General features: G+C 37.3%; 7 protein-coding genes and 2 long non-coding RNA genes across 13 annotated transcripts in view; 4 read left to right on the top strand and 5 right to left on the bottom strand.

Annotated features, from left to right (window-relative positions):
- Nucleotides 1–5993: 5993 nt before the first annotated feature.
- LOC126611172 (callose synthase 7) lies at nt 5994–22803 on the bottom strand. Its single transcript, XM_050279362.1, has 42 exons — nt 22203–22803; nt 21220–21320; nt 20717–20829; nt 20536–20623; nt 20340–20450; nt 20063–20224; nt 19159–19248; nt 18941–19032; nt 18679–18802; nt 17568–17702; nt 17398–17474; nt 17252–17318; nt 16807–16929; nt 15741–15858; nt 15288–15619; nt 15108–15160; nt 14865–14925; nt 13692–13773; nt 13549–13598; nt 13349–13435; nt 13119–13229; nt 12805–12899; nt 12642–12723; nt 12395–12558; nt 12169–12292; nt 11951–12054; nt 11720–11840; nt 11483–11634; nt 11177–11286; nt 10968–11087; nt 10814–10882; nt 10510–10708; nt 10305–10416; nt 9383–9505; nt 9160–9278; nt 8972–9055; nt 8665–8777; nt 8363–8592; nt 7136–7933; nt 6983–7033; nt 6642–6827; nt 5994–6494 (listed from the first exon to the last, which is right to left on the bottom strand). Exons 1-42 carry the CDS (start codon nt 22414–22416, stop codon nt 6204–6206), a joined length of 5838 nt encoding a protein of 1945 aa, XP_050135319.1. The 5' UTR covers nt 22417–22803; the 3' UTR covers nt 5994–6203.
- A 1653-nt stretch (nt 22804–24456) lies between these two features.
- On the bottom strand, nt 24457–32045 carry LOC126611177 (tobamovirus multiplication protein 1). Of its 2 annotated transcripts, XM_050279368.1 has the most exons (13): nt 31673–32044; nt 29200–29250; nt 28752–28785; nt 27978–28064; nt 27815–27866; nt 27082–27256; nt 26832–26927; nt 26213–26273; nt 25991–26055; nt 25716–25790; nt 25537–25612; nt 25242–25408; nt 24457–25069 (listed from the first exon to the last, which is right to left on the bottom strand). In XM_050279368.1, exons 1-13 carry the CDS (start codon nt 31790–31792, stop codon nt 25046–25048), a joined length of 1083 nt encoding a protein of 360 aa, XP_050135325.1. In that variant the 5' UTR covers nt 31793–32044; the 3' UTR covers nt 24457–25045. The 2 variants fall into 2 exon arrangements, with proteins under 2 accessions (XP_050135325.1, XP_050135326.1); XM_050279369.1 differs by lacking the exon at nt 29200–29250 and having other exon boundaries at nt 31673–32045.
- Nucleotides 32046–64733: 32688 nt separating this feature from the next.
- LOC126611173 (conserved oligomeric Golgi complex subunit 5-like) lies at nt 64734–68828 on the top strand. The gene is made up of 4 exons (XM_050279363.1): nt 64734–65891; nt 66585–67058; nt 67530–68487; nt 68584–68828. Exons 1-3 carry the CDS (start codon nt 64812–64814, stop codon nt 68463–68465), a joined length of 2490 nt encoding a protein of 829 aa, XP_050135320.1. The 5' UTR covers nt 64734–64811; the 3' UTR covers nt 68466–68487; nt 68584–68828.
- A 17219-nt stretch (nt 68829–86047) lies between these two features.
- LOC126611171 (uncharacterized) lies at nt 86048–86919 on the top strand. Its single transcript, XR_007618731.1, has 2 exons — nt 86048–86436; nt 86565–86919. It is a non-coding gene; the product is annotated as an uncharacterized LOC126611171 (long non-coding RNA).
- A 551-nt stretch (nt 86920–87470) lies between these two features.
- LOC126611170 (uncharacterized) lies at nt 87471–92109 on the bottom strand. Of its 3 annotated transcripts, XM_050279360.1 has the most exons (3): nt 91738–92109; nt 90606–90712; nt 87471–89852 (listed from the first exon to the last, which is right to left on the bottom strand). In XM_050279360.1, exon 3 carries the CDS (start codon nt 89809–89811, stop codon nt 87592–87594), a length of 2220 nt encoding a protein of 739 aa, XP_050135317.1. In that variant the 5' UTR covers nt 89812–89852; nt 90606–90712; nt 91738–92109; the 3' UTR covers nt 87471–87591. The 3 variants fall into 3 exon arrangements, with proteins under 3 accessions (XP_050135317.1, XP_050135316.1, XP_050135318.1); XM_050279359.1 differs by having other exon boundaries at nt 90606–92109; XM_050279361.1 differs by lacking the exons at nt 90606–90712; nt 91738–92109 and adding an exon at nt 90013–90593.
- Nucleotides 92110–96710: 4601 nt separating this feature from the next.
- LOC126611169 (uncharacterized) lies at nt 96711–98780 on the top strand. The gene is made up of 2 exons (XR_007618729.1): nt 96711–97020; nt 97805–98780. It is a non-coding gene; the product is annotated as an uncharacterized LOC126611169 (long non-coding RNA).
- Nucleotides 98781–99222: 442 nt separating this feature from the next.
- LOC126611161 (GDSL esterase/lipase At4g10955-like) lies at nt 99223–101241 on the bottom strand. The gene is made up of 2 exons (XM_050279348.1): nt 100950–101241; nt 99223–100433 (listed from the first exon to the last, which is right to left on the bottom strand). The coding sequence occupies exons 1-2, from the start codon at nt 101159–101161 to the stop codon at nt 99413–99415; spliced, it is 1233 nt and encodes a 410-aa protein (XP_050135305.1). The 5' UTR covers nt 101162–101241; the 3' UTR covers nt 99223–99412.
- Nucleotides 101242–103806: 2565 nt separating this feature from the next.
- Nucleotides 103807–105623, top strand: LOC126611163 (uncharacterized). Its single transcript, XM_050279351.1, has 3 exons — nt 103807–104082; nt 105103–105177; nt 105284–105623. Exons 1-3 carry the CDS (start codon nt 103896–103898, stop codon nt 105577–105579), a joined length of 558 nt encoding a protein of 185 aa, XP_050135308.1. The 5' UTR covers nt 103807–103895; the 3' UTR covers nt 105580–105623.
- A 6218-nt stretch (nt 105624–111841) lies between these two features.
- The window catches only part of LOC126611162 (cytochrome b561 domain-containing protein At2g30890-like), a 3913-nt gene continuing 2254 nt past the window's right edge, over nt 111842–113500 (bottom strand). For both annotated transcript variants that reach the window (XM_050279350.1, XM_050279349.1), the window contains exons 4-5: nt 113234–113500; nt 111842–111953 (exon numbers count right to left, since the gene is read on the bottom strand). The exon at nt 113234–113500 is cut by the window's right edge and continues 266 nt beyond it. In XM_050279350.1, the coding sequence (XP_050135307.1) occupies nt 113454–113500 (47 nt within the window). In that variant the 3' untranslated portion in view covers nt 111842–111953; nt 113234–113453. The remainder of the gene's footprint in view (nt 111954–113233) is intronic.

Raw genomic sequence — 113500 nt, 5'->3', positions numbered from 1 at the left:
AATAAATACATGACTTAGTCAAGTTGGCTAGAGCAATGTATACTTGATTGTGAATCTTTTTTAGTAGTTTAGATGAACTTAATGTTCCTTGTATAAAAAATCTGTGGCTATCCAAATGATTGGACTTTGGACAATTTCCCTTCATCATTTCTTGATAATTTGTACTGAAAAAAAAGATAAAAGAAAAAAAAACATAAAACTAACCCCTCCAAACAAGCTACAAAAACAAATTTATTAAAGAACAATCCTTAGAATAAGTTGTAGAAGTAAAAGATGGGACACGATCCCACTAATGAAAGCCAACATAATCAACTCCATAATTAGTGAAATGATTGCCCTCTCAAAATTTTGAGAAAAAAAATTTAGCTAAAAGAGCCAAACAATTTGACGAACAAATCCAAAGACGTCATTTCACTAAAGAACTTGAAGAAGAAAGAAAACGACAACCAAGGTCGAGCCACACTCAATTCATAGAAAAAGCAAACCTTAAGATCAAGCATGAGATACTGTTCAGCTCGTAATCAGATATTGTATGACTTAAATAAAAGGAAACATATATACGCAAGGACCACACTATAACTATTAAGTGGATTCAAATGATTTTTGTTTGTTTGTTTTGGAATTACTCAAGACACCAAAACAATAAACCAATTATATACAAGCATATACATTCATAATTTCTTCCTTTATTGCGAGCATGCACTAGCTTGCTTTCCACTTGTTTCCCATTAAAAAAGCATGCATATCAACTTTCGACCTTAATCTTAGTGTGTAGTCACTATGATCTATTTTATGTTTTCGTTTTCTGGTGGAATTAATTATATTTAAATCATCTCTCTATTATTGATTATATATAATACATAAAAATTTCAAGAAAAATAGGATTATTTCTATTCGGTGACAATATTAAGTGACAAAGATAATATGGTTAAGTTATAAAAACTTCATTAATCTTGAACACATGTCATTTTTAACTAAATTGTTACGTCATTTTGGTAAGATCAGAAGGGGGTGTGCTATCCACACATCCCTCATTAATTTCTGTCATTTGATATTCTTTAATTCAGTCAATCTATAGCCGCAAATTAAGAGGGTGTGTATGAAGTAAAAAAAGGTGTGTGGATAACAAACTCCTCTGAAGTACAACAAAGATGTGCTAGAAAAGCATGAAGCCACTAGTTTGGCCTTGCCTGATTTTGTGCTATACAGCTCGAGCCTAGAAGAGTAGAAGGAACAAATTTTGAGTGCGCATATGTTTTTATTGGTTCGAATTGAGTTAGTTACTTGTAGGAGATGAAGTTCGATGGGATTGTATAATGCATCATCCATACATACACCAATGATATAAGTTTGATGGATAGCATAAGAATATGAAAAGGAAATATATCTTGGAGACGATGATAACTTTGAATGATTGAGGAGAGAATTTAGTACAAAGTCCAATGATATAACGACGAGTAGTTTGACGTGCAACATTCTTAAGAATGTCTTTTGGATCAAACAAAAAAAATAATCAGGAATACACAGACAAGAATGCAACTTTAACAGGAAACATAGATTTGCTAACGGAGTACACCACAGAGGGTTAAAATCCGAGTTTTTTTAGCAAAGGGTGACACATCCCGACCTAAAATCAAGGCGTGCTGGTCGTCACATGAGGGTGACATAGCCATGTGTACAGTGCAGAAGCAATAAGGATATGAAATATACGAATAAATAAGAACCGAAAGCTAATTAATGTGCACTAATAAGCAGAAAGTGCTAGGAATGAGATACAAGTGTGAATACACCTAATTAGAGCATAGAAGTCTAGGTGCAGTCCAGTAGGACAAGTACTAGTTATACAGTACCAGAAGAAGTCCTACGAATATTATACTTTGTCAGAACCGTCAAGATCCACAAATGCCACCAACAACAAGTCTACCTAAAACATGGAGGGGTGCAAAAAAGAAAGTGTGAGTGGGCAAAAACAAAGCTTTTCAAAATCATTTCATTTACCAAATGCTCTAACCCCTCGCCGTAAAACATATATAATTTTTCCAGAAATGGAATATAAATATATATAGATATATATATCAAATCATGCTTCATATATTCATAATCATAAGTATGCCATGCCAAAAATATAAAACAGAATAAGTAACTCAGGTGAAAATAAATTCATGGAAAATAACATATTAGCCGGAACCCCTGCAGAAGTCTGTACAGTTGAATTCATAGCTCATTAATCAATCTAGCCGGAGTCACTACAAATGACCTATATGGCACTACACTGTACATGAGTTGGAACCACTGTAAGGGTCTGTACGACAAGTCTGGGTGTAATATAGTTATGCTCAATGCTACGCACTCATGATAGCTATTCAATAAATCGCTAGTCACCTACGAGTCAGAACCACCTATGATGGTCTGTACGACAAGACTGTGCACCTAAATTGGATCCAATGTGAGCATAGGGTGCGGGAGGTGACATTATAAACAGGCATGTACCATATCTCTGGCTAAATCACAATCACCCGAGGTGCAGGTTTATGAGCTTTCAATCACATCTCATATTATAAATATCTCATATAATAAAACATAACTCACCTGGTACTTACTTGAGCGTCCCCAGCACCAATTCATATTATACATCATATACTAATTCATATGCTGAATATAAATTTATATGCATGGCATCAAAGCATACTTTTGTTTAAACACATTTTCTGGGAAATATCAAGTATATAAATATATACTGAAAATCAAAAGCCCACTCACTGGTATGTCGAAGGGTCGTAGCCCCCGAGTCGCCCGTGACTGCGCTCGTCCTCGAGATAAGTCTCCCCTATATGCGAAACAACAATAAAAACGTTAATTTAAAGCACATAACCAATACTAGCTAATAACTTCTCATACATTGCTCAAATGGGGTGTTTAAATATACCAACGTGATCTACACAACCTCACGAACATCCCCATATTTTTAGAAAAAATTTTCGACCACCGACGCGCCAGCCAAGGCACGGCCGGACGCACCACCCACGCGCGGGCACGTGCCAGGCACACTGACAGTAACCCTAATGGCGTTAAGGAATATTCCGTTAAATAATAGCATCTACCGTTAAAACTAACCGACGCCGTTAGAATATTCCGTCAAAGTTGACAAAATATTCGCTCGTCTTCTTCCTTCGACTCCAGTGACCGTCTCCATTACTGGAAAATTGAGAATTTGAAAAACCTTGATATCTCAGTCATTACTCGACCAAATTACCTCAAATTTGTCCTAAAATGAAGCTTGTAACTAGATGAACAAAGTCTTACCAATTTCAGGGCTTGAAATCCACAGAATCTTGATGGAGAAGACTCGATAATCCGGCCAAAACTTACAACTCGTCAAACTCGACTTTCCGACGTCCAAATTACTTGGTTTTTCTTCTCCGAGCTTCGTGAAGACATTCTAAAGCTTCCTACAAGCTTGAAATCCTTTAAAAATCATGCATTTACGACTGCATGAACAATGCTCAAATCGGAGGGTAATGGTTTCTTGGGTTTTACAAGCTTTCAAATCCTAAAAATGGTACGAATGGACTCAGGAGCTTGTAAGGAACAAGAACATTACCTTTTTAACATCGATCCGCGACTGGTTGAAGGGTTTTAAGGTTGACCGTACGGTTTGTACGGAAATGGAAGGAAATTCGAGAGGGAAGAGAGAGAGAGAGAGTCAACGGGGAGAGAGAGAAAAAGTATGGGTGTTGTTGTGTGTGGTCCTAGTTGGTCACAACCAACAAAACTAAGTCCTAAGTATTCAAAAACTTAGGAAAATTTTAGAATAAACCTCAATCAACATATCACACACCATAGGTTCAAGGATAAAACCATCATTTCACACCGTCGAAACTAAATATTTTGGGATGGGTTGTGACACAGGGACTATCTTCCGAATATCTTATAACCACATGGATCATTTATCCGATTTGGCCTAATAATAAAATGATTGTATTTAATTTTATGAGTTATTGTATTAATATATTAATAAACTAGTGAGTTAACACGATTATATGAAAATAAATAGGTAAACTTGAACACGCACAATTTCGACCCAGGGAACAGCCAACACATCTAGTTTGTCTTAATACAATTTGTAGAAGAGTTTTTTTTAGTACATCGATATTTTTGCATTAATGGGAGGGGAAATTCGGCTAAGCCACATAATGAGCAGTCTAATTTGATATCGAATTCGTTATTCACGATATTCGAACTTAAGACCTTTCACTTTCAAGTGAAGAGGAATACCACCAGGCCGTAGTACTGAGTAGCAAAAGAATATTAAGTTCCATTACCCATCTGCGGGTAAATGATTACGAGCTATTGATGTACGCAAAGTTCACGATGCATGTAAATTGGACTTTCCATGCATCACCAGCTCATACGACTGGGTTTACCAATTCACATTTGTGGAATTATTGTTCACGTTATGGAACAAATTCAGAACACTAGCATCTAATTTAAAGTATTTCATTCGTTTTTGTATATAAGTTCAAATTGAATGAGAAATTTGGAGAGAAAAAATGTGGTTAAAAAAGGTGGGTGCTTTATAAATTACTAGGGTTTTTTTATCATAAATAGTTTTTGAAATTGACTCTCACATCAAGATAATCTCTGAAATTGAAAATCGATCAATGTAGTCTCTGAAAATAAGTGTCGCAAATCAATATGGTCATTCCATCACTGTTTTGTTAAGTGTTGATGTGGCATATAAATGGGCCTCATAAGTCCATTTTTTAATCACAAATGGTCATTGAAATTGACCCGCGACATCAAAAATAGTCCCTAAAATTGAAAATCAACCAGTGTAATCCCCAAGTAAGTTTCTCAAATCAATGTAATCATTCCGTCACAATTCTGTCAAAAATTATGTTGTGTGCAGATGACACATAAATATGTCACACAAGTCTAATTAAATTTTAAAAAAAATTACAAATAGGTTTAATAATTTAATAATTAATAAAAGGTTGTCAACTCAAAAACATAGTCTCGCAATCACCTTCGATCCCAATCCACATTCCTCTACCTCCATCTATGGTAGCCTTCGTTGTCTATTCTCTAGAAAACAAATTCTCAATACACCCATTTTTACACACTTTAACACCTTTCACCGAATTGGACTTGGATCGAGATCACCTTTTGTGATGGCTTGGATTAGCGATGACTTCTGTGACATCATTATTAACATTTAGGCGATCAACATTCCCACAACTTTAATCTAAGAGAGCTTGTTGGGCGCTTCCCTGGTGGTCTAGTGACACGGAGAACAACAAGGTTTGCCTTGAGATAATAAGATTCTAATTGAGGCGCGTCTATTGTTTGTTGAAAATTATTTCCAAACCCCCTCTTAGGCCTTTGTTAAGCCTTGTGCCTTTGAGAATTTATGGAAGAGATCTCTTCGGAGTAGGCCCTACTACAAGAAAAAAAAATGGGAATTTTAACGAAACACTCCAAGTACTGTTCACTTTTAACGAAAATGACATTTTTACTCTAAAAAATCACTTATGGTACTATTCACTCAACACCATTTTATCCTTTTGAATAAAACTCAAAGTTTTCAAGTCATTTTCATTAGTTTTCCTAAAAAAAAAAATCATTTTGTAAAAAAATATTTAGACAAATTTTTTAATTAATTATTAAGTTATTAAACCCACATCAACACATAATAATTTTTTTATAGAATTGGGGCGGAAGGCAACACCTATTTACAAGAACTAAATTGATCAATTTTCAATTTCAAGGACCATCTTGATGGTGTAGATCAATTTTAAGGATCATTTGTGATAAAAACCCGTAAATCTTGTGGAGCCTATTTATGTGTCACATCAGTACTTAACAGAATTGTGACGGAAAGACCATATTGATTAATTTTCAATTTCAAGAGCCATCTTGATGGTGAGGGTCAATTTCAAAAATCATTTGTGATAAAAACCCTAAATTATAATCAGACTGGTAGGAGATCTAAGTTATAGGCAAAGGAATTCAAATTCAAGAACTTAAAACTTCGTTTGGCATACACGATTGAATTTGAATGAATAAGGCAGCACTATTTAGAAAGTTTACAATCCAATCCTAGACACAAAACAAGGCCGTATATCCTCCTCAGAAGCATCTACCAATTCCAGTGAACATTCAAAATTTTCAATTAACATCATAAGGTAGCAGCTAATGATATTCTAATTGCGGGTATGAACTTGAGATGCTGAAGGCTTGTCTGGTCTCTCTTTCCGAGACTCCTCCGTGTTGTCTTTCCTCCCTGCAAGAATCATGGAAATCTGCAGGCCTCTGCTGAATGCTTGGTTGAAGAGCAAACGTGTTTGGAACTCTGATACAAACGGGAACCATGACAAAATCGCTATCGGCATGAAGATTACTAGCCCCATTATGTAATCGTATGCTCTTCCAAGCTCCATGATTGATTCCCAGAATCCTAGCCCTTTGAACATTGGCCTGCATGCTTGCCCGATCTTGAAGCAACGAAACAAACCATTGGTTTAGTGGATACAATCAATTACGAAAAGTTTAGGACATTTTTTCTAAGCATAATTTTGAGACGGGTATGTCGAAAAAAACAAACTTTCGGACGCTTAAACTACAGAGAACATTTCACATACCACAAGAAGGGCCCAGCCTGTGGGTAGGAAGGCAAGGATAGCAGCAAACAGATCTGAAATAGTAAGGCCACAAACAACAAATAGGACAGTCATGACTGACATGAAACCAAGAAACAAAAGCGCTTTCAGAATCCTGAACATGAGCTGAAAGTCGGTGCCAAATCTTCGTCTACCCATGGAAACCATCTGATGGAAACACGCAAAATAAGCAACATCAGATCAGATTAAGAGATATCTACATATTATCCTCCGAGAATAAAATAGCATGTTCATGACAAAACCAAGTCAAAACATTTAGCGCAAACATGCTTATTAGTTATTCGTGATTTATATTTGCATACCTTTAAAACGAGAAGAACAGTTACCATAACTATCCAAGAAAGTCCATAAACCTGCAAAGAAATTGAAAAAGTTGTCAAAAATAGGACTTAAGCCTAAACAACTATTTATAGGCCAAACTGGAGAACAACTAGGCAAATATAACGGAACATTACCAGTAAACTCTTGCTGTGATGGGCTATATCAAGGTGGTAAACAACTCCATATTGGTAAATAAGGAACCGCAACGCAAGTATTATCTCAATAATTCTTCCCCGGATAACTGTGTGTTTGAGGTGTTCCTGTTCTTCATTCCACCATGATTCCCAACTTTTGTCAGGTGCTATCCCAATACCACCACGATTTCCCATCCACCTCTTCCAATCTGTCCAATCATCTACAGTTTTCTGCCAGTCAAAGCTGGACGGATTGAATATGAAAGGAGCAAACAACCAGGAAGCAACCAGAAACCACATGGACAAAGTGATGAAAAAATATAGATTTGAACTCCTATACGATTGCCCGTAGACTCCATACACAATCAGCAGAATAAGCAATTCCAACCCCTTCACAAAGTGACTGTGCGAGTAAAGTCTGTAGTTCTCGGAAAACTTTGCATGGAAAACAACAAAACCACGACCAGTTGCTCGGTATTTAGATCCTCCGTGTAAGATTGTCCTTCCATAGTAATGGGCTTTTGTTCCTAGTTGGAATGTGAAGAAAACAGAGGCCAACTGGAGCTGCATGATGATGAGATCACCCAAGGCACTGCGGAACCCTTTCTCTAGGCCAATTTCCATGATCATTGGAAGCACAAGCAACAAGCCCAGTTGAAAGACAGACTGGGTAGCCAAAGCCTCTTCAAAGGCTTTGTTCTCATGTATGGCTGGATTCTCCAGGATCTCATTCTCTAATCCACTCATAACCATGTACATACGTCCATATAAAAACACATATACAGTCAGCACAGTTACCTGAAACAATATAACCTCCGTGTCAAGCTGCAATACATACTTCAATTGTAAAATACTACACCCCTTTACGCACATATACACAAAGCCAAAGACAACCAAAACGCATCCTCATAACTTTAATTATCCCCTTCCTATTGATACAATTCTCAGGTTCAATAAATTTATTGTGAATACGGCTGGCTGCTTTATCATCTGTAACTACTGCACCTGTCAAGGACATTGTATTGGTAGCATCTAATCATCTGGGAAATCTTCTCTTAAAACATGAATCAAACACAGCCAACCTAGTCCTATAGAAAAAGGATGGTTCAGTGAATTGCAAAGACTCCATTGACATCCGACGTGTTGTCTAAGCAATCTACTCAGCATAAAATACTAATGGAACAAAGTAAATCAATAGACAAAGGAGATTAGTTTTCGCTAGCATACCATACTACTAAAATAGAATCCAACTGTTGTGAAGTAAAAGGAAAGCATTCTGTAGAAATCAAACCGACGCCCAAGCCGGTAAACATCACGGCTAAGTGTCTGTTCTCCATTTCCATTTGAAACCTTAGCCTCAAAAAGTGATATTTGGTTCATTCCCACATCACGCCCCTTGCCTACTTGGATATACTCGTGATGCGTTATAAATCCCCCACGCATAGTTGAATTGTACCCTGAAGACATCAAGACAATTAGTCAACAGATACAATACTTAGTGGATGATCTTGTTAAGAATGGAATATTACCTGCAAATATATCCTCACTTAAGTTTATTACTTTTGAAGCTTTGCTTATGCCACCCCTTGTTATGTGGAAGATTCTGTCAAATATATCAGGATGACCATAATGGAACCGTACCCTGTCAAGTTGGAATGACATTAGATAGGTACTGGAATGGTAATAGTATATAAATAACAAACAATTGAGGATTGGATTACAGTTCTGGTGGCTAGAGTTGATAGATATTAATCCTCTCACCACGCCCAAACCCAGGAATAAAGTTCAAGACAAGATTAGAATGCAGCTCAGTCAAATGTAAAATTTACGGCTTACCTCAGTGGATTTGCCAAAATTCTTTGGCCAATTGTTACAAAACTGGTCTCTTGATTCGACATGAACCAAGCAAGTGATGAAACACTGTACATAAAGAAGGAAAATGAAAAATGAGCGCATAACACTACTATTTCAACTAGTCAGCCCATAATGGTCCATAAATCATGAACATATATCAAAAGGCTGACCTTCCAGTGAAAATATGCTCCCTTAGACCCAATATTGTGGGTTTTCGATGCCCACGACGATTCTTTAAGAATTCCTCCAACACATTTCTCATCTTGAAAGCTTCTTCAAAGTAATTATCCTGGAAAAAAGAATGAATAAAGCACAATATAACAACCTTTTTCCTCTTTCAGTAAGTGGCCCACCTTGTAAATAATTTTTACATAAAGACACATGGAGAGCTACCTGATTCATGTCTATTGTCTGCAGGGCTTCCCCGCGAGTAAAGATAATGGCATGATTTTGATTTTCAGGTTTTCCTTCGCCAATATCTGTAGGAGGACCTGGGAGCTTGATGCGGTATATTTCCTGGCAATACAAGCAAAGGAAGTATTAGTTATCAACTGTTGGCTACATTCGATAAGGCTCATATGAGTGCACCAATCTCAATACAGGCAGGAAGGGCCAGCTCCTAATTACTCCATTATATGTGTGGTGGACTCCTCGACACTTTGATTATAGATGAAGCTTCTCTACAACGAAACCGGCATCAATCAAAAGTAATACTGCTTGATGTACATTATACATCTATGTTGTATGAGAGTGAGTTTCTTTCTTTTCCTTTTTAAGTCCTATACTCTTACCTCCATTACATTCTTCTATTTTATTTATTAAGAAAAATCCACAACCTCTCTTACGCTATTATTCTAGGTCTTGTCCTCAACTCCAAAATAAAAACCACAAATTTGAATTAGTAATTATTTGCAGTGCATAATATTAAAAAAAAAAACTAAAGTATTCATGCACATATTCATATATTACAAAAAAGAAGATAATTCAATAAATATTTTCTATTCCAGAAATAATTACTCAACAAAGGCGAACGATTCACTTTGAAATAAAGCTGAAAAGCTAAATTTGAAAAAGTTACTAATTTGCGGTTTATTCCTTCCGGTTTATGCACATAATGTACTTTTTTGATAAAGAGACAATTTTACTAGGAAAAAAGAGGCAAAACAGAGAGGGTGGTCCAGCAGACAAGCCCAAACACCACTACAACAACAAGGACCACAAAACCAAGCAAACAACAGCCTAGTAAGTTTTTTTCTGTTTAAGGCACATGCTATGCATTGTTCAGTGTGTATAGAACTAGCAGTCTTCCCCATACCTCATCCCATTTGTCACCACCCTTGACTAGAACAGAATAGTAAGTTTTTTTGGGTTTTCCTTTCACTTGCTCCTCCGTTGTATCTATGTAAGCAATACGTAGAGATGGATACCTACAAAAACAGTTACAGATTTAACGATGCCATCAACAAATTAAATAGCAAAGTTATCTACACATTGATCATCCTATGGAAATATTGACTCACGTTAGCATCAGCTTCAGGATATTATTGTAACAACTTTTTTCCCGAGATTCATTGGAGATTTTCTGAGCACCATAGACCTGACAAGAAACTACATAAGTAAACTTCAAATCTGCCAGAGCTTGTGCACGATCATCAGAAGCCGGGTGAGCCTGCTCGTCATTTTCACTTAAGGCTGAGGTTTGGTAGTCTTCAAAAACAGCTGCAAAACAACCATCTTCCACTTTACTAGCTTTTACAAAATTTTGGAACCAAAATCAGGTAATGTTGATCTTGAAACACATTATCTGTAACAGAGACCACTAACCACCATCTCCTGCTGTTTCCAGGAAACACTGAAGGTCTAGAGCCTCCCTATAGTACATCATCCCTCTCACTAGCAGAAAAATACAGATAAAATGTATAAGTTCATATATTAAATGATAATTGTACAAGAGACCAATTCACTCATTAATCCAGACCTGTTCTAGAAAGTGTCTGTGCTCTGTAAGATGCCCATTGACGAGTTAACTCTAACTTGTTGTTCTCAGAAAACTTGTTTTTAGGATCATTTATCCGTTCCCCAAAATTTGTCCATTCATCTAGTTGGCAATCATAATTGGTTGGCAAGGGTAAGTTCAAGTCAATTCCAAAAATGAAAAGGTAATGCAGAAATGAGACTGACACGCACCAGGATATATTTTCTTCAGGTAGAACAAAATTGAGATTCCATCCTCATTTTCTTTCGTAAGTTCCTCATCAGAGTAGAGGACATCTTCTTTGTAATAAGGAGTCAGAACACTGAACCATAAATCAGGAAGAAAATTGAACTTATTTTAGCAATTATCAGACAAATGTTGGAAGAAAAATCATATCGATCCTTCAACTTTAACAAAGTATCAGAAACATGTCAATAAGGAGGCTTTTTTGTTATTTCCTTATTCCATTTAGCAGCCTAATTTCACCATTGACAAACTACGTGTTTATAATGACTGACCTAAATGAGAGCATGCTGCGAACTTTGGGAGCACGTGGCATGTTCATGAATAAGGAGTTCGCAAAAAAGGTGATGCGCCTGCGAGCTTCCAAGTTTTGAGGCACATTGATGGCAGACTCTTTGACGGTCAAAAGCAAATGAAGTCTCACTACCTAATTTAATGTAGAAGATGGTGAGACCAAAAGATCTTAGCAATTCAGTTAATGCCAATAACAAAAGAATGTCTCCCAAAGTTACCTTTTCTATCCAAGCCTTCTCCCTCCGAGATGTATTATGTCTAAGGTCAATCTTAAGCTTTTGAAACCTTTGCTCCTTCTTGACGTTTGCACCATCAGTGTAATGTGCTTGCTCCAGTATTCTACAGAGAGAAGAAGAAAACCATTAACGCACAGGAGACGGAAGGGCCCATTTTTTGGTTATGACAGCTTTTGTTCTGCCACCAGTATGCACTTATTTCTTAGTACTCACGCATGGCCGTTGATCATAACATCCTGTGTGATAATCTCCATGATATCTTGAAGAACATTGATTATCTGACGCATGGAATTATCGACATTCTCTCCTTCGGCTTGCTGCCAACAGACCAACTTAAGTAATCAGAAAGGAAAAGTATAATGTTCACATTGTCTAGACTATCAGTTCATTACTAAAAAAAATTTAGGAAGGCATCGAAGGAAGTATGTTACCAAGAGCTTTAGAAATTTCTCCAACCTCTCGCTAAGAAATGGCAGCCCACTCATGCGGAAAGTAGTCAAAAATTTCCGCTGCTGTATACTACTGTCTACTTCCTTGCATATGTGGTTTACAATCCTGTTATATAAGATGAAACATATTTTTATAATACGGAGGATAAAATTGTGCAAGCAGATTCTGGTTATCCATGACATTCAAACTGGTATGCTTCTAACTTACATCTTATCCTCTTCCTCTTCCAGAAGGCCAGTTATAATATCCCTGAGTGTCTCATAGCATTCAATTACTGCTGAGTACATATAATCATCACTCTTGATCTTTCTAAATAAATCATCATCTGCCTTCCCTGTAAAATCTTTTGCCATGTCCAATGCTATCGGAATCTTCACATGTGAAAAAATAATACGAGTTACAGATTGGATTTGTACATAAAATTAACATATGAAGGCATCTAAAATATATATACCTTACTAGCAAGCAAGAAAGGAGGCCACTGGACAACAGTCACATCTTCTGATGAATATGGAACAAACAGCAGATCTTTATCTCTGGTTTATTTTGAACAGATATAATCAGAAACTCGCCAAAACTGTGTTGCAAGGTAAAATAGAGAGCAAGAAGAAGTTAACCTATTGCTGATAAGGTCTTCCAACCGCATTGAATTTATGAACCCATTCCAGACTTGAGAGAAATTAGCAATGTTCTTTCGTTCGAGTGCCTCATCCTGCCACATCAAAGTGTTTACTTTTTAGCCAAAAATCTGAAAGATAAAAGGTTGCATCTCACGTTTGTTTCATTGACAAGAAGTACCAAACAAAGTACCTGCATCAGTGTTTGGTGCGTAAATCATTTGTGTATGGCATGAAATATAATTATGAGGGGAAAAATCAACTTAAATTCCATGTGCTATAGAGCAACATTAAAACAATGATTAATTTAGTACCACCAATTGTCCTTTCTCCTTTGCATCCTCATTGCCTGACGGCATAAGACGATTACTGAAAGCAGAAGGCACAGACTCAAATCTGGACCTCAACATCCCAAGGGTCCGTATCTGAGAGAGAACAAATTGTTATAAATGGATCATTGGGAAGAAAAACAAGAAGACAAGCTGAGAGCCTGAGAGATGTAGAGACGTTAAATGTAAAGAGACAGATTAAATTTGCCACCGACCTCACCCAAATGGCTGAATGCTCCATGAATCCCACCAAAGATAGTAGAAAATATTGCATACCATATTTGTGCATCCATAAAATAAACCTATATACCAATTATTATTCAAAAGTGTTAATTTACATAAGCATGTACAAGAAATACAAACTTTATCATATGACAGTTTTCACTCAATTAGAATTCTTCAGCGGCTCACTTACCAGGACAATTGGAGCCCATATTGCAATGACAACGCCAATATTATGAGTTACTACAGCAGTTCCAAATGCAAATTACTAGTAAGCACGGGCTATAGTTAAAAACGTTTTAAGTAAAAGCAGTATAACAAATTTTGAAATATTACCATGTGGAAAGAACTCATGCCATTGATAATTACTTATAGGCATCTCCATTATTATTTTTGTTGGTGCTACAAGTGGCAGTATCTGTTATCATAATACTCAAATACAAATTAGTAATAAAAAATATGAATTCAATGGATCCTCAAAGGAAAAACGCTCTATAGTAATTGAAACACCTACAATTAAGTGATCACACCCCAAGAAAGTGAGCAGTTGTTCCCTAGTTCTAGGACCAGGTATACATGAATTCAGTATTTGGGCATCAACTTGCAACAGGAAGTTAATGAAGTTTGACATCTATTTACCATGTATACAGTTACAGTTACGATTCATACAAATCAGCACTTAATGTTTCGCAATTTGACAGGGTAAAGTTTCCTGGTTTAAAAAGAAAATTATTGTTGTTCATCTCTAGGTGGAATACATTAGGAGACAAAGGTAGTACAAAAATAACAAGCAACATTAATATAAAACAACCGAGGTCCAAAAGTACAAGATCAGGCTAGTGGAGTTGAGAACTCTTGCTGGCTAAGACTAGAAATGATGTGATGTTCTTTACATATGTTGCTTCTGGTTTTCCAGAATTATCTTTTCTACTGGCCAATGAGAAAGAAGTCAGGTAACTTAACATTTCACCATACCTTTCTCAACGAATCTATTACTTTCTTCTAACTTCTTAGATGGTAGATTATGCGGTAATCTTCAATAATGACTTATAGGCTATAATTGATTTGGGGAAAGATTAATAAAACATGTAATCCTGGCCATAATTCTATACACGGTGTTATAGGATTTGAGATTCCAGGGTTATCAGTCTTAAGTTGAGCCTGTGTGTGGTGTGGTCAAGGAATTCTGTTCCATGTTATTGGAACTTTATAGAATTAGCACAGCGACTTATTTGTGGACTCAGGCTGCTACAACAACAACAACAATCCTACTCAGACTGCTATGCATCTCAAATTTCATAGGTCTTCAGTTTTAATTTCATGAGCTAACTGAGCTTATGCACACACAACACAACAGATTGTACTTATGTGGGTGTGTTTAAATCATTCAAATACCCAAACCCGTCATGCCTATGCCAATGTCTTGCTAGCATGTAAGTGAACTTGAATAAGAAACGGAAAATTAAAAAGGGTGTTAGATCAAGAAGAAGAATATTGAAGAAAAACGACCTCCACAAAATAGCTGAACGATAGCTTGCTGATTAGAAGCATGATCCAAAAAAGCGTATATCTGAATAGAAAGGTAATTCTGTTAAAATCAAAACCAAGGCATCAAATATCCATAGTAATGATTAATGAGTGGAAAGACAAGCAGCAAAATGGCCAACCCCCTCAGAGTTTTATCCAAACACATTCAACCCCAATCTCAAACAGTGAAGAAAAATAATAGAAGTGAAGATACTGATTACTTACTTCAGCAGTGAAAAGATGTCCTCATGAAGCCCTCTTCCGATATACAGTTTTGGCTGTAGTATAGCCAGAAACACATCGAAAAAAATCATTCAAATAGCCATAACTCAAACAAAAAGAACAGAGTGAAAAGAAATATCTACAACCACAAGGCAACAAGAAATTTGTTTAAGGCATGCTTGCCTGAGCCCACCACATAAAAAGAGTGACAATCCTCCAATTTGAGCGCTCTATGTGCCTCCGTAAAGGTGGAAGAAAAAATAGCACGGCGGCCAATATATTAGGAAGCAGATAGAGCGCAACAGCATAATTATAAAATGATTGATTCCGCCAATCCCTAGCCCAACTGCTGAAGAATTTCAAAAGTCCTGTAGGATTCTGCACAGAACTAGAATAACCAATAGGCAGAACCACAGCCCATGCACCAGCTACAGCGAATTTCAAGAGGTATCGTAGTATTTGAGTGAATTTCAAGCTCTTCCAACAATGCCAACTAAGAATTATATCCAGAGTGGCTGAAGAACATAGATACACAAGATAAGGAAGTGTAGCAGAAGAGTCAGTGAATTGATGGCATGCCATTAGAAAAGAATATAATGGTATATATTAAATGGAACAATTGCCAAGAACACCAACCTTGTAATAAGTTGAGGAAAGCATAAGTGATGAAGATGCTTAAAATGCTTCTGAAGACATCCGCATCAAAGAAAGCAGTCAGAGAACCAGAAGGACTCCATGCAACAATAAGCATAGCCTGAAAATCAGAATATAGTGAGGCACATTCCTTTACAAGAATTATATAGAATTAAAGAAAAGAAATTCTCCAACCTCCCTTAACTTTCATCTTAAAAACACATCATTTATTATCTAGGAAACGTATCAACCTCACTTTTGTTCAGGAGCACAACTTTGATTCAAATGGAAAAGCTCCCCCAAAGGTCTAGTCTCATGATAACAAAGAATCCCTCAACACATCCTTATCCAAGCAGGCAGGAATTTGAAAAAGAAAAATGCCACACATGCTCTTAGCAACAAAGATATTTCTGAATCGTGTAACTTCCCCACCATCTACCCAGGCCTCCACAAAATAAAACAGGATACAGAACGAATATGAACTCTTACCTTTTCCATCGCTCTCAAATTCCATCACCACCACTTAAGCTTGCATTGATAGGAAATTTTTAAATTTTTTTCTATTAAGTATAGACTATAGTATTCCTATATTGTTGTTTAAAATAGCTTGACTAAGGGAGGGTTTTGACTTTAGTCCACTTCCTTAGATGACTTCAGATCCAAATTGCTTTGAAAATTAAATATAGCAAACTCTCATCTAACTGACATATTATGTAAGTTAGTTCGTGAATTCACTGGCCTGATTTGAATTGAAGTGGGTATGGAAATGACATCATCATAGTATTATAACAGCATACGCAGCTGATATTAGTTACTGCAGAAGCAAAGGAAGTGTATGCTTGTTTTTCCAATCTTATTGATATGGATTGAAGAGGGCAGAAAAGGAGTACATTATTTGTAAGGTCATACTGAAAATCGAAAAGCAAACCAAAAAGTTGATCCTTACCGATGTAGAAAGACACTTACAACGTGGAGTTTAGTGTAAATTCATGATTGTATATTTGAGAACTCTAAGGGAGGTTGTAATCACTACTCAAACTATAAACATACAATTATAAATCAAGACTACCTGGAAAGCCAATATCAAGAATATCCACATTCGATCAAAACTTCTGTAGAGGTGCCAAAATGTTCGGACTTCTACAAAATTTGTTTTAGGTTTCCTCCTCCCACCAGCAGCTTGATTTGGCCTCTATCAAACATGTACGCAGATGAACACAAATTTATTAAAAAAAGGGGAAAAATCCTATGCATATGCAGACACAAATTATGTTTATGTACGTGAACATTGTGCATTAAGGACATGTTTCCATGCACATGTAGCAAGCAGAAAAGTCCAACTCATAAGAAAAGAGGAATTTTAGTAAACTGTGTGTAGCAATATAAGTAGTGTTTCTTCTGAACAAAACACTGGAATAAGATATTAAATAAAATGTTTCCGAATATGTCTAAGTTGTTAGTTGACCATCCCCCACTCAAAGTTATAAACAGAAAACATCAACAAAGATAAGTACCTCATCTTGCTTAAAAAAATCTGCTTTCGGGTCCATTGGCCACCCTAGCCTAAAACATCTGTCGGACCTAGAAGGAACAAACAGGCCTTTCAGCTATTTTATATCTGAACGGACGGAAAGCAAAATTTACCATCAAAGATGCGGACCAGAAGTATTCATTTAGATCATCATAATTTCTCCATCTTGAATGACTTGCCGTGCCATTTTTGTTTCTCTTTGCTTCCTTTGCAAAAAAAAAAATTCAAGTTTTGAATTACAAAATTGTAATGAAAATGCTTCTTGTGGAGAAATACAGGCAGTAGAATACAATCTTTACCATGTACAAGACTTGGTAGATAGGAGTTACAACATCCCTCAAAAAAGACTCTTCATCCCGTGCTGCTGCTTGGTATGTTTCTCCAGTAGCCGGATGCACATTGCTAAATAAAATTCCATACATCTCATTGGCCATCTTAACAATTAAGGAAGAAAAGTTGTTGTCAGACCTTGTAAGTTTCAGGATATATAAAAGTGCATACTTATGAAAAAGTCGTGTATTAAGAACCAGCATGATTCTCTACAATTTTACAATATGATATTTATGTCGTAGACAAGAAGTCTGTAGAATCAATTACCAAATAACTATTTCTTTCACAACAGAACAAACAGAAAAATAAATAGAGTGAAAAAAATTGAATGAGTAACGTAACTACTTTCATAGATAAGTTATTTTTTGGAGTACTTAAATTCAAAGAATAGTTATTAAATTGACACAAATGAGGAAATGAAATTTCATGCCAAATTAGTAAATTACACAGAATTTTAACGTATAATAATATATTTTATAATATATCTTACACAGTATGAACTTACACATAAATCTATCTTATAATATCTAATAATATATTTGGTTCAGCTATTTACATGTAACTAAAGCTGAACCAAGTTCATTTTACGACTGCTAACACATCCCTCACTATATGAGAATGAGAATAATCTCTGAACTCATTCTCAAAAAAAAAAAAAAAAAAAAAAAAAAAAAAAAAAAAAGAACAAGTTGGATGGAAGAACAAGTTTAAATTAGTGACTACTGTAGCACTCCTAGAAATTTAATGTGCCCGCAATTTAGCTGGAACCACTTACGCTGCTGCTGTGATTTTTATGTTTTACTTTACAACTCACCAGTATGTACTTTTGGACTTTCATTTTGTTTTTCTACTGTTTTAATAAATGGTGAGGAATTGGTTTTAAAATCAAGTTTGCCATCAGGAGGCTAGCTATAATAAGAAACGAAGAAAATGATGGAAACTACTACAAGATTTAGCCGTTCTCAAAATTATTTTCGTAAAAAATGGGACATGGTATAATAAAAAAGAAAAATGTTATGACATGAAACTCTAGACCATTCATCCAGATGAGCTAATAATATGAAAAGAAAGCATACATACCTGGTGGAAAATATAGCATAAGCATTCAGGCATGAATCGAATATTTGAAGCTTCACCCCATATGAGAAGATAGAGCGCAATGTAAATAAGTTCCAATTGTTGTCTGTCAGAACCTCGAGGGAACCTTAAAAGTTGGGGAGAGGAGGAGGGGCAGAGACACCAAATGAAAATTAGTAGTGCTGAAATGGTGACAACTCTATATGAATTCAAAATTTGAATTAAGGCATCAACTTATAACGTGGATGGTATTTAGATTGCTCACCTAAGATTGGATTTACAATGCAAATAGTTAAACCAGGAACGATAATTTTTAAAAACTTTCTCCATCAAACGTTGTACAGTGGAACTATTCAACTGCAATAAGCTTCTGTTAATCTTTAATCATCGCGTAAAAATTAAAATACAGTCAAGAAAAATGGGAGCATGGATAACTCAAAGCAAAGAATAAACACAAAGCATCTCAAAGGAAAAGAGATGTACCTCAGTGTAATTTTCAAGATTTCTATGTCTTACGTCCATGTTGGCAAGTAGCAAGAGTAAGTGTTCCCTCTGATTTGCCACATTTCCTTTCTTCAAACCACCAAAAAGAAATTTCCATTAAGAAACTTAAACATGCCTCAGTGAGTCTATACAATCGGATAGGTTTAGGGTTAGCATCAATGTTTTAAAAGGCGAAGGCGAGGCCAGGGTGTTTCACGGATAGCCTCGACGCGCCAGGCGATAGCCTCATGGTACCTAAGGTTATTATACTACTTAATATACATATAAAGTTTAATACTGTCATGGATAGCCTTGCCTAGGCAATAGCCTCACGGTACCTTAGATTTTTTTTTTTTTTTTTGAGAAGAAACAAACATTTTATTAAAGAACAGAGAAAAACACAGAAGTGGATAAGAAATCCACCAAGAACAAAAACAAGAAAAACTCTCAAGAGGATCTGGCTATATCAACAAAACCTAAACCTAAATCACTTTACTGCTGCTAACATATCCCACAGTAACTGAGAAAGCTTGCCAAGCAATCAAATTTGACTATTTTTATTATTTCTCAAGTTCACATCATAAAGTCATAAAAACCGAATAGAATAAAATTAGCATGAGTTTTATAAAAACCCTGCCCATAATGACGTCGTTTTGGGTTTGGGCTTTTTTTTTTTTTTTAAATAAAAAAGTTCAAACGCCCAGGCAATAGCCTAGGCCTTTAGGCTAGTCTCTAGCCCACCCCCGCTGGGCATAGGCGTTTTCTTCACAGCTCCACCCCAAAAGGCAAGTCTTAAAACTAGTTTTTTAAAACACTGGTTAGCATACACAAATAATTTCGGACCTATGGCACATATAAGAACCAAGATACCATGAAAGAAATGGGTATTTAGGGCAGAAGTTACCTGAAACCCGAAGATAGAGGAAAGCCAATCAAGTATATCATTGACAGGTTTAATCCTCTCTGCTGGCATTGTTGACTTGTCTTCAGGGTTCGTGGGTTGTACATGAAATCTTGGCATTGGAAGACCATTCACATTTTGTACAGCACGAAGCGCTGCTTTGATCTAATATTTTTCAGGTGAAAATAAGACGATAAAGCAGTAAGCAAGAGAGAAAAATAAGATTTCATGAAACTAAATCAGAGAGGAATGGAAATCACATATACTGCGCATGTACAACCTCGGGAAGTTCCATAATTGCTGGTTTAACACCAACAGTATATAACGGAAGAATGTTATAGTTGACATACTGCTCCCTTTTCTTCTTGACATCTTCAGCCATCTTCTTTGTCTGTAACGACAAAATTATTTTCAGTACCTTCTGTGTCAAACTGTCTGTTAAGGACTTGAGCATCCCCCAATCATAAAATTCAAACCTGTTGATCTATTTGGGATTGATGTACCACTGTCTGGAGCACATCATACAGTACTGTTGCAATCTGACAATTCTTAGCCATCTCTTCCCTTCAAGAGTTAGCATCCAAATATATAAGAAACAATGATTAATTCAATTAGCAAAGAAAGCCAGCATATCAAAAATTCAAAGACAAGCCTTACGGTTTCTTTGTGTACTCTCCATCTTTGATATTTTTCTCATAGAATTGGTGGTAATACTTCAGAATTTCTTGTGCATCAGATCTAGCAAGCTGATGTTTTGTCTCTGTTTCTTCCTGCAACGAACAGAAATATAAATATTAGTCATGACATTGAATTAGGATTAGCCTTAAAAGATTATTTTAAAATGGAGCCTGGTATGAATTGTTGTCTTATTTCCTAACAGCCTAAAGTTTTGGGGGTCCAATTGTTGTCTACACTCCACAATGGAATCAGAGCTCTAAGTGCAGTAGGTCTTGAGTTTGAAACTTCTAATCATGGATGACAAAGGATAGAGGAGGAGAAGAAGAAATAAAATAAATATTGCCACATTAACATACAGATGAAATCACAGGTGAACTATACACACACCAACGAGAAATATAAATGAAGTGCTAAGATCAGGCCAATCTTCAGGAAAAAAGAAATAAAAAATACAAGACGCCATTAACAATTTAATGGTCTACCTTTTCAAGTCTGTGCAACAGAAGCGTCTTAAACTGTCGAACACCACGTCCACTTGATGTTGGATCCATCGTATGTGCCTTCTCAAATCCATGGAAGCGGCCTGAAAGCACAAAAAAATATCAACCTAACAGACTAATATATTCCGCCACTATAAACAACAATGAAGCTCACTTACCAAGCTAAGCAGGAACACTTGGCACAAAGAACATTAAGATTCTATCCGCATTGGAAATAGAGATTAAAAAACTTATTAATGGGAAACAAAAGACTTATTAAGATTTTCTGCCATATTTTCTCTCTTGGTTGTTTTCATGTATGCTAATGTACCATAGTCTAGAAACAGTATAACAACACTCCGTTGCAGACAATAAAACTCATCATTAATGCTAATTTGAAACAAAAACAGCACCATGAGTGAGAAAAACATTCATTGAAGGACAAAGAAAGAGTAGAAAAACAGAGAAGTGCCAACAAGAGGCATGTAATATTTCCACGCTAATAAGTTCAAGCTATATGGAATGTAGTTCCACTTTATCACCAGAATATAGCTAGATCCAATTGAAATGCAAGTTTCCTAGTTCGACTAAGTTGTATATACCACCAACCAAGTCACTTCTTCTTTATCCGGGCTTCCGACTGGTGACAGAGGCAAATAATCCTATGCCCCATCAGAAGTATTCGGTGGCTAACATTCTTGATTTTCCTTACAGGGCTTTGATTTCTCTTCCATCTACCAACCACACCTCCCCTTTCATTCTCCCTTAATCAAACTAACCTGGTATTATCGCCATTCTTAAAGACCGATAAGGATAATCGAGGAAATAATGAACACTGAATTTAACAATTTAACATTCTCTTCCAAACCATGCATACAAATGAATTCATGCAAGAAAAAATTCAAACTTTTGTTGTCACTAGGTTCCAAACAGTATGAATTGCAAACTAACATGACAAATTAAAAGTGAGGGCAACAATAACATACAGAGATAAGCAACCCTAGGGTTGTCCTTCTCAATCTCATTGGCGACTCGAAAAATCGGAGCAATTGAGGGAAGTCCCGGGGGCACATTAATGTCCAACGCCTCGTCCTCGATCAGCATGTCCAAAACCTTAGTGGACATTCTCGTCATTCCCCTCGATGACGACCGTTGAAGCCCCCCCGGGTGGTCGGTCTTCGTCCCGCTGGAGCTCGCCATTTCCGAAAAGCACCGCCAATCCTCAGCCTCCTCTCGGTTTCAGCTCTCACTGATTTCAATGTGGGTTGTGAATTAAGGAAAGATGTCATCTTTCTAGGTATTTAGAGAGAGAGATACTTTGGGAGGGGGGAGGGGAAAAGGAAAGCAAAGTGGGGTTTTGCTCTCGAAGCAAGAAAGGAATTGGTGATGGGAGGGTTCGGTTTTGTTTGTTTTCAGAAGCTTTTTGAAGTGCTTTTGCTTTTGGAATTGGAGACTTGTGATAAACAAATCTGTAATCAGCAGCGCGGAAGTGCTTTTCTTTTTTACTGGGTGTTTCTGCTTTTGGGAGAGTCTGCTTTTTTAAAATCAGCGGAGTTTGCTTAGTACTGGAAGCTAACAGGGCGGGAACTGTGAGTGACTCCGTAAAGAAGAAAGAAGGTGGGGACCCCTAAAGCCATGAGGGTAACACGTGGAAAATATGATTCGAACATATTTACTTAGGTTGAAAGTATTAAAAGACGTTAAGCAGCTAGTCGAGCGGCAGATTAGAGCCTAAAACTAAGGCAAATTAGACATAGTTATATTGGGATACATAAATTACAAAATAATATGACATGTAAATTATATGGTATTAAAATATATTGAAAACATGAGGAATAAGCATATGATGACTGTTCATCTAAGTATTTAACAAGTCTCTTACATTTTATTGAAAAATTAAAATACCAAATGAAAGTAATCGATTTTCTATCTAAGTCAGAGTCGCGACCTAGGTGAGTGCCTATGCAAGTTTAGGCGGGTTAGACGGACACCTAAGTGGGTCTAGGCGCACTTTCTTAACTTTCAAACGTCTGGGGACTAACAGGAGGCGGTGGTCAGTTGCCTAACGAGGATTTTTAGAACAGTGGAAATAGGTGAATAATAAATACAAACAATATAAAAATGATAGTTGTTGTTCGTTATTATGTTTGTAGACTTATGATATGTCGAGATTATGATTCATACTTTGCATACTGTTTTTATTAAGTAAATATTTCAACACATTATAGATTGTCAACATCGTTCATTTTATAACATTATTGATACTTTAATTACATAGTATGTTTGTTAATTGAAGTCCATTTGCCAAGCAACTAATTAAGATAAAAAGGTTGTTTTGGTTGATTAAATGTTTGTTAATGCTTCTCCTTCTCTTCTTTTAAGCAAAACTAGGAATATGTCTTGAACTTTGAATGGATACATGGGATTGGATGAGCTTTTACCATTGAAGTGTCCTCTACAAGAATTGAACAAATTCTGGCGTTTTAGTTAGGTGTCCCACCAAAGGGTCATTCAAACTAAAGGAACATTGATTCGTAAAACTCGTTACCTACGTGGCTATAAAAGTAATAAGAGCAAGTTCGCCCGTTTTAGAAGGGTAACGGCAAGGCATTTGAATTGCCCTTATTGTCCATCTTGAGCAATGGTTGTCTCTGTGGAACCCTACTTGTTTGGAAATGGGAAGGGCAAGGGTGAGGACAAGTGCGATTATTATTCACAAAAATATTTATTTATTTATAAATAAATGTGAACTTCGTAAGTATGTTTTTTGAAGTAACAATCACCTAAGCAAAGCAACGTCTTCCCCAAATCTCCCATCTGCCTTCTCACTCACTTTTTGTGGTAACAAAACCATTTAGGAAATAGAAATCGAATAGAGGAGATTGTAGTAAAAATAAATATTCAGTTGTAACGTTGGGAATGAAAGATGGTTGGGTATTGGAATTTTTTACGTTGGATTAATCTTGATCGCTGATTTCCACATCAGATGCATCAGATTGTGTCAAAAGTTTTTCAAATTTTTTTTACCGTTGAAAATCCAGCAGCTATGGCGCACAGAAAATGAAGTCGTTTGGCTCTAGGTTCAGCACGTAGGCGGCCCCACTCTATCGCAAGGCTGATGACGTCGCCACTGCCAGCGGGCTCGAGGTCCGGCAATTCATATCTGGGCAGTCCAACGAGCTTTTGGAGGTCCTGTGGACATGCTCTAAAGGAGATGCTTACAGCTCAAGAAATTACAAATTTAACATGTAAATCGCGGGATTAATTTGTTTTAGAACCAGTTTTAACTAGAGAATTATGCGCTCATCAACGAAAGGAGTTACCTTTTCTCAATACAAACGAAGAATCAAAACGCCGATGCACCTGGGAGAGAACCATTAAAATCCACTGCCACGAACTCTGCAATCTTATGTTTTTTTTTTTTTTTTCTGGTTTCTGTACCAAGTTACTACCAAGAATCCACACTCTTTTCGCTGTAACATCGTCACGAACATCCGGTTGGGAGGCATCTACATCTACACGTGAATGGGGTGTTTACAAAAGGAATCACAGGAGGATTATTTAACATGACGGAAGCATCCCTTGGCAAAAGTGCATCCTCTGGTAGCATTCCTGCAGTTTAACTCTGCATTAACCAAATGCTAAGGAGCGGTGGCAGCAGCCGCAGCCATCCATGATCTGTAGTATAAATGCTTGCACCAGTCATCCTCCTGCTTGTTTGTGTTTCACTGCAATCTGTAGGTCTCGAAACATTTGCATGTGTGCGAGTCTGCATTTCCAGCATGTTGTTGTCAGAGACCAAAGGAAGTTCCGAATCCACAAGTTTTTCTTATATGGGACTTGCTCGTGATGCCTGCAATGCAAACAGGGAGAGCCATTTAACGTCTTCCTCTTTAAACGATATAATTTTACACAAAAGAAAAATATGAACGCAATCACACAGTTTGATGAAACAGAGGTCAAAGTCGGAAAAGAAGACCTATAAATAATAACATTTCAGAAGAATAGCAGAGTAGCAAAAAGACCTGATTATTTGAACTTGTTACTGTAGCCCACTGATGAGGACGCTGTGCCCCCACTGCACCATAGCTGACAAACGTAATTGTTCTTGACTGCTCCCTTTGGCGATTAGTTATCGGGGGTGGCAATTCTCTCACAATCCACAATACAAAAGCCGAGGGCACCAAACATCCTAACAAAAACAAGAAGGGGTGGGAAAAAAACTAATGATAATTATTATCTGATGAACAAAATGCAGTATCTTCCACATTCAAGATGGGTGAATTCGAAAGAAATACTCAGAAGGGAACACAGCATTACCTATGAAGTAGTACAGAATTAGAAAAACAAGTGCTTTTCCGCCATATGTGATTTTCAGACTCCGCTGACAATATAGCTGGAAAAGATCTTAAAGTGAATAACCAAGAAATTATGTACGGTAAACAAATCAAATGAACTGCACAAAGAGTAGTAAGGTCTCTAGCCAATGACCCACTTACAGGAATATGTGTAAGAATAGCAACCAATGCACTTGACGTAAAGCATACAACAGAAGTAACCGCCAAGCTCGCAACCTGTTTACGAAAGTTCAAAACTTACAAAATTAAAAACAGGAATTGTGCCAATTTAGGCAAAAATTATTGCACGACATTTTTAAGCATGCCACACAAAGTATTTAATGTTCAAAGAAAAAAATAGTAAGCGCACTTTGAAGAATATGAATCATTTTCATCAAAGGCAATAGAAGAAAAGGAAGTTTCAATCAGTTTAATACCTTCCACATTTCGGAAGAAGCTTTCTCAGACCGTACTTTCCTTAACTTACGAGATAGCAGAATGCCTGGAAATATAGAAAGAACAGCAAATTAAATTTCAGACAGCACATCAAAGAATTCGGTTATAAAGCCAATATATCACTTTTAACGCTTACAAAATTTAGTGACCTTCCAAACTAAATTGATGTATAAAAAAAAAAAAAAAAAGTTGCATGTGCTCACCATAGAAACCTAATGCTCCCCCTAGTGAAAGAACGGCAAAACCGAGAAAGTCTTCATATACCTGTACAATGGTTGTCGTTATTGGCCAATAATACTTTTCCATATTCAAACGAATAGATACATAACGACACACCATGGTAAGAATATATGGTTCACTCAAAATGTTCCGAAAATTGAAATGAAAAACTACGATCCAAGAAGTATTAACCAATAAGCATACACAAAGTGGTGGTGTCTCACACATATCAGAGATCAAGCAACCATAGATAAGGACTGATCTTCTATACACAAATATGGGGATGCAAAGACACTTATTTCACTTGTACTAAATCAAAAGATCAAGTAGACGAGACTATGCAATTTCCTATAAAAACTGCTATCGACCCAGACCTTAATAAGGAAATACTAATGGCAGCTGCACTTCCAAATTCTCTTTTGTATGAATCAAAATGCCAGATATGACTGAACACTATTTTATTCTAATTTTTTAGAACCTAATTTCCTGATACATGTTATGGCCCAGCATAAGTTATCATGCCATAAAATTTCTGAAAGACCGTTAGGACATGAGCTCATCTGATACTCATAAATATAGAATAGAAATGACTGTGGTCCGTACCTGAGCAACTGCTGAAGAATCAATGGGGTTCTTACCCGCACCAATCCAGATTACCACAGCAAATGACATCATCAGAATAAGGACAAACACAACAACCTAGCGGGAGAAACAGCTGAAATTAGTTGACAAGAAGAACTAGAGAAAAAAATATTCCAGCAGAAGTTTCAAGATAAAAATATTTCAGCAGAAGTTTCATCACTTATGCACGACAAATAAAAAGTAAATAATAAAACAATTATATCCCTCATACCGCAATCACAAACTTTTGGTGACTTCCAACATGAATGCTTTGGAATGAACAACAAACCCGATGACCATCTGTGCTTGATGAATTCTTTGAATTTTCTAACAAGGTCTGCTCCACGCTGTTGTCCTCTTCATCATCTTCATCCTCTTCATCATTTGCCTGATGGCAAAGGTCGAACCTACAAAGTCATTGTCCATAACAGCATTTGTATACCTTATAAATTACACTGTGACTATAGATTTTTATTTTACAAGCTTTAGAGATTGTAATCAAACATATAAAAGATAAACCATGTTGTGACATGCTTCAAAATGAAATCGATATTTGAGTAATTGACACAAAAAGCCATTTTACGTGTGAGGTTAAATACAAAGTATATATGTCAAGGAATTGTCAAGATCCAAAAGTAAAAGTATACAGAACTGACATCGGTTGTAGATGAAATTTGCATTGAAATAGAAAAACTGGATATTTCTTAACGGAAATCTAGTAAGTGCCAAATATCAAATATAGACACAGAGATAAAAAAAATCACAAACATTTGATATAGAAGGAATTGAATCAGCAGAATACGGGAGGGTAAATTTCTATAGATATTCCTACTGGACACAATAAAGATAACCTTAACAAGTTTAACAGATCAAAGGTAAGATAATAGTTGTCATGCTTTTCAATCGACCAGACCATCTCTAAAATTACAACATGAGAACGCTTAATCTAGAATAAGAAAACTTACCAAAAGGATAGGAGTGAAAGAAAGGCTGCGAGAAACAGAACTTTCGGGTAGGCTGTTGCAAAAAAATTTCATCAATAAATCACCAGTGACTAACTGTAAAGAAACTTTAGAAACGAACATATAAAGCTGCTTGTCAATCATTACAACTAAGTTAAAAGTATACCCATCAGAATAAATCCACAGACATTAGACCAGCAACGCCACTGCTTACAAGTTACAACCAGCGTAAATGTAAAGTATATGAAGTAACCTGCCAAAACAAGAAGTGTGAAGATATAACTTGATGGACGTGATGTGGCCATAGAATCTACTTTGGGATTTTATACTATGAAGAGTGTTGTAGAGTTGATAGAGAGGAAAAAGTAAAAGGTTTTGAAATAGAAACTGTTTTGATCAGTTGAAGCGTTTGAACAAAACTGCGGAAAACTTAAACAGAACCAAAGAATCTGATGAGAATAAAAGATATAACTATATGTCTCTAAGTCAATACTCATGTACTATTGTGGTTACACCAATTTATACCATAAAAGACATGTTTCTATTTATCAATGTAAATACACGAGAGAACCAATCTGATACAATGGGAAATCCCTTGTACACCCACTTCATGCTTGATTTGAATGCACATTGTTAGTTCTGCTTAGTACTGTACCCATTCAGTCACATGATTAGTATAAAATCCTCTACTTGAAGACTGAAATTTTACCTAATATGCCCACTGGGCACTGCATCCCTACATTTATTAATTCGAAAATAAAAACTTGATAAAGCTTGGAAGGAAAACTGAAGAGTTGATAGTATGGAAAAAACGAAGGTATTTTAGCCTCTGCAAGACAGACGTATTTTTACAAATCCACGACCCAGTTGAGCTCATCTTTAACAATTGTTCAAATTTAATGGAAGAATGATGCTCTGAACCATAAACCATCAGCCTTACCCAAGTTAGAAGAGCCAATCAAGAGGTGGAGTACCTGCATATTCGTAATCATTTCAGTCAAATGGTCCCTGTAAAGAGTAAAAGTACACAAAACTAAAACATATATATATTATAGAACATTTAAGAATAATAAACCATTTTTCACATTAAATAACATAGAAACAGCCTGAACAGATCATATGCAAATGGTAAAACTGAGGGGAGTGGGAGGGGGATTCCATAGAATTTCCAATTGATATTTGACGTGAAGGTGCAAAACCCAATTTTCAAAACCACATCCTGAACAAAAGTGCTCATAACATTCCTACAATATATGGTAGGATATAAAACATCAGACGACGACACGCTTTTTATGCCTTCAATTGCTCATAGAACAACTCATCACATTAATTTTTTCTTAAATTCAATTAAAAAGGTAAACATTAGGAGTAAGAGATGAAGCCCTTACTTTTTGGCGTGTCCATCCACTTTGTTGATTGCGCATATGAATTCTGATCAGCTGGAGAAACAAAATGCTAAGGTGATTCCCAACTTACGGAAAAAAAAAAAAGTAATCAAACAAGAGTGGTGATAGGAGCATATTTATGCGACGTAGTTAACTTGTTTTCTTGCATTTTCATAGTTAATTTCTGTTTATTATAGTGATTTAAGCTATTTTCGTGTGTTTGCAGGTCCAAATGACAATGTTGGCAAGAAAGTACATTTTGGAGCAGTTTTGGGCCAAGAATGTATAGCACATGAATGGAGCAAGGTGGATGGACGTTTTTGAAGTTCAAGAGGCTAGGAATATGCTAAAGAGTTGCATAAATTAATTCAAGACATTGAAGATAAGGAATCAGCTCAAAAGAAGGAGACATTATCCAAACTACCTTATCTTATCCAAAACCTTATCCAACCTTATCTTATCCAAACTAACCTTATATTATCTTATCATATCCTAATCTTATCATACCTTAATTCCAGCTGTAAGGGGGGATTATTTTCAGACTTGGACACATAAAAATATGATCCTAGAAGCCTTATCTCCTCTCCTAAAAATCTAGAGCCTGGACCTTTTCTAGAATGTCTAGAATCTGCCGCAAGTTCTGAGTCCCTTTCCTCCTTGGTTTCTGCCAAACCCTAGTCCTTTTCCTTCAAGAATTGTGTCAAAATTTATCCTTCTCATCTCAAGATTTGTGCCGAGTTCCCTAGGTCTATATATACATATTTTCTGTGGCACAATTCACACACCACCCCCATATATTTCTACACCACCATACACCACATACAAGAGAGCAATTGAGAGATTTTCAGAGAGTTTCAAAGGTGTGCCGCAGCAAGGGGAAGGAAGGAAGGGAGAAGCCTTTGTGCCGTGCCTGTGCCCAAGCTTTTGGGAGTGCTAGAGCGTCTCTGGGCTGTCTTCTATCCTTGTTTTAGTTTTACAATTATGTTGATGTCGTTGTTAATTTCTGCAAACATGTGGAACTAATTCCTTTTTAGTTAGAGGTGAATTCGAAGCCATGGACATATGTTTTATATAAATTGATTACCTTCAGTTATTGTTTCGTAAAATATGAATGTGATTTACTTATCGGTTTGATTGATAACTTATTCTTGTGTATTGATTGAGGGTGCACATTTAGTTTGCATGCAGGGATTTGATGCTAGAGTATAAGGAAATTTCACCCAATAGTTATGAACTTATATTCACAAGTAGTGGAGGTTGCTAGTTACGATCGTGTTAAGTGAATTCTTGGCAGGAGTATCATGCAGTTCATAGTTACAAATGTTTTGTCAATGCTTATGATTTTCATAGAACTTAATGATCTTTGATATGTATCTCTATCATGTTGTTCATATAGGGAACTTGAGAAGAATAATTTGGTTGCGATGCGATGTCCATTCAATTCAATGAACTTATGAAAATCTGAAAGTTAATTAGTGCATTCACAATTAATTTGGAGCATTGTCATTCATGGTTTAAAGAAACAACACTGGAAATCAATTTGTTTGCATATGTTTCATGTGTGGAGAATGACCCTCTAGCTAGCCTTTCACCCTTTAATTCACCAATTTCGTTTAAAATTACTTAGAGTCTTAAATCTGCTTAGTTCTAGTCTAAAATTCGTCAAGAAACAAACCCCCCTTTATATTTCATGTCTTTAGGTTAGAAACTGTCCAAATTGGTGTCTTTTCATTGTTTTGAGTCTTGTTAGTTTAGAAATCGTCCAAAGTCATCCTTAGTGTTAGTTTGGAGTCAGTTTGCTTGTTTTGTGCTGTTTTAAGTAGTTTGAGTCAGTTTTGAGTCATAAGAGTCTAGTTTAGTGTTTTCAAGTTAAGTGTTTTTGAGTTAAAATTGAGTAGATTAGCATCCCTCCTAATCCCTGGCCTAGAATGATCTCTACTTTCATATATTACAATCATAGGGTTTTAAATTGAGTGTTATAATATTTCACATCAAGTAGTACTTCTGGAATACTCAATGAACAAACTCGAAATACTAACAAAAGATACCAGTATCTACAGTTAATTGCACTAACAAAAAATAGGTTCTTATACATGTGTAATCAGCTCTTGGCAACTATAACTGGAGATAAAAATGAGGAGACTAAAACTTGTAATTCGGCAAAAGGGCGGCAATGCACATTTATCAAAGGTGCCTAATCCACCATAGAATTTCAAATGGTGAAACTAAAGGTGCGAAATTGGGAAATTTATAACATCAAATCCAATACCAATCGTAACAATTCCAAATTTTCCTCCACTTTCTCCCCAACCAAGCACAACAAAAACACAAATAACTCCTTAATCCAAATCAAGATTCAGCGAACAAACATGCAATATCACTTCTCACGCTTAACATGCATCAAGATTCAGTCAAGGAAGAATCCACAAAATAGACAAAACCCATGTGATGAAATTCTCAAAGGATCGAAACAGACCTGAGAAAACGCAACCGCAGCAAGAACGCCATTGAAGATGGCCAGAGCTATGTTGAAGATAAGCAAGTCCGACGGAAAGCAATCACCTTTTTCCACTGGTAGCTCCAAGAAGAACATCATCTTCTGCTTCTGCTTCTGCTTTTCAAGAAAGCTCTCTCTTTCTCTCTCTCTCTCTCTCTCTCTCTCTCTCTCTCTCTCTCTCAGTTTCTGTGTGTCAATCTAATCTGAGAACCATAGAGGGCTGGGCAAATCAGGTTCTATATAGAGGATCGTCGATTGTACGGGGACCAAGAACGACAAAATAATGAAATTTGGCTTTGCATACCAAACAAAATTCAGCCTTGTGTTTCTCTTGTTTGTTTTTTGTTGTGGGACTCTTTCCACCCAACCTGCCTCAGTCGTTTTGTTTTGTTTTATTTTGTTTTTATTTTTTTTGTTTGTTGTTTTTTTGTTTTTAATAAATATACAATTATAAGAATTTACGGGAGATTTGAGAAGTCTAGGGAATATTCTATCTACAAAGTTTATTTTTGGGAAAGATACTTAATACCATAGGATCAAACTTCGGATACCCAAAAAAATGTATCCACAATTCAAAAGTGAATTATACTACATATAAATGAACACTATTTGTCAACTAAAAGTTCAAAAAAAAAAAAAATTACTATCATACTCTTTCATGCAAGAAAATATTTAAAAAAATATTTATGCGCATTAAGGAAACTTTGAACAAAAATATTTATTTATTTTTTCACTCACATCTCATCAAAGCATGTTTTTAATTTAAAAAAAATAATATAAAAAACATACAATCTCAAATTCTCTTTCTTCTCCACGTGAATATTAAGAATAAAAGTGACAACTTTAAACAAAAGATGCATTAATATATTACAAAGCAAGTGAACGGTAAGGGTAGTTTCGGTTCGGGACCCGAACCGAAAGCCCGATTTCAAAATAATAGGCTATGAAAGTCAATTTTGAATGTGAACTGAAATTTCTAGGATCCAGAAATTTTAAAATACCGAAATGGGTTTCCATTTTGAGTCCAAAGTCAACGTCAATTATGAACAATTGTTAACCATTGAATTGCTTGGATGCAAAGTAATTTGGATGTCAGGGATACTAAATTTTTTGAAAGTATTGAGTATTTGAAAATACGAAAATGTCAACAAAAACTATAGGATCTTAAGGGATACTCAGAATTATATTTAAATCGTTGGTGTTATGATCTAAGATCCCTAAGTCCTAATTAATAATTGGGAGTTATTTATGCTGCCTAAATGGAAAGTTTTAAGTGTTTTCCATCATATTATTAAAGCGACGAGGAGCATTGTGATTAACGATAACTATGTAAAGTCAATGCCTTATACTTCATTTTCAAGCATTATAAAGTGTAGGGAAATTCTATTTGCATCATCTTATTTTCTTGCTTGTCAACCATATTTCATATTTCCAATTTTATTCTTCAAATATTTACATAAACAAAAGATGTCCCTCTACTTTTCCTATCATTTTCTTTTCAAAGTGAATCTACAAGTCATTTGAGGAGCCTCCGGAGTTAATCCAGATGCCCTCCTCGAAGATTGTTTGCTATATTAACGTTTTGAATAAAATCGTTATCGTTTCTTCTAAAAAAAAAAAAGAATCTACAAGTGGGCACCACATGATTGATCTTGTAAGATCGTCCAATAAAAAAGTTATCACATTGTCATGAGCAGGCAAGTAACAAAAAAATTGTGTTTGTGAGAAAGAGGGGGGCCAACAGGAGAGGATCTATGCCCTACTAAAGTTCCCCCTTCAACCGTGGCGTCTTTGAGATGTCCTGATTGAAGGCGTGCTTGGTGTGTTTCAAAAAAAGAGAAGTTTTACAAATTAAAGATCGTGTTATAAATAGGCAAAAGTAGAGAAATAACCTTTGCTAAAAGCGAGAACGAAGTGGTGCAAAATATCACACTGACAAAAGTATTGCAGATATTAGAAAATGAGAGATACTGAGAGTATTATATTTCTTCGTTTTCTCTTCTTGATGTTCTTCCCTCTTTTAACAAATGAAGTGCTCTATTTATAGAGCCACTTCAATGGAAAATTACAAAAGGATTACTATTTAGCTTGTGAGTCTATACTATACACATGTGATACTTTACTATATACATTACTATACACATGTGGGCAAACATACCCATTATTTACAATACTCCCCCTTGGATGCCCACATATCAACATCAGTTGCCTCATTAAAACCTTGCTTGGAAAAACCCAGTGGGAAAAAAAAACATAGCGAAGGAAAAAGAGAAAAACTTTACCCGGATGGTGTTGAGCATGCTTATGTTGCCTTGTTAAAACCTTGATAGGAAAAACCCAGTGGGAAATATCCTAATTGAAGGAAAAAGAGTACAACATGCATGTATCATGGATGCTCCCCCTGAATTGTATCTCCCCCTGATTTCGCATTCTTCAAATTTGTAAGCCGACGTAATTCGATTCCCTGCACTAACTTCTGAAATGTGCACTGAAAAATCTTGGACTTCAATAACTTTACCCTTCAATAACTTTAATAACTTTAATAACTTCAATAACTTCATATTTGTTTGACTTCAATAACTTTACCCTTCTGAAGCTCATATGCACTGAAAAATCTTGGAGAGATGTGTTTAGTCTTATCACCTTTGATGAATCCTTCCTTCATCTGGGCGATACAGGCTGCATTATCTTCATGGATGACAGTTGGAGTGTCTGTCTTTGAAGGTAGACCACATGAATTCCGGATGTGGTGGATCATTGATCTTAACCAAGAACATTCACGACTTGCTTCATGTAAAGCAATTATTTCCGAGTGATTGGAAGATGTAGAAACTAGCGTTTGCTTCGTTAATTGCCATGAAATTGCAGTATCTCCATAAGTGAACACATATCCATTTTGTGAGCGGGCTTTATACGGATCGGAGAGAAAACCAGCATCTGTGGATCCAACAAGGATCTGATCATTTATGGGTTTGTCTGAGTAGAAGAGACCCATATTTGTTGTCCCACGAAGGTATCGTAGAGCATCTTTAACTCCCTTCCAATGACGAATTGTTGGAGCAGAGCTATACCTGGCTAACAAGTTAACTGAAAAAGCTATATCTGGTCTAGTACAATGTGCTAAATATAATAAAGCACCTATTGCGCTCAAATATGGTACTTTTGGACCAAGGACCAGTTCATCATCTTCTTTTGGAAGGAATTGATCTTTCTTAATGTCCAAAGAACGAACGACCATTGGGGCGCTAAGTGGATAAGTCTTGTCCATGCCAAATCGCTTCAATATTTTTTCAATGTAAGCTGATTGATAGATCAAAATTCCATTAGCACAATGCTCGATCTGCAGGCCGAGACAATATTTGGTTTTTCCAGGGTCTTTCATTTCAAATTCGTTTTTCAGATAGTCAGCAGTTTTGTTGAGCTATTCAGGGGTTCCAACTAGGTTCATATCATCGACGTATACTGCCACTATAGCAAATCCAGTATTTGATTTCTTAATGAACACATAAGAGCAGATGACATTGTTGGCATATCCTTCTTTAATCAAATACTCACTGAGACGATTATACCACATTCGCCCAGATTGTTTCAGCCCATACAGTGATCGCCTTAATTTGATTGAGAACATACCTCGTGGTTTATTAGTTACTTCAGGCAACTTAAGTCCTTCTGGGACTTTCATATATATGTCTGTATCTAATTCTCCATATAGATACGCGGTGATGACATCCATAAGTCACATGTCAAGTTTTTCTGAAATCATCAAACTTATTAAGTAACAGAACGTAATTGCATCCATTACAGGAGAGTATGTCTCTTCATAATCAATTCTAGGGCTTTGTGAAAAACTTTGTGCAACGAGTCGTGCTTTATATCTTGCAATTTTGTTTTTCTTGTTGCATTTCCTTGTGAATACCCATTTGTAACCTACGGGGTTCACACCAGGTAGGGTTTGGACTACTGGTCCAAAAACACTTCGTCTTTCCAAGGAATTTAATTCTGCCTGGATTGCATCTTTCCACTCAGGCCAATCTTGTCTCTGTTTGTATTCATCAACAAAACGGGACTTAATATCATCATTTAATATAATTTCAATGGCTATTGCAAATGCAAACATGTCGTCAATGATTATTTCATTTCGATCCTACAATTCATTAGTACATGCATAATTTATGGATATTTCTTTGCTTTCATGTACTTCTGTCTTTTCAGGGATATGTGTCTCATCAAGGACATTTTTTTTTCTGGAAGTACAGAATCATGAATTATGGTTTTATCATTCAATTTCTTTTCTTGAATGATATCATTTGGTTTCAACTGTGCCATCATCTTTCTCTTTCGAGAGACTGAATCTTTTGAACCTGGGGGTCTACCACGCTTCAGGCGTGCATTTGATGAATCATTCGCTGCCACTTTATTTTGTTCAACATGGACATCAATTCTTGCAGGTGCGTTTGCAGCTGGTATATGTGACTTTGTCATTTTCGAAGCATCATTAAATGCATCTGGCATTTGATTAGCAATACATTGAAGATGAATGATCCTTTTCACTTCATTTTCACATTGAGTGCTTCGTGGATCAAAATGAGATAAGATGGGAACAACCCATGTCAATTCTTGTCGTTCTTCTGGAACAGTCTTTTCTCCCCCTAACGATGGGAAAACTGTTTCATCAAAATGACAATCAGTAAAACGAGCTGTAAACATATCACCAGTCAAAGGTTTCAAATATCTAATGATAGATGGTGAATCAAAACCTACATAAATTCCCAGTTTGCGTTGAGGTCCCATTTTAGTTCGTTGTGGCAGTGCAATAGGCACATAAACAGCACAACCAAAAACTCGTAAATGTGAAATATTTGGTTGATGTCTAAACATGAGTTGTATTGATGAGTATTGGTGGTTGGCTATGGGTCTCAGTCGAACCAATGATGCTGCATGTAAGATGGCATGTCCCCATGTAGAGATTGGCAATTTCGTTTTCATGAGCAGATTGTGGGTTATTAATTGAAGCCGCTTGATAAATGCCTCTGCTAAACCATTTTGGGTATGGACACCAGGAACAGGATGTTCAACATCAATGCCCAGTGTCATGCAGTAATCATCAAAAGTTTGAGACGTAAATTCACCAGCATTATCAAGTCGAATAGACTTAATGGGATGATCTGGGAACTGTGCTCGCAACTTAATTATCTGAGCAAGAAGTCTCACAAAAGCTATATTTCGAGTAGACAATAGGCAAACATGTGACCATCGGGTAGATGCATCAACCAAAACCATAAAATATCGAAATGGTCCACAAGGTGGTTGAATAGGTCCACAAATATCCCCTTGAATTCTTTGCAAAAATGATGGGGATTCATCATCAACCTTTAGTTGTGATGGTCTAATTACCAAATTCCCTTGGGAACAAGCCTTGCAAGGGTTATCATTTGAGACATCAATGTGTCTGCTCAATAATGGATATCCATTAGAGTTGGTAATGATTATACGCATCATGGTAGATCCTGGATGACCTAGACGGTTATGCCAAAGCATGTAAACATTTGAATCAATGAACTTCTGGTTCATGACAGTATATGCCTCAACTGTCTTTATGTATGTATAATACAATCCACTCGATAAACCATGCAACTTCTCTAATATATGCTTCTGGGTATCATTGGAAGTAATGTATAAATATTCCACATTTTCTACACTTTTCGTTTCAATGTGGTATCCATTTAGACGTATGTCTTTAAAACTCAACAAATTTCGAATGGATTGACTATCATATAATGCATTCTTTATGGATAATATTGTTCCATTTGGTAACATAATCTGGGCTTTTCCTGAGCCTTCAATTACATCTGATTGCCATGATATTGTTGTTACTTTTACTTTTGCAAGTACCAAATTCGAGAAATACTTTCGATCTCGAAGTATTGAATGCATGGTTGCGCTGTCTGCAAGACAAAAGTCTCCGCCATTGCTCTTGTTTTGAGAATAACCATAATTTTTATCAATGTTCTCTGAGTAAAGAAAAAGCAGTTTATTCAGATTGGAATACTACTTTTATTGAATTGAAAATGCCAGCATTAAACCACAAGTACAAATAACAAGAGTACATTAAACATAAATAATTTAATTGGACCCATAAACTTCATTCCCTCTTTCATTAATAAAGTCTGTAACATCCAGATGGGTTGTGTTTAACTATCCTAATAAATTGGTCATTGGATCAGGGGTTTCCATTGATTGAGCCTGGTCGAAGAAATTGATCTCGACACCCTTCTCCTTGAATGAGGCTTGATACAGCTCCACCAGATGCTTTGGGGTGCGACAAGTACGCGCCCAATGTTCATTGCCACCACACCTATGGCAAACTCCTTCAGGATTTCTAGGAGTGTTCATATGAGCTTTTCCTTTCTAGCAATTTGCATTTTTAAAGCTCGGACCTAGATTATGCCTTGGAACCTGGTTGTGAAACTGGACACCATGGTTCTTGCCTTTCCCTTTCCACCGGCCTTGCTTGTGGTCATGTTATCGTTTGTAATTATTGTCATGGGAGGATATGGTATTCCTTTCAAGGGAAGCATCATTCACTTCTGGGAACGATGTTGATCCAGTAGGTCAGGAATTATGGTTTTTCATCAGGAGTTCATTGTTCTGTTCAGCTACCAGGAGCACATATATCAGCTGGTTGTATTCAATGAAGCCTCGCGCTCTATACTGCTGCTGCAGGAGCATGTTAAAGGCATGGAATGTGCTGAAAGTCTTTTCCAATAACATCTCCTCAGTAATAGTATCCCCACAAAGCTCCATCTGAGAGGTAATTCTGAACAACGCCGAATTGTACTCAGCCACTGACTTGAAATCTTGGATTCTTAGGTGAGTCCAGTCATAGCAAGCTCTTGGAAGAATCACCATTGTCTGGTGATTGTATTTGTTTCTTAAGGCCTTCCAGAGGGCTAACGGATCTTCAACCGTTAAGTACTCGCTCTTTAGTGCCTCATCAATATGGTGACGAATAAAAATCATGGCCTTTGCCCGATCTTGAGAGAATGAGATGCTCTCTTCCCTAATGGTATCTCCAAGATTCGCTGCTTCCAGATGGATCTTGGTATCCAGTACCCAAGTAAGGTAATTATTTCTAGTAATGTTCAGGGCAGCAAAATCAAGTTTTGCCAAGTTTGCCATTTTCTTTTCTGAAAGAAAAATGAGGTGTGTAAGAACTTGCAATAATATGTGTTCTGGAGGAATATAATGTTAGAACTTCTGGTTCTTACAAATTTTTTATCTTCAAGCCAAAATAATAAGTACTCGAAACTTCAGGCTCGAGATTTTCATGATTAATGAGAAGGGCAATTGTACTGCACCATTCTCATTGAAACAAGTATAGGATGGGCGATTAGTCCGCACTACTTTAAACAACAGGAAAATTTAAATATGTAGAGTAAAGTGGACGATTATACCGCACCACCTAAAATTGCGATAAAATTTAAATATGCAAAGCAGGGTGGATGATTATACCACACCAACTAAATTGTGATAAAATTTAAATATGCAAAGCAGGGTGGATGATTATACCACACCACCTAAAATTGCGATAAAATTTAAATATGCAGAGCAGAGTGGGTGATTATTCCACACCACCTAAAATTGCGATAAAATTTAAATAGAAGGTAAATTTAAATATGCAGGATACGGTGGGCGATTATACCGTTCCACTTAAAATTTGCAGTAAAATTAGATCTGCAGTGCAAGATAGGCGATAGTACCGCACCATCTTGGATTGTATAAATAAATAATCAGTGGGTTAGTAGTCAATATCTACACCAAACAAGAAATCAAAGATATAAGTAACTGTTAGTTTGAGAACTAGAAGTAAACATGGTGCAAACAGTTCTTCGCGAGGGTATATCCATCAATTAAGGCAGATGAAGAAGAAGAACAGTAAAAACCTTAGAGGAAACATTTTTCTTTTTTTCTTTCGGTGAAGGGAAATGAGAAATGATTAGAGAGTCGTGCTGATAATGTGTTATAAATAGGCAAAAGTAGAGAAATAACCTTTGCTAAGAGCGAGGACGAAGTGGTGCAAAATATCACACTGACAAAAGTATTGCAGATATTAGAAAATAAGGGATACTGAGAGTATTATATTTCTTTATTTTCTCTTCTTGATGTTCTACCGTCTTTGACAAATGAAGTGCTCTATTTATAGAGCCACTTCAATGAAAAATTACAAAAGGATTACTATTTAGCTTATGAGTTTATATTATATACATGTGATACTTTACTATACACATTACTATACACATGTGGGCAAACATACCCATTATTTACAATAGATGGAAGAAAAAAACATTTTAAAGACACAAAACAGTTCTATTTAGAAACAAAAAGTAGATTGAAACGTAATTTGGGGATTGTTTTTATTATTGATAAAATTTGGGGTCGAAAAACGCCCACCTCTCCCCTTCCTCAATTTGCCACGACACATTTCAGGTGTATCTTTGTAAATATCTTTAGGACATTGACATAATGTGGGTCAACGAACCAGCAGCGGACGCGGCGCCTATGTTCCAAAGAGAGTTAAACTGCCAAAAGGATATTTGTGAGACGTGCAATTTTATTGGGATTTTAAGATTTGATCTTATTGGACCACGTATGTAGTTGTCCTGTGTTGTGTTTGTGACCGCCAATGGCTCTAATTGCCCACCAAAGATTTCCTTATCCTTCTGTGTCTGTGTCCTTCTTCTACTCGCTCCTCTTGTGGTGTGAAGTGAATGAAAGAACATGCTACAAAAACATGTCCACATTAACTACAACAACGATTGATTGTTCGGTTTCAAGGAGAGAAACTTCAGTAGGTCTAACTTATTAGAGCAGTTTTTGTGTTGGGTGAGAACATTGTAAGATCATGTGAGATCAATACACATAATGTGCGTCTTATTCTTTTATGAGAAGTGTCCTATGGATGACATGGTCGTAACACTCATACTTATTTCTTTTTCTCCGCTATTGAGTAGCAACATTTCTATAAATTGTCATGCTTGTCTATAGACGCGTGACACATTATTTTCTTTCAAACTAAACACTTCCATCTACTAAATAAAACTTATTAATCATTGGTAATTCTTTTTTCTGGATAGGGAAGGGTGGAGATTCAAACTTTGTACTTCTTCCAACACTGGGAAGATAATTTTTTGGCGGTTGGATTTCCAAAGTGAACTAGTGTGCACATAATTAATTTGCTTCCTTGTTTGAACAGCAAGCTCTACTCCTTATTTGAAATTTCTTTCTCCTTCATGATCATAGTACAGAAGAAGAAACCAAAGAAAAGAAGCAGACCTCTCCATATAATCCCACTTACCCAATTAATTAAGCTACTCAAGTAGGATTTATTATAAATTAGTTAGATAAGCATTTAATCCCCAATCTTATCCACAAAACTCAAAAGCACTCGTCCAAGATGTTGCCAAGCACTAGAGCTTGTTTCCACATGTATGATCGAAAAAACGAAGAGAAAAGACATTTGATTATTTACCCATAAATGGTCAATCCATGCAATAATCATGATAGGATAAAAGCTATAATTTGCACATGACCTATTTTTCTGCCATGATTGGCATCCTGAATTGATTTGGTTACTTGCCAAACACAGAGAAATTTTTCAGTGTGTCGAGAACACGATCTGGTACATCAAGTGCCATAATATAGTTGATTGGAAATCTTTTTATTAAATTTTCAAACAATTTTATTATTACACTTTGTGTATTAGACCGTATTTTCAATACACTGAAAAAACTTCTCCCAAACTTGGAAGGAACTGCATCAGGTATTCCTTTAATTTGATTTGGTTAATTATCTCTGGTTTTTCAGAGAAAGTTTCTATCAAATAGAGTTACTTTAATTTGACAAACAGATACTCAAGCTTATCTTTTTGCTATTTGTCTACATGACAAGTGAGCTTTTTATTATTATCATTATTATTATTATTATCAACCCAGGACACATGGTCTGAAGGGTCTTGTTATCAATAAGACTATAATGAATAATCTGTTGGTGTTGTTTGGCTCGATGCAAGCCAAGGGAACGATTCGCAACATCACAAATCAAAGGAGTTCAATACAATAATATACACTTTATAGTATGTGAACTACGGAAAATGATCATCTTTGTGGGGATCCAGATGACCGATCAATCACGACCGTTCATCGTACATCGTACGATTAGTTTTCGTTACATACTATTTATATTCAATTTAAAATTTAAAATTTAAAATGATTTCTGACCGCATGATGTACGATGAACAACTGTGATTGATTGATCCCCCAAGTCCCCACAAAGAGGATCCGAAGAGGATTATTTTCCGTGAACTATTGCTAACTGCGTTGAGACATATTGGTAGAAAATCGTTATTTGGAGTCAAAATGAGCCATCACAGAGATATATAGTGTTGAACCTAAGTGGTTTTATTTTTTTTTTTGGTCAAAAAACCTAAGTGGTTAAATTGAAACAACATGATACTAGTGGACACTTGTGGACCTAAGACAAGAATTGCTATCAGAGTTTGGCTCGATAAAGAACACACAAGTTAAATGTGGGTAGTCACACAATGGCACGAAGGCAGCTCAAGCACATTTGCGTACAGGCTAAAACATGGAGCGGGGCAAAGAAATAATCAGAGGAGGTGGAGCTGCAGGGACCATGCAATTCTATATAAGAAGTGCTGATAGTGTTCGTAACAGATGTGCTGCCTTGGTTTGCGTCTGTCTCGCCAAGGTTGAGATCGTTGGTGTACGTAGTTTAAGCTTGATACAATCTAAAGAAATGATGTGCAACATCCTACATCGAATGAGTACACTAATAAATCTACAGTATAAAATAGATAGTCCATAATAATTGCAACCAAACTATTTAAGATAAAACCTCACATTTAGGCTCGATTATCCATGACACACTTGAAGTGTTCGGTACCACCACGCAAACAAGCAAACAAGAATAGAGAGAATTTAGATATAGTCATTTGACCAATCGTGCCTACATCCACTCCGATAATCGTCTAGACAGCTATCAAACTCCAGGTCTTAATCTCCTCGCACAAAAACCGTAAATCTAGGTCTCTTATTCTTGGTATTGTATTCCTTTTTATTCTTTCAATTGTCGTTGATCTTATGCCGTGTACTGTTTCTTAATGTTTCATTCTTTTGTTTTCCCTCAAGTGATCTATAACTATATGCATCATGTCTAAAGTTAGTCATTTACTTCAACTTCGTTTTACTGATCTCATTGTGCATCGCAGTACATACAAGTTTTTTGAATATTTTCGTTGGTGTTTCAAGCTTTCTCTCAATTGCAGTTTCACTTCCCCAAATATAACAAATTACATGTGATTGAGGAGGTTCTCAAATCTGAAACTTGATACGATTTGAGAACAAAGATTAATTTTTAGATGGAAATTATTAGATACTTGTTTTCTCATTCATACCAAGAGATTCTCTCTTGAAATCAATGCATAGTTTTAGTGGTGTTACTAAACTCATTGAATGTGATACATATTGGAAAATTAACATAACTATCCAATTACTATTTTTCATGTAACGTTTAATGTCTCACGTTTAGAAAAGTTGGAGAGAGCTAGCTAGGATTCCTCTGCAGCCTTGAGATCCCTTTAAGAAAAGAAAGGATGAAGTGGCCCACCAAATTATGAGGCTGTCTCCTGCAAGATGCTATTTCTGTAGTCGATCTGGACATTGACGGCCCTCCACACAAAGTACTCATCTCATCATGGACAACCCCGACACTGGAAAAAGAAGGTCTGACGACTATTTGGTACAAGGATACCTAATATCTCGGCGGCAATAAGCTTCGTCAGGGCTCTCTCTCTCTCTCTCTCTCTCTCTCTCTATACAAGCTAGCTATATATATTTATAGTATCTGTAATATCAGATCTTGGGATGCATATCATTATCATGCATGTGTGTCTGTGATTTCATCTTTACGCTAAGAATCTAATAAATCATCAAGTTCCAATTATAAATTATGTGAAGAAGAACAAAAATCTATAAATTAATTAAGTTTTAAAGGAGAACTTGTCAATTATAGTTATTCATAACGCAAGAATTTCGAGTGTAGTGATCTTTGTGCATACACGATACGTCTGCCTCATGTTCTAGTAATTCTTTTTCTTTGTCACGTTTACTTTATGGGGAATAAAACTCTCTTATTTTCCTGTTTGTTACAAGAGTCGTGTCACTGAATGTGTAAGAAAAACACATTATTGTATGAAACCGACATAACTAAGTTTTTCTCTGCTTCTTGAGGTATAAATGTGATAAGTGAAGAAGCTCGTCTAAATATGTGTGTGTTCTAACATTCTAGTGAATTGGGTAGAGTTTCTACCCATGTCTTTTAGGTTCAAAACTCTTTTGCCTCTAAATTATTATAATAGTTTCGAACTCTTCTCTCTCCCTTTAAGAATGGTTTTTTTTTTAATCTCATTTAAATAATGTATTGCTTGCTAAACAGTTTAACGTTATGTCATCGTACTGTTAAGAAAATATTACATGAAAATTAGAAACTTCTCAACTGTATAGCAAAAGCTCCCCAAATAGCGTTGAATTTAGTAAGGAGAAATTTTTATAAGTGTTGAAAACAAAAGTCACGTTATCATGTACTATTTCGCAGTTTGTTCACATTCCTCCGGAATTAAACTAACATGAATAAAAATGAAAAAGTAGACAAATAAACGAACAAATTAAAGCTTTGTTTATGTTGGAAGCCAACAAGCATTGCATGTATAATGAACTGGACCCTGCATTCTAACACTCAATAGGATCCAGATAATGCTCTTTGAACAGTTCTAAATTGTAATAAGAAAGAAAGAAAGAAAGTAGCCGTTGAATAAGCTTGACCAACTGGACACACCACATACCCTACCAAACGGTTGTTAGATGAAATCAACACATATGTCGAATTTGTCCCATTTAAACGTGTTTTTTTTTTATGAGCCGTTGCAGAAAGAAAAGGCATCGAGAATGAGTGGACTTCGTCAAGAAGATGCCAATCATATGCAGTGCAAACCAAGCATAATTTAATCTTTCTTATTTTCTTTAATAAATTGTTGTTTACGAAAACTTTCCAGAGTGTAATATTCATTATCCACACCCTCACTTAATTTTATTAATTAACATATTACAGTATGAGTAAACGATAAGGTATATGTAATATATAGGTGCACGATAGGGGTTGATGCTTAAAATTAAGTAGATACACGTGTTGTAATGATAGTAAAATTGTATAGTATAATGGCTAAATACAAGCAATATAATATGATTATAATAATATCACTTGTCGGTGTGATGTAGTTTACTATAGAAATACTAAAAAAAAGTTGTGATGTATTGTCAAACTCTCTTATACACAACCATTAATTAAATCAACACTATTTATGCTCATGTACAATTAACTGGATCTGTAAGTTTTTATCTTCTTGTTTTTGTTGGGAACTATCCTACTTCTATGTCTACTATAATAATGAGATTATCTTGCTGTAAAACCAAAAAAGCCCTTTTTTAAATAAATATTCGTCCAAAATTCCAGAAATAGCCTCGTCCCAAACCTCAAATCAAATCGGCCAGCAGGCCCAGCACCACCATCTTTTGTTTCTGAAGAAACCAAAGCACTGACGCTTCCCCTCCATTTCTCTATATATACCCACCTCCCACTTCTTCCTCTCAGAATATCAACAACTGCGTATATACATTACGACAACGTTTTAGAGATGGAAAATGATCAAAAGAACTCACCAGCAACAACAAAGAAGGAGAAGGCGGCGTGGTCGTTAAAGAAGGTGATCAGCAAAGAGTTATGGCCAAGGAAATTCTCAGTGTTCAAATGGAAGCGCGTGGACTTTCAAACGACCATACTCGACGGCGTCGTCTTCAAGATACTATCCGTTGTGGAGGCCGTCGTTTTGGTCTCGGCGCTCTGCTTCTTCTACCTTTGCTGTGGTTGCCACATCTGACCTAGCCACCACTTCATGTTCATTTCATAATTCATTATTCTAATTAGTTAATTAATTTCTTAATTCGTATCTCTTTTTTTTTCTTTTCTTAATTCGTATCTCCTTACTCCTTCCTTTTTCGCTCATTTTTTTGCTGCTTTTTTTGCCAAAAGTTGGGCATAGAAGCATGTAACTGGCTGAGGTTTTCTGGGTCCTAGACAATTCATTTGTGTAACAGACATTTTTTTAATTTTGAAAATAAACTCTGTTATGGTTTATTATATATATATTAACCATGATGTGTACGTTTTGTTTTTCCAGTCTTACACTTTATGTTTTTCGTCTAGTAGGTTATCCCATTAATTAAAAGAGGTTTACGTTTAGATTAGGTTAATATTATGATGATCCCAAGGTGGGGGTAAGGACAGTGCTGTTTGTTTCTTGGGTTTACCTACAAGGAGAAAAACATGATGAGCTTTGATGTCGAGAGTTCTGTTTTACTAAAAGATTATCTGTGTGTTCTTCTTCTTCTACATATATATTCTTCATGTGGTGTGAAGTGAATAGAAGAACATGCTAAAGGAAATAAAAAATGTCCACCATTAGCTACAACAATGATTGAATTGTTCGAGGAGAGACACTTCAGTAAGTTTAATTGATTAGATGAGTTCTTGTATTAGGCGAGACCAGCGTGAGATTAAGTGAGATCAAAATACATAAAGTCTCATTCTTTTGTGAGAAGTGTCTTACAGATAACATAGTTGAGGTACTCTTACCTATTTCTTCTTTGTCCACTATTGAGTACCCACATTTCTCTAAAATTGTCAAAACTTATGTCTATAGATGCTTGAGACAAAATTTTCTTCCATATACGAACTACTGATAGGATAGCTTTAAGGAATTTAATACTCGTTACGTATATTTTTCCCTTGATGTGGTGGACTCTAGTTTCCCATAGGACCTGAAGATCAACTTAGGATCCTACATTCAAACAGAAGTTTCCAGTCTTTTGTTTTCTGCTCGGACTCATTGGGTTTAAATGATGTTCCAAAGCATCAGATTTATGAAATGTTTTTATTAAAAGAAACAAAATTCAGGGAAATTAGGGCATGCTCAAGTACTTTTTTACCATGTTACTAAATCATTGTGGGCTGCTTAATGCCTCCCCAGAAAGGGTTCATCTTTTAAGTGAATTACCAGGGTTGTTGTCCCATTAATTAAAAAGGTTTAAGTTTTGATTAGGTTAATATCATGATGGTACCAAGGTGGGGGTAAGGCCAGGCTGTTTGTTTATTGGGTCTACCAGCAAGGAGAAAAACATGATGAACTTTGATGTTGAGAGTTCTGTTTTGCTTTAAAGGATATTTGTGAGACATGCAATTCTATTGGGCCAAAAAGGGATTCCTTATCTGTGTGTTCTCATCTTCTCCTTATACGTATTCAAGCAATTTGATTATAATTCAATTTGTGACGATCATAAGTAGAAAGTTCATATTCTTCAATTATTGATAAATAATTCTTTGGACATTACTCAAATTACCACAAAATATACATACTCCGAAATCAATACTGGAATTAAGTAGCCGTTTCTTGTGAATATCAGTTTCCACTTCATGTGGTGAAGTGAATAAAAGAACATGCTACAAAAAAAAAATGTCCACCATTAGTTCAACAATGATTGATTTGTTCGAGGAGAGAAACTTTAGTAAGTTTAATTTATTAGAGCAGTTCTCGAATTGGGTGAGATCATCGTGAGATCAAGTGAGACCAAAATACATAAAGTCTAATTTTTTTTGTGAGAAATGTTTTACAAATAACATAGTCGAACCACTCCTACCTATTTGTCCACTATTGAGTAGCCACATTTCTCTAAAATTGTCAATACTTATGTCTGTAGATGCTTGAGACAAAATTTTCTTTCTAAATACTCGTTACTTATATTTTTCCCTTGGATGTGGACTCTAGTTTGGCATAGGACCTAAAGATCAACTTAGGATCCTATATTTGAACAGAGGTTTCCGGCCTTTTGTTTTCTGCTCTTCTCGATCAATGGGTTTGAATGATGTTCATCAGATTTATGAAATGTTTTTATTAAAGAAATAAATTCATGGAATGAAGATTGTGGAATTCAAATCACCGAGACATATGACACTGCACCAAATAAGTGGAGAAATTTGAATGAGGTGTTTGCTCAGTGTACTTGATCCCTTAAACTACAATGAAGCTTCCCAAGATCATGCTTGGAAGAAAGCCATGGAGCATAAGATCTCTATGATTGAAAAGAATAGTACCTGAGAATTGGTTAACAGACTAAGTGATATATCCATTGTTGGAGTAAAATGGATTTTCAAGACCAAATTGAATTTGGATGGATCTATACAGAAACACAAGGCAAGATTATTTGCCAAAGGGCACACTCAAAAGCCTAGAGTTTATTTTAATGAGACTTTTGCACATGTGGCTAGATTAGACACTATAAGGACTCTCATTGCATTAATAGCTCATAAGGGATGAAGTCTGTTCCAATTAGATGTTAAGTCTGCTTTTCTAAATGGATTTCTTAAAGAAGAGGTGTACATTGACCAACCTGATAGATTCATTCTTAAGAAAGAGGAACATAAGGTGTACAAACTAAAGAAAGCTAGTAAGGGCTGGAACGAGCTCCCAGAGCTTGGTATGGCAATATTGATACTTATTTGTTGTAGTGTGGTTTTAAGAAGAGCCCTAGTGAAGCTACCCTATATGTGAATCACAAAGAAGGATAATGAACACTCATTGTCTCCACATATATGGATGACAGTGTTTACACAGGGAGTTATGCTAAAATGATTGAAGACTTCAAGTGTGATATGATGAATAAGTATGAGATGAAAAATTTCACTTCCTTGGAATTAGGGTTATTCAACAAGAAGGAAGCATTTTCATTCACCAGAAGAAATATGCATTGAGCTTACTTGACAAGTTTGGATTGAAGAACTGCAAGTCTATGTCAATTCCTTTAACTCCCACTGACAAGCTAAGGAAAAATGATGGCAGTGAGCTTGCATATGAAGAATTATACAAGAAAATTGTTGGTAGTATCTTGTACTTGACCACACCAAGACTTAACATCATATACTCAACATGTGTACTTGCAAGATATATGCATTGTCCTACCACCAAGCATCTTGGCATTTCCAAAAGGATTCTGAGATATGTGCAGGGTACTATAGACTATGGAATCAACTACAAGAAAGGAAATGTAGCTTTGCTCATAAGTTTTTATAACAGTGATTGGAGTGGAGATGAGGATGACATGAAGTCTACATCTAGTTATGCCTTCAGTTTTGGCAGTGGTGCATTCTCTTGGGCCACTGTGAAGCAACAAAGTGTTGCTCTCTCTCTCAACTACAGAAGCAGAATAGATTAGTGCCTCTGAAGCTACAACTTAAGCTATATGACTGAGATTTGTACTGCATAACTTTGGTGAAGAACAAATTTAACCTAATACTTTGATATGTGACAATACTTCTACTATTGCCATGCCAAAGAACTATGTATTCCACCAGAGGTCTAAGCACATTAAAAGGTAGTGTTGGTTGATTAAGGTCTAAACTATCATTTCTTTATTTATGTAAGTTGCTAGTCCATGTGACAATAAGTTGTTAAGAATCAATTGCTGAGATTAGCCCATTATATGTTAGGCTCAGATGTGAGCAAGTGGCAAGATCTTAGAAGATTTTGTAATGAAGGGTGGGATGAGCTCATAGGCTTTCCTAGATTCTCTCATTACCCAACGGCTCTTTTTGTACAGTTTGATGAATGAAAGCATACACATGCAGATGAGCATATTGGTTCTTTGTGAGAATTAATCAAATTCTTTGCATCACCATTTTCCCTTCTCTCTGAGTTCTAGCTTTTCTTCTTCTAGCAATACTATCAAGTTTTTACAGATTCTATCAAACAAATGGTAGCAATAACAAAAATGGGCACCAAGACAGCATGCATGAGACTAGATTCCTAAAAAAGACAAGTGCAAGTTAAGTCATTCTTATAGAAGCTACATTAATTAAATTCTCTTTCAAATGTATGGTTAGGCAGCAAGAGCTGCGTCACTGTTGAAAGAGGCTCAGTGGCCCTGTGGTCGAACCACCATGATTTCTGACACAAAAAATCAAAGATTAGTGCAAAGGATGAGGAAGTAGGCTTCAAATCTGATTCCAATTTATTGTTTTCGAAGAAAAAAACTAGAGATAAGGAATCAGCCTCAGTCCCATGATTCTCACTCAGCACTGGCCAAGAAAGTCCTTTGTGGTAACCAATTTGTATGCATGCTTAAGATTATTTTCAATCAGAGTTCGATATGATCGAGGTCGAAGGTATGGATACTTTAGATTATTTGTTTTAGGATTTGTGGCCGCTGAGGAATATTTTCGGGATGTTTCCACTTGGCTAATTAAGCTCACATCTCCCATATTTTAGGGAATTTACTACTGTGTAAAGAATTTAATTTAATTTACTGTGTCATTTTTACATATGGGTTTTTTGTGGAAAATTATTCATGTAACTGGTAGAGTATATTGAGTGATGAATTAGATTGTGCCACTTGTGATGAGATTAGAAGATTTGTTAGTTAGTTGGTTAGACTAGTTTGATATGAACCAAGTATAAATAGTAGCATTCCTTGTATTACTTCCTCATTAAGAAAGATAATAACAAATACATTTTTCTTCATTTCTCCTTCTCTTTGAGCTCTCGTTCTTTCTTTCATCATTACATATCAAGATCTTCATCATATATAGATTAACATGATATCATAGTATGTTGTTCCACATGTAAAGCCAAACAACCTCACGCGCACCATATCACCCGATTGTGTTGTCCACGTGTTACGCTTTGAAAAGTTTCTTTAATTACTGCATATCAAGATCTTCTTCATATATAGGGTAACAATAGCAACACATTATCATAATTCTGTTCCGTGTGGGATTAAATTTACTCCAAATTTTTATTGAAGGATTAGATGACTAGTTATGTAGAATTGATTACGTTGGACAAAAGAAATGGAGTTTTGCAAATTGTTTCTACTATAATAGCTTCTTGGTGGTAACAGCTAGTGAGAATGACCACCAAGAGGAGAAGCCCCAAAAGCCTTCTACTGAAGAACCCTTTAGTCGCAATCACAGTATGCAAAGGAAGCCTCGCAAGGTGATGTTGACTTAGTAGAGCAAGGGCAATCTGCAATTAACAAGGTTTGTTGGCTATATATATATATATTCATGTTCTGTCATATTGATGGTATACTTTGTGCCCATGCAGCGCAATGTTGTAACTCAAGTAGGTTAAACTTGGGATACATTGATAGTGTTGGCAGGCATTATATGCATTTTTATCTCAATTGTTAGGTATGCTTTGTACAACTTAGTCATGGATTAACCTTGTTCTTTGAGAACACATTCCAATATAACTAGGGAGAGTAAAACTTAGTTGAAATTAAAAAGAGGCCTCTCATGGAAACATTATGTAAATATCTGTGCAGATTGTACAATCATATACTATACTCTAGATAAAGTATGTTCAAAGTTTTGGAGCTCGTCTTGATAAAGTTGTTGTTTTTCGGGTCCGACTGCAGAGCGAGTGTAGAAAGTTTCTTAGGTAAATCTACTTTTTGTGTGTGTGTGTGTGTGTGTTTTTTTGAAGGTTTATTATTTGTTTATCCTTTATTTACTCATTTTATGTTTTATATTTTAGACTCAGACGACTTTAGGAAAACGACAATTCTACAAGACAATATCATTATAGCAACAGTTGGGTCATGATCAACATCAAGCAGAGTATCAAGACATTTAAGCTCCAATCTAATGAAGAATAACAACATATATTTTGAAGAGTTAATAAAAATGGTTTTTTCAAACTTTTTATTAACCAAAAACCATCTAATTACTTTATTTAATGAAAAAAACTTAAATTTAATTAAAAACGACACAAATTTAATATAATAAAAATAAAATAGTAAAAACCTGACATGCGGGACCTGCGCGTCCATCACACACACACACTATCTCTCCTCTCTGACTGTTTCTTAAATTGAACACTAAGTATTCCTGAAATTGAGCATGCGGTTTTAGTTGTTTTTTTTTTCTTTCATTTTCTTTCTTTTGTCATTTTGATTAAATAAAGTTATTAGATGACTTTTTATTAAAATTCAACGTTATGAAGCCATTTTTATTAGTTTTCATATTAAACTTTACTTCCATGTGATGAGCCATTTAGAGCTTGTTTGGGAAGTGCTTTTAAATATTAAAAAGTGCTTTTAGAAAACATATTTTTGAAGTCAATTCTTAGTAAAAATGCAAGTTAATCCTAGAAAAGCACTTTAACTACTTCCTGCAAGAAGCACCAGTTATGTGCTTCTTGAATGAAACACTTTTTTTTAAAATCCAAAAACATTTTCTTTAAAAGCGCTGTTTGTACCATACTTAGGGCCTCCGTATTTAGATCTCGTATAAATACTCGGGGGACTTAAATGTAATTATGTAATAAAGGAAGGGGCAAATATGTAATAAGTGAGGAGCCCTTATTCTATAAAAGGGACTCCTCACCCTCACAATTGGGAAAGGCCAATTCTTAGGCCTTAAGCTCCCTCATCCTCTCAAAGCTCTCACTCTCATATTCAAAGCTATCTCTCCTTCAGAAATACAATATCAGTGTGGACGTAGCCTAAACCTTAGGGTGAACCACGATACATCTTGTGTTATTTACTTTCTTGCAGATTCACGGTCGGATTTATGTTGTTCCAAGACCCCTCCGGTTTTATGCATCAACATTTGGCGCCATCTATGAGAATCGACACGAAAAGCTATGTCGATTTTCTTTCATTTTTTCATCTCACCACTGTGAATCTGCAAAAATCACAAAAACCCAGAAACCCACATTCACAAAAAAAAAAAACCCCCACATTTGCCTCTCTCTACCCTACTCTCTGTAACCCACATTCATAAAAAACCCACATTTGCCTCTCTCTACCCTACTTTCTGTAACTCTGCTTTCTCTCTCTACCACATTCTCTGTAATCAGAGTGTAAGTTCTCTCTCTAAAACCTCACCATAGGAGAAGAAGCTAGACAAGTCGGCTCATCGATAACCAGTCTGAGACCTTCAGTGACGATCGGCTCGTCGCTAATTTCGATGATCAATAAGCTCCAGGATATTCTCGTGCCGGTGGTCAGCGACAAGCCGTAGATTTTGTTGCCTCAAGTGGCAGTCATGGGAAGCCAGAACAGCGGGAAGTCGAGTGTCCTCGACGCCCTCATCGGCAGGGTCTGGTCACTTGGCTCGCCGTCGCTCACAGAGTCATCGAGTTCGAGTTCGTCGTCGTCTTTCTCCTCTCTGTCTAACCCATGGTAAAGGACCTGATCTGTGCCTTTGACGACAAGGAGAAGGGTTGCTGGGCCTTTGTCCACTTGGTTTACCAGCTGGACAACGGGTCGGAGCTCCAGTTCACCCGAGCCATTACTCTTCCTCTTCTCTGTCTAACCCTTGGTGAAGGACAATGTTTCGAAAATGGAGGCTCAGTTGGCTAAGGGAGTTGTGCCATTTAATTTCTTGACGCCAATGAAGATTATTAGAGATGCAATTGTAGGGTTGGGGAACCCTGCTCCTATATTGGTTTCCGATGGGGCTAACACTATGGATGTGGGTCGGTCTGTGTTGGTTCAGACCGAACCGAAGACCAGGTTGGATGTAGGGACTTAGGGAACAATGGGGGTTGGATTGGGTTACTGCATTGCGGGTGCGGTAGCTTCTCCTGACCGGCTTGTTGTTGCAGTGGAAGGGGATTCAAGATTTGGGTTCAGTGCAATAGAAGTTGAGGATCGCGGGAGCTCAGGACGTCATAAAGGGCGAGCACCATTCTAAAAATTGCTGAACTCAGTGTCTTCCAAAGCTTCTAGAGAGTTAGCCAGTTCTTACCTAGGCCTTTGTGGCGGCTTTAGAGCAAAAAAATAGTGAGAGAAAGAAAGTAGCTGTGGCTTTCTTGGCCATCGGAGTGATATTCTCCCCGGAGACCTTTGGGTCGAAATCAGACGGTTTGAAATCGCCCACCCTCTCCACCTACCTAAAGTTGGCACATCTGCTCTGTTTCTCCACCACATTCGGCGCCGCTCTCTGGGTCACCTTCATAGGCGGCATCATCATGTTCAATAATCTTCTGCGACATCAGTTCGGGAATCTTCGGAGCAAGATGTTTTTGGCATACTTCACGATAGTGGGGATATGCCTTGTAGTATCAGCTGGGTCGTTTGGGTATTTGCATCCGTGGAGCTCTTCCTCTGTTGCCAATAAGTACCAGCTCGACTTTTTGCTATCTGCCTCTGCTTTCAATCTCACCAATCTCTTCGTCTTCACTCCCATGACCATCGAGACTCGCCCCACCGAGGACCAGGTGTGGGTCGCGTCGGATGCCCTGCGGAATGCCCATCCTCTTCACCGACAGACAAAAAGGTTTATACTTTGGCTGAGGTGACTGCTCATAGTTCCACTGCTAGGGCAATGATGAACAAACAGGAAGAAGATAAGATTCTTTTCTTATTATTAACTCTATTATCAATCCTTGTCTGCCATATGCAAAAGGGAAAAGAGAAAAGGAATACAGAAAGCAAAAGTAAGGAGCGGGGAGGTCAAGAAACAGAAACAAAAGCATAAAAGAAAAGAGAAAACGAAAGAAAAAGCAAAAGCAAAAAAAGGAAATGACATTATTCCCTTGTCTGTCATCTGCTAAAAGAAAGGAAAATAAAAAGAAAGCAAAATGGAGGCACATAGGGACACTGCAAAAGCAAGGAATAAACACCCCACCAAAAAACATGTAATTTATTTTTCTTATCTTTCGGAGACATCTGTACAACCCCATCATAGGGTAATAATAATAATAATAATAATAATAATAAACGGCAAAGCCCAAAATAAATGGGCTGGCATGTTGTGGAGGGCGAAGGCCCATAAGCCCAAAATAGCACCAACCAGGTGATCAAAAGTATGCCCAGTACTCCAAAATTATTCGACAACGTACCGCTATTACCATCAACCAGGTGATCAAAAGTACGCCCAGTACTCCAAAGTTATTCGGCAACCTGCTGCTATTACCACCAATTAGGTGATCAAAAGTACGCCCAGTACTTCAAATTATACATGAGCATTACTCATGTCAATCATACATAAACATTCATGAGCATCACTCATGTCAACATCTATGAGCATCACTCATGTCAATCAACATAAACATTCATGAGCATCACTCATGTCAATTAGCTTCAAAAGCTTCATTTACAAAAGCTCTAGCTTCAAAAGCTTCATTTACAGAGCTCCAGCTTCAAAAGCTTCATTTACAAAAACTCTAGCTTTAAAATCTTCATTTACAGAGCTCTAGCTTCAAAAAAGCTTCATTTACAAAAGCTCTAGCTTGAAAAGCTTCATTTACAGAGCTCCAGCTTCAAAGCTTCACTTGGAAAGCTTCACCTATAAAGCTTCAGTGCAGGGTATACAAATACTGCATTCGAACAACCGCCACTTTGGCCCATACACGGATTCAATTTGAAGTCTCCAGCCAACAGACTTTATTGACTGAAGACTTGGGGATTACATTATGTACCATATATTGGGCCTCAACTGGGCTCATAAAAAATACTTGGGAGACTTAGCCCATCATTTTTGTATTGAGGACTGAGCCCTTATTCTATAAAAGGGACTTCCTCACTTTCATTAGAGAGCACCTATTATTCATGTACTGAGGAGCGAACCCTTATCTTATAAAAATGACTCATTCCTCTTCATTAGAGAGCATCGTCACGAGCACCACTCCTAACCCATCACTTATGTATTGAGGAGCGAGCCCTCATTCTATAAAAGGGACTCCCTCACCTTCGACGCCGCAAGCCGAGCCAACCAAGGCAATATAAGCCACAAGCCGAGCAGCCTTACAACATGTGCTACTTCTAGTTGAGCATCATTTCAGATTGAGCACCGTCTCATATCAAGTAACAGTCTTAGACGACATCTAGTTACTTCGGCCCACACATGGACTGAATTTCAAGTCTCCAGCCAAAAGACTCTATTGACTGAAGACTTGGGGGACTACTGTTTGTACCATACTTAAGGCCTCCGTATTTATATCTCGTATAAATACTCGGAGGACTTAAATGTAATTATGTAATAAATGAAGGGGCAAATATGTAATAAGTGAGGAGCTCTTATTCTATAAAAGGGACTCCTCACCCTCACAATTGGGAGAGGCCAATTCTTAGGCCTTAAGCTCCCTCATCCTTTTAAAGCTCTCACTTTCATATGTAATACATGATCAATGCCAACACTTGGAAGGCTTACTCTGAGGTGATGGCACAGGCTTACAACCACGCCTCTACCGAAGCAAGGACATACTAAGGGAACCCCTATATGGTTAACCCCAATCGACAAGTGGGAAGTTGAAGTCAATTTCTACCAAGTGAGGACATATTGGCCATTCAGACAACCATTGCATCATCTTCTGCCTCATTTAGCTACTCGCTAAGTCACCAAATGTATCTGTCTCTTGGTAAGATGAATGATTTTTACTTTCAGTAAGCCCATTACAACAAGAGGGATAAAAGTTCGTATCAAGACAACCAGGGGTGAATGTACTGTCGACTATTATGACTATGGGGCCAAACCTCACTCTTTCAAAGTGAAGGACTAGGTACTGAAGGAAATGCTATTATAAGAAGGGATACACATTACAAATGTTTTGACTATCAACTGCTTAAGATCTTTTGTCACACAAGCCATTCAGCAAATATTTAAAGAAGAAGGAATTCAGACAACTTCTTCTGAGTCTTTTGCGTTCCTAGCACTTGAACACTTGGTCTACGCTACCTACCCTTATACTCAAACTCAGAGCTTCAACATGCGTACTTTGACACAAAGTATGTGATACTAAGTGTTACAACCAACATGGTTCACATATAAAAAGCATGGATCCCTTCATGCATAGCAAAACATTCATAAGCATTACTCATATCAATCAACATAAACATCATACATTCCAATACATTCCAACACATTCATACATAAACATCATACATTCCAACACATCCATACATAAGCCAACTTTACTTCGAAAGGGTTCAACATACTTTGTGTCTTCAACACTTACTACAATGTGCCTCGACACCTTGCCCTTATTCTCACCAACCATGTGATGAAATGTGAAGAAGGAACTCATCTTTATGCCACCAACTAGGTGATGAAATGTACAACCCATACTTTTCTTCATGCCACTAACCAGGTGATGAAATGTACAACCTGTACTCTAATATCATTTGGCAACTTGCCACTCATGCCATCAACCAGGTGGAAAAGTAACTCATCTTCATACCACCAACCAGGTGATGAAATGTACAACCCGTACTCTCCTTCATGCCACCAACCAAGTGATGAAATGTATAACCCGTATTCTAATATTATTTGGCAACTTGCCACTCATGCCACCAACCAGTTGAAGAAGGAACTCATTTTCATACCACCAACTAAGTGATGAAATGTACAACCCATACTCTCTTTCATGCCACCAACCAGGTGATAAAATGTACAACCCGTACTCTAATATCATTTGGCAACGTGCCACTCATGCCACCAACCAGGTGAAGAAGGAACTCATCTTCGTGCCACCAACCAGGTGATGAAATGTGATGAAAGAACTCATCTTCGTACCACCAAACAAGTGATGAAAGCAACTTACCATTCATTCCACCAACCAGAAAACCAGTGGTACAACTTGTACATGTGAACTCGTAACATTGACAAATAATAAAAAACCCTCAAGTTTTACAACTCAACTAAGGGAGCACTTATGCCCAACAAGAGTTATAGTCACCAACAAAGTCTTATTGCAAGCCAACAACAACTTCAGTGCATGGCATATGAAGATCAAGCTATTCAACTCTTTTGCATTTGCTTTAGACATTTCTCCTTTGTAATAATGCAAACACTACAAATCGTAGAAAGCTTCACACACTCTTGATGAAGACAGTGTGAAGCAAAACCAATTTATGGTGCCAACAAGAGCTTCATTAATGGAGGGCAACCACAATTCTCAAAAGCTTCACACACTCTTGATCAAGACAGTGTGAAGCAAACTCAATTTATGGTGCCAACAAAAGATTCATCAATGAAGGGCAACTACAACTCGTAGAAAGCTTTACACACTCTTGATCAAGACTGTTCGAAGCAAATTCAATTTATATGGTTCATCAAACCTTTGACTACTACAAGGTGTGGCTTGCATCACAATCTCTTACTCAACAGTGTGGAAGGAAAATTTGTATATGTTGTCTCTCCTACATTTTCAAATTTCTAATTTTCCCAAAAAAAAAAGAAAAGGAAATTGGGAAATTCAACAAAGCTTCATCAATGGAGGACAACTACAAATTCTTAAAAGCTTCACACTATCTTGATCAAGATAGTGTGAAGCAAAATCAATTTATGGTTTCACCACAAAAGCTTCACCAACAAAAGCTTCATTAATGGAGGACAACTACAAATTCTCAAAAGCTTCATACTATCTGATCAAGATAGTGTGAAGCAAAATCAATTCATGGTACCCAACAAAAGCTTTAACTCTAAAGCTTCACCTACAAAGCTTCAACTCCAAAGCTTCACCTACAAAGCTTCAACACAAAAGCTTCACCAACAAAAGCTTCATTAATGGATGACAACTGCAAATTCTCAAAAGCTTCACACTATCTTGATCAAGATAGTGTGAAGCAAAATTAATTCATGGTACCCAACAAAAACTTCAACTCCAAAGCTTTACCTACAAAGCTTCGACTCCAAAGCTTCACCTACAAAAACTTCAACACAACAACTTCACTCACAAAAGCTTAACCCACAAAAACTTAACCCACAAAAAGCTTGACCCACAAAAGCTTCATCTACAAAAGCTTGACCCACAAAAGCTTGACCCATAAAAGTTTGACCCACAAAAGTTTCACCTACAAAGTTTCAACACAAAAGCTTCACCTACAAAAGCTTCACACACTCTTGATCAAGATAATGTGAAGCAAAATCAATTCATAGTACCCAACAAAGCTTCAACCTCAAAGCTTCACCTACAAAGTTTCACCTACAAAGTTTAAAATATATATATATATATATATATATATATATATATATATATATATATATATATATCAGAAATTCGAAATTTCGAAAATTCGAAAAAAAAAACCAAAAAAAAATAAAAAAATTTTGCCTAGGCCTCATCTTCTTTGAGCTTAACAACTTTTATAACAAATATATATGAATGAGGAGTTTTGGACTACCACTTAGAAAGGAAAATGGTGAAGTTTTGTTACTTTAGAAGCTTGGTTACTAGCAAGACACCTCCTTCGTCAACTCCTTCGACCGGAGACTTGGGGGACTCATACCATGTGCTACTGCACCTTGATACTCGGAAGTCTCACGACCACTCAGTGACTTGGATTTTTCAGGCCTCCAACCGAGAAGTTTTCCTCACTCAGGAAATTAAGGGAGCATTACCTCAACATACATGCTTCACTCTCAAAGCTTCAACATACAAGCTTCAACAAAAGAAAAAAAATTCAAAGAACTTAGTGAAGAAGGCCTTGGTGTATTTAACACAATAAGTTGAAATGAAGCAAAGCTTGTTTATTGATATCTCTGATAAGTTACAAATATGTACATATACATGAATCAAAATAAACAAACAAGAGGGAGTCTTCACAAATGTTGCTCAGGAGAAGTCTCAACAGTTGGCAGAACCCTAGAAAGAGTAGGCACCGGAGGGTGATCATTCGGAGCCTCAGTACTGGGCAGAACCCAGAAGGAGGAGGCACCGAAGGTTGATCATTTGAAGCTTCATTACGCGGTACAACCTTAGAAGACGAAGGCAATAAATGCCTTTGGAACAAACCCACAAACCTCTGATGATCAAGTAAAATCTGACCATCAGATTCCTGTAGCTGGTCAAGCTTCATTTTCATGTTTGTAGCATAGTCATGTGCGAGCCTGTGCAACTGTTTATTCTCATACTTGAGGCATCTGATCTCCTGTTTGAGACTTATCACTTCAGCCGCCAATGATTCAACTTGGCGGGTTCGAGGAAATAGGCGTTGAGCAATATTAGACACAAAACCTGCACATTGAACACTGAGAGCCAGAGAATCCTTAACAGCCAACTCATCAGATCGTTTGGAAAGTAGTCTATTATCTTTAAGAGTGAGAAGGTTCTTGGCCACCACCGCAGCGGTCATATCATTTTTTTTCATAGAGTTCCCAACGGTAAGAGGACCAGTAGGGGATAAGAAGGATGATCGCCATATGTTGTCTTGAGAAGGCATAACTGCCTCTTCACCAAAGTTCAAGTCAAAATGACGATCGGATGGGCCATACATTTGCTCAGAAATGATGAAGGAAAAATGAGGTGCAATAAATCTCTTAAGTATAAAAATAAGGGGAAAATTTCTAAAAGCAATAACTCTTTGAATGTACTTCTTGCACACAATTGGTGCCCTTATAAAAGAAAGGGCAATAAGGCCGTTGGTTCAAAAATTGAAGAGGCACCACTCTCCACATGCAACATCAGCTCCTCGGGTACCACAGATAACTTTGCCAAAGATCTCTGACAAAGTTTAGACACATAAATTTTGAAGGTCCAGCTACCCTACTATTACCCACAATGGTAAAGGAACAACACCACTACTTGATAACTGAAAAGTCCCTATGTGTCAACCTTCGTGCTTCGTGGCAAGGCAGACTGGCAAAAATGTATAACCTTTACTTACATTCGAGAAAACACTCATAACAAGATTGCTTTCTCAAAAATCGAAGAGGCACCGCTATCTGAATCTCAAGAGCCAAACTCCCAACATGATTGCTTTCTTAAAAATCGAAGAGGCATCGTTCCTCGAATTTCGAGAGCCATATCCCCGACAGGATTGCTTGTTCGAAAATCGAAGAGGCATCGCTCTCTAAACTTCGAGAGCCAGATTTCCTTGGATAAATCTTTTCTGCAATTTGCACATGCAACATCAGCTTTCCAGATACCACATACCACTTTTTCAAAGTGCTCTGACAAAGTTAAAACACGTGAAGCTTACAGCTCCCACTACATTACTACGACCAAGAAGGGTAAATGAATAGCATTACTACTTGTTGTTAGGGAGACTCCTATATATGTCGACCTCCATCCTCCACGGACAGTCAGGCCTGCAAAAATGCTCAACCCTTCCTCATATCTGAGAGGGCACTCCCAACGAAGCCTCTTGAAATACTCAGCTTTCTTCCCCCTCAATAATACCTATGCAAACCAGCCACACCAGAGCAAGAGTATCTAATATTATCAGGGTTAAAAGCAAGAATATCACATATCATGCTTTTTCCCTGTCTTTTCCTTTGCCCTTGTTCTTACCTACAAGACAAGGAGAAAGAGAGCAATCAGTCAGCACTTGGAATCAAGCTTCCAGTCAGGAACTGACTGCCTGTAACCCTTTGCCTGATTACTTACCTGACATTGCTCTCGAGTACACATCTTCAACATCTTATGCTTCCAGAAAAGATACCACATCAGCTTGAGGAACAGATATGGCAAGTGAGAAGGATACAAGGAAGCATGTGGAGATAAGCGCAACAGAACACGTGCCAATCCATCTATTACTTCGTCAACAACAAAAGTATCCCATATCATCAAGGTTGAACGCACTCTTGATTTAATTGACTTGTTTTGACCCTCAAATTCTTGAGTGGCCTTATACTATGGAGGAAACCAGAAAACCCTTCAGTCTAGTTCAAGAATAAGCCTGTGGAAAGTTACTTTTTCAAAAGCAAAAGTATCTCATATCATCTCTTCTCCATTTGCTTCTCCTTATCCTTGTTGCTGTTTACGACACAAGGAGAAGGAGAACAATTAACCGGAAGCCAAAGTCGAACCTCCGATCCAGGTTGCTTGCTTGGAAGTCTGATTGCTTACCTTGTCTGTTACATCTTTCGGCAAATCTCCTAGCTTGGCGATTTGGGGGACTTCTACTATAGGGTTTGTATCGCACTTGACCAAGCTCGAAATTACAAGTAAGCTTCAAGTGAAATTGATACATTACCTTGTGCATTTTCATTGGTTAAAAATACCACCCCTGGATGGAGGAAAAATACTTCCAGAGAAGATGCCACATCTACGTATGAGACAGATAAGGCAAGTGAAAATGATACCACACTTCGGTACTTAGAAGTTTCGTGATTACTCAATGGCTTGGATCTTGCAACTCCCCAACTGAGGATCTTCCCTCACTCGGGAACTTAGGGGAGCACTGTTTGTACCATACTTGACCAATCCCGAAACTACTGAGCACCGGTCAACGTTATACCATCAAGGACCTAGAAGAGTTTCCCTCCAACCAGGAGACCAATCACAGCGTGACACGTGTCGACATCAGAAGCTAATCATAGCAACATCAGAAGCCAATCACAACACGACACGTGTCAATGTCAGAATGAACCTAGAAATTCTCTTCTATAAATAGAGATCATTCTTTCATAATATTTCCTAATGTCATTTGTACTAAATCAGTCACTAGTACTCACTAAAGGAGAGCTTGAACCTATGTACTTGTGTAAGCCCTTCACAATTAATGAGAACTCCTCTATTCCGTGGATATAGGCAATCTGGATGAACCACGTACATCTTGTGTTTGCTTCTCTGTCTCTATCAATTTACATACTTATCAACACTAGTGACCAGAGCAATCTAGCGAATGTCACAAACTTAACACTTTCTGTTGTACCAAAGCCCTCACTGATTTTGTGCATCAACATCCTTTACTAATTATTTTGTTTCTCTACAGTTATACGTAGGGAGGACAAATTTTGTTATTCCAATTTACAATTGTTTTACCAAATTAGCATGCTCCCTTAATATATAGTTTATAGATTTTAATTTTTTTTATATTATATTATAACTTTATTGATAAATTATCTCTTTATTGGTTTATTAATTTACAGTCACGCACATGTCGCCAGTAGAAGGTTACCTTATTCCTACAGTTTTGTGGAATTGTACTCTAAATACTTTGATGATTTCCAAGATGATAAGACGAGTGTGTATGTCATTTGTAAATTGGAGATCAATATTTTTAGGTTATGTTGACTAGTAGGCCAGTGCACTCAAAGGGACATCCATATGAGATTGGATCATCCATTTACATGCATTCTAAGAAAATTCTGACATATCATTTGAAATTGAAAGAGTTTAAATATGATTGGTGCCTTAAGAGTTATCGAAAAGAAATATACCAAAAATATGAAAGAAATAGGAATAGGTGCAAATATATGATCACAATTTTTTCATTCATCGATATATTTACATTACAGAAGAATAAATTGGTTATGTACCTACTATTTCAGACATTCGAATCTAAAACTTTTTACTTACAAATAAAAATGACTATTACTTAACCATACTACTAGCCGCAATTGATGGTCACAGTCTATTTCAACTCATATAGAAGAAATATGTTTCATAAATTGACAAATACGGAGTTTTGTTTTTAATAAAAAAAAGAAGAAATTAGGTTCTCATCCTTCTTTTTGCTACTCCTTTGATCAAAACCTTATTCCTTTTCATTTTTTGATCAAGGTCCTTGGTATTAATAACATCATTAATTATTTCAATAATAAAATATTTTTTATTTCTAAATATATTCACTTAATGTTTAAAATGTTACAATTAGTATATTTAATATTTATGGCTAAATTTTTTATCATATATTTTTATATTTAGTTTGTACCATTTTTTAATTTACCTTTTTTTAATTTGTACCAATTTTCTTTTCAGTTTTAATTTGTACCCATATATTAATTTTTTTTGTGCCCATATTTTATAAAGTTTTATTTGTATTTGTACCCATATTTTTTTATTTATTTAATTTGTACCCATTTTTAATTTTGCTAAATGTACCCATGCTAATTATATGTACCATTCATGTAATTTTTTTCAAATTTTTAATCTTAAAATGTACTCATTCTTAAATATACCAATTTGTTATATGTAAAATGTACCTTTTTCTATATAAAATATATTCAATTTTTTTCTAATCCATTTTTAAACTTATATGGGTACATTCTTTTTTATTTGACTTGAGAATGTATCCATGTTAAGTTTAATCGAAGAAATTTACTCATTTTATTTAGCCTAATGTCTTTTTTTTTTTTTTTTTTTTGTGATTTTGAAGAATGTACCCATGTTTTGATACACTAATTTGTTGGTTAATTTTTTTATGAATGTACCCATGTTTATACACACACACACACAATAATATATTTATATTTTAATATTTTTAATCCCACAAATTATGGTTTTTTATTTAAAATCTCATTAATACAAACAACTATAAATTTCAATTTTTAATTTTAAAAAAATATAGTAACGTACATAGAAATAAATTATTACATTAATTTCAGGGACTTGGATCAAAAATTGAAAACCAACAAGGTTTTAGTCAAATAATATTCATAGCTAGAGACCGCATCCAAAGTCTCCCTAAAAAAAATTATACAAACGATATTCAATTTAAATTAATATAAAGCTCAGGAAAGGGAATTCAAACTCCTTAAGAATCTTGGAAAATACATCTATATTAATCTAAAGTTCGTAGCTACTTAGTACTACGATCTGATGATATTCCTCTTCACTGGTAAGTGAGAGGTCTTAGGTTCGATTCTGGCCAAAAGAGAACTTGAACCACATTATTGTTAGCCAATTGTGAGGCTAAGCCCACCCCTCCCCATATGGTAGATGATATCGATTGTTCACAAAAAAAAAATAATCTAAAGTTCGTAGATGGTGCTTTACTACAGTGACAAAAAACAATCATTCATATGTTGACTCGTACGAATTTACTACCAACTTTTTTCGTCCTAATAATTAACTGTTTAACCCATTTACGCCATTGTCGTTGGACTCGCCTACGGATTTGGGCTTAAATGTTTGTTTTGTTATGAAATTTGTGTTTGGGCCAAGGATTTGAAATAAAAAGAAAGAAACACATAGAAGAAGCAAAAGGGGATCGGGGCGGTCAGTAGCAGTTACAGTCGAGACTCGATCGAGTCGGAAATGGCTTCCTCTCCATCTCCCGCCTCCTCATCCGCTTCCCCACTGCAACGCCTCTCCACCTTCAAATCCTCAACTCCCACCTCCGCCACACCAACTACCGCCACCACATCCCCCTTAGACACATTCGCCTCGGACCCAATCTTCTCTGTCTTCCTCTCCCCCTCTTTCTCCTCCACCACCTTCTCCTCCGCCGCCCTCTCCTCTGGCTCCCCCGCCTCCACCGCCGAAAAGCTCCAGCATGCCATCCGCCTCCTCGAGTCTCAGCTCCGCTCCGAGGTTCTCTCCCGCCACTCCGACCTCCTCGCCCAGCTCTCTTCCCTCCACCACGCCGATCACGCCCTCTCCACCGTCAGATCCTCCGTTGCCGCCCTCCAGTCCTCCCTTCGCCACACCCGATCCGAGCTCTCCGACCCCCTCGCCTCCATCCGCACCCTCACCATCCAGCTCCAAAATCTCCATGCCTCCTCCGATCTTCTCCACCACTCCATCAGAGCCCTCCGCCTCTCCAGTAAGCTCCGATCCCTCGCCTCCGACGGCACTGAGCGCCTCGATCTCGCCAAGGCCGCTCAGCTCCATTGCGAGATCTTAGCTCTCTACAACGAATACGACCTCGCCGGCATTGATGTGGTCGATTCCGAACTCGAGTGGGTCAAAGAGACCGGAGACAAGTTGCGTACGGAGGCGATGAAGGTACTGGAGAGAGGGATGGAGGGTTTGAACCAGGCCGAGGTGGGGACTGGGCTGCAGGTGTTTTACAATTTGGGGGAGCTGAGGCAGGCTATGGATCAGCTGATTATCAAGTATAAGGGTATGGGGATGAAGAGTGTGAGTGCAGCATTGGATATGAAGGCAATTTCGGGGTCGGGAGGAAGCGGGTTTGGGCCGGGTGGGATCAGAGGAGGCGGGGGCACGCCGCAGATTGGAGGTGGTGGAAAGGCGAGGGAGGCGATTTGGCAGAGGATGGGGAGTTGTATGGATCAGCTGCATTCGATAATGGTTGCGGTGTGGCACTTGCAGAGGGTGTTGTCGAAGAAGCGCGACCCGTTTACTCATGTTTTGTTGCTTGATGAGGTTATTCAGGTGAGAGGATTTGTCCATTTGTGTTTGCTTTTCAATTGTTTGATTACTTGATTGTGTGTGTATGATTGATAAAAAGCATGAGAATTTACTTGTGCTTTTGTATTCTAGTACTTGCTCACATATGATACCAGCCTCCTTTCTGTATTAGTTGATGGATACATGAAAAAAAATATTACTGGATTACTATTAAATTGGATTAAATTGGACTTATGTCAAACATAATCGTTTAATAGGCAGTTCCTAAGAAAAGTTATCATCTAATACTGGCTCTGCTGAAGTCAGACCAGTCATCAACTGTATTCTACTGTCGAAGTTGGGTTCTCGTTCACTTTCTCTTCAGATCTAATAATTTCGTACCAAGGTTAGCGGTCAATAGTGCACCATGTACCCGTGAGCTGCTACAGTTTGTTTTTATTTACTTTGTGTTTTGGTTTACAAATAGATGACTAATTTTCTGTGTACGATGATTGATTTGCACTACCACGGTACGACCAAAGAGTCACCTACAAAATTGAAGCTTTTAATATGTGTAATTGTTGAATTACCGCCCAATTCTGCTTTTTTAAGCTTTACTGTTATTATTTCATCTCAATGACTTTTCTGCTTGATTGCTAATATTATTGGCAATGGTTGTTACTTCTCATCCTGTCCAAAGTCATTAACTTTGGTTCACGTCATATGTTACTTGCTTAGGAAGGTGAGCCCATGATAACAGATAGAGTGTGGGAGGCCCTTGTGAAGGCTTTTGCCAACCAAATGAAGTCTGCTTTCACTGCATCAAGTTTTGTTAAGGAGGTATTCACTATGGGGTATCCAAAGCTTTTCTCTATGATAGATAATCTTCTTGAAAGAATTGCACGTGACACTGATGTCAAAGGAGTTTTACCGGCTATTACGTCAGAGGGAAAGGAACAACTGGTTGCAGCTGTTGAAATATTCCAAACATCATTCTTGGCACTCTGCTTGGGTCGTCTATCAGATCTTGTGAATACTGTATTTCCAGTTTCCAGCCGTGGAAGTGTTCCCTCTAAAGAACAGATCTCAAGAATTATATCACGGATTCAAGAAGAAATAGAATCTGTTCAGTTGGATGGGCGCTTGACTCTTCTTGTATTGCGAGAAATTGGCAAGGTTCTTCTCTTGCTTGGTGAACGAGCTGAATACCAGGTAATCTTTTAGTTATCTTGCTTAATATAACACCAATGCAGACAAATGATCCTAGTCTTCTTTTGACTGATGTGTAAGGGTCTAAAGCTAGATGTAATTAGCTCAATAAATATGGTTTCCATTGAATACAACTCATACAATTCATGCATTGACTTGTAGTTTCTGCATAATCTCAATCTATTAGTTAAGTTCAAAGTCTGTTCTGTGATGTCTAGGTCCTTGCAATTTTATTCTATGAGGATTTGGGTTTTTAAGAATTTAAAAAACAATCAATGTTCTGAATCAGATTCGTAAGTCAAAGGATAGCCAGTTCTTCTGAAGGGTTGTGCCTTATACCTATGATTGATCTAGCGGAAGGCATTTGAAAGACATTTATATAATAGAAACGTATGCTGACTGCTTTATTTGGACAAGTGATTTTTTGCCCGTGTTCAAATATTTCTCATTGCATTAATACGTCCCCAATGGCAGATATCAACTGGTCCTGAAGCACGTCAAGTCAATGGTCCTGCAACCCCTGCACAGCTCAAGAACTTCATGTTATGTCAGCATCTCCAAGAAATTCATACACGCATATCATCTATGATTGCAGGACTGCCCACTATTGCTTCAGATGTGTTGTCTCCCTCATTAGGTGTAATATATGGGGTTGCTTGTGACTCAGTGACGTCCTTGTTCCAAGCTATGCTTGAGCGTCTGGAATCTTGCATATTGCAAATTCATGAACAGAGATTCGGTGTGCTAGGCATGGATGCCGCTATGGACAACAATGCATCACCTTACATGGAGGAGTTGCAAAAGTGCATTCTTCACTTTCGTAGTGAGTTCCTGTCTAGGGTGTTGCCTTCGAAAACTGCTCCCGTCGGAACAGAGACCATATGCACCAGACTCGTTAGGAGCATGGCTGCACGGGTTTTAATATTCTTTATCAGGCATGCTTCTCTAGTCAGACCCCTTTCAGAATCAGGGAAGCTAAGGATGGCTAGGGACATGGCTGAGCTGGAATTAGCAGTAGGGCAAAACTTGTTCCCAGTAGAGCAACTTGGTGCACCGTACAGAGCCCTTCGAGCATTTCGACCTCTCATCTTCTTGGAGACATCCCAACTTGGAGGATCTCCTCTTCTTCAAGATCTACCACCAAGTGTCGTACTTCACCATCTTTACTCCCGAGGTCCCGATGAATTGCAATCACCATTGCAAAGGAACAAACTAACACCTCTTCAATACTCATTGTGGCTAGATTCTCAAGGAGAGGATCAGGTATGGAAGGGTATCAAAGCAACACTGGATGACTATGCCACGCATGTTAGGGCCCGAGGTGACAAAGAGTTCAGCCCTGTCTATCCTCTAATGCTTCGGCTAGGGTCATCTTTGACTGAAAATGCTCCTGCGACCCAAAAGTCTTGATGTCCGGTGCATCTCTTGTAAGGTACACGGTTTTTCTTTGTTTTGTTTTACTAAAGAATCGCATTAACCTTTTTACTTCTTATGTCGTTTCGGCTAATCATTTTGTTATTTTCTTCAGGATTTATGTCTATACTCGGCAATTTTGATAGGATAATGTGGGGTTCGTAGCTAATCAACTCTGCAGGACAACGAGCGGTACCGGTTCCTCAAAAATTCATTATAATTTGGTTTTGTATCCATTCTTTCTCGTCGCCCTTGTATTTGTGGTAATATTGTCCTCTGTTCATGTAATTATATTAGCTACACATGGTAAATTGTTCTGTTACATTTTCGTATCGGTCAAATTCAAGCTTTATTTCAATATATTTCCCCTCAAACTTTGGTGGTGACTTCAAATAGTTTTAATGTATGTAATCATTCCGGGATTATTCATGGGGGGTAAGAACTAAGAGGAATGTTTTCTTTCCCTCGAATTTTGAAAGCGAAAAAGAGGTTCATATCTTTTTATTTTATGGTACCCTCTATAACGTTTTACTTCAATTGGAACTGTACAAGGTAGAGCTATGTTTGGACGAGGGGTTGATGTCAAGTCAGCAAAAACGGATTGCGAAATATTAGATAGAGGGGATTGGAAGTGTCCTTCATGGGCATTACGAAGGTACGTGAGAGTGATTTGTAAATTTTTACTTAACATGAGTCATTTACAAGTCCCTCTAATATGCATTTTAATGCGCAATTTTAAACCGCTTTATCTAACATTTTGCGGTTCATTTGTTTATTGAATGTTGCTTATCTTTTAGAGTTGTCACGGAAGTTCCATTTCCAGCCTTTCCCTCTGATGACCAAATGATCTAAAACCATTGAGCAAGGAGGACTGTGCTGTGCATCTCCAGTTCCATTTCCGTTCTTTGTTAATGTTGCTTCAGGACATATTTCATTGAAACTCCCCCAAAAAAATTCCAACTAATTAGGCATCCACAAGACACTTTCACCACAATGGTGGATAAGAGTTGTGCCCTTGTATGATGGCGTGGTTCGAATCCCATCGGTGACTAATCTAACAAAATCTATCATTTAACAAAAAAAAAAAAAAAATGACACCTTTTAATTTTGCCTACAATAGCTTGCTTAAAGTGGTTAGCCAAAAGAGGAAAAAGATAAAAACTGTTGGCCAAAGCTTGTTCTCTCCTTCTCACTTGATAATTCAATCTCATTAAAAAAAAAGATCAATGTCATCAAAAGATGGGTAAATTACACTGTACCTCCTCAGGTTTGGGATATATTACAATCACATACATCTTCAAAACATTTCACTTTCATACTTCACCTACTATTTTATTTCAATATAGTACCTCCGTTACATGTTCCATCCATTGATCCGTTAAGAGCTGACATGACGGCTACAGTTATGCCACGTGGCAAAAAAAATAATTTTTATTCATTTAAAATATTATAATAATTTATCCTTAAAAAAAAAAAAAACCAAATTGAAACCCACCTCCGCGCAACCCCCTACCCTTGCAAGCAAACCCCCACTCGACCCACCTCCCTCTCCTCCCATCATCACCGCAGCCCTACCCCATCACCATCGCAGCCCCCAGACCACTCCTCCTTCTTCACCTTCCCGACCCACCTTCTCCCTCGTCCATTCTCTCCTCCACTATTTAACATTTTAAAATAATAATAATAAAAAACCAAACAAACCCAGAAACCCATCTTCTCCCTCCCCTCCCGACCCCCATCACCTTCACCGAGCCCAAACACCTCCACCTTCGATGCTCTTCACCGCCACCATGTCCAACCCTCTTATCCTCACACTCCTCCTCCACCTACTCGCCGTAACGGGGCCCACTACGACCACCCTCCTTTCTCTTTCCCCAAAGACCCACTCTCTTCACCGCTTGTTCAGGCCCAATCGGGGCTCCCAAACCCCATCACATAACCCTTCACATCAAATCTGAAACAAACCCACCAACCCATAAACCAAATCAGAAAGAATCACAAAAATAAAAAAATTGCAAGTAAATGCAAAATAACGAGAAAGAGATGTCGTAGATAGCAAAGGAGAGGGAAGCGAGGGGTTGAGTGGCGGCGGGGGGAGGGGGTTGAGGGAAGGGAAGGAGTTGGAAGCGGGGCTCTATAAATGGTTCGGACATAAAGATTTGGATTCCGGTTCAGCGTCGTCTTCGGCGGTGGGTCTCGGCTAGGGAAGGGGAGGTGAAAAGAGTGAAGGAAGGAGAAGGTGGGTCGGGAAGGTGAAGAGGAAGGAGTGGTCTGCGATGGTGATGGGAGGATAGGGAGGTGGGTTGGGGAAGGTTTCTAGGTTTGTTTGCAGGGGTGGGGGGTTGCGCGGAGGTGGGTTTCAATTTGGGTTCTTTCTTTTTTTGGGGTAAATTATTATAATATTTTAAATGAATAAAAAATTATTTTTTGGCCACATGGCACACATTTGGCAGCCACGTCAGCTTTTAACGGATCAATGAATGAAAAATGTAATGGAGGTACTATATTGAAATAAAATAGTAGTTGAGGTATGAAAGTGAAATGTTTTGAAGACGTTGTATGCGATTGTAATATACCCCAAACCTAAGGGGGTACAGTGTAATTTACCCTTAAAAGATTATCAAATATTTCATGATAGCGATTTTAACACTTTCTCACCTCATCACTAGCAGCTAAGAGACAACGAGCTAGAATAAGTTCGAGAAATTTTTGTGTGATCGGGAAACACCAACACGTTGTATTATCATTTATGTGTTATAATATTAGTGGATGATATAGTTAATATGTTTTACTTGTGGGATTAAAATTAAAACTATGCAAACAACAACAACAATAAAGCCTTTTCCCACTAAGTGGGGTCGGCTATATGAATCCTAGAACGTCATTGCACTCGATTCTGTGTCATGTCCTTCGTAAGATCCAAGTACTCTAAGTCTTTTCTTAGAGTCTCTTCCAAAGTTTTACTAGGTCTTCCTCTACCCCTTCGGCCTTGGACCTCTTTCCCGTAGTCGTATCTTCTAACTAGAGCGTCAGTAGGCCTTTTTGCACATGTCCAAACCACCGTAACTGATTTTCTCTCATCTTTCCTTCAATTTTGGCTACTCCTACTTTACCTCGGATATCCTCATTCCTAATCTTATCCTTTCTTGTGTGCCCATACATCCAACGAAGCATCCTCATCTCCACTACACCCATTTTATGTACGTGTTGATTCTTCACCGCCCAACATTCTGTGCCATACAGCATCGTTGGTCTTATTGCAGTCCTATAAAATTTTTCCTTGGGCTTCAATGGCATACGACGGTCACACAACACGCCGGATGCACTCTTCCACTTCATTCATCCAGCTTGTATTCTATGGTTGAGGTATCCATTTAAATCTCCGTTCTTTTGCAAGATAGATCCTAGTTAGCGAAAGCGGTCACTCTTTGATACTTCCTGATCTCCGATCCTCACCCCTAACTCATTTTGGCCTCCATTTACACTGAACTTGCACTACATATATTCTGTCTTTGATCGGCTTAGGCGAAGATCTTTAGATTCCAACACTTATCTCCAAAGGTTAAGCTTCGCATTTACCCCTTCCTGAGTTTCATCTATCAACACTATATCGTCTACGAAAAGTATACACCAAGGAATATCATCTTGAATATGTCCCGTTAACACATCCATTACCAATGCAAAAAGGTAAGGACTTAAGGATGAGCCTTGATATAACCCAACAGTTATAGGGAAGCTTTCGGTTTGTCCTTCATAAGTTCTTACAGCAATTTTTGCTCCATCATACATATCCTTTATAGCTTGGATATATACTACTCGTACTCATTTCTTCTATAAAATCCTCCAAAGAATGTCTCTTGGGACCCTATCATACGCTTTTTCCAAATCTATAAAGACCATGTGTAAATCATTTTTCCTATCTCTATATCTTTCCATCAATCTTTATAAGAGACAGATTGCCTCCATGGTTGAGCGCCTTGGCATGAACCCGAATTGGTTGTCTGAAACCTGTGTCTTTTGCCTCAATCTATGCTCAATGACTCTCTCCCAGAGCTTCATTGTATGACTCATTAGCTTATTACCCCTTTAGTTCATGCAATTTTGTACGTCGCCCTTATTCTTGTAGATAGGCACCAAAGTGCTATTTCGCCATTCATTTGGCATCTTCTTCGTTTTCAAAATCCTATTTAAAATGTCTGTGAGCCATGCTATACCCGTCTCTTCTAAGACTTTCCACACTTCGATTGGTATATCATCTGGGCCTACTGTTTTTCTATGCTTCATCTTTTTCAAAGCTACAACCACTTCTTCCTTCCTGATTCGATGGTAAAATAAGTAGTTTCTACAGTCTTCTGAGTTACTCAACTCCCCCAAAGAAGTACTCCTTTCATGTCCTGCATTGAAAAGATTATGAAAATAACCTCTCCATTTGTCTTTGACTGCGTTCTTTGTAGCAAGAACTTTTCCATCCTCATCCTTATCCTTGATGCACCTCACTTGGTTTAGGTCCCTTGTCTTTTTTTCCCTTACTCTAGCTAGTTTATAGATATCAAACTCTCCTTCTTTGGTATCTAGTCGCTTATACATATCGTCATAAGCTGCTAGCTTAGCTTCTCTCAGAACTTTCTTCTCCTCCTGCTTCGCTATTCTATACCTTCACCATTTTCATCAGTCCTATCCTTGTATAGGGTTTTACAACATTCCTTCTTAGCCTTCACCTTTGTTTGTACCTCCTCATTCCACCACCAAGATTCCTTTTGGTGTGGAGCAAAGCCCTTGGACTCTCCTAATACCTCTTTTGCTACTTTTCGGATACAACTAGCCATGGAATCCCACATTTGGCTAGCTTCCCCCTCTCTATCCCACACACATTGGGTGATTACTTTCTCTTGAAAATGGCTTATTTTTCTCCTTTTAGATTCCACCATATAGTCCTTGGGCACTTCCAGATCTTGTTCTTTTTTCTCTCTATTTTGATATGTACATCCATCACCAACAAGCGATGTTGATTAGTCAAGCTCTCTCCTGGTATAACTTTGCAATCCTTACAAGTTATACGATTCCCTTTCCTCATTAGAAGAAAATCTATTTGTGTTTTTGCCGACCCACTCTTGTATGTGATCACATGTTCTTCTCTCTTCTTAAAGAAGGCGTTGGCTAAGAAGAGATCATATGCCATCGCAAAATCCAAGATGGCTTCCCCATCCTCGTTTCTCTCCCCAAAACCATGGCCACCATGAAAACCTCCATAGTTGCATGTCTCCTTGCCCATGTGTCCATTTAAATCTCTTCCTATAAATACCTTCTCCATCTGAGCAATTCCTTGCACCAAGTCTCCAAGATCTTCCTAAAATTTCTCCTTCAAACTCGTATCCAACCCTACTTGAGGTGCGTACGCACTAATCACATTGATGAGTTCTTGTCCTATTACAATCTTGATTGCCATAATTCTATCTCCTACCCTTTTGACATCTACAACATCTTGTGTCAATGTCTTGTCCACGATGATGCCAACACTGTTTCTCATTCTATTTGTGCCCGAATACCAAAGTTTAAAACCTGAGTTTTCTAGATCCTTTGCCTTAAGACCAACCTACTTAGTTTCTTGTAGGCACATAATACTTATCCTTCTCCTCACCATAACTTCCACTACTTCCATAGATTTTTCCGTTAAGTTTCCTATATTCCACATTCCTAAACGCATTCTACTCTCTTGAACTCTACCCTTCTATCCTAGCTTCTTCTCCCTCCCCCGTTTAATAGGATCAAATTACTTCTTTTGTGTGTCCTGTGTAAAGTTGATAGGAGCATATGCTTCCAAACAACTTTGAGTGAAGTCGTTCAAAAAGAAGTTTCTATGACCCCCTTGCTCATTTAACATTGCATCCGGGTGCCGATGGAGATACAGCGACCCTTACTCATTTATCACTGTGCTTGGGGCACACAGCGTGCCACTTACGGGTGATGCCCTAACTTTATCTCGATATTGTTATGCTTAAATTATATTATTGTTTGTAAAACTACAAACAATAATATAATTTAAGCATAACAATATCATCATGTGACGATGTTCTGGTTACACTTAAAATTACTCGACCAACTTAGGGTGTGGGAGTCCAAATCCCTCTGTATGTGTGAGTATTTTCATGAAGGCTCCTATGTGTGTATGGATATGGTCGCATAGCTAGCTGATCTGACTGCTGCAACTTAGAATTTACCATAAACTAGAGATAATAGATAGCCATAAACATTTTTTCGTCATTAGAAGTCAAATATAAACAAATTTTGGCTAGCACTTGTTGAAAATGCGTAAGACCATATAGATAAAGAATGAAAGTCCGAATTCTCGTCCCAATGTAAAGTTAAATGCTATACCATTAGAGTTATAATGACTCCCTCAAGCATCCTTTTCGTTTTGTCATTACATTCTCGACACTAGCTTGCTTGAAACGTAACACACACATTAGCTAGCTTGCAAAGATCAGTGATGACTTCGCATCCACGTTGGTCATATGGTTTCCTATGCCAAGAAATGTATTATAGCTTAAATTGTTTTTTTATTAGTGAATAAGATTAACTAAATTCACTTTAACAACTTCAAATAAAAGCATTTATTCAAACTAGGAGAATTGCTTTTGCTCAGGGTTACTCATCTACAAAATATTAATCGTGGGTGATCAGATAGGGTTGAAGAACAGAAAGATGCTTAAGTCCATAAGCACTTAAGCAGAGCATCAAATAGAAAAAAAAGCACTTACGCAGTCAAATTCAATGATTAAAAACATCACTTTCTTTGTTGATACTTCAGTTATCTGCACTGCCACCATGCACTGCAATGTGGCACACAGTGATTTGCCAACAAGCTGCCAACTATTTGGACAGCCAAGCGCCAAAATTCCAGATTTCTGATATGATGTGGGATGTGGACATGGATGCTAGAGCATTCACACATCCCAGTCGAGATGTTATGATGTCTTAAATTTCCATTTTAATCTGTAGAATACAACAAGACTTTATACTAATTAAAATTCTGTAAGCCAGCAAGCTATCAGCATGGTGAGCAATCATCATGTAACATAATCAGGAAAATACCGGAACAACATTGAGGTTGTAGCATAAAATCAACTTCTGATATGTAATTATAAGATCTCTTGGTCCTTTGAAGTGGGATTTACTAGTTCCTCGAAGTGGGATTCACACAGTAGCTAGAAAATAAATTTCAATTTATATGATTTTAATTATTGAATGTAATATCCGAGTTTCTTGAGTTTGATTTCTATAAAATATAGTTCCCATATATATAGTTAAACTCAGACCGTTTCAATAAGCAATGTTATATGATGAATCACATATACTAAGTACGTGATTTTTGTATGGAAATAACCTCACATGAACCAATGGCCTTAAATGTAAGAGGCTATTTCTCATTACAAACAAACCACATCTTGATTTGTGAGCAAAACATTATTTTTGTGAATCTAATTAACAAATTTCTTTTTCACATCTCACGTTATGTTTTGCAGCTTACAAGTAAATAAGAATAACTTCTTAGAGGCAAGTAGTGTTTCATATGGAATTAACTTGGCACCTTAATAAAGGATCCTCCTCAATTGACTACAGTGCAGATTTACTAAGTTTTATGCTTATAGTCGAAATAGTTTATATTATAAAGTACTTCATAAAGATCATTTCTGTAAAAAAGCAATAAAATATGAAATCATTTTTAGTCACTAAACTGTATAAAAATCATGAACGAATGTGATAAGATCATTAAGAACCATCTATCTATTTTCTAGAGAAGAAAAGAGTACTAGTAGCATGTCCATTTGCATATGGTCTTTATAGATTTAGACAAAAAGCGTATGATAGGATCCCAAAAGAATTTTTTTGGAGGATTCTAGAGAATATATCCAAGTAATAAAGAATATATATGATGGAGCAGGGACTACAACAAAAACTCATGAAGGTCAAACTGAAAACATTGCCATAACCATAGGATTACACCATGCTTAGCTTTGAATTCTTACCTTTTTGTTTTAGTAATGGACGAATTGATGGGACATATTCAAGATGATATCTCTTGGTGTATGTTTTTCGCAAATGATATTGTGTTGATTGATGAAATGTAGGAGGGAGTAAATGCGAAGCTTAATATTTGACGGGAAGTGTTGGAATCTAAATGTCTTCGCCAAAGTAGGTCAAAGAAAGAGAGTATTGAGTGCAAGTTCAGGAATGGGGGCCCAAATGATATAGGGGTGATGATTGGAGACCATGCCAAAGAGATAACGTTCTCGTTACCTTGGATCTATCTTGTAAAATAATAGAGAATTAGATGGAACCATATAATACAAGATGGATGAATGAAGTGAAAAAATGCATTGAGTGTGTTGTACGATCGTCGTATACCACTAAAGTTTAAGGAAAAAAGATAAAAACTTTTGGACAAATCTTGTTCTCTCATTCTCTCTTCCTTAATTCAATCTCATTAAAAAAAATTAAATATTAGAAGATAATCTTTTGTCTGACGGTTCACATATACAGTATAAGAGACAAGAAAAATCATTTTAACACACTCTCTCACCTAGTACACACCTCTTAAGTTTCATAACCATTAGATTGAACAATTAAGGTAATCAACGGTCAAGATTACTTAAAATTCCCCGACCAACTTAGGATGTGGGAGTCCAAATCCCTATGTATGTGTGAGAATTGTGGCAAAGGCTCCTCTGTGTGTATGAATATGGTCGCATGGGCAACTGATCTGACTTCTGCAACTTAGAATTTGCCAAATACTAGAGATAGAAGTTAGCCATAAACAATTTCTGTGTCATTTAAGGTCAAATATAATTTTGGCTACTACTTGTTGAAAATGCGTAAGACCATAAAGATAAAAGAATGAAAGTCTGAACTTTCGTTGCGATGTAAAGATAAATGCTCTACCATTAGAGTTAAAATGACTTACTTAAGCATCCCCTTCGTTTTGTCATTACATTTTTGGCACTAGCTTGCTTGAAACGTAACATGCATATTAGCTGGCTTGCAAAGATTAGTAATGACTTCGCATCCACGTTGGTCAGATAGTTTCCTATGCCAAGAAATGTATTATAGCTTAATTATTTTTTTATTAGTGAAGAAGATTAATTAGAATCACGTAAACAACTTCAAATAAAAGCATTTATTCAAACTTGGCGAATTGCTTTTGCTCAGGGTTACCCAACTACAAAATATTAATCGTGGGTGATTAGATAGGGTTGAAGAACAGAAAGATGCTCAAGTCCATAAGCACTTAGGCAGAGCATCAAATAGAAAAAAAGCACTTATGCAGTCAAATTCAAAAATTAAAAATATCACTTTCTTTGTTGATACTTCGGTTATCTGCATGGCCACCATGCACTGCAATGTGGCACACAGTGATTAGCCAACAGGCTGCCAAATATTTGGACAGCCAAGCGCCAAATTTCCAGATTTCTGATATGATGTGGGATGTGGACATGGAGGCTAGAGCATTCACACATCCCTATCGTGATGATATGATCTCTTAAACTTCCATTTAATCTGTAGAAAATACAACAAAACTTTGTACTAATCAATAAAATTCAAGCCAGCAAGGCTATCAGCAGAGTGAGCACTCATCATGTAACATAATCAGGAAAATACTTGAATATTGAGGTTGTAGCATAAAATCAACTTCTTACATGCCACTTATAAGGTCTCATAGTTCATCGAAGTGGTATTCATATAATAGCTCGAAAATTTAATTTCAACAGGTGTGATATTAGTTATTGAGTGTAATATACGAGTCTCTTGAGTTTGATTTTTGTAAGATATATATAGTTCCCAAGTACGTGATTCTTATATGGGAATTAACCTCACATAAACCACCATAGATGGCCATAAATATAAGAGGTTATTTCTCATTAAAAGAAACCTCACTTTGATTTGTGAGAAAAACATTAATTTTTGTGAACCTAATTAACTAATTACTTTTGCACATCTCATTCTTGATTTGCAGCTTACAAGTAAATAAGAATAACTTCTTAAAGTCATGCAGTGTTTCATATGGAATTAATTGGCCTCCTCAATGAATGAGGAGTTTCTCCTCAATTGACTATATAGCCAATTTATCGAATTTTATGCTTATGATCAAGACTGTTCATATTATGAAGTACTTTGTAAAGATCATTTCTGCCAAAAAAAAAATCAATAAAATATGAAATCATTCAGTCACCAAACTATAAAGAACCATCTATCTATTTTTTACAATTAATTGATTAAACAAGTTTTAACTATATAAAAATAGAAGATCCATATATAGAGACTTATAAAAGGAACTATTCAGATTATAACATGAAGTTCTATAAATCCTAAACTAAGTAAATTAGGAGAAACTCCTCAATCTTGAGGAGCCAAGCATGACTCTTTTCATATTTGCCACCAATTTTTTATTGTTATTGAATAGCTAGCGACGTGCCCTGAATGCTCCTCTACCCCATATGGCATGCAGTGATATATATTATTTTAACACTTATCTTAATACCCGAAACAACCATCGTCTTGAATTGACCAATGTCTCCATCTTCCCATGTAAATACAAACCCCAGCATCTTGTTTCATGGGGGCCATACTCTGATAGCGAATGAGTGTGTGTTTGTGTGAATCCCGTTATGAAGCTTTCCTTTTCTTGGAAAAGAAAAATATTGGAAAAAGAAATATTAATTTTCAGCATCTTTGTCTTGTGTCCTCTTCTTTTTCCACCACCTTCAAAACTCACCTTCTTCATTAACCCAAATATTTATAAGCTCTTGAGTCCTCCGCTTTAGCATCAAAAACAGCTGGGAGGTGTTTCCTAGGACGGCACAGTTGTAAGAAACTATGGGGAAGAAAGTAATCCAACAAACTACTTCAATGAAAATATCTAAGAAAGATAACAAAGAGTTTAACAGTTTGATAAAACTCCTGAGGCCTAAAGTCTACATCACTGACAACTCTAGCTTCAAGAGGCTCGTACAAGACCTCACCGGCAATGGAGCCTCGAATCCAATTACCACTCCCTCCTCCCTCTCGCACCCCTTGGAAAACTACAGACCGCTGGTCGAGGAGAAGAAGGAAATCCCAGTAGTTGTGGATCTTGAGCCTGAAGGTAGCGTGGATGTGTCTACCGATGCGTCCTTTGATTCTTCGGAACTGTGCAGCCAGGTGTTTATGAATGACCAAGAGTTCAACCAGTTATGTTATCAGATTTATTCGGATGATCGTGCTACAACAACTACCAGTAGTTCAGAAGGTTCAGCAGAAGAGCAGTTGTTGGTGGATGATATGTTACCTTTTCAAGATCTTGAGCAATGGCTCGATTTAGACACTGTTTATCATGAGCCTAACCATGATCATTTTTTCAACTATGGTTATGCTCAACTTGATCAACAAGTCAGCATATATGACTACGAGCTCTAAGGAATGCTATGATCGAATTGTTAAATTTCGTTGTACGAGCAACGCTCTTGTAATATTCTTCGTCTTGATGCTTTTTGAAGTAGTTCACATGTTCATAGCAAAAGAAATGTGTTTATTTGATGTGTATTCTTTGTGTAGAGAGCCCATTTCCGCTTTTACACGTTACCGTTTTTAATCTGTTCAATCGTGCTACTCCTCCGTTTTCTCATCCGTGCTTCTCCTTGAGATACGTATGTGTACATTATTAAATGCTTGCTAACATTATCCATTCATCGGGGGCAGTCGTACGTGTCGTAGATTGGTGGATTTTTGTTCTACTTTAAGAATGGTGGATTTTTTTTTTTTAAAGACTCTTCTACTAATATTTTGATTCTATTATGTACAGTATGAATGCATTGCACAATCAGCGTCTACTCGTATCACCTAGCTTATTGCTGTTTGAAACTTGAAATCTACTACGGAGAATGTTGTGCTAGGATAGCACCAAACCCGTTGGAACCAACTCAAGCTAACCCACAGAAAATATATCAAATGAAATGCAAGAACAAAATATAAGACACCAAGATTTTAACGAGGTTCCTCAACAGTCAGTGTAACTGGAGTACGTCCTCGGAGCAGTAGGAGCTCACCCAATAATTCACTATCAACCAAATGGGAGTTTACAAAGTGTTGGCAATCTCACAACCCAAATAACCCAATACACCCAATAGCTCTCACACACCACATAAACAAATAGAGAAAGAAATATAATGAATAATTTCTTCTCTATACATATAGCTCAAAGCTATTACAACAACAACTACTTTGGTGAATGATTACTAACAAAATGAAGCAGCAGCTTCTTTTTCCTGTTTGGGCTCTCTGCAACTCTCTTGCTCTCGGCAGCTCTCTCTTTTTTCTTCTGCTCTCTGTTTTGTTCTCTATACATACAAGCAGCAATTGCTGCTAAATAAATCCTTCAAGTCACCCCGTGACTTCCCACATGGGCCAAAGAAAAATAATTCTCCAACATCATCATTTGTCATCATCACAAAGTAAGGAACAACATCATGATGTCTCCCTTTTTTCTTTCTTTTTATTTGTTTAATAGTAAAGGTGATGGCCACTTGGCCACAATTCAACAATCTCCACCTTGGCCAAGTTCCGAAAACGCCATGATAAGCCAACCAACACAATTGACCCAAAAAATCACTCCCAAACACTAGCAAGAGAACAATTCATGCCGAGCCAAATGCTCCAAAAACTCCTACTGCTCAACGCCTTCTTTATATAGGCATAATGTGAGCCAAGTTTAAACAGTGAACAAACTTGGCTACACCAACAACCTTAGTCAACATATCAGCAGGGTTATCTTTAGTTGAAATCTTCTGGAGAATGATTTCCCCTTCACCAACAATTTCACGAACAAAGTGATAACGCACATCTATGTGCTTGGTCCTCGCATGATGAACCTGATACTTAGCCAAATAAATGGCACTCTGACTATCACAATGTACCTCCACATGCTTCTAATCAATCCCCAAATCTCTAATCAGCCCATGTATCCAAATCGCCTCTTTTATAGCTTCAGCAACTGCCATATATTCAGCCTCTGTAGTAGACAAGGCAACAGACGACTGCAAAATGGACCTCCAACAAACTGGCCCTTTAGCCATAGTAAACACATAGCCTGTAGTAGACTTCCTTCCATCCAGATCACCTGCATAATCTGAATCAACATAACCAACTGCAAAATGACCAATACCAGAGTCATCCTTCTCAAAGCATAAACCAACATCTCGAGTACCATGGAGATACCTCAATATCCACTTAGCTGCTTGCCAATGCTCTTTACCTGGATTATGCATATATCGACTCACCATGCCAACTGCATGAGCAATATCCGGTCTAGAGCATACCATTGCATACATCAAACTACCAACCACATTTGCATATGGTATATTTTTCATTTGCAGCTTCTCTTTATCAGTTTTAGGACATTGTAGAGAACTCAATTTAAAATGAGGAGCCAAGGGGGTACTAACCGGTTTGGTTGAATCATGAACTCCAAACTTCTGAATCAACTTCTCAAGGTATTGTCTTTGATTCAAACTGACGAAACCCTTTGCTCTATCTCTAGTGATCTCCATGCCAAGGATTTTCTTCGCTTCACCAAGATCCTTCATCTCAAACTCATTCTTCATTTGCTTCTTCAATTTCTCAATCTCTTCGACATTCTTTGAGGCAATCAACATATCATCAACATATATCAACAAATAAATGAAAGACCCATCTTGCAACTTCTTGAAGTACACACAATGATCATATTGACTTCTAGAATAATTTTGGCCTCTCATAAATTTATCAAACCTCAAATATCATTGCCTTGGAGATTGCTTCAAGCCATAAAGTGATTTCTTCAATTTGCAAAACAAATTTTCCTTCCCTTTCACTATATACCCATCCGGTTGACACATATAGATCTCTTCATTCAAATCACCATGTAGGAAAGCCGTCTTCACATCGAGTTGCACAAGCTCAAGATCATATTGTGCAACAAGAGCTAACATAATACGAATTGAGGAGTACTTCACACCGGAGAAAATATTTCATTGTAGTCAATGCCCTCCTTTTGTGCATACCCTTTAGCAACTAATCTTGCTTTAAATCTCACATTGCATTTCTCATCAGCATCTTCCTTCTTGGCATACACCCATTTGCAACCGATAGCTTTCTTGCCCTTAGGCAATTTAGCTAACTCCCAAGTCTTGTTCTTCAAGAGAGAATTCATCTCATCACCCATGGCATTGCACCACCTCTCATTCTCCTCACTCTCAATGGCTTCCTCGAAATTAGATGGAATTTCATCAGTGATAATAGGAAGAGCAAAAGAAACATAGTCACTATACCGAGCTGGCTTGGTAATTTGTCTCTTTCCTCTGTTCTTGGCAATAGACTCTTGAGGTGAAACTTCCTCTTCAACTTGAATAGAATCTTCAAGTTCAACTTCTTCAACATCCTCATGGTCTCCAACTTCTTCACTTGTAGTGGCATCGACATCAGCGGAAATAGGATTTGAAGTACTAGAGGCAACTTTCTCAAGCTCCACCTGTTGGACATCTTTCACATTCTTCTCAGAGACTTTGTACATACTTTCTTCATCAAATGTCACATATCTACTTATTACAAGTTTTTTCATCTCTGGGCACCACAACCGGTAACCTTTTACACCACTACTAAAACCAAGAAAGATAGCCTTTTTGGCTCTAGGATCAAGTTTATTTTCAGTCACATGAAAATAAGCAGGTGAACCAAAAATACGGATATAGTCATAATCAGAAGAAGGTTTTCCAGTCCATACCTCCATTGGTGTCTTACCCTGAACAGCAGCTGAGGGTAACCGGTTGATGATGTGACATGCATAATTAACTGCTTCTGCCCAAAATGACTTGCTTAAACCCGACTGAGATAACATACATCTAACCTTCTCAAGCAAGGTTCGATTCAATCTTTCTGCAACTCCATTTTGTTGTGGAGTTCCCCGAACACTGAAATGTCTCACAATTCCTTCTTCTTTGCAAACTTTAAAGAAAGGGTCGGATGTGTATTCACCACCATTATCCGATCTCAAAATCTTAATCTTTCTTCTAGTCTGGTTCTCAACCATTTTCTTCCAACCCAAGAAAATGCTCAACACCTCACTCTTGTGCTTCATAGTGTAGACCCAAGACCTTCTTGAATAATCATCAACAAAGGTCACGAACCAATGTCTACCACTTAAAGAGGGAGTCTTTGTAGGACCCCAAACATCTGAATGCACATAATCAAGAATACCCTTCGTCTGATGTACAGCAGTACCAAACTTCACTCTAGTTTGCTTTCCCAAGACACAATGCTCGCAGAAATCAAGCTTACAGGTCGTGGCACCTTTTAGAAGACCTTGTTTCACAAGCCCTTGTAGAGCTTTCTCACCTGCATGGCCTAATCTCATATGCCACAGTCTAGTAGTATCAGAATCAGATATGCCCATATTTTCTGAGACTACAGATGCTTCACCTGTCACAGTGCTTCCTTGCAATAAATACAAATGGCCACATCGAGGAGCTTTCATCACAACAAGTGCACCATAAGTAACTTTCAATGTCTGTCCATCTGAATGAAACCTGAAGCCCTTGAATTCCAAAGTACCCAAAGAAATAAGATTTTTCTTCAAATTCGGTACATACCGAACACCTGTCAACTCTTTAACCATGCTATCATGCAACTTCAAACGAACTGTACCAATCCCTTTTGTTGTGCAAGGATTGTCATCTCCCATGAACACAACGCCACCATCAAACTCTTTCAAGCTTGAAAACCAATCCTTGTGAGGAGTCATATGATGAGTACAACCCGTATCCAACACCCACTTAGTAGCACAATCAAATGATGAGGAAGTGGTTAAAGCAAAATCAGAAAAATCTGTTTCAACCTCAGCAACATTAGCTTCAGAACTTTCTTTGCCTTTGGTCTTCAATTTAGGACAATCTTTCTTCCAATGGCCCTTATTATGACAAAAGGCACATTCATCCTTTTCCAAAGGTTTTCTACCTTTAGAGTTTCCTCTAGGTCGAGACTGTGATTTTTTCCTGCTAGAAGATGACCTCCTCTCCGATGATCTATCTCTAACAAATAAAGCTTTAGAGGTACTATCATGATTTTTATCTCTATGCCTCATTTCATAATTCATCAAGGCATTTGACACATCTTCAAATTTCACAGTTTCTTTACCATGCATAATAGTGGTAACAAAATGCTCATAAGAGTCCGGCAAGGAATTCAACAATATTAAGGCCTTATCTTCATCCTTAATATCCTCATCTAAATTTAACAAGTCGGCAATCAACTTATTAAAAGCATCAAGGTGTCTAATCATTTTTGTACCTTCTTTGTATTGAAAGCGGTAGAGCTTTTTCTTCAAGTGTAGCCGGTTTTCTGCACTCTTCGTCATATACTTGTCTTCCAATTTTTGCCACAACACACTTGCTACCGTCTCCCGCATCACAAAATACTTCTGAGTTTTTGCAAGGCACAACCGAATTGAAGAGCAAGCCCACAAATTTAATTTCTCCCATTCCGGCTTCGACATAGCTTCCGGCTTTTCTCCCAAAGCGGTAAGTAGATCTTGTTGAGCCAACACATCTTTGACCTCACACCTCAAAGTTGTTTGTGCCATCAAACTTTTCCACTTCGAACTTTGCATTTTGCACCGTAGTTCTTGCAAACCCGGAGCTGCTTCCAAAAGGATTTTCATCTTGCCCATCTGACATCTTTGGCAACTAGACAGTACCCAAGAGCAACCAGTGTTCTGATACCAATTGTTGTGCTAGGATAGCACCAAACCCGTTGGAACCAACTCAAGCTAACCCACAGAAAATATATCAAATGAAATGCAAGAACAAAATATAAGACACCAAGATTTTAACGAGGTTCCTCAACAGTCAGTGTAACTGGAGTACGTCTTCGGAGCAGTAGGAGCTCACCCAATAATTCACTATCAACCAAATGGGAGTTTACAAAGTGTTGGCAATCTCACAACCCAAATAACCCAATACACCCAATAGCTCTCACACACCACATAAACAAATAGAGAAAGAAATATAATGAATAATTTCTTCTCTATACATATAACTCAAAACTATTTCAACAACAACTACTTTGGTGAATGATTACTAACCAAATGAAGCAGCAGCTTCTTTTTCCTGTTTGGGCTCTCTGCAACTCTCTTGCTCTCGGCAGCTCTCTCTTTTTTCTTCTGCTCTCTGTTTTCTTCTCTATACATACAAGCAGCAATTGCTGCTAAATAAATCCTTCAAGTCATCCCGTGACTTCCCACATGGGCCAAAGAAAAATAATTCTCCAACATCATCATTTGTCATCATCACAAAGTAAGGAACAACATCATGATGTCTCCCTTTTTTTTTCTTTTTATTTGTTTAATAGTAAAGGTGATGGCCACTTGGCCACAATTCAACAGAGAACAGTGCGCAAAATGAGAGTCATAATCAACAATGATTGGCTTTAAGATATTGAGTTATGTCCTCCGTCATTAGTATCGTAACTTTGAGCACATGATCTTATGCATAAAAGAAACGTAACAGTACATAGATTAGGGATAAAAGAAGCGTAACGATACGTAGATTACATATTTGTCCAGCAGTATATGTGAGTCACAACTCACATAGAGAGAAACACAAAAGCAACCTGCAAATGCATCTGGTGGTTTTGCTTTATTACATAGTTACTTCATGAGAGGACGCACGACTCCAACTACCAGTGTCTGTTGTGAATGTTATGGTACGTGCGGCCACTACAAGATCAATTGAAATGTAATCTGTGTTTGTTTTGAGTTTTTTTATTTGAATGTATTTGGAGACGCTTGTTTTTCACTTTCAAATTACTAATGAATTTCTTCACCTCTCGCTTGCATTGGCACTTGAGCACCTAAGCGACGATGACTCAAGCCTTTTGATGTTATTATGCGGAAATATTAATAGAGGTCAGATTTGTATACTTTTGACGTTCCATTGGAAAAAGTTCAAACTCTCTGGTGAAATTAGCTGCATAAGTACTTGTTTTGAGATTATTTGGATAACGATGATTAAATTGGAAGTGGCTTTTATGTAGGAGCCATTGACAATCTTATCAGATTAGCAGAGATGAAGATTGCAGAGCTAATATTGCTGAGAAACTAGAGAGAGAAAGAGAGAGAGAGATCGAAGAACAAGAGAGAGAAGGGAAATCTTTCTGTGAACGAACTCAATGTAACAGTACAACAATCTAACACTGCTGTGAAAAGTCCCGGAGCCTTTGGGCGAGCTGTCTGCTGCTTTTATAAAATTAACTTTTCCTTTCATTTTTGGGCAGAGGGTAACGTAGAGTTAGTTACAGTCCGATAATTCTTTTGGAGAGGTTTTCAGGTTATTATATAAGACATATATGATTTATGATCAGTTATGATAAAACCCGAATTATTTCTGAACTTTGCATTTCTATTTTCCTGTATTGGTAGAGAAACAAAGCCGTGATTCTCAGCAGCAACGCCTGCTGATGTACATTATACGTTCTATGGCTGACTATTCCCCCCGAAGTCGTCAACATTGTGATCAAATGGGTGTTAATGTGGATTAAAAAAATGGGAAGCGGGCGCTGCTTTCTCCTTCTCCACTTGGTTTTATAAAGCGTTGTAGGGATGTTTGGGACATTCATCGACTTATTTAGCTTTATTTTCAGTAGTAGCAGTCACTGACTAATCCCAAATGACATGGTTTTTACATTCTTCGAAAATGTTCTCTAAAAAGCGCGACTAGACTAGACGGCCACTAATTCTACCTCAAGGCAATGCTACCATGTCGTTAATCAACTGGTTTTTCAAGACGGTAGAGACTTTTCTAAGCATGGTGATAAGTTTGCAAATGAAAAACCAGCTGATTCAAGAATGTTTCGAGTTTGTTCACATCACTAGCCGTATAGTGCAATTAATTGCTAGCACGCACTTGTTTTGGCATGGAGCACAAGCCTTGGACATGCTCATTCTTGTTTTAAGTTTCATGAGTTTTTGCAGTCTTTTCAACAAGCGTTAATGTCTACAAGATTTGAGGCTTTTCAATAACATCCAAGTATTTTTGTTCTTATTCAGGTTCAGTACCTCCGTTCACTTTCCCACGATGAGTTTTGCTCTCGCATGGCCCTCATTTATTTGGAACTGCTCTCCTATGCCAAAATGAGCCATCAATAACCAAACAAAAGTCACTAGCTCTCCACCTTTGCTCAGCAGTTGCGCATGGTCATTCGCTCGGCAATGACTTGCAGTATAAGACATAATTTCCACCCACACTTCGCTCATCAGCTCCCATTTCTTGTCCTTCAATTTTCTCAACTCTTTGGCCAGAATACAAGCATCGAACAACACAGATTTGCTTCTATCCCCTTTGACAGCAACAGGCTCAACATCTGTATTTACCTCCAGGAGTTTTTCACAAGCTTCTTTCACTTGTCCGGATCCTAGATCCCTTCTGCTGAAGAATTTCTTGGCTTCTGCGCATGTGTCCCGGAATCTTATTTGTCCAATTCCTGTTATAGAAGACATCATAGAAGGCTGCATAACTAAGAGGTACAACATATAATCAGATATGGTCTTACTGTGTTCTTTACTTTTTTTAGTTTCATCACTAACTTCAGGCCCAGCTTCACCTTCAGCTTCACTTTTGTCATCGTTGAAACACAATTCTGTAGCAATGTGCCACAATAAAATGCTCTTGTCATATTCCACATCAACAACGTAAGATAGTAACTTAGTGATCACCTTACTATCCCAATCGCTACCCTCGAGAACCCAATCACCTCTGGCCGCACCTATTTTCCTTGCAGTTTCAGGATCATCAGCGAGCATGGATTTACTTATCAACTGCTCAAAAATAAAAACCCATAACTCTTCAGCGAGTGGCTTTTTGGTCCTATATATCAACTTATCATGAAGATCCTTGAGGCCAAATAAGGTGATGACTTTAATGTAGCCAATGCCAAAGTAGTCATACCATGTCGGGGATATTTTCCGCTTCTCCTTGAGGGAGTAATGTATCAAGTTGAATGTAGAGACAGATTCGTACCACCTCCGAAATAGGATTCTCCTAATCCACTCCAAACATTTTGTTGCTTTTGTTTTAGGAATTTGGCCGCCCTCATTTCTTGTTTTTGCCTTAGGCCACCACCGCGATCTCTTGAAATCGAGATACTTTCCGAAAATAGTTTTAGCTAGACCAGAATTTTGCCAAAACTTATTCAGAGCAGCAATGGTCCAATCTGAGAATGTAAGCATGACAATAGCTATTGAATCCAAGCTTATGGCACCAAACAGCAAGGTATAGGTAATTCTAACATCAAACGAGTGCAAACCCTCTTTCTCTAATCTATAGAAGAAAACAAGGGCTATGACAATCGCACTGAAAGAAACCACCCGGAGAATGTATGCTGGCTTAGTATGCACCACAGCAGCCTTGGTGAAGAGAGCTTCATACATAAAGTTGAGCTCGACTGCAATTAATTTAAATGCTTCTTTCGGTGTTCTTTCAAGGAAGACTGCACGACTCTCCTGGCGTTCATGGAAGCTGAAAATGAGATCCACAATTAGACCCTTGAAGATTTGATAGAAATAATGAGCATGTTTCACCACTGCAATATCACTGTCCAGCTCATCTTTGCCTATCACGTAAGTCACCGTCCTAGATTCCTTGCTGCGTTCTGCTGTGAGTTCTATGTGAGTTGGAAGTTGGGAATCTTTTCTCGAGGAGTACTCTTCCATAAGCTTTGCGTAATTTGGTCCTGGATCAGCTTCTTTTATCATGGCTTCCTTGAAATTATCCAAGCTTGCACTATACAAGGACCGTGTGCGCTCAGCATACTTGATGATTCCAGCAAGAAAAAGGAGGCCGGTTGGGAGCCATAGTTTGTTTTTGGGGAAGGATCGAATGAAGACATACACAGCAGCTGCAACTTGGAATATGAGGCCAAGAAAGTGCCTGAGCCACAGAGTGTTATCTTCAAGCGCAAACGCAGTAATGGTGTCTGGACCGCCAAGGTGCAACAAAAGAAAGGGAGCCCAAAATGCCAGAAGATCACCAGGATAGTCGTCACCTGCATGGTCGCCTTGGCTGTTTGAGATTAATCCAATGGCAAAGTTAGCAGCCCAGTCAGCGAGCAAGTAAGATGACCAAACGATGAACATTATCCCCATGTTTGGCGTCCGCTTTCGCGCGGGTGCAAAAATAATTAAAAGGGTCTGCAATGTGAGGCTTAAGAGGATAAAGCCCCTGAGGTTCCACTTGTCCCATAGCTTCTTGATGCTGTTAGGAATGGGGTTAACCTTACCGGCCATTTGGCTCCCTTTCCCTTTCCCTTTCCTTTTCTTTCAAACCACTGGAGAAAGATCAATTTCATAGTTAGATTCTACAAACCTCTGTTACTAAAACATGATAGACAAAATGTCGGACTCTATACCCCTATTTAGTGCAACGATTTTAACAAAATGTGTAGAGTAATTTTCATTTTTAACTCCAAAGACCTTCAACCTGCGCACCTTTCATGTATTGTCATCGGCTTAAACACTTGGGAAATGATTTCTTCAGCACCCGTGTTTAAAATTGTCGCTTGATTCTCCTTCGCTTTATTCAATTCAAAGGCCAAAAATAAACAAGGATGTGCAGTGTGGGAAAAATGGCGTGTTGAAACCATTTCCTTGAGCACTTATCGGTAGGTGATTAAACGTTCAATTGCGAAAGCACATACATAACAAATATTGTTATCCCTAAGGGGTGATTAGTAAGCAGTTGAATCAAAACTGCAAAACATGCACATATATAACTATTGAGGACCTCTACTCTTCTTTTCTTGATGAAGAAATGACATCTTTGGTATTCTTTCTTGGATCCAAATTTTTCTGTTTTCGAAACTAATCAGTAGGAAGTCATTTGCATTCATTATTTTTAAAGCTATAAATTATTTTCAAATGAATACCAAACAACCTCAAAGTTATTCACTAAACCGGCCTTCTTCTTTTCGTTACATAATATATAGAGGGAAGCGTGGCTTTTCAAAAAAGAAGATTTGATGAAGCAGACAATGAAGAGAAAGCAGGAAATGAAGATGAAAGAAAGAAGGTTAGGGGAAAACCTGATGTGTTTCGAGCTGTGCAGCAGGTTGCCTGAAGCTTAATGAATTTCGCGTCTCAAGTCTGAACCTTGTCAACAGCCATACTGGGAGACTGGGAGTCAAGTCAACTGTAAAGTCTCATAAAGATGGATGGAAACTGAAGAGTGAGGATCCCGAGATCTTTTATAATCATATCCGTTTATTGTATATTGTGAAATTAGTTTTCATTTGTTTATATTCAATTTTAAATAAAAAAATACAATAATTTTTTATCATACGATATACGATAAATAGATATGATTAGAAAATTTTCGGATCCTGACAAAAAGAATCCAACAATTATCTTCACAAAAAGAATCCAACGAGGATCCTAATTCGAAACTGAATTATTAGCTGGGGAAGAAAGAAGCACCCTATAGGCCATAGGGAGCCCTGGGCCCATGCCCATAATCAAATAAAGAAGGACCTTGACTTTGATAAAAAATAAATAAAAAAAGAAGAAGAAAGACTTTGACTAATTATTTTATATTCAGAGCCAAGAAACTAGCTGTTTGCATATGTTCTTTAGTGCCTATGTGTTGTAGAACAGTGGATGTCCACTCAAATAATTAAATAATGGGTAAGTTGCCTTTCTACTGTCTGCCGAAGCTTGTTTCCTATGACTCTTATTTTCTACATAAATACAAACCCCACACAACCCCAAAGTTGAGAGACTCACGGCAGAGATAGGAAGGAAGAGAAACAAAGAAAAGAGATGAAGAAGAGATGAGAGAATATAGAGAGTTATTTTTGTACTCCTATTATTCCAAATTATAATGAAAGCACAATTGCTGCCCCAAGGACGTACTCCAATCACAATGACTGTAGAGGAACCTCGTAAATTTTGTGTCTTGTTTATTTATTCCACTGTGTCTACCGTCGATTTTACAACACATTATCAGCACGAGAAACTCTCATGTCAGTGGAAAGCTCAACGCCATAAATCAGGTGAAGCACTGTCTACCTCTCACCTCCGTTAGCTAAAATCTCACAGAATAAAAGGTATGTCCATTTTTTTAATCTCTCACACCGCGCCAGAAGCGCCCCACCGAATTCTTGTGAGAATTGAAATTTACAACAACTTGTAGTCTTCACGAGATGAGAAAACTCATACCTGACAATTGGTTTCTAGAGATCAAGAAGAATCTCATCAGACTTGGAAACCCAGATTGCATCGTTCTCGATGGATCTCGAGGACTCACGGTAATTCTAGCTTTGAGTTTTACGCTACTTGGCCCAGCGCCCATGGCCGCAGTCTTTTGATGGCATTGCAATCCTCTGAAATAAAATTTGACGTTTCAAACCCTATTACTCTCTCTGTGTTTGAATTAAGCTTGAAATTTTCCAGAGCTCCCTGTTACCTATAAGAAGTTGAGAGATAATTAAGTAGGATGGCTTCTGCTTAGGGCAAAGAAAAGCCAGCAACCATAAACCTCTAAAAGAGCTACTTTGATGTGTTGGAATTGTGCACAAAAAAGAATAAAAAGGGAAATGGGGCCAATGCTTTGGACAGGTGCGTTGCACCATGTGAAAGAAAAAAAAAAGCAAAGGCTTTTTGGAATGGTGTAGCATGTGAATGAATAAGGAATAATAATAATAATAATAATAAAGTAAAGGCTTTTGGATGATGTTGCACCATCTGAAAAGAAAGAAGGAAAAATGATTATTTATGTGAATAGTGTTGGCTTAAAACACTTTCACAAGTTCTATTTACTTTAAAGCAATTTATTTATCATAGACGGTTTTACCGCCTACTGCTTTAAGTTTTGATTTATGTAAATGGTGCTGAATTAAAGTCCTTGTCACAAGCTTTATTTACTTAAAGGCAATTTAGTCACTATAGCTGGAATTACTGCCTATTGCTTTAATTTATTTATTGTACTTCTCTTTTGTTACAATGAGTACATATAGGATCCGAAGTTCCTTGATCAGATCAGAACCTGCAGTTTCTTAATCCTCATCATATAAAAATGATTGGACCTGAGTTCCATCATGCAAAAAGATCGGGCATGAAGTCCTTTGGTCCTCAAGATCGGACATGAAGTTCCTTGATGAGTAGTTAAGTTTGAAGTGTCGCAGTGCCTCAACTTAATTTGTAATAAAAACCATAAGAGTTTTAGTCTACAGACTATTAAATAAGGACCAGAAGTTTCTTATGTCCATACTCAAAATGGTTTAGCAGAAGCCTTTATTAAGCGAATGAAATTGATTACTCGCGTTCAGCTCATGAAAACAAAATTGCCAGTTTTTATATGGGTACATGATATTTTGCATGATGCATTATTAATTCGGTTAAGACATGTTACCAACCATCAATACTTCTCAGTATAACTTGTGTTTGGAAACCAGACAAACATTATACATTTACAAGTTTTTGGTTATGTTACCTATGTGCCTATTGCACTGCCACAATGTACTGAAATGAGGCATCATCGTTGATTGGGCATTGATTTTGAACACCATTTATCATTCAATATTTAGAACTCTTGACTAGGGATATGTTTACCACGTGGTTTGAGGACTGTCATTTTGATAAGACAATTTTCTCATAATTAAGGTAATAAAATATCATTTCAGAAGAATAATGAGAAAAGACCGTTCTAGAAGAACGAAGAGAATTTGTCATTTTGATTCATGAAGCAATCAATATGAAATTGAAGTAAGAATAATTGAATGATGCAACGAAAGTGATAAAATCACATATAATTGATGCAAATATGCCAACAAGAATTGATGTCCCTGTTGGACAAAATAATGAGGCAGCAATAATTTATCTGTTGCATGCCTGAAGCGTGGTAAATAATGTGGCAGTAAATGAGTTATCTATTACATACCTGAAGTGTGGCATACATTCAGACTCAAAATGTTTAGTCATTTGAAAGAAGAAGAATATGGCACTACTATACTATTGCATTCCCAAAGCATAACTGTTGCATGCCAGAAGTATGACAGTCGCCGCATGGATATATGTCCTAGAAAGGACAATCCGCATACATGGGAATGTTGATGTCTCATGCATGAAACATGATAGACGTATAGGTTCCAATGACTCAACTCCCAGAATTAGAGATTAAAACCCAAGCTCTATAACGCTCAAAAAGAGGTTATGATCTGCATTCTCTAAATTATGACTATCCTGTAAGAGATAGTGTAATGCCCTTGAAGAGGCAATGGATATCCAAAAGAAATGAAAAGCTTTTATGCATGCATGCACATGAGAATATGGGATCAAAGATTGATGATAACCAATGGTAATTTTGGTTTTTATAAGTAGCTACTAAATTCATCAATGAGCTGTGTTGATATTGAGTCCCGTTCTTTTCCGTCAACCAAAATTATTGGCCAAAAAATGGAGAAAAGCAATTCCATTACAATTTTGTAAGAACGTGGAAAAATGGACTTATATACTTGAATACAATACAAATAGCCAAAAGATGCTGAACCAATATATGACACAAGGTTGGGCATTTGTAATATAGTGAAATACACTGAAATACACTCACATGACATGACATAAGGTTGTAAACGAGTTCATATGAATGGCGAATTATATACGAAGGGTTTTGAATCGCCCACACTATATCTCCATAAGTAAATCCCTAAAGTATACATAAGAGCAAATTGCTCTGTAGAAAAATGTGTCATGAAGTGTAGAAAATCCATGAAGGATTCAAATTGCTTGAAGTAAGCCTCCGAAGGGTAAAGCATAAATTATGTACTCAATACCAATAGATGATATAAATTGCCATAGTGAGTACTATCATTATGATATTGTTGCAACATACTAAAATCTCTCGCAAGAATTGATGATATTAAATTGGGACTCCTGAAGAGTCAAGAAAAATTATAAAGTGTTGGAATGAATATTGTCTCGAGCTGCAAATCGAACAATATACCAACACGAATCTTATCTATGATGTTTATGATATTAAAGAATCATATGGATTGAAGATTATGAGTTAAATGCTCAAGTGATTAACCAATATTTAGACACTAAGAACAATCATTTATCTTCGTAAGGAAAAACATAAATTGATATTTGGTCCAAAAGTACCACATCTTAGTGAAGTATATTCTTTATTGTATTTAGCACAATACATAGAATGAAAAAAAAATGCTTATCTATTGATATCTCCGAGAAATTACAGATATATGCATACACATGAGTTAAAACAAACAAACAAGATGAAGCCTTTACAAAGGTTGCTCATGTGAAGCCTCAGTACTTGGCAGTACCCCAGAAGGGGGAGGCATTGGAGATTGATCATGTGATGCCCTAGTACTTGGCAAAACACCAGAAGGGGAAGGCATTAGTTGCCTTTGAAATCTAGCCACGAACCTCTGGTGATCACTTTGAATCTGACTTTCGGATTCCAGCAGCTGGTCGAGCTTTTTTTTCATGCTCGTCAAGTAATTATTTGCAAGCACGTGTAACACTCTATTCTCGTGCTTGAGCCTTCTAATATCTTGTTTAAGACTTGCCACCTCAACCATCAATGATTCAACTTGGCGAGTTTGAGCAAGTAGGCGTTGAACCATATTGGATACAGAATCCGCACATTGAACACTGAGAGCCAATGAGTCTTGAACGGCCGACCCATTAGACCGTTTTGAAAGGATTTTGTTATCCTTTGGAGTGAAAAGATTCATATCTACCACTATAGCAGTTATGTTATTCTTCATCACAGAGTTCCCAACCGTAAGAGAACCATTAGAGATAAGAAGGACGGGCGCCATATATTATCCTGACGCATCCTATTTGTATCACTCTTAAGACTCAAATCTAAGCAAATGTTAGATAGGCAAGCCGTTTTCAGAAATTGATGAAAGAAAATGGTTGGATATAGTGAAATCTCATAAATACAACAGAGACAATTTTCACAGGCAGGCAATCTTCAAAGCGTGCATTTTGAACACAATTAATGTCTCTATAAAAGAAGAGGCAACAGAACCACTTGTTCAAAAATTGAAGAGACATTGCTCTTCGAATTTCAAAAGCCAGATTTTCCTGAATAAAGTTCGTTAGCATTTTTTAGACGTAATCTCAGCTTTTCGGATATCACGTGCAACTTTGTCAAAGATCTCAGACAAAGTTGAAAACGCGTAAATCTTACTGTTCTAATTACACCACAGTTGTTTACAAGAGTAAAAGTACAGCACCACTACCTACTATTGGGAAATCTTTATATATGTCGACTTCCGTTCTCCATAACAAGGCAGACCTGCAAGAATACTTAACTTTTCCTCATCTCCGAGAATCCATCTTCAACAAAGCATCTCGAAATACTCAGTTTTCTCCTTCTTTGAGAATACCTCTTCAAACAAGTCACACCATAGTAAGAGTATCTCATATCATCAGGGTCGAAAGCAAGAGTATCTCATATCATGCTTTCTCTCTATCCTTTTCTTTGTCCTTTTTCTCACATGCAGGACAAGGAGAAATAGAGCAATCAGCTGGCACTTGGAATCAAACTTCCAATATAGAACTAATTGCCCGGAACCTTTGCCTGGTTGCTTACCTTGCATTGCTTTCGAGTACTTATTTTCAATTGTTGATATGATGTTGGTTATTTACACTGAAGCTGCCAAGCATGATGAGTCGCTGAGAAGTGATGTTCTGAAGGATCATTCAAATGCAAGGGTTGCATTCCTCCTGCATCAGGGGACAAATACTGCAAGAGAAGATGTCACACATGCATGGGGAAAACTAGGGAAAATACCACTTCTGTAAGAGGAACATATAAGGCAAATGAAAATGATACATTGAAGCATGTGGAGACAAGCATAATGAAACACGTGCTAATTCATCCCCAACATATTTCATTCAAGAACAAGTGCCAAGACCCTTGAAGAAATTACAAGTCTGATTCAAGATCAAGTGTCAAACACCCTTGAATCAAATTCAGCTCCAGATAAAAGGAGTAAATTCAAACCTTTGGAGGAAGTCTAGCAGAAGGCTCTCCAGCCCAATTCAAGAATAAGCCTGTGCAAAGTTAACAAACACAACGGATATGGTACTACTCATCAGGGGGAGTATCCAAAAACAGATCAAGATTTTAACAAGTCAATCGAAGACTTGTGGCCATCCAAGGGGGAGTGTTGTAGAACAGTGGATGTCCACTCAAATAATTAAATAATGGGCAAGTTGCCCTTCCACTGTTTGCCGAAGCTTGCTTCCTACAACTCCTATTTTCTATATAAATACAAACCCCACACAACACCAAAGTTGAGAGACTCACGGTAGAGATATGAAGGAAGAGAAAGAAAGAAAATAGAGGAAGAAGAGAGAAGAGAATAGAGAGAGTTATTTTTGTACTCCTATTATTCCAAATTATAATGAAAGCACCACTGTTGCCCCGAGGACGTACTCCAGTCACACTGATTGTAGAAGAATCTCGTAAATTTTGTGTCTTGTTTATTTATTCCACTGCACCCACCATCGATTTTATAACACTATGGACATTATTCATGTTTTTATATGAATATGAAAGGTTATATGGCTTATTTTTAGCTCAACTCTTGCAACTTTATTTTGATCTTAATTTATCCTCTGTAACTCAAAAGTCAATTTACTTTTTTTAACTCAAAATTCATTTTACTTTGACTTGTGGACTCTCTTTTCTTTATCAAACTTGTAGGTTGTTTCCTGAAACATATGTGAGACCAAACACTCAATAAGACTATGCTATATGAGTAATAAATTTGATTATAAATCTTTATTATGCGTTAACATTCAAGAATCAGGGAATATTAGGTTTAAAAGAAATTGAAGAGATGAGCTTTAGAAAGCAAAATGACGAGTTTTGATTTACAAATATCAAAGTTAAATTAAAATGAAGGTCTAAGAGGCGTAATTAAAATTAAGCCTAAAAAATTTAAACAGTTAAGAATATCCAAGAGTATCTTATTAGATTCCCTATTTTTTTTTTTTAAATTGAATATGATTGTTGTATTTATTTTACCAAAATATGCACTTTTCCCTATTTGGGCCGAATATGAAGGATTGTCTTCCAATTTTTAAGATACAGAGATTGAGAATCACCATTCTAAGTTTATGTCTCTTTGCTGTATAGCACCAAGCCAATTCTTTGTCACAATTACTTGCCAAGCCTTGTTCCTGAACCAGACGTTCCGGGAGTTTTCTAAGATCCATGTTTAAATATTGTTCCTTGGATTGACAGGCTTTGTCGTTTTTTTCGGCTGAAATTGAAATGCAGAAACACCTGACCCATTCTTTCACAAATGATATAACTCCAAGTAGTTCACCACAACTACACATGATGCAGCGTGACAAGAACTCTTGTAAAGGGTATGCTGATTCAGAGGAACTTGATTATGAATACTGGCTCAATAATGGATGGGGCTAAATCATGCAGAAGCGTGGTGGATTATAGTGACAAGACGTGGACTAGCCCTGAGGTGACAAGCAGACAATGGGAATCGTAGAATAGTTTGAGTGAGATGTAAAGTAAAGAATCTTATCCAGAATAGTTTGAGTGTGATGTAAAGTAAAGTTGATTGTGATGTAAAGAAGATTCATTTTTATATTATTTAAAAAAGGGACAAAAGAGGAAGATGCTTCTCCTCTCCTGATAGTTCTAGGAGAGGTTCGGGAGAGTTCCTTCCAGGCCTCTAAATATGTGTGTGTATGATGCTTTGTAATACTCAGACTTGCTTGATATGTCAATAAAGAGTGCTTGTTTGTATAACCATCCCTTGTTATTCTACTTTAAGTCATTCTAAAGAGTAAAGATCCTAGTTAGTTTATAGCTTAGTTGTCTTCAGCAACGGTAGTAGACTTACGGACGCTAATTTGGGTTGCACTAAGGGCTGGTTTGGTATTGCTGTGCTTTGAAAAAAAGCTGCTGTGAGAATAAACGGCTGTGCTGTGAGAATAAGCGGCTGTGAAATAAATCAGCAGAGCGTTTGGTAAACTTTTTTGTAAAAAAGCTTTTGGAAAAAAAAAACTAGTCTGATAGTGGGTCTTTTCATTAAAGGAGCACTGTAGCTCCGTGTGCTTTGAAAAAAAGTCAGTTTTCCAAAGCTGCAAATAGCAGCTTCAGCTTTTTCCTTTGATTTCAGCTTATTCTCACAGCAGCTTCCAAAATAAGCCATTTTTTTTCAGTTTACCAAACACCTAAAACCCTCACAGCTTTTTTTCATAGGTGCTTTTTTTTAAGCACCTCACTCCCAAACTAGGTCTAAGATTGGGCACAAGACTCCTAACTGCGAGGTCTACATCTCAGAGCCATAAGATTGGGAATACAACCCAACTTTCTGGCTGGCAAAAATGTCCAAACATCTTGAAATTGTTAGTTTTATTTGCTAGGTACGGGGAATTGACTTTAGCACCAAAAATCTATGTCCAAAAGCTTGCATTGGGCTGGAGTTCTGCCTTCGTGATGCTCTAGAAACCGATGATGTAACAACGCTAAAGATCACTGTAAAGAAGTTCAGTGCAGAAAGCACTTTTCAAAATACCTTGGATGGAAACTCCTGAAGGACATAAAAATACCTGGTGAAGCAAGCACGTTGAAAACTCCATAATACCATGTTTGTATATACACACATACATGAGCAAAATGATATGTTGGGCCGCTTTAGAGCAGTAGAACAAATCGAAATTACTATAAGGAAACACTGTAGCTTACCAACATGAGCAAAGGCAAAGCCATTATGAACTGATGTTAAACAATGTAAACAAAGCATAAAATAAAAAAACATGACAGTATGATAGACACAGATCGAAAACGAGTTATTTGACAAACAAAGAGAACAAGAAGCCTTTGTCATCTAGCTTGCGTTTGTTGTGGAGCTGGAACGCTATGCAAGGATTTCAGTTGCCTGCTAATGAGCTTACTGTTATGCATAGCCAGCTGAAGTTCCAGGTCATCCGACCACCATTGCTCTAACCCGTGAGCCTCCAGAAACTTCTGGTTTCCTTTTGACATCACAAACAGCTTCGCTGCTACTTGCCCGTTTGTTGGACGCACATTCTCCTTGTCGGCATTGGCTCCTTCCATTCCATCACGTTCGGTGTAAGAGCAGCAGATATAGTCACTGTTATTTACATATAAATGAGGAACCCATTTTCCCAAGCCTACACCAGGATTCTTCAAACCCGAAAAATTTGGTATCCAATCCTTCAATGCAAAACCAGGAGCTTTATCCCCCTCTTCACTGCTGACCTGAGTTCCACTGCCCGAAGGGAGCATTGCCTTAAATCTCTTCCAAGCAAATCCTGCTTTGTCTCCAATATTTCTGAAGCTCATTGCCAGCGACACAGAAGGTGGATTGAACAGATGAGTCTCCACATACATCCCTTCTTTAGCTAATGCTTTTCCCACTTGGAGAGCAAATCCGGCCCCCAATGAATGTCCTGCAATACACACATTACTGCTTCCATACCGTTCAGCAACTGATTTCAAAGCCTCCATAGCTGTTTTAAACCTCACAGAACCCTTCAAGCTCTCCCAAGCAAGAAAACGAAGGTCGTCTTCAATATCCCTTCTCATAGTTGGGCCTTTGAGCAATGTTCCTCGAAGTGCTAGAACCGCCTTTGGTGCTCCGCTTGGTCTGATAAGTACAAAGTCAGCAAGTGCTGCAGATCGATCCCATTCCAGTATTGCCCCAAAAGTGGATCCATCTCTTTCATCGATTAAGGTTTGGGACAATTTATACTTAAAGGGTGTCCACCATTTAGGAGCTAGAGCATGTGCTTCATCTCGATTCTCTTGTCTGTCGAGTTCAAGCAAATATATTGCTTGTATGAAGCACGCGATTACAGTTCGCTTATAATTCCCGTCCTTCCTGTATGAACATAAAATTTTGATACAAATTACAAATACACACATTGACTGGCTCAGGTGATTTGTCAAACCTACAATTATTTACCAAACTTCTATCTGAGATCCAATAATGCATTTCCCTAATTGATCAACTATTTAATAAAGGGGATTTAGTCCTGAATTATCACCTCAATAAAAATTAGGTCCCTAAATTATTTTTTCAATAAAATAAGTTCCTAAAATTCATTAAAAATTGTTAATTTCATCCCTACTAGACTTGCAAAAACTCTGTTATCTTCTCTGTTCCAGAAGTAGTTTCCTTTTATGTTCCACAAAAACAAATAAAATTCAAAATTAATCATTAGATATCCAAAATTTCATGGGCAAGTTTCTAAATTTCCACATTTATTAGAAAAAAAAAAAAAAAAAAACCATTCTGCTAAAAAATAAGCAACAATCCAACATATTTCAAAATTGTAAAGTTCCAGAATTTCCTGAAATCTTACAGAACTCATAAAAATCTGAAATGGTTACTTACCAGCTCGAGTTTATGAGGTCTCTCCAATTCGGAGAGGTCAAATTGCGAGGCCCGGATACATGAAAAGCGTATGGATGAGCAACCTCTGCTGCCACAACTTCCATAGCTATCTCCTCGCCGCCGCCGTGCTCTGTCATTAATGCACTGGCACCAGAAACAGCACGGCCTCGTTCTTCTTCTTCCTTCTCTCTTTGTTCTGGGTTTGTTTGCATGATGAGGGGAGAGAGAGGGGTGGAGTGGGGGTTATGGAAAAGGAAAGGTAAAGTCTTTTAATTGGTATCTGAATCGAAGGACATGTCGGCTTCCCTTTTAAATTAATTTATTTTAATGATTCGAAACGCCTGGTTTGTAGGCCTCCAACGGTCATATTACTGGCTAACTCAGTGGGTTCAATTCTAAATTACCATAGCATCCCTCCCTAATTACAAGAAAAATGTCATTTAAAAAATCCCCAATTGTTTTGCATATGAATTCTCGTATTGAGAAAATTACAAAACAATTGCATCTATACACCGTGATGCAAGTTCACCCCTCACCTATACTTCTCATTTCTAAAAACTAACTATCTGATGCACAAGTGTCATAGTTTTACTCAAAAATCATAGAAAGCATTTTTTAGAGGGCAGTAAATCTGAAGGTTATTTTGGTAAGTGGAGTCTATTGCACGCTGGATTATGTTATGTTGGTGGGGTTAAAGAAAGTCAAATGTTATACATTTGCATAATGTGAGTTTAGGATATCCTTAGGATCCTTCCTCAACGGTGATTTTTTCTTATATTATAGGGATCATGTGGGGTCACTTGGTAGATTTCTTAATCTAGAAGTTAAAACATTTAAATGTAAATTAAAAAAAAAACTAAATAAAATCAACGACGCATGACTATTTGGTCTAGCAACATCAGCCTTCACTTGGTTGAAGCACATTTCAAGTTTGACCCGTACAAATACACAGGGCTGTTACAAGATTTCGTGGATCATGTGCGAAATTTATGAAAGGGTCTCTCCTTAAAATAGTTATCAAAAAAAAAGATAGGACAATATATTTGACGTTATAAAACAATAATTTAAATCAAAACAAATAGGTCTCGTGGATTGTAAGTTTACATATGTAGTTAAATAATAAGTAAAAAAAAGCTACAAACATAACCCTCACTAAATAATCAAAAGCAATTCAACCTTAAACAACCAAACAAGAAAAAAAATGCAAAAACTTTAACATTAAAGTTTCCCTTGAATATGTAGCATTATTATATAACAAAATTAAAAAGAAAATTGTTTTCATTGTTGTTACTGGCACTCCAAATTTTTGTATTTAAATTTAGAAAAAAAAGAGAGTACACCTTAGTGTACAGTAAAATTTTAAAGTGCTACTAAAATCAATTTTTTGAAGATATAGCATTTATGTATAAATATTAGATGGCAAAAATACGGAAATATCGATGATATCGGAAATATCGGTAGTCCAAAAATACGGAAATTTCGATGGAAATATCGGAATATTATCGATATTGATAAAAATTGAATAAAAACCACGAAAATTGTAAGAAAAACTTGGAAATTTTTATTGAAACTTTGTAGGATATTTATTTAGTCAATTATCTATTAGTTTATCACAAAAAATTGGAAGAAAATGCATTATATGATGAATTTAACTGATTTAAGTTGATTATATAACGAGTTGGCAAACATTGTGAGTGTAGAAAATATGAAGTAATTAATGAAAGAAGTTTAAACACATCATAATCATTTATATATAATGAATTAGTACAATATTTTACGCTTTATACATTGTATGATAAGATACATGAGTGACTTAGTACTACATAGAGTTCCTATCAAAGTCTAAAATATCGGTAGTCCAAAAACACGGAAATTTCAATAAAAATATCAGGATAATATCGATATTTTAGACCTTGATGATTGCATCTTTTGCTTCCCCAAAACTGCCTCGGCAATTACAATTTATATTAGACTCGAAAAAAAAAAAAGTACAGGTGGTTCGATTTGCTTTCTATTGAAAAAGGTATTGCAAACCGCTTTTTTTATTTATTTTATTTATTTATTTCTGCTGCTGCGACCGAAACTAGTGGTTCGATTTTATTTCTATCGGAAAAAAATGAAGATTGAACTAACACGCTTCAAATTAATCAAATGATTTTTTTTTTTTTTTTTTTTTTTTTTTTTTTTGGCGAACATTAATCAAATGATTTAGGCACATGATGTTTTTCTTATTTCTTGTTGCAGTTTATTCTTGTGTTCGCACACTTCTGTACCAACCAAAACGACCTCTCTCTTTCAAAATTTCTCTGCTTTTTCCTCCGAAGTTCTCTCTATTATTATCAATTTTACAGTACAAAATCTCATTTTATTATGTACATTTGAGAAAATATTTGTTAATTTTGTACAAGGAAGAGTGACTGAACCAATCCTAACCAAATTATTACTAAATAAAAATGAGTTTGATTCAATTAGAACATCTTAAACGAGTCAAAAAGTTCACATCAGCAATAACAGTAAAAAAAGACAGCTTAAGTATTTTCCGACTAAAATATTAATTCCTACATGGCAAAACGTGGATTGACATCAAAAGTTGTTGCTGTCAAATTTGATAGCAACTTCAAATCTATTTTTAACGATTAATAAATATTTTTTTACCATTTTTATTATTTAAATTTGTTTTGTCCTAAATTACTTTTTCCAATTATATTTTTAACGATTGATATTTATTTTTTGTCATTTTTTTCTCACATATATTTGTTTAACTTTCCATGGTCAAAAGACATACAACATATGTGTCGATATGTGGAGGAGCAATTTCCCGCATTTATTTTCGTCCATATAAATAATAAAATGAGGTGTGGGTGTAATGCGACCTGAGGCAATCCTCGAAGGCTCCATGGCCAATGAAGAACCTTGTAAACTCACACAAACAAATCTCATAAAATTATGGCCTTGAATATAACTGCTGCTGCTTCATTTTCGTCGTCTTTTAGTCCTCCTCCTCCTCCTCCATTTCTAAACCCAAAGCACAAACATCATCTCAAGTTCTATCCTTTCAGAACGCATGCAGCTCAGTCGTCAGACGGAACTGAGAGTTGGATTAAAGAGGAAGACCCTCCTGCTTCTTTCTCCGGTAAGCTTTTCGTTAGCGTATCATCGATTTAGTTCTTCTTCTGTAATCTGGGTTCGTTAACGCATGCCTCTTCATTATTTTCATTAATTTGAAATTCTAACCTTTTTCTTTGAAAATATTGAATAAGAAGTTTGGATTTTTGGGGATATTATGGATACCTTTGCCATGGGAGAGCCGAATGCTCTCCCCCTTGGATGCTTCTCTGATGCCTACCCTCCCACTTTTATGCTTCTCTGATTCTTACCCTCCCACTTTTCAAAGCATACTAAATGCACAAATATTGGATCTAGTTATGCGCATACACTAGCAACTATACCAACAACAAAGATAAAAAAATCTTAAGTTCACATGACATAATCAACACCTAGCATACCTAGCATACAACCCTTTTCTCCATTTTCCATTTAATAAATAGAAGAGAAAACATGCACAATTGCATACTAGTAAACACAGTCACAAATGGCTGCAACCATTTCCTTGGTAGCATTAAATAAATGCCACACTTCATCCACCACCGAAAGCACATGGGTCACCTCATTGTTGTCAGCTCAAAATATGAGCCAATCACAACAGATTCAACTATACTACTTTAGCAATAAGAGAGGAAAAGCAAAGAATTTAGCATGCCACTAACATTCTCTTACGGCTTCTCATCTCACTGTATTTTTTTAACAGAAACTGATTTCCGCGCTCCCCTTTTGACCTTTTGCACTCCTCTGTTTAATTTTGTCACTCGATTCTCCTTTGTATAGTAAGTTGATAATAATGGAGAGAATTCCAAACGAGGGGAGTGTAAGAGGTCAAAAGGGTTTACAATAACTAGATGTGTCTTGCTCTTCAACTTCTGGTTGCCACTTGCCAGCACCTTTTATTCTGCAGTTGATTTTATTTTGGCATTGGTTACCTGTAAACTAGTGATGCTAGAAGCTCGGCATGAATTTAGAGTATATTAACTTCACTTGATAAGCCAAAAATGCTTGAAACACTTCTGATATGCCTTTTTTTTTTCTTTTTCTATAGGATCATCGTCATCTGCTCGCATGCAGCTGGATCTTTTGGAGCAACTTACCTCTACTAGCTCATCAGTTGACGGTGGTATGCAAGTTCTGTCCATATACTGAAACAGACATATCAAGACATTATATGTTGATCAGAAATTTTGAAGGATAAGAATGCTTAGAGATGCATATTTGATTGCCAGGTTATGTTAGCGATGGTAACTCTCGGAAACTTACAATCCGTCAGCAGCTAGCGCAGTTGGTTGGGGACAGAGACGGCGATTTCATCATTCCACTTGGTAAAAACTTTAAAATGGCGAGTGCCAAGGTTTTAACTGTCTCTCAGAAGCGAAATATCAAACGACAGGCTTACTTAAATGAAGTATCGAAGAGGAATGATTCAGTTTTCTTTGCCACCATTGGAGCATTTGTACTTGTTCCACCTCTTGTAATATTAGGAATAGCCATATCAACAGGTTATGTACAGCTTTTCCCATGACATATATACTACTGAATATAGAGAAATTCAGTTTACTATCTTAATTTGGAGATCCAGTGCTTCATTTTTTGTCTTTTACATGGAAATTTTGTAAAGATCATATATAAACTGCTTCGATCTACAAATCGCATGCTTTTCACTTGAAGTTAAGAATGGTATCTAGACCATAAAAACAAAACCATTTTGTTTTGACGATCCAAAAGCTCTTTGAGGCAGACTTTATTCAAAAGCTATTATGATACGAGCGATATAAGGGGGGACTCAAACCCAAGACCTCGGGTGCAAGGGTACACCGACTTCTTAAAATTGCATTCCTTTACTCACTTTGTAAAAATGTATAGTCATAGAAGCCCCAAATCTTAGGCAGAGTCCTAGTTACAAACTTCAGTTATTGGTGTGTATCACAAGATAATTTCAAAATATACCAGCAAAACATCAGTAGCTCTTATTGGAAGAAATAATAGAAATTTTACGGCTTAAATCACCATGTATTCCATATTCTGAATATATATACATAATACAATCTTGTTCTCCAAGGAAACAATAAAGGACATAATATCCTTCCTAAAACATGACTCTAATAATTACAAAATATTTACATTCCTTTTGTCCTAAATATTGACTTATTCCAATACTCCCCCTCAAGTTGGAGCATAGATATTACTCATGCCCAACTTGACAAGCAAATCATCGAATCTTCTACTACACACAGCATGGGTAAGGATATCTGCAAGTTGTTCTTCTGAGTTCACAAACGGTATTGACACAATCTTCTTCTTTAGCTTTTCTTTGATAAAATGTCTATCAACCTCAACATGCTTAGTCCTGTCATGTTGTACTGGATTCTCGACTATTTCTCTAGCAGTCTTATTATCACAATACAACTTCATTGCCTCATTCTGTTTAAAACCAAGACTCCAAAGTAACTTTCATGGCCAAAGAATCTCTCATACACCATGTGTCATACCTCTATACTCGGCCTTGGCAGAAGACCGTGACACCACATTCAGCTTCTTGCTTTGCCACGTAACCAAATTATCTCCAACGAATGTGAAATACCTAGATGTAGACCTCTTATCAATCACATCACCAACCCAATCAACATTAGTAAATCCCTCAATCCTTATATGTCCATGACATTCATACAAAATTCCTTTACCCGGGGCAGACTTCAAATACACCAAGATTCTCATTACTGCCGCCATATGATCCACACTTGGTGAGTGCATAAACTGACTAACCACACTTAGGGAATAGACGAGTTGAGACAGATAAATTAGCCTCCCCACTAGTCTTTGATATCTACCTCTGTCAACCGGTTCCTGATCAGGATAAATTCCCAGATAATGTTTCTCTACGATAGGGTGTCCACAGGCTTACATCCCACATGCATGTTTCTTTTAATAAATCCATAACATATTTACGTTGAGACAAGAAAATACCTCTAGATGACCGAGCTACTTCTATGCCAAGAAAATATTTCAAATCTTCCAAATTCTTCATCTCAAACTCGGCGGCAAGATTTTGTTCTAGCTTCATCATCTCTTCCGAATCACCACCTGTTATTATCATGTCATCCACATAAATAATTAAGGTTGTCACTCTACCATTTCCTCGTTTCACAAATAATGTATGATCTGAGTGATTTTGATAATACCTAATCCTCTTCATAACTTGAGTAAATCTACTAAATCATGCACGAGGTGATTGCTTAAGTTTGTAGAGTGACTTTCGCAATTTACATACTCCAGTTTTCGCTCCGGCATTGTACCCTGGAGGAAAATCCATATATACCTATTCTTCCAAGTGCCTAGAAGAAAAGCGTTTTTCACATCAAACTGCTTCAGTGGCCAATTCAAATTTGCAGCTAAAGAAATCATAACTCGTACTATATTCATCTTCACTACTGGAGAAAAAGTCTCCTGATAATCAACACCATAAGTTTGAGTATAACCCTTTACTACTAACCTCGCTTTATACTTGTCTACCGATCTGTCTGCCTTGTATTTGATTGTAAAGACCCATCTACACCCAACTGGTTTCTTTCCTTCAGGTAGCTTCATTACCTCCCATGTATCATTCTTATGTAGTGCCATCATTTCCTCATCCATTGCCGCAGCCCATTTAGGATCCTTCAAGGCCTTCTCAACTCAAGTTGGTGCTTGGAATGCTTCCACATTATTTACCTAGGCTTGACATTCTAGTGCAAGGTTTGAACATGACACATAATTAGCTATTGGATACTTTACTTTTTCTTCAGGAAAAAGCATGTTAGGAGGAACACTACGATTTTGCCTTGGTGGCAACTTATATGTAATCATAATATTATCTGGATTTGTTACATGAGCATCAGTAGTACTTACCTTAGGGATATTCAAAGAAGACATATTGGGTGGCACAATCAAGTTTGAGAGAGAGGGGGTGTGGGTTCGTTAGCTAATGGTTGTTGAAGCGGCGTAACTGGTTCAGCAGCTCTCTGCCGGCACTCTGCATCACACTCGACAACTTGTTGCCGAGAAGACCCAGCTGATTCGGTGCTCGGTGGTTGCATGATACTCCAATTCTCGGCAATGTCTTGCCGAGAGCCACTATCTCCATTATCGGCAGTGCTTTGCCGAGAGCTTTCACAACTTTCTTTTTCAACAAGTGCTCCCCCTGAGTTACATATTTCCAACCACCCAAGATTATCACTAGTATTCTCCCCTTAGTGATTGGAAGGTGACAAAATTGAAGCATCAAAGAACTCGGATTCAGAAAAAGTAACATCCATGGTCACATACATATGGCAAGTTTTAGGGTGGTAACACTTATACCCTTTCTGTTGAGGAGCAAATCCCAGAAAAAACACACCGATGAGCACATGGATCTAACTTACTATGATGAATCTTATGAATATGAACATAGGCTACACACCCAAATACACGAGAAGTAAGAGTATTGGTTGATACTATGGGAACAAATTCTGTTAACATTTGGAGAGGTGTACGAAAGTCCACAACCTGGGATGGCATACGGTTAATCACATACATGGCATAGGTGACAGCTTCAGGCCAGAACCGTTTAGGTACGGACTCACCAATAAGCAAGGCATGGGCAGTTTCTAGGATATGACGGTTCTTTCTCTCAGCAACCCCATTTTGTTGTGGGGTATGAGGACAAGTAATTTCATGTAGAATTCCTTGATCCCGAAGTAAGCCAGACAACTCAGAACCAATATACTTACCTCCATTATTAGAGCGGAGAACCTTAATAATAGAGGAATATTGTGTTGCAACCATTTAAGAGAATGACCGAAACACCATACTAACATCACTTTTATTCTTCATCACATAAATCCAAGTCATACGAGTGCAATCATCAACAAGGGTAACAAACCATTTAATGCCAAACAAAGTACTAACGGGAGAGGGACCGTAAACATCAGAGTGCACAAGATCAAAAGAAAATAATCTATTATTCATACTAGGAGGAAACGAAGCGCGATGACTTTTCGCGAGAATACACACTTCACAATGTAAGTCCGATTCTTTTATTTCATAAAATAAACTAGGCAACATACACCTTAAATAACCAAATGAAGTATGTCATAACCGACGATGCAATAACCAAACTTCTAACAAATTATTGGTATGGGATGCTTGAACTGCATTAGCTATGCCAGGAACGATGTTATCCACATAATATAACCCTTTTCTCGTAGTGCCACGCCCAATTATCTCCTTGGTCTGAATATCCTGAAGCAAACAAAACATCGGATACATAAGTACAACACAATCTAATTGCTCAGTAACTGGAGGAATAGATAACAAATTATGAAACAACGAGGGAACAAGCAGGTAATGATGAAGGCGAAAGGCCGGCGTGAGGTTCACAGTGCTGGCCCCCAAAACCAATGTTGTTTCGTTAGCGGTTGCAATATACTTCCGTGAACTTGTTTTCATGCTAGTAAATAAATTCTTATCAAAAGTGATATGATCGGTTGCACTCGAGTCTAGAATCCAACATATATGATGTTCCATATCAGAGGCTAAAAGAACACACCTTATACTACCTGGAGTGGCCAGGGTTTCACTAAGAGTGGTCCTAGTTAACAAGCTTTGACTCAGATCACTATAGGGGCACGACAGGTATAGCATCCTTGGTGGCAGTGGCAACAGATGCACGGCTTACACTTGCTTCATTAGCGGCTCGTTCTTTGGCATGTAATTTTTTCTTCAATTCAAGGAACCATTTAGGCACTCCATGTTTCTGAAAACATGTATCTTTTGTATGACGGGTTTGCCCACAAAAAGTGCACTTCAAATCATCCTTGTTTTCCCGAATGAATGGCCTAGAATTGGACAATGGTGATGGATTAAAGGGCAAGCTACCTGAAGGTGGCCGTGACACCATAGCCATGTGAGGAGCTTCTCCTTGGTTCCCAACGCCACTACTTCCCATCATAGTTGTATGGCGTTGTACTTCCCACTTAACAATGGAGAACACCCCCTCTACAGATCGTAAAGGTTGAGTTCTCAAAATATTACTATGCATTTCATCAAAATTATCATCAAGCCTTGCTAGGAAGGCATACACACGATCCAGTTGAATCTTTTCTTGAAGTGTCTTTAAGTCAATAACACATTCCATCTTGATTGGTTTTCTTTGATCCAACTTTTGCCAGACAGCTTTGAGATCGGCATAGTATACACCGATAGGTCCTTCTTGGTGAAGTCGGAATTACTTCACCTTCAACTCATAAATTTAAGAAATATCAAACCCATCATAATACGTTCGAGCAACTTCTTCCCAGACTTATTTAGTGGTACGAAGATGAATGAAAAATCCAATGATGGTAGGATCCATGGAATTAATCAGCCACCCTTTCACAATTGCATTCCCCATCTCCCAAACTTCATACTCGACACTGTCCTCCTTGGGCTCTTTGATGCTCCATGTCACAAACCTTTTTTTACCACGTCCAACGATATGCATCTCCAACACCTTGGACCAAAGAGGGTAGTTTGATCCATTAAGTTTTACAGTACTAGGTACGGCCGAAGCATCACTCTGAATAACCACCGGATTGGCAACTGAACCGTGGGTAGAGCCATGCGCCTCACCCTCCAATTTCAATCCCAACTCCCCCTATCACTTGTCATTGATCACGGTATCACCCAATACATAGTAGCACGCATCAAGTAATTGACTTTGCTACAAGGATGCACCAGGAAAAACAGGAAAAAAAAACAAAAACAAAAAACTTGATGTGTGTTTCCCTTTATAATAGCAATAGCACAGCACACAGAGTTTTGGCAGTAACACACACACACGGCAGCCTTGGCTTGCTACAGGAATGCAGTAAAGAACAACAGACTCGCTATTTTGTTTTTTTCATGGCAGCAGCAATAGCACGACGGGAGTCTTAGGGTTACAGTTAGGCTCCGATGCCAAATAGAAATTGTACGGCTTAAATCACCATGCATTTCATATTCTGAATATATATACATAATACAATCATGTTCTCCAAGGAAACAATAAAGGACATAATATCCTTCCTAAAACATGTGTAACATCCCACATTACCTAGGGGAGTGGATCATGTAAGCCTTATATGTATATTTCCATCTTTATGCTTTTTGGGAGCTCACTGGCTTCGGGTTCCATCGGAACTCCAAAGTTAAGTGAGTTCGCGTGTGAGCAATCCTATGATGGGTGACCCACTGGGAAGTTCTCGTATGAGTTCCCAGAAACAAAACCATGAGGGCATGGTCAGGGCCCAAAACGGACAATATCGTGCCACAGTGGAGGCGGCCCCCAAGATGTGGTGGGAGCCCGGTCCGGGATGTGATAATTTGGTATCAGAGCCAATATCTGGTCGGATATGTGCCAACGAGGACGTTGGGCCCCTAAGGGGGGTGGATTGTAACATCCCACATTGCCTAGGGGAGTGGATCATGTAAGCCTTATATATATATATATATATATATATATATATATATATATATATATATATATATATATATATATTCCTATCTCTACCTAGCACGAGGCCTTTTGGGAGCTCACTGGCTTCGGGTTCCATTGGAACTCCGAAGTCAAGCAAGTTCGCGCGAGAGCAATCCCATGATGGGTGACCCACTGGGAAGTTCTCGTGTGAGTTCCCAGAAACAAAACTGTGAGGGCATGGTCGGGGCTCAAAGCGGACAATATCATATTACGGCGGAGGCGGGGCCCGGGATGTGGTGGGGGCCCGGGCCGGGATGTGACAACATGACTCTAATAATTACAAAATATTTACATTCATTTTCTCCTAAATATTAACTTATCCCAATAGAAATCTTCATCCCAAGTCCCAACACCCAATGTGAACATGTTTCACATGCTATAAACACCTACTATTCCTAGTAGGGCTGGGTTCGGTTTGAAACGGTTCGGTTTTTAGTCAAAACCGAAACCGAACCGAAATTTCAGTTCAGTTCGGTTCGGTTCAATTTTTTTCGGTTTTTTTTCGGTTCGGTTTTTTTCGGTTTTAATTTTTTCGGTTCGGTTTCAGTCCGGTTCGGTTTTTTCCATAATATTTTTTTTTTTTAATTTGGAACAAATCTGCAACGATTGATTGCGAGCACTGAAGATGCAGAAACTTATTGGGTGTTGGTGCAAATGAATATGAACTGTAACAAATCTGCAAATCTGCACTGGAAGAAATCTGCAAATGAATACGAACTGGAACAAATCTGCAAATGAAAACGAAAATTACAATATAAAATCCCAAATCCCAACAAATCTGCAAAGATTATAACATGCAAAATCCCAACTAATAATTAAAAGAAAAACCCATTTTAATTCAGTAAATCACAATATAAAATCCCAACAAATCTGCAAATGAATACGAAAATTACAATATAAATTCCCAACAAATCTGCAAAGATTATAACATGCAAATCCCAACAAATAATGAAAAGAAAAACCCATTTTAATTCAGTAAATCACAATATAAAATTATAAATCATATTAGTTTTGATTCGAAAATTACCTGTGAGAGATCGGAAAACCCGGATTCGAATCTTCCAATTTAGAGGGGGTTCTGATTCGAAAGGGGCGAGGGAAAATCATGGTTTGGAAGAAGGAATCCGTGAGGAGGACATGAGAAGACTGGAGAGAGAGTGATTTGGAGGAAGAGAGGAAGGAGAGAGAGAGAGAGAGAGAGAGAGAGAGAGAGAGGGGCTGAGGAAGCAAAAGGCAGAGAGAGGACGCAGCGGAGGAGTGTTTGAAATCTGAAATGGGAAGTGAGATAAAGTGTGAGACGGCTAGGGTTTGTAAAGTTTAAGAAATTTTATAAAGCATTAAATACAAGAACCCTATAAACATTGTACTGGTACAATAATAACAACTCAAAGCCCACAGTCAAGTTGGCTTGCAGCAACTAATCCTAAGCTATAGGGAAGGGGTTCAAACCCCGGCGCCTACATGTTGTTTTAGAATTTATATATGATTTTTTTTTTCGGTTCGGTCCGGTTCGATTTCCGGACCTCAAAAACCGAAACCGAACCAACCAGATTCGGTTCGGTTCGGTTTGGCAGTTTCGGTTCGGTTTTTTTTTCGGTTCGGTTTTTTTCGGCTTCGGTTCGGTTTGGTTTTCGGTTTTTTTCGGTTTTCGGTTTTTTGAACCCACCCCTAATTCCTAGAGAAGAAATGAAAATGATTCTAGCAAATCCTGTTTTCTCCTTCTGCACTCCTCCTTTTGTTTGTCCATCGATTCTCCTTTTGATCTATTCGAACTGGAGGAGTACAGGGAAGAGAAAGGGACTGAGAAAAGCAAAGAAAAAGGAAAGAAAAAAAAAAAAGATTCCATGTTAGTTAAAAACTAGCCAGCCATTTGGTCATTTGCCTTCTCAGCTAGAATCAGTCACCGACTGCTTTTGCTTTTCAATTGGCAAAA

This window comes from Malus sylvestris, chromosome 17 (genome assembly GCF_916048215.2).
Source record: "Malus sylvestris chromosome 17, drMalSylv7.2, whole genome shotgun sequence".
In the NCBI taxonomy this organism is placed as follows: domain Eukaryota; kingdom Viridiplantae; phylum Streptophyta; class Magnoliopsida; order Rosales; family Rosaceae; genus Malus; species Malus sylvestris.
This window is presented reverse-complemented; position numbering and strand designations above follow the sequence as displayed.

Bases quoted from the DNA above. Each gene is read 5' to 3' on its own strand.
- LOC126611161 (XM_050279348.1), bottom strand. From the start codon at position 101,161: ATGCAAACAAACCCAGAACAAAGAGAGAAGGAAGAAGAAGAACGAGGC. The intron at 100,434-100,949 runs GTAAGTAACCAT...ATGTTCATACAG, and splicing joins GACCTCATAAACTCGAGCTG to GAAGGACGGGAATTATAAGC.
- LOC126611172 (XM_050279362.1), bottom strand. From the start codon at position 22,416: ATGGCGAGCTCCAGCGGGACGAAGACCGACCACCCGGGGGGGCTTCAA. The intron at 19,249-20,062 runs GTAACTTCTGCC...GGTGGTTTGAAG, and splicing joins CCTCTATCTTCGGGTTTCAG to AAAGGAAATGTGGCAAATCA. The intron at 16,930-17,251 runs GTACTTATCTTT...CATGTTTGATAG, and splicing joins ATTTTTTTAAGCAAGATGAG to AGGCCAAATCAAGCTGCTGG.
- LOC126611177 (XM_050279368.1), bottom strand. From the start codon at position 31,792: ATGATGTTCTTCTTGGAGCTACCAGTGGAAAAAGGTGATTGCTTTCCG. The intron at 26,274-26,831 runs GTACGGACCACA...ACCATTGTACAG, and splicing joins ATTCTTCAGCAGTTGCTCAG to GTATATGAAGACTTTCTCGG. The intron at 25,070-25,241 runs GTCTTTTTGCTA...TTTGCATTGCAG, and splicing joins TAACAAGTTCAAATAATCAG to GCATCACGAGCAAGTCCCAT.
- LOC126611173 (XM_050279363.1), top strand. From the start codon at position 64,812: ATGGCTTCCTCTCCATCTCCCGCCTCCTCATCCGCTTCCCCACTGCAA. The intron at 65,892-66,584 runs GTGAGAGGATTT...TTACTTGCTTAG, and splicing joins TGCTTGATGAGGTTATTCAG to GAAGGTGAGCCCATGATAAC. The intron at 67,059-67,529 runs GTAATCTTTTAG...CCCCAATGGCAG, and splicing joins GTGAACGAGCTGAATACCAG to ATATCAACTGGTCCTGAAGC.
- LOC126611170 (XM_050279359.1), bottom strand. From the start codon at position 89,811: ATGGCCGGTAAGGTTAACCCCATTCCTAACAGCATCAAGAAGCTATGG.
- LOC126611163 (XM_050279351.1), top strand. From the start codon at position 103,896: ATGGCCTTGAATATAACTGCTGCTGCTTCATTTTCGTCGTCTTTTAGT. The intron at 104,083-105,102 runs GTAAGCTTTTCG...CTTTTTCTATAG, and splicing joins CCCTCCTGCTTCTTTCTCCG to GATCATCGTCATCTGCTCGC. The intron at 105,178-105,283 runs GTATGCAAGTTC...TTTGATTGCCAG, and splicing joins TAGCTCATCAGTTGACGGTG to GTTATGTTAGCGATGGTAAC.